Source organism: Nerophis lumbriciformis, linkage group LG22 (assembly GCF_033978685.3).
Source record: "Nerophis lumbriciformis linkage group LG22, RoL_Nlum_v2.1, whole genome shotgun sequence".
Classification (NCBI taxonomy): Eukaryota; Metazoa; Chordata; class Actinopteri; order Syngnathiformes; family Syngnathidae; genus Nerophis; species Nerophis lumbriciformis.
The window spans coordinates 4,278,373-4,422,551 of NC_084569.2; the positions used below are offsets into that span (position 1 = coordinate 4,278,373).

General features: G+C 38.2%; 5 protein-coding genes across 5 annotated transcripts in view; 3 read left to right on the forward strand and 2 right to left on the reverse strand.

Annotated features, from left to right (window-relative positions):
* Positions 1-12,799: 12,799 nt before the first annotated feature.
* Positions 12,800-28,231, reverse strand: dxo (decapping exoribonuclease). The gene is made up of 7 exons (XM_061974405.2): positions 27,882-28,231; positions 19,254-19,702; positions 18,937-19,163; positions 13,476-13,695; positions 13,202-13,337; positions 13,027-13,121; positions 12,800-12,956 (listed from the first exon to the last, which is right to left on the reverse strand). The coding sequence occupies exons 2-7, from the start codon at positions 19,694-19,696 to the stop codon at positions 12,848-12,850; spliced, it is 1,230 nt and encodes a 409-aa protein (XP_061830389.1). The 5' UTR covers positions 19,697-19,702; positions 27,882-28,231; the 3' UTR covers positions 12,800-12,847.
* A 4,900-nt stretch (positions 28,232-33,131) lies between these two features.
* LOC133615110 (inactive serine/threonine-protein kinase 19-like) lies at positions 33,132-56,601 on the forward strand. Its single transcript, XM_061973465.1, has 7 exons — positions 33,132-33,270; positions 38,750-38,845; positions 38,905-39,047; positions 44,998-45,233; positions 49,776-49,873; positions 54,855-55,002; positions 56,484-56,601. Exons 2-7 carry the CDS (start codon positions 38,752-38,754, stop codon positions 56,527-56,529), a joined length of 765 nt encoding a protein of 254 aa, XP_061829449.1. The 5' UTR covers positions 33,132-33,270; positions 38,750-38,751; the 3' UTR covers positions 56,530-56,601.
* Positions 56,602-61,169: 4,568 nt separating this feature from the next.
* LOC133615640 (ras-related C3 botulinum toxin substrate 1-like) lies at positions 61,170-91,384 on the reverse strand. The gene is made up of 6 exons (XM_061974382.2): positions 91,064-91,384; positions 75,926-75,997; positions 69,266-69,383; positions 69,130-69,192; positions 65,596-65,755; positions 61,170-62,177 (listed from the first exon to the last, which is right to left on the reverse strand). The coding sequence occupies exons 1-6, from the start codon at positions 91,096-91,098 to the stop codon at positions 62,047-62,049; spliced, it is 579 nt and encodes a 192-aa protein (XP_061830366.1). The 5' UTR covers positions 91,099-91,384; the 3' UTR covers positions 61,170-62,046.
* A 5,358-nt stretch (positions 91,385-96,742) lies between these two features.
* LOC133615639 (salivary gland specific protein SAGSIN1) lies at positions 96,743-101,649 on the forward strand. The gene is made up of 2 exons (XM_061974381.2): positions 96,743-97,126; positions 100,878-101,649. Exons 1-2 carry the CDS (start codon positions 96,947-96,949, stop codon positions 100,896-100,898), a joined length of 201 nt encoding a protein of 66 aa, XP_061830365.1. The 5' UTR covers positions 96,743-96,946; the 3' UTR covers positions 100,899-101,649.
* Positions 101,650-133,664: 32,015 nt separating this feature from the next.
* The window catches only part of cyth3b (cytohesin 3b), a 116,530-nt gene continuing 106,015 nt past the window's right edge, over positions 133,665-144,179 (forward strand). The window contains exon 1 of the mRNA XM_061974378.1: positions 133,665-133,948. Coding sequence (XP_061830362.1) covers positions 133,930-133,948 — 19 coding nt within the window. The 5' untranslated portion in view covers positions 133,665-133,929. The remainder of the gene's footprint in view (positions 133,949-144,179) is intronic.

The following is a 144,179-nucleotide window of genomic DNA, read 5'->3' on the forward strand; positions in this document are numbered from 1 at the left end:
GCAAAAATGCCCCGTAAAAAAAAAAGATGAGCAAACAGCATTCAAGTATTTTTGTCTCGCCATCACAGCCGAATTAGGTGTTTGCAATAATTAACAAGAAAAAGTAAAAAATAATAAGTAAACAAAAATAGAGAAATATAGTAGGTATTTTTTACACCTTCTTCAGGCCGACTTGTCGAGTAAAAAAAGAGAGAAGTATGCTTACACAAGTTGTGTACAAAATGACTGGTAAACAACATTTAAAGAGACAGTCGTCTTGCTATGCCGATCATGGGACGACAGCGCCCTCTTCTGGCCAAACACCGCAACAACAAGGTTACCATTTTTTTTTCTCCGTTGTCGAAATGATGTAGAAAATAGAAATAATAATCAAAATGAATACATAACAAAATATACATTTTAAAATAAAATTTGAAATAACTTGAAAAATAACCAAAAAAAACACCCTTAGTTACACTGTTCCATTTTGGAATCTAAAAGAAGCAGAGGTGGGACCAAGTCATTGTTTTGCAAGTCACAAATACAGGTAAAAGCCAGTAAATTAGAATATTTTGAAAAACTTGATTTATTTCAGTAATTGCATTCAAAAGGTGTAACTTGTACATTATATTTATTCATTGCACACAGACTGATGCATTCAAATGTTTATTTCATTTAATTTTGATGATTTGAAGTGGCAACAAATGAAAATCCAAAATTCCGTGTGTCACAAAATTAGAATATTACTTAAGGTTAATACAAAAAAGGGATTTTTAGAAATGTTGGCCAACTGAAAAGTATGAAAATGAAAAATATGAGCATGTACAATACTCAATACTTGGTTGGAGCTCCTTTTGCCTCAATTACTGCGTTAATGCGGCGTGGCATGGAGTCCATGAGTTTCTGGCACTGCTCAGGTGTTATGAGAGCCCAGGTTGCTCTGATAGTGGCCTTCAACTCTTCTGCGTTTTTGGGTCTGGCATTCTGCATCTTCCTTTTCACAATACCCCACAGATTTTCTATGGGGCTAAGGTCAGGGGAGTTGGCGGGCCAATTTAGAACAGAAATACCATGGTCCGTAAACCAGGCACGGGTAGATTTTGCGCTGTGTGCAGGCGCCAAGTCCTGTTGGAACTTGAAATCTCCATCTCCATAGAGCAGGTCAGCAGCAGGAAGCATGAAGTGCTCTAAAACTTGCTGGTAGACGGCTGCGTTGACCCTGGATCTCAGGAAACAGAGTGGACCGACACCAGCAGATGACATGGCACCCCAAACCATCACCCAACCATGCAAATTTCGCATTTCCTTTGGAAATCGAAGTCCCAGAGTCTGGAGGAAGACAGGAGAGGCACAGGATCCACGTTGCCTGAAGTCTAGTGTAAAGTTTCCACCATCAGTGATGGTTTGGGGTGCCATGTCATCTGCTGGTGTCGGTCCACTCTGTTTCCTGAGATCCAGGGTCAACGCAGCCGTCTACCAGCAAGTTTTAGAGCACTTCATGCTCCCTGCTGCTGACCTGCTCTATGGAGATGGAGATTTCAAGTTCCAACAGGACTTGGCGCCTGCACACAGCGCAAAATCTACCCGTGCCTGGTTTACGGACCATGGTATTTCTGTTCTAAATTGGCCCGCCAACTCCCCTGACCTTAGCCCCATAGAAAATCTGTGGGGTATTGTGAAAAGGAAGATGCAGAATGCCAGACCCAAAAACGCAGAAGAGTTGAAGGCCACTATCAGAGCAACCTGGGCTCTCATAACACCTGAGCAGTGCCAGAAACTCATCGACTCCATGCCACGCCGCATTAACGCAGTAATTGAGGCAAAAGGAGCTCCAACCAAGTATTGAGTATTGTACATGCTCATATTTTTCATTTTCATACTTTTCAGTTGGCCAACATTTCTAAAAATCCCTTTTTTTGTATTAGCCTTAAGTAATATTCTAATTTTGTGACACACGGAATTTTGGATTTTCATTTGTTGCCACTTCAAATCATCAAAATTAAATGAAATAAACATTTGAATGCATCAGTCTGTGTGCAATGAATAAATATAATGTACAAGTTACACCTTTTGAATGCAATTACTGAAATAAATCAAGTTTTTCAAAATATTCTAATTTACTGGCTTTTACCTGTAAGTCTCGAGTCTTTGCCCTCAAGTCTCGAATCAAGTCCCGAGTCAAGTCCAAAGTCACAAGTAAGTCTCAAGTCTTTGCCCTCAAGTCTCAAGTCAAGTCCAAAGTCAAGACTGTAAAGTCTCAAGTCCTGCATTTTGAGTTTCGAGTCCTTTTAACCACAGACTAATATATTTACACAGATTGTGTATGCTTTTCAAACGCTGTATTTATTTATTAAAACAAGTGCATTTGAAATTGCGGGAAAAAAAATAGTGCTGACATGGCACTTCATAATAGCACTATTAACCAGTCATTTTAGACATTTAACTCATTCCTTTACAGAATAAACACATTTGAAAAACAAGTGCAACTGTACTTATTTGTACAAACATTGTATTTCCATGGCATATTGCATTGTAACTAGTTCCACAGCAGTTTCTGTCCTGTTCTTACCTTATCTCATTGATCTCATCTCATACTGTATGTGTGTTGATGTGTGCATACTAGAGATGCGCGGATAGGCAATTATTTCATCCGCAACCGCATCACAAAAGTCGTCAACCATCCGCATCCACCCGAACTAACATTTAATCAAAACCGCACCCGCCCGCCACCCGCCCGTTGTTATATATCTAATATAGACGATGCAAGGCATTAGTGAGGTTATAAAGCTTTTGCCTGTTAAAGAAAGGAGACTGATCCAATGGAGCAGAGACATTCAATGCGTGCCACGCTGTCACGGCCCAGACGCACACCAGTGCGCAATCATCTGGGAGCCGCGCTGAGCGCACCTCCAAGCGCGTGGAGGTGCGATGTCCCTCGCACCCGCGGCGGCTCCACCCGGGCTCGCGCCCGAGGCTTCAGCGCGCACCACGGCGGCCATTCTTCTCGTCGCGGCCTAGCCCTCGCGATTCTCGCTGCCGGCGACGGCCGGGTATGGGCCCGACGCTCCAGCGCCATCCATTTTCAGGGCTAGTTGATTCGGCAGGTGGGTTGTTACACACTCCTTAGCGGGTTCCGACTTCCATGGCCACCGTCCTGCTGTCTATATCAACCAACACCTTTTCTGGGGTCTGATGAGCGTCGGCATCGGGCGCCTTAACCCGGCGTTCGGTTCATCCCGCAGCGCCAGTTCTGCTTACCAAAAGTGGCCCACTCGGCTCACCGGGGTGAGCCCCACCCCTTTCGTGAGCGCACTGCGCGCTGAGTGACCCCTGTTACGCGCCCCCGGCAACGGGGGTGGCGGGCAGGTAAGCTGCGTGGGTGGAGCGCGCGGAGTGACCCCTGTTACGAGCCCCCGGCCACGGGGGTGGCGGGCAGGTAAGCTGCTTACCTGGTGCGCGTGACGCCGACCGCGGCAAAGGCGGACGAGGCGGGGTGTCGGTGACCCTGGACGTGCGTCGGGCCCTTCTCGCGGATCACCTCAGCTACGGCTCCCGGTGGGGCCCTCTCGGGGGAAGGGGCCTCGGTCCCGGACCCCGGCGAGGCGTCCCTTCTCCGCTCCGTAAAAGTGTCCATCTCTTTTTTTCTTCTTCTTCTGTTGTGGCATATGCAGCAGGTGCCTGCTTGTTTTTCGTATGTGGGTAACATTTAACTATGTTTATATATTTCCGAATTGGTTTAACTGCCACCCGCCTGAATCTATTTAAAATCTAATTTTTTTTAATTTCAACCGCCCGACCCGACCCGCGGATAAAATCTAATTTTTTTTTATTTCAACCGCCCGACTCCGCGGTTGTGTCCGCAAACCGCGCATCTCTAATACATACACATGGAAAACATAACAAATACATGAACATGAACAGAGTTGTACTTTTTAGATGTCAGTGCCCTATGCAATATGTACACATATTTTTAATATAATATACATTTTAACTGACCTTTATTTGGCTAGGTTTGTCTTTTTGTAGGTGGCTAAAATACGCTGTGCTGCTGACCGCCGTCTAACGTTACGTTACTGTGTGTGATACATTGACTAACGTAACGTTATGTGTAGGTACCTCATGCAACCCTGCTTAAAAAAAATCACTTGACAAAAAGTATGAATAAGGTAGCGAACAGCAAAGGACGCAACAGATTGCCGTGTTTGCAATGACGTTATAACCATAGACATCTTATAATTAAACGCAGCTGTTGGTTGGTTGCTGTGACGTGAGCAATTTGGCCGCCATCTTGAAGTGGTGATGAGGAGCCGGCGAGCAGCCTAAACCATACTTGCCAACCCTCCCGGATTTTCTGGGAGACTCCCGAAATTGGGCGCCTCTCCCGAAAACCTCCCGGGACACATTTTCTCCCGAAAATCTCCCGAAATTCAGGCGCAGCTGGAGGCCACGCCCCCTCCAGCTCCATGCGGACCTGAGTGAAGTGTTGACAGCCTGTTCACACGTCCGCTTTCCCACAATATAAACAGCTAATGATCGAGGGCGAGTTCTTGGTTTCTTATGTGTGTTTATTGTTAGGCAGTTTCATTAACGTCCTCCCAGCGCGGTAACAACACACAACAACAGCAGTCAAGTTTTCGTCTACAGTAAAGCAGTTCGTCTGCCGTAAACAGCAATGTTGTGACACTTTTAAACAGGACAATACTGCCATCTACTGTACATGCATATGTGACCCACCCATAATGTGTCACATTTTTGTGTTGATTTATTTATTTTATTTTGTGGTTTGAATTCGTTTTTGGAGCTGTCATTACACATTTATCAGTATTCACATTGGTCAGTAGGGGGCAGTAGGGCGTTTCTTCCCAATTGAATGCTATCACCTGCAGACCGGAAGTGTCTTGTCATTCTGATGAGCGCGACCAGTCTGTGAACAATTGAAACGTCCTGTGTGCTTTTTCCTCCTGTATAACAGGTTAGTTTTGGTGAATCAACTCACTGAATAATATCCATGTGATCTTTATAAGTTTAAGTACACATTCTGATGGTGGAGCCTAACTCTAAAGTGGTTGTGAGTTGTAGTTTGTATTTGTGAATGAATCCAGTGCACAGCTGCAGTAATCAATACAAAAAGACGACGTGAGTGCGCAATGTTTATATAGGAACTTCTGATCCTAATTCAGACTCCCAGATTAGAGCTCCCGTTTTCTTATTGATTTTATAATGTATATTTGTATAATGTGTGTGTTCTGAAATAGTGACAAAGAATAGAACAAGGATGGACAATTCAACCCTTAACTCAACAATGAGTAGATGAGTGTTATGTGTGTGCATATGTGTAAATAAATGAACACTGAAATTCAAGTATTTCTTTTATTTATTTATATATATAGCTAGAATTCACTGAAAGTCAAGTATTTCTTATATATATATATATATATATATATCTTAACCACGCCCCCGCCCCACCCCCGACCACGCCCCCCACCTCCCGAAATCAGAGGTCTCAAGGTTGGCAAGTATGGCCTAAACTGACAGTTGACAGGTAGAAAACAAAGATGCTGGGCTAGTGTTCAGCCTTTTCCTGCTCAAATGAGCGGACTGTTGAAAATAGGAATCGGGGGATTACTTTTCACAAGTAAGATTTAACATTAACGTACTATTGGTTGTATTTTGTGAAAATAATATTAGCACAGAGTTGAGAAGGAGCAAAGCAATATTTGTATGTGAAAATCACAAAGAAATCTTCTGGGGGAGGATGACCCCCCTACAAACTTTCTGCCCCACCTAAAACAAAATTCACCAGCCGTTACTGATTATGATGCATTCTCATTTTAGGCAAAGTATAAGACAAGACTTTCTTAACAGTATAATTGTAACCAGGAATAAGTCTTCAAGTAACAATATTCAAAAACTAACATTGTTGGGTAAGACAGAATTTGGTTTGATTCTGAATCCAGTGAAACAGATTGGTGGTTTTAGCTGATATAAAGACTTTCAGGTGTTTATATATGTTTATGTTAAAATATTTGGCAGACGCTTTTATCCAAAGTGACATACATAAAAAATACATATAAAACAATCAGTGTAAACATGATCATTTAAGGGAAGAATGTAATACAAAATATCAATACGAAGTGTCAAGACAGAATAAACTCTCTGTTGCTGCAGCAGCAGTCTATAAGACAGTGGTTCGCGACCTTTTTTCAATGGTGTACCCCCTGTGAATTTTTTTTTAATTCAAGTACCCCCTAATCAGAGCAAAGCATTTTTGGTTGAAAAAAAGAGATAAAGAAGTAAAATACAGCACTATGTCATCAGTTTCTGATTTATTAAATTGTATAACAGTGCAAAATATTGCTCATTTGTAGTGGTCTTTCTTGAACTATTTGGGAAAAAAAGATAGGTTTTTATTTATATTTATAAAAGATTTTTGAATTGTTGCTATTTTTAGAATATTTATTAAAAAAAAAAAAAAAAAAAAAAAAATCTCCTGCGATGAGATGGCGACTTGTCCAGGGTGTACCCCGCCTTCCGCCCGATTGTAGCTGAGATAGGCTCCAGCGCCCCCCGCGACCCCGAAAGGATTAAGCGGTAGAAAATGGATGGATGGATAAAAAAAATCTCACGTACCCCTTGGCATACCTTCAAGCACCCCCAGGGGTACGCGTACCCCCATTTGAGAACCACTGCTATAAGATATATGTAGTAGTGATGGGTTGATGAGGCGTCATGAAGCGTTTCAACACATTGCAAAACTGTATTGATACTGTGTCGATACTGTGTCACTAAATACTGACATCTGCTGGACATTAAAAATCCCTACAGGCAACCTATGGACCGACTCAACTGACACTGATTTGATGCCCTAGTACAGGGGTCACCAACCTTTTTGAAACCAAAAACTACTTCTTGGGTACTGATTAATGCGAAGGGCTACCAGTTTGATACACACTTAAATAAATAAATATATTGTCATTTGTAAGTTACACGTAAGTGTGAGTTAAACAAGAATAGCTAAATAAATACATTTATATATATAAAAAAATGGGTATTTCTGTCTGTCATTCCGTCGTACATTTTTTTTTTCCTTTTACGGAAGGTTTTTTGTAGAGAATAAATGATGAAAAAAACACTTAATTGAACGGTTTAAAAGAGGAGAAAACACGAAAAAAATTTAAATAAAATTTTGAAACATAGTTTATCTTCAATTTCGACTCTTTATAATTCAAAATTCAACCGACAAAAAGAAGAGAAAAACTAGCTAATTTGAATCTTTTTGAAAAAATTAAAAAAAGAATTTATGGAGCATCATTAGTCATTTTTCCTGATTAAGATACATTTTAGAATTTTGATGACATGTTTTAAATTGGTTAAAATCCAATCTGCACTTTGTTAGAATATTCAACAAATTGGACCAAGCTATATTTCTAACAAAGACAAATCAGTATTTCTTCCAGATTTTCCAGAAGAAAAATTTTAAAAGAAATTCAAAATACTTTGAAATAAGATTTAAATTTGATTCTACAGATTTTCTAGATTTGCCAGAATAATTTTTTTGAATTTTAATCATAGTAAGTTTAAAGAAATATTTCACAAATATTCTTCGTCGAAAAAACAGAAGCTAAAATATTTATTATTCTTTACAATAAAAAAAATTTTTTTTACTTGAACATTGGATTAAATTGTCAGGAAAGAAGAGGAAGACATTTAAAAGGTAAAAAGGTATATTTGTTACAAAATCCTAAAATCATTTTTAAGGTTGTATTTTTTCTCTTAAATTGTATTTCTAAAAGTAATAAGAAGCAAAGTAAAAAAATAAATGAATTTATTTAAACAAGTGAAGACCCATCCATCCATCCATTTTCTACCGCTTATTCCAAGTGAAGACCAAGTCTTTAATATATTTTCTTGGATTTTCAAATTCTATTTGAGTTTGGACTCTTTTAGAATTAAAAATGTCGAGCAAAGCGAGACCAGCTTGCTAGTAAATAAATACAATTTAAAAAATAGAGGCAGCTCACTGGTAAGTGCTGCTCTTTGAGCTATTTTTAGAACAGGCGAGCGGGCGACTGATCTGGTCCTTACGGGCTACCTGGTGACCGCGGGCACCGCGTTGGTGACCCCTGCCCTAGTATATACAATAATATAAACCAAGTCATTGTATTTCATTTAGGATTATTTCATATCTTCATTTAAATAAAAATATATTTGTATCTTTTTTAGATACAGTCAATAAATAATGTGAATATGTATCATAACATGGAAATCTAAGAGAACGTGTTGTGGATGATTGTGGACTGGGAATTTTTTTAATTTTATTTTTTTACACATTTTTATAAAAATAAAAATAAAAAGTTTTTCCGACGTATTACATTTTAGACGATTTCTCTTCTTAGTTATTATTTCTCCGGCTGTAGAAAAGAGCCGCTCACAGGGCACAGAGGAGGCGTCAGTGCGACACAGTTCGCGTATCGGTCACGTGACCAAAACAGCTCATGATCGGTCACGTGACTTTCTAAAAGCGGTACGCGCACCGACACAGGGTTTTGCTTTATGAGCTCGACGCATGCGCCGATGCATCGGTGTTGCCGGACCCATCACTAATATGTAGATATCTAATGTTGTTTATGTAGGATATACGCATGTGTATATATAACCTAATCATAATGTTTCTTCAATTTAAAAATAGCTGACCCTTCTCTGGGATTATATTCCCAGTTTTGATCTCGGACGTCTGGTCACTTATAGCATATAAGAATATTCTATTACTGTTAAGCAAACTATGACTAATAAAACATGTGTCCTTTATCATAGCTACACGTATGACAAAAAAGCATGTGAAAATCAGTGGTATTCAGTGAGGTAAGATGAATTAAATGCGCTGACAGCTCATTGCTCCTGCCAAATGAATTGCACTGATCACCACTCCAAGATGGCGGCCCCGCGTCTCGTCAGCGCCAGTAGGCAGTAGCGCTCCATGCTGCGTCTACTTATAAGATGTCTATGGTTATAACGTTAGCAGTGAGTTTACAGCCTCACTGATTTAACTACACAGCAAATAAAAGTTACGTTACTTAGCCAATAAACATTCAAAACTTACCCTTCTTCTTCAAATGTCGAACGAAGTTAGAAGTTGTTGCGTCTCCGTCTGTAATATTCGAACTGCATGTTTAGTATACTGCAATTCGTTTTTTGTTGACCAAGTCGTAGTTTTTATACCCGAACGAAACCAACTTTGGCATAATTGTTCTCACTGGCGCGTTGTTTGACAACTCTTGTTCGGTGGTTGTCCTGCAATTTGATTGGATGAATGCTGTGGGATGAAAACAACGTAGATGTCATTTGATTGGCTGTTGTACTGAGAGCACATGCTGATAGACAGACACATACAAAATGAAAGATACGGAGCGCTCCTGAATAACTTTTTAATCTTCGGGTTTTGGGGAAAGTAGCAAGTCGTGTCAAGTCAAAAGGCTCAAGTCCAAGTGAAGTCACAAGTCATTGATGTTAAAGTCTTAGTCGAGTTGCAAGTCTCTTTACATTTTGTCAGGTCGAGTCTAAAGTCATCAAATTCATGACTCGAGTCCAAGTCATGTGACTCGAGTCCACACCTCTGGTTCCTAATGTGGTGTTGGACGTCTTAGATCAGGGGTCCCCAAACTGTTTGACCCGGGGGCCGCATTGGGTTAAAACAATTTGACCGGGGACTGGGCTGTACGTGTGTGTGTGTGTGTGTGTGTGTATATATACATACCTGCAAACTTTTGAAATCAGAAAAACCTAGTAGCCAGGGTCCAGGGGCCGCAGGCCCCGGTAGGTCCAGGACAAAGTCCTGGTGGGGGGTTCAGGCTTCGCCCCCCGACGCAAAATGATTATTAGCATTCAGACAGGTTAAAATGTTGCTAAAACCATCACTTTTCTATCAGTCACAGTGACTTTTCAAAACAAAAATATTACAGCAAAAATCATATGGGTTGATTGACATGTTTATTCTGTAAGCTAACTTCAATAGTTTGAAATTATTTTGACAGTTAATGCCAGTTATCCTGTCAACCTTTCACAAGACTTCAATTTGTTAATTGAAAGTATAAACACTTTTTACAGTAAACAAATGGTAAAACAGTACTAAACAATTCCATTAAAAAAAAAATGGGTGTCATTGTTAACTTTCTGTCCAAGCTTGTATAATCTACTGCCTTGTTCAATTGTAAAAAATATTCTGTGCCTAAAATTCACATTTCTATCACAATTATCATACTGTAAACATGGTAAGCTAACTTCATTAAAATTAATAGTCCTGTCAATAGCATGGAATTACAATTCAAATGTAGTTTTTTTGTAAGCCTTTCAAAAGAATTCAAAATATGAAAAATTAATGAAAATTAATTTAAGCCATCAGACACTTGAAAAGTGGCACATCACATCTCTAATGTAATCATTTGAACTTTTCAACAGAAATAGCACTGCAAAAATATTAAGGACATACTTCTGTATTTTGGTAGTTATGCTGTCAACATTTAACAAGATTTCTTCAACTTGGACTTGAAAGCATAAATAGTATAAACACTTTTAACAGTATAACAGTACTAAACAATTCCAATAGATAACATTGGTGTCATTACCTTTTTGTGGCTAAAATCCAAATTTATTCTATCAGATTGATCAAACTGCAAAAATTATATGGTAACTTTATGATAAGTTTACTTGAAGTGGCATAAAACACTGAAAGTGATTGTTCCTATAACCCCTTTGTTTCAAATGTTTGTTCCACTTGTGGCAGTCGGGCACCAGCATACCGTCTTTGACAACTTGAAGTGGCATAAAACACTGAAAGTGATTGTTCCTATAACCCCTTTGTTTTAAATGTTTTATGCCACTTCAAGTTTTCAAAGACGTGCTGTGAAATACAGCCGACAGGATTGCGCATGCATGCTGCAGGAGAACAAAGGACTTCTTTCATTTAAGGTTTGTGATAAACCATCAAACTCATTCGTTAAAAGGACTCTATAGTAATATAAAGTGAGTTTTTCTGGACATTATCATGCAAGAAAAGTTTATTTTTGGGACCGCGATCACCGCGTAATGATTTTTAAAGGTTGCATTACAAACATTTAACTGTCCCATGTGATCAGCCAGTGCGATTGGAAGTCCATGCTCAATTATTGCCTCCGTAAATAAAACTTCGGCATTTATCACATCCAAAGAATCTGTTTGGGCGACGAAAAACGTTGAAAGTTTTCCACTTGTATCGCTAGCAACGGCATTAGACTTGTGTTTTTTTGTCCCAACGTGGTCTTTTACATCGCTAATTCCTCCGTGTCCGATCGAAAAATCTTGTCTGCACAAGGTGCAATTCGCGTAGTTTTCACCCTTTTTTTTTAATTACCGTATTTTCCGCACTATTAGCCGCACCTAAAAACCACAAATTTACTCAAAAGCTGACAGTGCGGCTTATAACCCGGTGCGCTTTATATATGGATTAATAGCTTTGCTTCTTCCTACTCCTTTTCGGGCATGATGTAAAATGAAATGATATGAAATTGTGCGATGTATTATGATGTAAGTGTGTTCATGTTCGAAATAAACTAAAGAAAGAAAGAAAGAATATTAAGATTCATTTTCATAAAGTTTCGGTCTCGCAACTACGGTAAACAGCCGCCATCTTTTTTCCCCGTAGAAGAGGAAGTGCTTCTTCTTCTACGCAAGCAACCGCCAAGGTAAGCACCCGCCCCCATAGAACAGGAAGCGCTTCTTCTTCTACTGTAAGCAACCACCCGCCCGCGTAGAAGAAGAAGAAGCGCGCGGATATTACGTTTCATTTCCTTTGTGTGTTTACATCTGTAAAGACCACAAAATGGCTCCTACTAAGCGACAGGTTTCCAAGACGCAATCTCTCCATCCGCACACGGACTACTATTTCACAGCAACTGCCTAAAGACTTTCAAGAAAAGCTGGCTACTTTCCGTGCATATTGTAAAAACAAGATAGCTGAAAAAAAGATCCGGCCAGAGAACATTATCAACATGGACGAGGTTCCACTGACTTTTGATATTCCTGTGAACCGCACTGTGGATACAACGGGAGCACGTACGGTGAATATTCGCACCACAGGGAATGAGAAGTCATCCTTCACTGTGGTTCTAGCTTGCCATGCTAATGGCCAGAAACTTCCACCCATAGTGATATTCAAAAGGAAGACCTTGCCAAAAGAGACCTTTCCAGCCGGCGTCATCATAAAAGCTAACTCGAAAGGATGGATGGATGAAGAAAAGATGAGCGAGTGGTTAAGGTAAGTTTACGCGAAGAGGCCGGGTGGCTTTTTTCACGCAGCTCCGTCCATGTTGATATACGACTCCATGCGCGCCCACATCACGCTGGTTTTTAATATATTATTAAAGTTTGACTGACCTATCTGACTGTTTTTTTGACATTCCTTTAGCGCAGTTAGATGCGGCTTTTAACACGGGGCGGCTTATAGGTGGACAAAGTTTTGAAATATGCCGTTCATTGAAGGCGCGGCTTATAACCCAGGGCGCCTTATGGTGCGGAAAATACGGTACTGAAAAACCGTATTTTTTATCACTGCAACCGTAACCCGGAATAGGTTGATGAAAACCGTACTAATTACGGGAAAACCGGAGTAGTTGGCAGGTATGTGTTCTTTACAAGTGTATGTACACTTTTGACCACGACTGTAAGTACATAGTATACGTCATTAAATCTGTAAGTGGGCAGGATATAATTCTTAAAACACATTGGAGAGTTAGCAAAATCTAGGCTTTGGCTTAAACAGCATCTGGAAAATAATGTGACAAACGAGCAGAATACCTGCTTTTTATTGGTAAATGAGTACTGATGGTGTGAATCTTCAGATCATGTCCTTCATGTACCAGTCAGGCAGGAAAGAGTAGGAGGAGTCCTTGTGCACAGAGTAAGTCACGTCGCAGCGTGGGTTCCAGGAGAACAGATACACCACACTGCACCAGAGAGAATAATTGTCAGAAAAGGGCTTAAAAGTTGTTTTTTAAGAATTCAAAAAAAACTCACCGATGATCATCTTCAGTGATGACACGTTTGACAAAAGACAGGAAGTCGTTGCAGAAGTTCATGCAGACTGTTGGCTTCCAACACTTGTCCTCCTTCTGCTCAAAAGAGGAAATGGTTTCTGCGTTGACATCCGTAGAAAATGGATGGATGCGTTGGCATTAAACAACAATTCTACCTTGATTAGCTGTGAAATCTTGGAGAGCTGAAAGGTCTCCACAGACACGACAATCCCCTCGTCATCCCGGAAGCCTGCGACGATGCGGGGGACTCCGGGGAGGAAGGACTGTGCCCACCACTTGAGTAGTTTGAACCTGGTGAGGAAACCGCACAGGAGAAGCTCAATTCAAGAACTATGCACAATATCCAGTGTTTCTTATAAATATATATATGTGTGGCGGTGCACCCCAACCCAAACACAAATAAATAGTGGTATGCACGGCTTATAAAACCTGTGGAAGTTGCTGCGCTGTTTGGGAGTACAGATCTCTGCGGACGTCTTCAGTTCCACGTAGCAGGAGGGAGGAGACGGAGAGTCGGGGTCTTTAACCCGGCAGTCCACCTCACCGGAGAACAGGAGCCTGTGATCTGAAAGGCGGGTTTGGACCACGGTGCAGAAGGCCTCGTTTGTGTTGACCACGCCACTCGGATCAGGTGATCCGTCGACCTTATCTTTAGAGGATGGCACATTTATATTTAGAAAACAACCCAACCTCAATTTGCCCAAATATCAATTCAGTGAGCATCTAAAAGTGTTTTTTGGCTGTTTATTGTTGAAGGTCCCGCATGATATCCATCCATCCATCCATTTTCTTCCGCTTATCCGAGGTCGGGTCGCAGAGAAGCCCAGACTTTCCTCTCCCCAGCCACTTCGTCCAGCTCCTCCTGAGGATCCCGAGGCGTTCCCAGGCCAGCCGGGAGACATAGTCTTCCCAACGTGTCCTGGGTCTTCCCTGTGGTCTCCTACAGGTTGGACGTACCTGAAACACCTCCCGAGGGAGGCGTTCGGGTGGCATCCTGACCAGATGCCCGAACCACCTCATCTGGCTCCTCTCCATGTGGAGGAGCAGTGGCTTTACTTTGAGTTCCTCTTGGATGACAGAGCTTCTAACCCTATCTCAAAGAGAGAGCCCCGCCACCCGGCGAAGGAAACTCATTTGGGCCGCTTGTACCCGTGATCTTGTCCTTTCGGTCATAACCCAAAAGCTCATGACCATAGGTGAGGATGGGAACGTAAATCGACCGGTAAATTGAGAGCTTTGCCTTCCAGCTCAGCTCCTTCTTCACCACAACAAATCGATACAGCGTCCGCATTACTGAAGACGCCGAACCGATCCGCCTGTCGATCTCACCATCCACTCTTCCCTCACTCGTGAACAAGACACCGAGGTACTTGAACTCCTCTACTTGGGGCAAGATCTCTTCCCTAACCCGGAGATGACACTCCACCCTTTCCCGGGCGAGAACCATGGACTCGGACTTGGAGGTGCCGATTCTCATCCCAGTCGCTTCACACTCGGCTGCAAACCGATCCAGTGAGAGCTGAAGATCTTGGCCGGAGGAAGCCATCAGGACCACATCATCTGCAAATAGCAGTGACCTAATCCTGCAGCCACCAAACCAGATCCCCTCAACGCCCTGACTGCACCTAGAAAGTCTGTCCATAAAGTTTATGAACAGAATCGGTGACAAAGGGCAGCCTTGGCGGAGTCCAACCCTCACTGGAAACGTGTCCGACTTACTGCCGGCAATGCGGACCAAGCTCTGACACTGATCATACAGGGAGCGGATCGCCACAATCAGACAGTCCGTTACCCCATACTCTCTGAGCACTCCCCACAGGACTTCCCGGGGTACACGGTCGAATGCCTTCTCCAAGTCCACAAAGCACATGTAGACTGGTTGGGCAAACTCCCATGCACCCTCAAGGACCCTGCCGAGAGTATAGAGCTGGTCCACAGTTCCACGACCAGGACGAAAACCACACTGTTCCTCCTGAATCCGAGGTTCGACTATCCGGCGTAGCCTCCTCTCCAGTACACCTGAATAGACCTTACCGGGCAGGCTGAGGAGTGTGATCCCACGATAGTTGGAACACACCCTCCGGTTCCCCTTCTTAAAGAGAGGAACCACCACCCCGGTCTGCCAATCCAGAGGTACCGCCCCCGATGTCCACGCAATGTTGCAGAGTCTTGTCAACCAAGACAGCCCCACAACATCCAGAGCCTTAAGGAACTCCGGGCGGATCTCATCCACCCCACAATAGCGTGTTGGTATTGTGTTGTCAGCCTTAATGCTGGAATTTAGACAGTTTAAAAGTGTTTTTGTGAAACCCTACAAGGAATACTCCATTTTGTGTATCCGTAGTTTAAACGCCAATGAACTGTTTGTCCTTGCCTGCCTCTGACAGAGTGTGACTCCATGAAGCACTATTTTTTTTACTTATACATTCTGCAGTTGTTCAATGTAATAGATGTCATATATTACATACAACTCCGGCTTCCTCCCACCTCCAAAGACATGCACCTGGGGATAAGTTGATTGATTCAAAACTGCTCAGTGGCCTAGTGGCTAGAGTGTCCGCCCTGAGATGGGTAGGTCGTGAGTTCAAACCCCGGCCGAGTCATACCAAAGACTATAAAAATGGCACCCAGCTTCAAGGGTTGGAATTGGGGGTTAAATCACCAAAATGATTCCCGAGCACAGCCACCGCTGCTGCTCACTGCTCCCCTCACCTCCCGTGGGTCAAATGCAGAGGGTGTGTGTGTGTGTGTGTGAATATAAGTGGTACTTTAACTTGAACTTTAACACTAAATTGGCCCGAGTGTGTGAATTTGAATGTTGTCTGTTTATCTGTCGGCCCTGTGACGAGGTGGCGACTTGTCCAGGGTAGGGTTATACTAGTATTAGTATAGTACCGCGATACTAATGAATCATATTCGGTACTATACCGCCTCTGAAAAGTGCCGGTCCGCCATTTTTACAATTTGTCCCTCATAATGTTGACAAAAAAACAGAATGATAAATGACACAATATGTTACTGCATATGTCAGCAGACTAATTAGGAGCCTTTGTTTGTTTACTTACTTCTACTATGTTCACCATTTTATTTAAGGACAAACTTGCAATAAGAATTATATGTATATATATATATATATATACATATATATATACATACCGTATTTTTCGGACTATAAGTCGCAGTTTTTTTCATAGTTTGGCCGGGCTCCAGTGCAACTTATATATGTTTTTTTCTTTCTTTATTATGCATTTTCGGCAGGTGCGACTTATACTCCGGTGCGACTTATACTCCGAAAATACGATATATATATATATATATATATATATATATATATATATGTAGCTGAGATAGGCTCGAGCGCCCCCCCGCGACCCCAAAGGGAATAAGCGGTAGAAAATAGATGGATGGATATATATATGGGCTGTGAATCTTTGTGTGTCCCATGATTCGATTCAATATCGATTCTTGGGGTCACGATTCGATTCAAAATCCTTTTTTTTTCCAATTCAACACGATTCTCGATTCAAAAACGATTTTTTTCTCGATTCAAAAGGATTTTCTATTCATTCAATACATAGGATTTCAGCAGGATCTACCCCAGTCTGCTGACATGCAAGCAGAGTAGTAGATTTTTGTAAAAAGCTTTTATAATTGTAAAGGACAATGTTTTATCAACTGATTGCAATGATGTACATTTGTTTTAACTATTAAATTAACCAAAAATAGGATTTTATTAAAATTATTTTATCTTTGTGAAAATATTGGACACAGTGTGTTGTCAAGCTTATAAGATGCGATGCATGTGTAAGCCACTGTGACACTATTGTTCTTTTTTCATTTTTATAAATGTCTAATGGTAATGTCAATGAGGGATTTTTAATCACTGCTATGTTGAAATTGTAACTAATATTGATACTGTTGTTGATAATATTAATTTTTGTTTCACTACTTTTGGTTTGTTCTGTGTCGTGTTTGGGTCTCCTCTCAATTGCTCTGTTTATTGCGTTATTGTGTTGCTGGGTCGGGTTTGGTTTTGGAATTGGATTGCATCGTTATGGTATTGCTGTGTATTGTTTTGTTGGATTGATTAATTATTTTTTTTTAATTAAAAAACTTTTTTTTTTGGAAATTAATAAATAAATAAAAATATTTTTTTTTTTAAATGAGAATCGATTCTGAATCGCACATGAGAATCGCGATTCGAATTCGAATCGATTTTTCCCCACACCCCTAATAAATATATATATATAAATATATATATACATATACATATATATAGATAGATAGATAGATAGTGTCGGAGGCAGATATTTACATATATCCTAATTTAAGTTGTACTTCTTCCATTTCTTTGTCATATTTGAAAACAGCTCGTGTTTTCCATTTCTTCTCTTGATGCTCTGTCAGCAAGTATAGTGTGTGTTAACCTTGAGTTCTTTGGAATGTGTTTTGACTAGCATTTGTTTTGTCTACAGAGATGGGACGAGAGAGAGGGTGGTGGGATCGGGAAGACAGACCATTTTGGGAGGCGCAATAGAATGTTCTATGGTTGGACTGGTCTCAATCAATGTATATTGGCAAAGCTTTGAGAATATACAACAAAATACCTATTCTGTCTCTGGTGGTTTTTCAACTCAGCTTTAAGTGTCGGAAAGAACTTGGGAGCGAATTGTGACTTGAATTCCCTGGGAGGAACAACTGGTCCAAAACGCAACAATAGATAGATAGATAGATAGATAGATATATTTAATGTACCCTAAGATTTTTTTGTTAAAATAAAGCCAATAATGCAATTTTTTGTGGTGCCGAAGTACCGAAAAGTATCTAAATAATTTTGGTACCGGTACCAAAATATTGGTTTCGATACAACACTAGTCCAGGGTGTTAACCCGCCTTACGCCCGAATGCAGCTGGGATAGGATCCAGCCACCCCCACGACCCCGAGAGGGACAAGCGGTAGAAAATGGATGGATGGATGGATATTCCATACAACACGTGACCTACAATGCTAAAATGACACTTATGTTTTGACAGCAGCATCACTCTAGTTAACCATATTTGCTTGACAAACAACAAAATAAAGATACAACTCCCTAGTCCGGGGGTCGGCAACCCGCGGCTCTAGAGCCGCATGTGGCTCTTTAGCGCCGCCCTAGTGGCTCTCTGGAGCTTTTTAAAAAATGTATGAAAAATGGAAAAAGATGAGGGGGAAAAAAATATTTTTTGTTTTAGTATGTTTTCTGTAGGAGGACATACATGACACAAACCTCCCTAATTGTTATAATACACAGTTTATATTAAACATGCTTCACTGATTCGAGTATTTGGCAAGCGCCGTTTTGTCCTACTAATTTTGGCGGTCCTTGAACTCACCTTAGTTTGTTTACATATATAACTTTCTCCGACTTCCTAGGACGTGTTTTATCCTTTTTCTGTCTCATTTTGTCCACCAAACGTTTAACTTTGTGCATGAATGCACAAAGGTGAGTTTTGTCGATGTTATTGACATGTGTAGAGTGCTAATCAGACATATTTGGTCACTGCATGACTGTGAGCTAATCGATGCTAACATGCTATTTAGGCTGGCGATATGTACATATTGCATCATTATGCCTCATTTGTAGCTACATTTGAGGTCATTTGGTTTCCTTTAAGTCCTCTTAATTCAATGTACATCTCATGACACACTATCTGTATGTAATATGGCTCTTAATTTTTTGCGGCTCCAGACAAATGTGTTTTTGTATTTTTGGTCCAATATGGCTCTTTCAACATTTAGGGTTGCCGACCCCTGCCCTAGTCTGTAGCTGTTATGGATAATTAGCAGAGCTGTATTTTAAGGTGTGTAGCAAAGCCTCTTTATATGTAATGATCAAATAGACCCTCCTACCTGAGCATGTGTACTGCTCAAACTTGTACCCCCAGTACATCATCGCCTTATGCCGCTCGGTACGGTTCTCCTGATCCCTGCGAGCCGCTTCCGTCTCCACTTCACTGATGTAATGTGTTCCTTTGAACTTTGTGACGGCCAGCAACCAGCCCTCTCGTGTTTCGTACGGTGTGGTCAGCAGTTTGGTCAAATGGCCACGCCATGTCACAAAGTCGACATCTAAAGCTCTGAGGAGAGAGCACAGGAAGAGGCATTGACGGCCACGTCCAAGTGGAAAGTGTAACAGTGTTGGCTCTATGGAGGTGGATAAATCTTACGATGAATGCGAGGAATCTGTCCTCCGTGCCACTTTGGATCTGTTGGCCAAAATCCACCGAAGGATGTGATCCAGCTTTTCCTTCACACGCTCGTCCCTCTGTATAAAGCGGTCTTTGTATCCATCTTTCAAATCAAAATGTGGACCTTTCTCAGGTTCTACATAGTATCTCATCTGCCTGCTGTCGTTGAAGAATCTACGCTGAGAGTCCAGGGAAAAGGAACCTACTTCGACAGGCTGCCTGTACAGCGGGAAGTCTCTTTGGTAGAGCTCCCTCCTGGTGCTCAAAGCCTGGGAGCTCGCTTGCTGAGCTGATGGCCCGGACTGGTGATGGCGGTGGTTTGCTTTGAAGGATTTATGTTCCCTGTCATTTTGTTCAGCGTCCTCGCTCCATCTCTTGCACGCTGACTGCTGGTGCTGCAGGCCGGCACCGTGCTGGTTCATTCTTGTCTGCAAGGAGGAGAAGGCACAATCATGCTGAAGACACCACAATAAACTTTGAAATGCTAATTTATATGGAATCACGTGTATATAATAAAAAGCATGTAAAGAATGTGAGCTACAATTGGCATAGACCAGGGGTGCTCATTACGTCGATCGCGATCTACCGGTCGATCTCGGAGGGTGTGTCAGTCGATCACCAGCCAGGCATTAAAAAAATAGTCCTAAAAATGACGTCACTTTCGTCACTTGATTGACATTCACGGCACCCGAGGGTCTTCTGAGATGACGCTGGCTGCTGCCAGCTCATTAAAATTACCGACTGGAAGGCGAGAAACACTTTATTTCAACAGACTCTGGCGCCGTACCTGTCGTCAAAACTCCAAAGACCGACTGCACAGTTGCACAGTTGCGCTAACAAAATAAGAGTCTCAGAAAGCTGGCGTGCACAAGCTAGCAAGCTACGGAGTTTGCCGACAATGCATTTCTTGTAAAGTGTATACAAAGGAGTACGGAAGCTGGACAAATAAGATGACAAAAACCAGCCACTTTCATGTGGTATTGGACAGAAAGGAGGACTTTTTTTCTCCTCCATTCGAAAATGCGGACTTTATAGGCACCACTGTCTGATTCCAATCAATGCAAGTCATCACAATCAGGTAATACACCAACTTATATTCTTGTCTTCATGAAAGAAAGGAATCTATATGTATTAAACATGCTTGTATTATCTTTAACCACCTTTAACTTGTTAACAATATTAACTATATGTGTTAAACATGCTTGTATTATCTTTAACCACCTTTAAGTTGTTAACAATATTAACTATATGTGTTAAACATGCTTGCATTATCTTTAAACACCTTTAACTTAACAATATTAACTATATGTGTTAAACATGCTTGCATTATCTTTAAACACCTTTAACTTGTTAACAATATTAACTATATGTATTAAACATGCTTGTATTATCTTTAAACACCTTTAACGTATTAACAATATTAACTATATGTGTTAAACATGCTTGTATTATCTTTAAACACCTTTAACTTATTAACAATATTAACTATGTGTTAAACATGCTTGTATTATCTTTAAACACCTTTAACTTGTTAACAATATTAACTATATGTGTTAAACATGCTTGTATTATCATTAAACACCTTTAACTTGTTAACAATATTAACTATATGTATTAAACATGCTTGTATTATCTTTAAACACCTTTAACTTATTAACAATATTAACTATATGTGTTAAACATGCTTGTATTATCTTTAACCACCTTTAACTTGTTAACAATATTAACTATATGTGTTAAACATGCTTGTATTATCTTTAAACACCTTTAACTTGTTAACAATATTAACTATATGTGTTAAACATGCTTGCATTATCTTTAAACACCTTTAACTTGTTAACAATATTAACTATATGTGTTAAACATGCTTGCATTATCATTAAACACCTTTAACTTGTTAACAATATTAACTATATGTATTAAACATACTTTCATTATCATTAAACACCATTAATTTTTTAACAATATTAACTATATGTGTTAAACATGCTTGCATTATCATTAAACACCTTTAACTTGTTAACAAAAACATATGTTTCATAAATAAGTAAATATAAATTATATATATGAATGAGGTAGATCCCCACGACTTGATCAATTGAAAAGTAGCTCGCCTGCAGAAAAAGTGTGAGCACCCCTGGCATAGACGGTATTACTGCAAGCATGAGTACTTATTTCTTTAGCTTATTTCGAACACGAACACCCTTACAGTGTAATACATCACACAATTTCATATCATTTCCCTTTACATCATGTCCGAAAAGGAGTAGGAAGACGCAAAGCTCATTTAATCCTACCCCTTTCCCACTTCAGAGCGTTTACAAATACATACGTTCAATTACCGACTTCTTTTTGTAGCACGATGACATCCGTGAATGAGTAATACAGCAGTTTTTGTACTACATAATTAAATCAGTCATGAGATGACTGAGATGAAGAATATCCCATTTTCAATAAGGTTGACAGTGTTTCTCATAATTATTATTCTTTGTAAGCACTATTAATTTGAACAACCTCTTAAACTGGATCATATCAGTACAATGTTTAACTTCTTTACTTAATCCATTCCATAATTGAATTCCACATACAGATATACTAAAGGTTGTAAGTGTTATACGAGCATACCAATGTTTTAAATTAGATTTAATTTAGATCCTTGGGGGAGGGCGTGGCGTCGTTGGGAGAGTGGCCGTGCCAGCAACCTGAGGGTTCCTGGTTCGATCCCCAGCTTCAACCAACCAAGTCACGTCCGTTGTGTCCTTGAGCAAGACACTTCACCCTTGCTCCTGATGGGTGGTGGTTAGGGCCTTGCATGGCAGCTCTCGCCATCAGTGTGAATGTGTGTGTGAATGTGGAAATAGTGTCAAAGCGCTTTGAGTACCTTGAAGGTAGAAAAGCGCTATACAAGTATAACACATTTACCATATTTTCCTTTAAGATTATATTTATTCTCTTTAGTTGAGAAGAATTGTTGTACATTCTTGGTTAGCAGGTTATACTTTGCTTTATATATAATTTTAGCTATTTGCAATTTTACCAAATCATCAAACGTCAATATTTTTAACTCAATTAATAAAGTGTTAGTATGTTTTCTATATCTAACATTATGTATTTATCTAATTTGTCTTTTTTGTAACACAGTTAGTAAATGTAAATGGTAAATGTGTTATACTTGTATAGCGCTTTTCTACCTTCAAGGTACTCAAAGCGCTTTGACACTATTTCCACATTCACCCATTCACACACACATTCACACACTGATGGCGGGACCTGCCATGCAAGGCCCTAACCACCACCCATCAGGAGCAAGGGTGAAGTGTCTTGCTCAAGGACACAACGGACGTGACAAGGTTGGTAGTAGGTGGGGATTGAACCAGGAACCCTCAGGTTGCTGGCACGGCCACTCTCCTAACTGCGCCTGTGTGATTTATTTCAGTTATACGGTCCTGTACTGTAGTTCCTACCTGTTGTTTCCGTACATCCGAATAAGGAACGGACGTGTGTTGATAAAAGATGAGCGTGGCTTCGTTTTAAAAAAAATGTTTTAAAGTGGCATACTGTGGAAGTGACTTTTCCTATTTTATCCACTATTTCTTCGATCTCTGCAGCACTCATTTTTAATTTATTTCACTCTGTACAGAGAATCAACAGCCGTTCAAAAAAATGGCATCTCAGTTGCGAAAATTCCACCGCAAAAAAGCAGTTTTCTATTTACAGTAGGGGTGTAACGGTACGTGTATTTGCATTGAAACGTTTCGGTTCGGTTCGGAGGTGTACCGAACGAGTTTCCACACGAACATATTAAGTAGCGTAACGCACGTTGTGTAAACAATGCACACCGAGGCACAACACACAGCCTGCTAGCAGCTAACGGGCTAGGATAGACTGACCATACGTCCTCTTTTCACCGGACATGTCCTTTTTTGCGGAGCTGTCAGGGCGGAGTTTCTTAAATGCCTCAAATGTCCGGCATTTTGAGTTCGGGTTGCGTGTATTTTCAATGTACGTTCAGGGTTAAGAAGGGGTTAAAAACAAAACAAACAGCAGCATTGGTGAGGGAGGGGCAGAGACAGAGAGAGAGAGAGAGAGTTATGATAAACGCGCATGCTTCGCCAGGCTCTGCTTTTTATCCATAGATTTATCACATTTAATTTTTTATTATCTATAGCAGGGGTGTCAAAAGTGTGGGTTTGCGGCCCACAACTAATGTTTTAAAGGCCCGCGGCACATTCTAAAAATACTATTAAAATAAACAAAAACATAACAAAAGTTAAATAAAAAAAGCTTAAAGGTTAAATGTTATTTGGAAAAAGTTGCAATGTTGACTAATAAAACAAAGCTGTTTTTTTTTCTTTCAAACCGTCATTGCTCAAAACATAATATTGAATCAAAATCAATGTTATTATGAATTATTGACCTATCCAAGGTTCCCATTACTTCACATCAAATATTCCACTAAGAAAAATATTTTTGGTGGAAGATTTTGCAAATTTGGTAAATAAATAACCCAAAAATGTATATTTTGTTGTTTTCTTACTGTACCGAAAATGAACCGAACCGTGGCCTCTAAACCAGTGGTTCTCAAATGGGGGTACGCGTACCCCTGGGGGTACTTGAAGGTATGCCAAGGGGTAAGTGAGATTTTTTTTAAATATTCTAAAAATAGCAAAGATTCAAAAAATCCTTTATAAATATATTTATTGAATAATACTTCAACAAAATATGACTGTAAGTTCATAAACTGAACATCAAATCAAGTAGGCTATTCCATTCATTACAATGCAACAATGCAATATTCAGCGAGAGTTTTTGTGGACATGTTCCATAAATATTGATGTTAAAGATTTCTTTTTTTGTGAAGAAATGTTTAGAATTAAGTTCATGAATCCAGATGGATCTCTATTACAATCCCCAAAGAGGGCACTTTAAGTTGATGATTTCTTAAATGTGTAGAAATCTTTATTTATAATTGAATCGCTTGTTTATTTTTCAACAAGTTTTTAATTATTTTTGTATATTTTTTTCCAAATAGTTCCAGAAAGACCACTACAAATGAGCAATATTTTGCACTGTTATACAATTTAATAAATCAGAAACTGATGACATAGTGCTGTATTTTACTCCTTTATCTCTTCTTTTCAACCAAAAATGCTTTGCTCTGATTAGGGGGTACTTGAATTAAAAACATTTTCACAGGGGGGTACATCACTGAAAAAAGGTTGAGAACCACTGCTCTAAACTGAGGTACGTGCCGAACCGAGATTTTTGTGTACCGTTACACCCCTAATTTACAGTAAAAAAAAAACAACTAACTTTTACAGTAGAAGTCTGGCAACTGAGCTGCCAATTTTCTACTGCAAAAAAATGTGGTACCATTTTGCCACGTACAGAAATACACCGTAAAATCTACAGTTAATAATTTTACCGTAAACATGTACAATAAAAATAAAAAAAACACTGCATTTTGCTGCCAGTTTTTACCGAAAAAAAAAACTGCGACACTGTTACCTTCAGTGTTGGGACTAACGCGTTACAAAGTAACGCGTTACTGTAACGCCGTTACTATCGTATTATTCTCCAGTGCAATAACGGTACTAAAATGAAGGCTAAAAGGGCATTAAATGGGGCCTTAAAAAAATAAAAATAAAATACTACTACCGTATTTTCCGCACTATAAGGCGCACCTAAAAACCACAAATTTTCTCAAAAGCTGACAGTGCGCCTTATAACCCGGTGCGCTTTATATATGGATAAATATTAAGATTCATTTTCATAAAGTTTCGGTCTCGCAACTTCGGTAAACAGCCGCCATCTTTTTTCCCGGTAGAACAGGAAGCGCTTCTTCTTCTACGCAAGCAACCGCCAAGGTAAGCACCCGCCCCCATAGAACAGGAAGCGCTTCTTCTTCTACTGTAAGCAACCACCCGCCCGCGTAGAAGAAGAAAAAGCGCGCGGATATACCGTACGTTTCATTTCCTTTGTGTGTTTACATCTGTAAAGACCACAAAATGGCTCCTACCAAGTGACAGGGATCCGGTTCATGAAAAGACGCAATCTCTCCATCCGCACACGGATTACTATTTCACAGCAACTGATATTCCTGTGAACCGCACTGTGGATACAACGGGAGCACGTACGGTGAATATTCGCACCACAGGGAATGAGAAGTCATCCTTCACTGTGGTTCTAGCTTGCCATGCTAATGGCCAGAAACTTCCACCCATGGTGATATTCAAAAGGAAGACCTTGCCAAAAGAGACCTTTCCAGCCGGCGTCATCATAAAAGCTAACTCGAAGGGATGGATGAAGAAAAGATGAGCGAGTGGTTAAGGTAAGTTTAAGTTTACGCGAAGAGGCCGGGTGGCTTTTTTCAGCAGCTCTGTCCATGTTGATATACGACTCCATGCGCGCCCACATCACGCTGGTTTTTAATATATTATTAAAGTTTGACTGACCTATCTGACTGTTTTTTTGACATTCCTTTAGCGCAGTTAGATGCGGCTTACAACACGGGGCGGCTTATAGGTGGACAAAGTTTTGAAATATGCCGTTCATTGAAGGCGCGGCTTATAACCCAGGGCGCCTTATGGTGCGGAAAATACGGTACTATATTTTGCTAAAAACATAAAAATTAATTGTAATTGTATTTATTTTTTCTGACTCCTTATTACATCCAGCCATAGATTTATACATTAAAATAAACATATTTGAAATCATTAATTTTAAATGATCATAATAATTCATTTAAAATGACCATATTTAATTATTAAAATAATTACTTGTTTATCAACCACTTTAGCATTTTATTAATTACATTTTGAAGCTCTCAGAAGCCAAGTTATGTTATATTCCTTAAGATTTATTTATGCAAGTTTGAAGTATCAACTATCTAAACACAGTTTTGTTTGCATACTTTCAGGATGTATATATATATATATATATATATATATATATATATATATATATATATATATATATATATATATATATATATGTATGTGTGGGAAAAAAATCACAAGACTATTTCATCTCTACAGGCCTGTTTCATGAGGGGGGGTACCCTCAATCATCAGGAGATTTTAATGGGAGCATTCGCATACCATGGTTTATATAGGGCACAGAGTGGGTGGGTACAGGCTGGCGTAGGGGCGTGGTGATTGGCTCATGTGTTACCTAGGAGGTGTTTCCGTCTATGGCGGCATGCTGTTACAATTTCGCTGCGCTTGTTGAGGGATGACAGGTCTGGACGGTAAATAATAAACAGTTTCTCTTTCAAGCATAGGTTGCATCTTTTATTACCACTATTGTAAGGTGTGCTGGATGCAAGAATTTGCCATGTTATTGAATATTCAACATTATTGTCTTTGAGGTCCCAAATGTGTTTGCTGAGTTCTGTGGTATTTCGCAGGTTTTTGTTCCTGAAAGAAGCCTTGTGATTGTTCCATCTGGTTTTGAATTCTCCCTCGGTTAATCCTACATATGTGTCGGATGTGTTAATGTCCTTGCGTATTACCTTAGATTGGTAGACAACTGGTGTTTGTAAGCACCCCCCGTTGAGAAGGCAATCAGGTTTCTTTCGACAGTTACAGCCTTTGTTGGTTTTGGAGTCGCTCTGTCTGGGGGCCGACGGCTCATTTGCAATTGTTTTGTTGTGGTTTGAGATGATTTGTCGTATATTGTTCATGCAGCTGTAGCTCAATTTAATGTTGTTCTTGTTGAATACTTTTCTTAGGGTGTTGTCTTTGGGAAAGTGTTTGTCAATCAGATTGAGGAATTTGTGTCCAATGTTAGTTGAGACGTTTTTGCTGTATGGGGGGTTGTACCAGATGATGTCGTTTCGTTTTCTGTTCTTTTTTGGCTGGTTTATATATATATATATATATATATATATATATATATATATATATATATATATATTTGTATGAAATACTTGACTTGGTGAATTCTAGCTGTCAATATACTCCTCCCCTCTTAACCACGCCCCCTCCCCTCAACCACGCCCCCGTCTCGACCACGCCCCCCACCCCCCACCTCCCGAAATCGGAGGTCTCAAGGTTGGCAAGTATGGTTTTTACCGGGAAAAAATGCGATACTGTTACCTTCACCGTAATATTTAATGAATATTACCGTGAACGTAAAAACTAACGTAATAGAACGTAAAAACTAACGTAATATTATGGTAAAATTCTGGAAACTGAGCTGCCAGTTTTTTAACCATAAAATCTATTTTTTTCCCGTTGTTTATAAAAAAAAAAAAAGAAAGGAAAAAAAAGTCATAATCAAAGTGAATTATGTGTACATTTATAGTTATTTCCCCATATTTCTACACAATAACTCAGACATGTAACACTAGTGAGCAGTAGAGAATATGAAGTGATTTTTTTGGCCTAGGACGTATTTTGCTTTATTCATTATTGAAATGTTTCTTGCCACCTTATGTTGTATATTTTTTTATATGAGATCACCAGTTAATTTTATCATCTTTTATTACACCCAAAAATTTATTTTCTTTGACCCTTTCAATATTTACTTCGTCTATTTGTCCCAACAAAGACCGCATTCCATTATTAAAAACCAGAAGCACAAAGTATAAAGATCAGTACTTACCTCACTGTGTGCCACGGTCAGAAACACCTAAACGAACTGTCTTGAAACGCATCTTGATAAATAAATAGGGGACATTTTTCTAAAAATGAACAAAAGCAGCGGGAAGCTAGCTCGCTAAGCTAACTAGCGTCGTATGCTAACTCCAAGCAGCTCTCCCTCGTTTCAAACGGCGGCGCTCGCTGTAAACATTTATCACGCAGTCAGTTGTTTTGGAACATAAAGTGCATGATAAAATCCCAGCGGTTGATTTTGGTTAAGTGTTATTTTCGTTAAAAAAAAATGAAATAAAACAACAACAGAGCGGCAGGACATGCAGTGACGGCGGCCACCAGAGGGGGCGATGTTATTGTTCTTCTACTTCTTCTTTTTTTCTTTAACGGCGGTTGACAAGCAACCTTGTGGTGTGCATTAGCGCCACCTACTGACGTGGAGTGTGGACCGAGGTGGAACCCTACTCTTTTCAACCACTGTGTCACTAAAATACAGTCTGGTGTGCCGTGGGAGATGATCTCATTTCACCTATTTGGGTTAAAAATATGTTTTGCAAACCAGTAATTATAGTCTGCAAATGATGTGTTGTTGTTGAGTGTCGGTGCCATACTTGCCAACCTTGAGACTTCCGATTTCGGGAGGTGGGGGGTGGGGGACGTGGTCGGGGGTGGGGTGGGGGGCGTGGTTAAGATATATATATAAGAAATACTTGACTTTCAGTGAATTCTAGCAATATATATATATTTTATTACACAGACACATATATATATATATAAAAGTAAAAGAAATACTTGAATTTCAGTGTTCATTTATTTACACATATACACACACATAACACTCATCTACTCATTGTTGAGTTAAGGGTTGAATTGTCCATCCTTGTTCTATTCTCTGTCACTATTTCAGAACACACACATTATACAAATATACATTTTAAAATCAATAAGAAAACGGGAGCTCTAATTTGGGAGTCTGAATCAGGATCAGAAGTTCCTATATAAACATTGCGCACTCACGTCGCCTTTTTGTATTGATTACTGCAGCTGTGCACTGGATTCATTCACAAATACAAACTACAACTCGCAAACACTTTAGAGTTAGGCTCCGCCATCAGAATGTGTACTTAAACTTATAAAGATCACATGGATATTAGTCAGTGAGTTGATTCACCAAAACTAACCTGTTATACAGGAGGAAAAAGCACACAGGACGTTTCAATTGTTCACAGACTGGTCGCGCTCATCAGAATGACAAGACACTTCCGGTCTGCAGGTGATAGCGTTCAATTGGGAAGAAACGCCCTACTGCCCCCTACTGACCAATGTGAATACTGATAAATGAGTAATGACAGCTCCAAAAACGAATTCAAACCACAAAACAAAATAAATAAATCAACACAAAAATGTGACACATTACGCCTGAATTTCGGGAGATTTTCGGGAGAAAATTTGTCCCGGGAGGTTTTCGGGAGAGGCGCTGAATTTCGGGAGTCTCCCGGAAAATCCGGGAGGGTTGGCAAGTATGGTCGGTGCTGTCCAGAGCTCGGCAGAGTAACCGTGTAATACTCGTCCATATCAGTAGGTGGCAGCAGGTAGCTAATTGCTTTGTAGATGTCGGAAACAGTGGGAGGCAGTGTGCAGGTAAAAAGGTGTAAATGCTCAAACCAAAAATAAACAAGAGGTGAGTGCCGCTAAAAAAAAAAGGCATTGAAGCTTAGGGAAGGCTATGCAGAACGAAACTAAAACTGAACTGGCTACAAAGTAAACAAAAACTGAATGCTGGACGACAGCAAAGACTTACTGTGGAGCAAAGACGGCGTCCACAAAGCATGACATGACAATCAACAATGTCCCCACAAAGAAGGATAAAAACAACTGAAATATTCTTGATTGCTAAAACAAAGTAGATGCGGGAAATATCGCTCAAAGGAAGACATGAAACTGCTACAGGAAAATACCAAAAAAAGAGAAAAAGCCACCAAAATAGGAGTGCAAGACAAGAACTAAAACACAGGAAAACAGCAAAAAAGTCCAAATAAGTCATTGTGTGATGTGACAGGTGGTGACAGTACACCTACTTTGAGACAAGAGCTATATTGATGCATGCTTGGTTATGCTTTAAAGTCATATCCAACAATTGCGACAACAACTTTTTACTGTCAACTGAGTTTTGTTTTTTAATGATTTCTACTGGTGGTGTGCCTCCGCATTTTTCGCACTGGAGAGTAACCATGTAATACTCTTCCATATCAGTAGGTGGCAGCCGGTAGCTAATTGCTTTGTAGATGTCGGAAACAGCGGGAGGCAGTGTGCAGGTAAAAAGATGTCTAATGCTTAAACCAAAAATAAACAAGAGGTGAGTGCCGCTAAAAAAGGCATTGAAGCTTAGGGAAGGCTATGCAGAACGAAACTAAAACTGAACTGGTTACAAAGTAAACAAAAACAGAATGCTGGACGACAGCAAAGACTTACTGTGGAGCAAAGGCGGAGTCCACAAAGTACACTCGAACATGACATGACAATCAACAATGTCCCCGTAAAGAAGGATAAAAACAACTGAAATATTCTTGATTTTTTAAACAAAGTAGATGCGGGAAATATCGCTCAAAGGAAGACATGAAACTGCTACAGGAAAATACCAAAAAAAGAGAAAAAGCCACCAAAATAGGAGCGCAAGACAAGAAGTAAAACACTACACACAGGAAAACAGAAAAAAAGTCCAAATAAGTCAGGGTGTGATGTGACAGGTGGTGACAGTACACCTACTTTGAGACAAGAGCTATATTGATGCATGCTTGGTTATGCTTTAAAGTCATATCCAACAATTGCGACAACGACTTTTTAGTTTCTAGTTTCGTTTTTTTAATAATTTCTGCTGGTGGTGTGCCTCCGCATTTTTTCAACGCAAAAAATGTGCCTTGGCTCAAAAAAGGTTGAAAAACATTGACCTAGCTCATAACATCTCAATATATATATCTGCCTTAGGCCCTCGAGATTCTATAGGGCGCGTGATCTGACTGGCTATTGCAACTGTCTATCAACTGTATGTCCCCTGTTCGCTTAGAGCTCAATCTGAAGGCTCTCGGCAGATTTGGTACAGCATGGCAACGTAAGATAGCTGAATTCTGATTGGATAAAAACCATAAACTAAAAACAACAGCGCTGGAAGGAGCATAATATGACATGAAGAGAATATGAATACTTTTAGATATTTAGGGAAAATAAATTAAAAATGAATTTTATCTGAGACAGCGGACAAGTACCGACAGGCCAAGCGGTGTGCGGCTTTAGCGGTCGCAGAGGCAAAAACTCGGACATGGGAGGAGTTCGGTGAGGCCATGGAAAACGACTTCCGGGCGGCTTCGAAGCAATTCTGGACCACCATCCGCCGCCTCAGGAAGGGGAAGCAGTGCACTATCAACACCGTGTATGGTGGGGATGGTGTTCTGCTGACCTCGACTGCGGATGTTGTGGATCGGTGGAGGGAATACTTCGAAGACCTCCTCAATCCCACCAACACGTCTTCCTATGAGGAAGCAGTGCCTGGGGAGTCTGTGGTGGGCTCTCCTATTTCTGGGGCTGAGGTTGCTGAGGTAGTTAAAAAGCTCCTCGGTGGCAAGGCCCCGGGGGTAGATGAGACCCGCCCGGAGTTCCTTAAGGCTCTGGATGCTGTGGGGCTGTCTTGGTTGACAAGACTCTGCAGCATCGTGTGGACATCGGGGGCGGTACCACTGGATTGGCAGACCGGGGTGGTGGTTCCTCTCTTTAAGAAGGGGAACCGGAGGGTGTGTTCCAACTATCGTGGGATCACACTCCTCAGCCTTCCCGGTAAGGTCTATTCAGGTGTACTGGAGAGGAGGCTACGCCGGATAGTCGAACCTCGGATTCAGGAAAAACAGTGTGGTTTTCGTCCTGGTCGTGGAACTGTGGACCAGCTCTATATTCTCGGCAGGGTCCTTGAGGGTGCATGGGAGTTTGCCCAACCAGTCTACATGTGTTTTGTGGACTTGGAGAAGGCATTCGACCATGTCCCTCGGGAAGTCCTGTGGGGAGTGCTCAGAGAGTACGGGGTATCGGACTGTCTGATTGTGGCAGTCCGCTCCCTGTATGATCAGTGCCAGAGCTTGGTCCGCATTGCCGGTAGTAAGTCGGACACGTTTCCAGTGAGGGTTGGACTCCGCCAAGGCTGCCCTTTGTCACCGATTCTGTTCATAACTTTTATGGACAGAATTTCTAGGCGCAGTCAAGGCGTTGAGGGGATCTGGTTTGGTGGCTGCAGGATTAGGTCTCTGCTTTTTGCAGATGATGTGGTCCTGATGGCTTCATCTGGCCAGGATCTTCAGCTCTCACTGGATCGGTTCGCAGCTGAGTGTGAAGCGACTGGGATGAGAATCAGCACCTCCAAGTCCGAGTCCATGGTTCTCGCCCGGAAAAGGGTGGAGTGCCATCTCCGGGTTGGGGAGGAGGTCTTGCCCCAAGTGGAGGAGTTCAAGTACCTCGGAGTCTTGTTCACGAGTGAGGGAAGAGTGGGTCGTGAGATCGACAGGCGGATCGGTGCGGCGTCTTCAGTAATGCGGATGCTGTATCGATCCGTTGTGGTGAAGAAGGAGCTGAGCCGGAAGGCAAAGCTCTCAATTTACCGGTCGATCTACGTTCCCATCCTCACCTATGGTCATGAGCTTTGGGTTATGACCGAAAGGACAAGATCACGGGTACAAGCGGCCGAAATGAGTTTCCTCCGCCGGGTGGCGGGGCTCTCCCTTAGAGATAGGGTGAGAAGCTCTGCCATCCGGGGGGAGCTCAAAGTAAAGCCGCTGCTCCTCCACATGGAGAGGAGCCAGATGAGGTGGTTCGGGCATCTGGTCAGGATGCCACCCGAACGCCTCCCTAGGGAGGTGTTTAGGGCACGTCCGGCCGGTAGGAGGCCGCGGGGAAGACCCAGGACACGTTGAGAAGACTATGTCTCCCGGCTGGCCTGGGAACGCCTCGGGGTCCCACAGGAAGAGCTGGACGAAGTGGCTGGGGAGAGGGAAGTCTGGGCTTCCCTGCTTAGGCTGCTGCCCCCGCGACCCGACCTCGGATAAGCGGAAGAAGATGGATGGAATTTTATCTTCAATTATGATCATTATTTCTGGTTATGTTAGGCCAGCAGAGAAGGCCTTGCTAACCCTGACGTCACACCACTGCTAGAATGTTATTCTTGACTCCTCAGTAGAACAAAAAAAAGAGCCCGCAATGACGATTTGAACCAGAGGGGGCAGTACTTGTAACTGACACTTGGTTTTGGGAGCGAAGAAGACTCACCTAGCACAACAACAATTAAGCTAACGCTATTGGAACAGAATTCGAGCGAAAATATGAACGAATATGTTTTTTTTGTGCCTGAAACAACTTTAAAGGTAAGGCTTGGTCATATCATCTCGCATTCTAAAGAAACGTACACATGGGTTGTGACCGCTGCGATTGAAAAAAGCAATGTTTGAGTTTATTTCGAACATGCGTGCATACAACATGATACATTACACATACAACATGCATATAACATTGATTGATTGAAACTTTTATTAGTAGATTGACAGTACATATTCCGTACAATTGACCACTAAATGGTAACACCCCAATAAGTTTTTCAACTTGTTTAAGTCGGGGGTCCACGTTAATCATCCATCCATCTTCTACCGCTTATCCGAGGTCGGGTCGCGGGGGCAGCAGCCTAAGCAGGGAAGCCCAGACTTCCCTCTCCCCAGCCACTTCGTCCAGCTCCTCCTGGGGGATCCCGAGTCCCAGTCCAGCCGGGAGAGATAGTAGGGTGACCAGGTGTCCGGATTTAGGCCGGACAGTCCGGATTTTTTATGCCCTGTCCGGCGTCCGGCGCTGCATCAAGCCGGACATGTATTTGTCCTCCTTTTTGAGGCACTAGGCTTGAAGAGCGGAGTTTTTTCATCTTTGCTGGGCTGCAGCGCGATAGCCAATCAAAGACCGTAAAAAATGCCCCCAACGCAGTAACATATCAAATGATTGGCTAAGAGCGGTGTCGGATACAAATCTGCTTATCATTGGTTAAAAAAGTAAACAATAGTGATGGGTTGATGAGGCGTCATGAAGCGTTTCGACACATTGCAAAACTGTATTGATACTGTGTCGATACTGTGTCACTAAATACTGACATCTGCTGGACATTAAAAATCCCTACAGGCAACCTATGGACCGACTCAACTGACACTGATTTGATGCCCTAGTACAGGGGTCACCAACCTTTTTGAAACCAAAAACTACTTCTTGGGTACTGATTAATGCGAAGGGCTATCAGTTTGATACACACTTAAATAAATAAATATATTGTCATTTGTAAGTTACACGTAAGTGTGATTTAAACAAGAATAGCTAAATAAATAAATTTATATATATTAAAAAAATGGGTATTTCTGTCTGTCATTCCGTCGTACATTTTTTTTCCTTTTACGGAAGGTTTTTTGTAGAGAATAAATGATGAAAAAAACACTTAATTGAACGGTTTAAAAGAGGAGAAAACACACACAAAAAAAAAATACAATTTTGAAACATAGTTTATCTTCAATTTCGACTCTTTAAAATTCAAAATTCAACCGACAAAAAGAAGAAAAAAACTAGCTAATTTGAATCTTTTTGAAAAAATTAAAAAAATAATTTATGGAACATCATTAGTAATTTTTCCTGATTAAGATACATTTTAGAATTTTGATGACATGTTTTAAATTGGTTAAAATCCAATCTGCACTTTGTTAGAATATTTAACAAATTGGACCAAGCTATATTTCTAACAAAGACAAATCAGTATTTCTTCTAGATTTTCCAGAACAAAATTTTTAAAAGAAATTCAAAATACTTTGAAATAAGATTTAAATTTGATTCTACAGATTTTCTAGATTTGCCAGAATAATTTTTTTGAATTTTGATCATAGTAAGTTTGAAGAAATATTTCACAAATATTCTTCGTCAAAAAAACAGAAGCTAAAATATTTATTATTCTTTACAATAAAAAAAAATTTTTTTTTTACTTGAACATTGATTTAAATTGTCAGGAAAGAAGAGGAAGAAATTTAAAAGGTAAAAAGGTATATTTGTTTAAAAATCCTAAAATCCTTTTTAAGGTTGTATTTTTTCTCTAAAATTGTATTTCTAAAAGTAATAAGAAGCAAAGTAAAAAATAAATGAATTTATTTAAACAAGTGAAGACCCATCCATCCATCCATTTTCTACCGCTTATTCCAAGTGAAGACCAAGTCTTTAAAATATTTTCGTGGATTTTCAAATTCTATTTGAGTTTTGTCTCTTTTAGAATTAAAAATGTCGAGCAAAGCGAGACCAGCTTGCTAGTAAATAAATACAATTTAAAAAATAGAGGCAGCTCACTGGTAAGTGCTGCTCTTTGAGCTATTTTTAGAACAGGCGAGCGGGCGACTGATCTGGTCCTTACGGGCTACCTGGTGACCGCGGGCACCGCGTTGGTGACCCCTGCCCTAGTATATACAATAATATAAACCAAAGTCATTGTATTTCATTTAGGATTATTTCATATCTTCATTTAAATAAAAATATATTTTTTATCTTTTTTAGATACAGTCAATAAATAATGTGAACATGTATCATAACATGGAAATCTAAGAGAACGTGTTGTGGATGATTGTGGACTGGGAATTTTTTTTATTTTATTTTTTTACACATTTTTATTAAAAAAAAAAAAAAAAAAATTCCGACGTATTACATTTTAGACGATTTCTCTTAGTTATTATTTCTCGGGCTGTAGAAAAGAGCCGCTCACAGGGCACAGAGGAGGCGTCAGTGCGACACAGTTGGCGTATCGGTCACGTGACCAAAACAGCTCATGATCGGTCACGTGACTTTCTAAAAGCGGTACGCGCACCGACACAGGGTTTCGCTCTATGAGCTCGACGCATGCGCCGATGCATCGGTGTTGCCGTACCCATCACTAGTAAACAAGGGTTCATGTGCTGCTGCGGCATGACATTGACAGAAAGTTAGCATCATGCCAAAACGCAAGACCTCGTGTAATTCTGAATGGACAAAAGAGCACGAATTTATAACGAAAAGCAGTCGAGACTCATTCCATGGCTTCTGCACACTTTGTCGATGTGATGTCGACGTAAGTAGTCAGGGGAAAGCTGCAATTGAACGGCATGCGGGTACGGATAAACATAAAAGTAATAAACGTGCGGCACCTCTTCAATGAGGACATTTTTTCGTGAAGTTTCGTCGCCCCTGGATGACAAGATAACCGCTGCGAGCTGTAAGGTGTACCATGCTGTAAAGCAGTGGTTCTCAAATGGTACCCTGGGGGTATGTAATGTAATGTAAGTTCATAAACTGAACATCAAATCAAGTCGGCTATTCCATTCATTACCATAAAGCCAGAGTTTCCCCCATGCCATGATGGTTTGACCCTCACTAAAATGTCTGTCAAAAAGAAGTGTGAAAAGAAATGCAACAATGCAATATTCAGTGTTGACAGCTACATTTTTTGTAGACATGTTCCATAAATATTGATGTTAAAGATTTCTTTTTTTGTGAAGAAATGTTTAGAATTAAGTTCCTAAATCCAGGTGGATCTCTATTACAATCCCCAAAGAGGGCACTTTAAGTTGATGATTACTTCTATGTGTAGAAATCTTTATTTATAATTGAATCACTTGTTTATTTTTCAACAAGTTTTTAGTTATTTTATATATTTTTTTCCAAATAGTTGAAGAAAGACCACTACAAATGAGCAATATTTTGCACTGTTATACAATTTAATAAATCAGAAACTGATGACATAGTGCTGTATTTTACTTCTTTATCTCTTTTTTTCAACCAAAAATGCTTTGCTCTGATTAGGGGGTACTTGAATTAAAAAAATGTTCACAGGGGGTACATCACTGAAAAAAGGTTGAGAACCACTGCTGTAAAGCATCACCAGTCCTACAGAAGTTTAGACTGCGGCATGAAAGTGGACCGGGAGATTTTCAGTGACTATCCCACAGCTAAAGGGATGGCCTGTGGCCGAACAAAAGCCAAGGCATTGTGCGAGAACGTCATCGCTCACTATTCGGTACAGGAACATACCGACTACATAAAAGAAAACAACCTACCCTTTTCCGTGGCAACCGACGCCTCAAATAAAGGAACAAACAAGTGTTTTCCCATTGTGGTAAGAAGGTATTTTCACTTTGATGAAGGCATCCAACATGTCCTGTTGGATTTTTATAGTGACAGCAACGAAACGTCAGAGAAGCCATAACAAACCAGCTGCTGGCAAAACTTTAGATGTCTGGCTTAGAGGTGAAAAACATGTCTGCATATGCAGCAGACAATGCCAGTGTCAATTGTGGCAAACATAACAGTGTGTATCAGAAGTTGAAACTGAGCCAAAAAGATGTGCTCCCTGCAAACTGTTTGGCCCATATTCTGCATAACGCAACCAGATATGCAGCAAGCAGCCTTGATGTTGATGTGGAAAATTTTTTGTGGCCATCCATCCATCTTCTTCCGCTTATCCGAGGTCGGGTCGCGGGGGCAGCAGCCTAAGCAGGGAAGCCCAGACTTTCCTCTCCCCAGCCACTTCGTCCAGCTCCTCCCGGGGGATCCCGAGGCGTTCCCAGGCCAGCCGGGAGACATAGTCTTCCCAACGTGTCCTGGGTCTTCCCCGTGGCCTCCTACCGGTCGGACGTGCCCGAAACACCTCCCGAGGGAGGCGTTCGGGTGGCATCCTGACCAGATGCCCGAACCACCTCATCTGGCTCCTCTCCATGTGGAGGAGCAGCGGCTTTACTTTGAGCTCCCCCCGGATGGCAGAGCTTCTCACCCTATCTCTAAGGGAGAGCCCCGCCACCCGGCGGAGGAAACTCATTTCGGCCGCTTGTACCCGTGATCTTGTCCTTTCGGTCATAACCCAAAGCTCATGACCATAGGTGAGGATGGGAACGTAGATCGACCGGTAAATTGAGAGCTTTGCCTTCCGGCTCAGCTCCTTCTTCACCACAACGGATCGATACAGCGTCCGCATTACTGAAGACGCCGCACCGATCCGCCTGTCGATCTCACCATCCACTCTTCCCTCACTCGTGAACAAGACTCCGAGGTACTTGAACTCCTCCACTTGGGGCAAGATCTCCTCCCCAACCCGGAGATGGCACTCCACCCTTTTCCGGGCGAGAACCATTGACTCGGACTGGGAGGTGCTGATTCTCATCCCAGTCGCTTCACACTCAGCTGCGAACCGATCCAGCGAGAGCTGAAGATCCTGGCCAGATGAAGCCATCAGGACCACATCATCTGCAAAAAGCAGAGACCTAATCCTGCAGCCACCAAACCAGATCCCCTCAACGCCTTGACTGCGCCTAGAAATTCTGTCCATAAAAGTTATGAACAGAATGGGTGACAAAGGGCAGCCTTGGCGGAGTCCAACCCTCACTGGAAACGTGTCCGACTTACTGCCGGCAATGCGGACCAAGCTCTGGCACTGATCATACAGGGAGCGGACTGCCACAATCAGACAGTCCGATACCCCATACTCTCTGAGCACTCCCCACAGGACTTACCGAGGGACACGGTCGAATGCCTTCTCCAAGTCCACAAAGCACATGTAGACTGGTTGGGCAAACTCCCATGCACCCTCAAGGACCCTGCCGAGAGTATAGAGCTGGTCCACAGTTCCACGACCAGGACGAAAACCACACTGTTCCTCCTGAATCCGAGGTTCGACTATCCGGCGTAGCCTCCTCTCCAGTACACCTGAATAGACCTTACCGGTCTAGAACATGTTTTGCTTTATTCATTAACAATGATGATTAACAACATGTAGATTTAGCAATGATGTAGTCCCGTTTGAATCATTTCCAGGTATGAGCAGGAAACGGGCTCTTATTTCCGACACGTTCAAGTTGAAGAAAAGACGAAATGGCACCCAGACGTTCGGCGTCAAAAGTGATGACCAAGGTGAGGTCTTCGCCTGGTTGGAAGCTACCGTTGAATACTAATCCCCTCGTGTTGAACAGGTCCCATTAACGTCAGAAGTAGCTTGGAGTACCTCATGACGTTGTTCCCCAGAAAGCTCTTCAATGACGCCTTGCCTCAAATGGTGCTGAAGCACCAACTCTACAGCATTCACCAGGACAAGACTCTGGTGGACAAGGAAGTGGTGAGTGAAAAAGTAGACTAAAAATACGGTACATTTTTAGGCCCTGTTTACACTAAGCCAGGTAAGGTTATCCGGGGTAAATCCTACCTAACCTTATCTGTGTCCACACACAATGGTCGTTGAATATATATATATATATATATATATATATATATATATATTTTATTATATATATATATATATATATATATATATATATATATATATATATATATATAAATGAACACTGAAATTCAAGTAGTTCTCTTATTTATATATATATATATATATATATATATATATATATATATATATATATATATAAAAATAAATAAGAGAACTACTTGAATTTCAGTGTTAATTTATTTACACATATACACACACATAACACTCATCTACTCATTGTTGAGTTAAGGGGTGAATTGTCCATCCTTGTTCTATTCTCTGTCACTATTTTTCTAACCATGCTGAACACCCTCTCTGATGATGCATTCTGCTTCGTCTCCTTGTTGTGTACTGCACTCTCTAAAAGCCCTAGATGTTATTGTCACATATGCATGCACAGTAGATGGCAGTATTGTCCTGTTTAAGAGTGTCACAACATTGCTGTTTACGGCAGACGAACTGCTTTACGGTAGACGAAAACGTGACAGCTGTTGTTGTGTGTTGTTGCCGCGCTGGGAGGACGTTAATGAAACTGCCTAACAATAAACCCACATAAGAAACCAAGAACTCGCCCTCGATCATTCTACAGTTATAACGTGATTGGGCAGGCACGCTGTTTATATTGTGGGAACGCGGACGTGAAAACAGGCTGTCGACACGTCACTCAGGTCCGCATGGAGCTGGAGGGGGCGTGGCCTCCAGCTCCGCCTGACTTTCGGGAGATTTTCGGTAGAAAATTTGTCCCGGGAGGTTTTCGGGAGAGGCGCTGAATTTCGGGAGTCTCCCGGAAAATCCGGGAGGGTTGGCAAGTATGGGATAGACTGACCATACGTCCTCTTTTCACCGGACATGTCCTCTTTTGCGGAGCTGTCAGGGCGGCGTTTCTTAAATGCCTCAAATGTCCGGCATTTTGAGTTAGGGTTGCGTGTATTTTTAATGTACGTTCAGGGTTAAGAAGGGGTTAAAAACAAAACAAACAGCAGCATTGGTGAGGGAGGGGCAGAGACAGAGAGAGAGAGAGAGTTATGATAAACGCGCATGCGTCGCCAGGCTCTGCTTTTTATCCATAGATTTATCACATTTAATTTTTTATTATCTATAGCAGGGGTGCCAAAAGTGTGCCCCGGAGGCCATTTGCGGCCCACAGCTAATGTTTTAAAGGCCCACGTCACATTCTAAAAATACTATTAAAATAAACAAAAACATAACAAAAGTGAAATAAAAAAACTTAAAGGTTAAATGTCATTTAGAAAAAGTTGCAATGTTGACTAATAAAACAAAGCTGTTTTTTTTTTCTTTCAAACTGTCATTGCTCAAAACATATTAATGAATCAAAATCAATGTTATTATGAATTATTGACCTATCCGAGGTTCCCATTACTTCACATCAAATATTACACTAAGAGAAATATTTTTGGTGGAAGATTTTGCAAATTTGGTAAATAAATAACCCAAGAATTTATATTTTGTTGTTTTCTTACTGTACCGAAAATACCTCTAAACCGAGCTACGTACCGAACCCAAATTTTTGTGTACCGTTACACCCCTAGTAGAATCACAGCTGACCCGGCCGGACATTGGAAAATTCTCTTGTCTTCTGAGAAGTGTTGTATCCCAAATAGCTGCAATGGCTTTCTCTTAAAGGCCTACTGAAAGCCACTACTACCGACCACGCAGTCTGATAGTTTATATAACAATGATGACATCTTAACATTGCAACACATGCCAATACGGCAAAGTGTCATTTTATATTTCGCGCGGAATATCCTGCTGAAAACGTCTCGGTATGATGACGCCTGCGCGTGACGCCACGGATTGTGGAGGACATTTTGGGACAGCATGGTGGCCAGCTATTAAGTCGTCTGTTTTCATCGCAAAATTCCACAGTATTCTGGACATCTGTGTTGGTGAATCTTTCGCAATTTGTTCAATGAACAATGGAGACAGCAAAGAAGAAAGCTGTAGGTGGGAAGCGGTGTATTGCGGCAGGTGTTGTGCACCTGCCGGATAACGCACCGCCGCCGTAGAATGCACCCCCTGACTGTTGTGCCGGATAACACAGCCGGTGTTTCATTGTTTACATTCCCGGAAGATGACAGTCAAGCTTTACCATTGGCTTGTGGAGAACTGGGACAACAGAGACTCTTACCAGGAGGACTTTGAGTTGGATACGCAGACGCGGTACCGTGAGTACGCATGCAGCTGCGGCTTCCAAACATTTGATCGCTTGCTTGTACGTGCGTGCCGCTATGTGCATGTCACGTACGTAACTTTGGGGACTTTGGGGAAATATATGTGCTGTATGAACTTTGGGGAGGTGAACGGTACTTTGGGCTGTGGGATTGAGTGTGTTGTGCAGGTGTTTGAGTTGTATTGGCGGGTTATATGGACAGGAGGGGGGATGTTTTTGTTATGCGGGATTAATTTGTGGCATATTAAATAGAAGCCTGGTTGTGTTGTGGCTAATAGAGTATATATATGTCTTGTGTTTATTTACTGTTTTAGTAATATCAGGTCCCACCCGCCTCTCACAGCATCTTCCCACTGCCTTCTAGTCCTTCACTCTCACTTTCCTCATCCACAAATCTTTCATCCTGGCTCAAATTAATGGGGAAATCGTGGCTTTCTCGGTCCGAATGGCTCTCGCTGCTGGTGGCCATGATTGTAAACAATGTGCAGATGTGAGGAGCTCCACAACCTGTGACGTCACGCTACTCGTCTGCTACTTCCGCTACAGGCAAGGCTTTTTTTTATCAGCGACCAAAAGTTGCGAACTTTATCGTCGATGTTCTCTACTAAATCCTTTCAGCAAAAATATGGCAATATCGCAAAATGATCAAGTATGACACATAGAATGGACCTGCTATCCCCGTTTGAATAAGAAAATCGCATTTCAGTAGGTATTCATGTGTGATTTCCACAAGCGTCTGTACATGTAGAAGAAGGAAAAACACGGACATGTCTGGAGGACTCGCCTCCATATTTCCAGTGGTTAGCTCCGAGTTACGGAACCGCTTTACTATGAAGCTGGCTGTGGCGCCTTCTTTCTGACGTCACTTCCTCTCTGAACTCAGTTTGTAAACGATCGATGAGTCCATACAAAGCTACCGTATTTTTCGGACTATACAGGTAAAAGCCAGTAAATTAGAATATTTTGAAAAACTTGATTTATTTCAGTAATTGCATTCAAAAGGTGTAACTTGTACATTATATTTATTCATTGCACACAGACTGATGCATTCAAATGTTTATTTCATTTAATTTTGATGATTTGAAGTGGCAACAAATGAAAATCCAAAATTCCGTGTGTCACAAAATTAGAATATTACTTAAGGCTAATACAAAAAAGGGATTTTTAGAAATGTTGGCCAACTGAAAAGTATGAAAATGAAAAATATGAGCATGTACAATACTCAATACTTGGTTGGAGCTCCTTTTGCCTCAATTACTGCGTTAATGCGGCGTGTCATGGAGTCGATGAGTTTCTGGCACTGCTCAGGTGTTATGAGAGCCCAGGTTGCTCTGATAGTGGCCTTCAACTCTTCTGCGTTTTTGGGTCTGGCATTCTGCATCTTCCTTTTCACAATACCCCACAGATTTTCTATGGGGCTAAGGTCAGGGGAGTTGGCGGGCCAATTTAGAACAGAAATACCATGGTCCGTCAACCAGGCACGGGTAGATTTTGCGCTGTGTGCAGGCGCTAAGTCCTGTTGGAACTTGAAATCTCCATCTCCATAGAGCAGGTCAGCAGCAGGAAGCATGAAGTGCTCTAAAACTTGCTGGTAGACGGCTGCGTTGACCCTGGATCTCAGGAAACAGAGTGGACCGACACCAGCAGATGACATGGCACCCCAAACCATCACCCAACCATGCAAATTTTGCATTTCCTTTGGAAATCGAGGTCCCAGAGTCTGGAGGAAGACAGGAGAGGCACAGGATCCACGTTGCCTGAAGTCTAGTGTAAAGTTTCCACCATCAGTGATACTCAGGAGCGACTTATGTGTGAAATGATGAACACATTAGCGTAAAATATCAAATAATATTATTTATCTCATTCACGTAAGAGACTAGACGTTAGAGATGCGCGGTTTGCGGGCACAACCGCGGAGTCCGCGGATTATCCGCAGATCGGGCGGATGAAATTTAAAAAAATTAGATTTTATCCGCGGGTCGGGTCGGGTCGGGCGGTTGAAATAAAAAAAAAATTAGATTTTAAATAGATTCAGGCGGGTGGCAGTTAAACCAATTGGGAAATATATATACATAGTTAAATGTTGTTACCCACATACGAAAAACGAGCAGGCACCTGCAGCATATGCCACAACAGAAGAAAAAAAAGAAAAAGAGATGGACACTTTTACGGAGCGGAGAAGGCACCCGACGCCTCGCCGGGGTCCGGGACCGAGGCCCCTTCCCCCGAGAGGGCCCCACCGGGAGCCGTAGCTGAGGCGATCCGCGAGAAGGGCCCGACGAACGTCCAGGGTCACCACCGCGCCCACCGCACCGACACCCCGCCTCGTACGCCTTCGCCGCTGCCGGCGTCACGCGCAGCAGGTAAGCAGCTTACCTGCCCGCCACCCCCGTGGCCGGGGGCTCGTAACAGGGGTCACTCCGCACGCTCCGCCCGCGCAGCTTACCTGCCCGCCACCCCTGTTGCCAGGGGCGCGTAACAGGGGTCACTCCGCGCGCAGTGCGCTCACGAAAGGGGTGGGGCTCACCCTGGTTGATATAGACAGCAGGACGGTGGCCATGGACGTCGGAACCCGCTAAGGAGTGTGTAACAACCCACCTGCCGAATCAACTAGCCCTGAAAATGGAGCGTCGGTCCCATACCCGGCCGTCGCCGGCAGCGAGACGCGTTTGGAGGTGCGCTCAGCGCGGCTCCCATATGATTGCGCACTGGTGTGCGTCTGGGTCGTGACAGCGTGGCACGCGAATGTCTGTGCTGCATTGGATCAGTCTCCTTTCTTTAACAGGCAAAAGCTTTATAACCTCACCAATGCCTTGCATCGTCTATATTAGATATATAACAACGGGCAGGTGCGGGCGGGTGCGGTTCTGATCAAATGTTACATCGGGTGGATGGCGGATGGTTGACGACTTTCTGATGCGGTTGCGGATGAAATAATTGCCTATCCGCGCATCTCTACTAGACGTATAAGATTTCATGGGATTTAGCGATTAGGAGTGACAGATTGTTTGGTAAACGTATAGCATGTTCTATATGTTATAGTTATTTGAATGACTCTTACCATAATATGTTACGTTAACATACCAGTTGGTTATTTATGCCTCATATAACGTACACTTATTCAGCCTGTTGTTCACTATTCTTTATTTATTTTAAATTGCCTTTCAAATGTCTATTCTTGCTGTTGGCTTTTATCATATACATTCCCCCAAAAAATGCGACTTATACTCCAGTGCGACTTATATATGTTTTTTTCCTTCTTTATTATGCATTTTTGGCCGGTGCGACTTATACTCCGGTGCGACTTATACTCCGAAAAACACGGTAAGTGCCGGAGATTCAAGAAATTGACGGCGCACTTAGCCGTGTAAAAATTTGTCCGAGGAGGGGGACCTTAAACGCTGGTTTAGTGTGGCTGAGATGGGACTTAGGCTAAATAATTATTAGTTTAAGGGGTTATTCGGCTTAGTGTAGACATGGCCTTAGTCTACTTTATACCATCCTTTGTCACTGAGCTACTGTGTGGTACAATTTCCCTTGTGGATCATCAAAGTTTGTCAAAGTCTATCTGCTGCTTGACAACTGAATGTGATGCACACCTCAAAATGCCTGCAGAATAAACTGCGCGAGGACGGCGAGCTGCTCATGTTCCAGCTCGGCTTCGACGCCGAGGCCTTCGGGCTGGTTTTTGCTTCCGACTACAAAACCAAAGTGCTGGCGGGAGAAGAGGGCAAAGCCACCAGAGCCACCGTGGACAAGTTCTTGGAGAAGGCGCTGACACCCTGCACGGATCTCAGCTTCAACAAGGACAAGATGCTCAGGGAGTTCCTCTTCTCGGACACTGAAATCACGTATGTAAAACATAAACCACAAAATGCAAACATTTTCTCCAAAGACCAAAATTGTTCAATCTCCATATAAATGACATTTGTAAAGTTACAAAGGACTTAAAGTTAGTATTATTTGCAGATGATACAATGGCATTTTGTTCAGGAGAGAACACACAGAAGATAATACAAATTAAAGCTGCAAGCAGCATTGGTCGGGCCCGCGTATTTGGCAGGTGCTAGTCCTAACTGTCCCAATACTTTTGTCCAGTGATAGTCATAAGTGTCCCAATACTTTTGTCTACTTTTAGTCTGACGTGTCCCAAGACTTTTGTCTAGTGTACTTACCTTGTCTGCATTGTGTGGGCACGTTGGTGCTTCCTGCTTTTAAGCAGCCATCTTAAAAAAACAGCAGCGCAGCGGGTCTTTGAAGGGTCATAAAATCAAAACCGGAGCAGTTAGAAAAAACACGCTTCTGTCCTTTTAATCACAAGGGTTTAATCTCTCTCCTGTGTTAGTTTGAAGCCGAAACGACAAACGCGCTCAGAGGAGTTCGTTTTTGAAGGAAGGTGACCGGTTTTTACAAAAATGTTGTTTTGAAGGGGGAATAGGAAACTTCCTGTTGATTTTTGCTGGGGGTTGTCAATTTATGAAATGTAGGTCTAAGTGAGACCTACATAGAGGTTTTTGTTTCATGTCTCTCCGACCTTCCCACTGGGAGTTACAGGCAGTTTTGTCATTTTTTTCTTCCGAGGAGCAGGTTTTTTTGCGTTTTATTAAAAAATTGCTCTAGAGCGCAATTTTGAGATTTGGGGTTAGGTTTTTTTTTTTAGATCGCAATGTTTGCCAGTCCTGATGTGTGCGTTCAGTTTGGTGAGTTTTGAAGCATGTTAAGGGGGTCAAATTACAGCTCAAAGAGGCAAAAGTGACTGTTTTTAGTACTTTTTTGTCTTGAAGGGGGAATTGCCAACTTCCTGTTGATTTTAGCCCGAGAATGTACTATTATGAAATCTAGATCTGAGTCAGACCTACATAGAAGTTTTTGTTTCATGTCTCTCCGACCTTCCTAGTGGGAGTTACAGGCAGTCTAGTTTTTTTTTCTTCCTAGGGGGCGCTGGAGCGCAATTTTGAGTTTTGAGGTTTGGTTTTTTGATAAAAAGTTTTGCCGTATATTACTGATGTGTGTGTAAAATTTGGTGAGTTTTGAAGTACCGTATTTTCCGCACTATTAGCCGCACCTAAAAACCACACATTTACTCAAAAGCTAACAGTGCGGCTCTTAACCCGGTGCGCTTTATATATGGATAAATATTACGATTCATTTTCATAAAGTTTCGGTCTCGTAACTACGGTAAACAGCCGCCATCTTTTTTCCCGGTAGAACAGGAAGCGCTTCTTCTTCTACGCAAGCAACCGCCAAGGTAAGCACCCGCCCCCATAGAACAGGAAGCGCTTCTTCTTCTACTGTAAGCAACCACCCGCCCGCGTAGCAGAAGAAAAAGCGCGCGGATATTACCGTACGTTCATTTCCTTTGTGTGTTTACATCTGTAAAGACCACAAAATGGCTCCTACTAAACGACAGGGATCCGGTTCATGAAAAGACGCAATCTCTCCATCCGCACACGGATTACTATTTCACAGCAACTGATATTCCTGTGAACCGCACTGTGGATACAACGGGAGCACGTACGGTGAATATTCGCACCACAGGGAATGAGAAGTCATCCTTCACTGCGGTTCTAGCTTGCCATGCTAATGGCCAGAAACTTCCACCCATGGTGATATTCAAAAGGAAGACCTTGCCAAAAGAGACCTTTCCAGCCGGCGTCATCATAAAAGCTAACTCGAAGGGATGGATGAAGAAAAGATGAGCGAGTGGTTAAGGTAAGTTTAAGTTTACGCGAAGAGGCCGCGTGGCTTTCTTCACGCAGCTTCGTCCATGTTGATATACGACTCCATGCGCGCCCACATCACGCTGGTTTTAATATATTATTAAAGTTTGACTGACCTATTTGACTGTTTTTTTGACATTCCTTTAGCGCAGTTAGATGCGGCTTATAACACGGGGCGGCTTATAGGTGGACAAAGTTTTGAAATATGCCGTTCATTGAAGGCGCGGCTTATAACCCAGGGCGCCTTATGGTGCGGAAAATACGGTACATTAGAGATGTGATGTGCCACTTTTCAAGTGTCTGATGGCTTAAATTAATTTTCATTCATTTTTCATATTTTGAATTCTTTTGAAAGGCTTACAAAAAAACTACATTTGAATTGTAATTCCATGCTATTGACAGGACTATTAATTTTAATGAAGTTAGCTTACCATGTTTACTGTATGATAATTGTGATAGAAATGTGAATTTTAGGCACAGAATATTTTTTACAATTGAACAAGGCAGTAGATTATACAAGCTTGGACAGAAAGTTAATAATGACACCAATTTTTTTTTTTAATGGAATTGTTTAGTACTGTTTTACCATTTGTTTACTGTAAAAAGTGTTTATACTTTCAATTAACAAATGGAAGTCTTGTGAAAGGTTGACAGGATAACTGGCATTAACTGTCAAAATAATTTCAAACTATTGAAGTTAGCTTACAGAATAAACATGTCAATCAACCCATATGATTTTTGCTGTAATATTTTTGTTTTGAAAAGTCACTGTGACTGATAGAAAAGTGATGGTTTTAGCAACATTTTAACCTGTCTGAATGCTAATAATCATTTTGCGTCGGGGGGCGAAGCCTGAACCCCCCACCAGGACTTTGTCCTGGACCTACCGGGGCCTGCGGCCCCTGGACCCTGGCTACTAGGTTTTTCTGATTTCAAAAGTTGGCAGGTATGTCCTAGTCATGTTCGTTGTGTCCTTGGGCAAGACACTTCACCCCCTTGCTCCTGATGGGTGGCGGTTAGTCATCAGTGTGTGAATGTGTGTGTGAATGGGTGAATGTGGAAATAGTGTCAAAGCGCTTTGAGTACCTTGAAGGTAGAAAAACGCTATACAAGTACCGTATTTTCCGCACCATAAGCCGCCCTGGGTTATAAGCCGCGCCTTCAATGAACGGCATATTTCAAAACTTTGTCCACCTATAAGCCGCCCCGCGTTGTAAGCCGCATCTAACTGCGCTAAAGGAATGTCAAAAAAACAGTCAGATAGGTCAGTCAAACTTTAATAATATATTAAAACCAGCGTGATGTGGGCGCGCATGGAGTCGTATATCAACATGGACGGAGCTGCGTGAAAAAAGCCACCCGGCCTCTTCGCGTAAACTTAAACTTACCTTAACCACTCGCTCATCTTTTCTTCATCCATCCCTTGGAGTTATCTTTTATGATGACGCCGGCTGGAAAGGTCTCTTTTGGCAAGGTCTTCCTTTTGAATATCACCATGGGTGGAAGTTTCTGGCCATTAGCATGGCAAGCTAGAACCACAGTGAAGGATGACTTCTCATTCCCTGTGGTGCGAATATTCACCGTACGTGCTCCCGTTGTATCCACAGTGCGGTTCACAGGAATATCAAAAGTCAGTGGAACCTCGTCCATGTTGATAATGTTCTCTGGCCGGATCTTTTTTTCAGCTATCTTGTTTTTACAATATGCACGGAAAGTAGCCAGCTTTTCTTGAAAGTCTTTAGGCAGTTGCTGTGAAATAGTAGTCCGTGTGCGGATGGAGAGATTGCGTCTTTTCATGAACCGGATCCCTGTCGCTTAGTAGGAGCCAATTTTGTGGTCTTTACAGATGTAAACACACAAAGGAAATGAAACGTACGGTAATATCCGCGCGCTTTTTCTTCTTCTACGCGGGCGGGTGGTTGCTTACAGTAGAAGAAGAAGCGCTTCCTGTTCTATGGGGGCGGGTGCTTACCTTGGCGGTTGCTTGCCGTAGAAGAAGAAGCACTTCCTCTTCTACGGGGAAAAAAGATGGCGGCTGTTTACCGTAGTTGCGAGACCGAAACTTTATGAAAATGAATCTTAATATTTATCCATATATAAAGCGCACCGGGTTATAAGGCGCACTGTCAGCTTTTGAGTAAATTTGTGGTTTTTAGGTGCGCCTTATAGTGCGGAAAATACGGTACAACCCATTTATCATTTATTATTTATTCCGTGTTTATCACAATGAGAGTAGTGGCAGGTCAAACCGCTGCTCATTTAAATCCGAAAAGATTTGGTCGCACTTAATTTCTCAGGTAAATCCGCTGCTAATTAAACCTGAAGATATGTTTGTTGCACTTTATTTTTGATATGAATATTGTGTTATCTTTATGTTGAAAAAACACCAGCAGGTAAATCTACTGCTCAACTTTTGTTGAAAATGTGAGAAGACAAACATTTCCTTTTCTTAATTCAACCTAAAATGTTGGTTGTACTTAGTATAGTTGAAGACTTAGGGTCATTAGAAAACATCATAATGGCAGCTACACTTTACATCTTAAACATCTACCAAAAAAATATTTGGGAATGTCCAGTGGGCCAGATTGAAAAAGCTTAAAGGGCCACATGTGGCCCCCCGGGGCCTTCATTGGTCCAGGTGTGACCTCCAGCATGTTGTCTGTCTGCATCCAGGCAGCTGGTGAAAGCCGGGGTGTTGACGGTGAGAGATGCAGGCAGCTGGTGGCTCTCCATTCCCAACTCTGGGAAATTCACCAAGTACTTCATACAAGGTGGGTGTGGAGCTCAGCGTCTCTGAAGGGCCTTTCCCTAATTCAGCGTTTCTCAAAGTGTGGGGCGCGCCCCACTGGTGGGGAATAGAGACATGACAGGTGGGGCGCGAGGAACGGGAGGAAATTTCACTTTCAATTTTTTTTTTTATTATTATATTCTTAGATTATTTTTTTTACTATGCTTTCATTTTCTATACACACTGTAAATCACTTTGTGATTCTGTCTGTGAAATTCGCTATATAAATAAATGGAAATTACCGGTACTTATTTTTACTGTAGGCTTTATATTTCTCCGTACGAGCGAAAGTTTGACAGACATAGCAACAGTAACTAATGGGGGCGGGGCTAAGCGGAACAAACTTTCGCGCGGATGGGTAGCAGGCTAATGTGTGGACCACAATTACACAAATATATACATTTGTGACTCGCACCTCAAAGGTCGTCGAGCCAGAGCCAGCGCCTGCAGAGAAACAAAAATGTGACGGGCACACACTGTGTCATTCACCGGGAAGCACTCGCGTCAAGGCAGCTCAGCCCCGAACTCAATGAGGTTTTAACAGATGTTGTGAGCGCGGTCAATTTGATCAAAACACGACCACTGAAAGTGCGACTGTTCTCTGCACTGTGTGAGGAAATGGGAGCTGATCATACAGCCGTGCTGTTTCACAGGGAAGCAAGGTGGCTCTCCTGGGGGAAAGTGCTGTCACTTGCCCTGTCTTGCCAAATGCATAGCTCCTCCTTTTCATTGCAAAGATTGCAAAGTGGCACTTTTATTGTATTTATTATTGAACTTGATGCAAGTTATTTGATTTATTATTGAACTTGATGCAAGTTATAACACTTTTGTTTTATTTATTATTGAACTTGATGCAAGTTATAACACTTTTTTTGATTTATTATTGAACTTGATGCAAGTTATAACACTTTTGTTTTATTTATTATTGAACTTGATGCAAGTTATAACACTTTTTTTGATTTATTATTGAACTTGATGCAAGTTATAACACTTTTATTTGATTTATTATTGAACTTGATGCAAGTTATAACACTTTTTTTTTTTATTGAACTTGATGCAAATTATAAATAAATGATAAATGGGTTGTACTTGTATAGCGCTTTTCTACCTTCAAGGTACTCAAAGCGCTTTGACACTACTTCCACATTTACCCATTCACACACACATTCACACACTGATGGAGGGAGCTGCCATGCAAGGCGCTAACCAGCACCCATCAGGAGCAAGGGTGAAGTGTCTTGCTCAGGACACAACGGACATGACGAGGTTGGTACTAGGTGGGGATTGAACCAGGGACCCTCGGGTTGCGCACGGCTACTCTCCCACTGCGCCACGCTGTCAATTATAACACTTGTTTTATTTATTATTGAACTTGATGCAAGTTATAACACTTTTTTTGATTTATTATTGAACTTGATGCAAGTTATAACACTTTTTTTGATTTATTATTGAACTTGATGCAAGTTATAACAGTTGTTTTGATTTATTATTGAACGTGATGCAAGTTATAACACTTTTTTTGATTTATTATTGAACTTGATGCAAGTTATAACACTTTTTTTGATTTATTATTGAACTTGATGCAGGTTATAACACTTTTATTTGATTTATTATTGAACTTGATGCAAGTTATAACACTTTTTTTGATTTATTATTGAGCTTGATGCAAGTTATAACACTTTTTTTGATTTATTATTGAACTTGATGCAAGTTATAACACTTTTTTTGATTTATTATTGAACTTGATGCAAGTTATAACACTTTTGTTTTATTTATTATTGAACTTGATGCAAGTTATAACACTTTTTTTGATTTATTATTGAACTTGATGCAAGTTATAACACTTTTGTTTTATTTATTATTGAACTTGATGCAAGTTATAACACTTTTTTTTGATTTATTATTGAACTTGATGCAAGTTATTTGATTTATTATTGAACTTGATGCAAGTTATAACACTTTTTTTTTATTATTGAACTTGATGCAAATTATAACACTTGTTTTATTTATTATTGAACTTGATGCAAGTTATAACACTTTTTTTGATTTATTATTGAACTTGATGCAAGTTATAACACTTTTTTTGATTTATTATTGAACTTGATGCAAGTTATAACAGTTGTTTTGATTTATTATTGAACGTGATGCAAGTTATAACACTTTTTTTGATTTATTATTGAACTTGATGCAAGTTATAACACTTTTTTTGATTTATTATTGAACTTGATGCAAGTTATAACACTTTTTTTGATTTATTATTGAACTTGATGCAAGTTATAACACTTTTTTTGATTTATTATTGAACTTGATGCAAGTTATAACACTTTTTTTGATTTATTATTGAACTTGATGCAAGTTATAACACTTTTTTTGATTTATTATTGAACTTGATGCAAGTTATAACACTTTTGTTTTATTTATTATTGAACTTGATGCCAGTTATAACACTTTTTTTGATTTATTATTGAACTTGATGCAAGTTATAACACTTTTGTTTTATTTATTATTGAACTTGATGCAAGTTATAACACTTTTTTTGATTTATTATTGAACTTGATGCAAGTTATAACACTTTTTTTGATTTATTATTGAACTTGATGCAAGTTATAACACTTTTATTTGATTTATTATTGAACTTGATGCAAGTTATAACACTTTTATTTGATTTATTATTGAACTTGATGCAAGTTATAACACTTTTTTTGATTTATTATTGAACTTGATGCAAGTTATAACACTTTTTTTGATTTATTATTGAACTTGATGCAAGTTATAACACTTTTTTTGATTTATTATTGAACTTGATGCAAGTTATAACACTTTTTTTGATTTATTATTGAACTTGATGCAAGTTATAACAGTTTTTTTGATTTATTATTGAACGTGATGCAAGTTATAACACTTTTTTTGATTTATTATTGAACTTGATGCAAGTTATAACACTTTTGTTTTATTTATTATTGAACTTGATGGAAGTTATTTTATTTATTATTGAACTTGATGCAAGTTATACCACAGCTGCACAGTTATTTTATTTATTATTGAACTTGATGCAAGTTATAACACTTTTTTTGATTTATTATTGAACTTGATGCAAGTTATAACACTTTTTTTGATTTATTATTGAACTTGATGCAAGTTATAACACTTTTGTTTTATTTATTATTGAACTTGATGCAAGTTATAACACTTTTTTTGATTTATTATTGAACTTGATGCAAGTTATTTGATTTATTATTGAACTTGATGCAAGTTATAACACTTATTTGATTTATTATTGAACTTGATGCAAATTATAACACTTGTTTTATTTATTATTGAACTTGATGCAAGTTATAACACTTTTTTTGATTTATTATTGAACTTGATGCAAGTTATAACACTTTTATTTGATTTATTATTGAACTTGATGCAAGTTATAACACTTTTTTTGATTTATTATTGAACTTGATGCAAGTTATAACACTTTTGTTTTATTTATTATTGAACTTGATGCAAGTTATAACACTTTTATTTGATTTATTATTGAACTTGATGCAAGTTATAACACTTTTGTTTTATTTATTATTGAACTTGATGCAAGTTATAACACTTTTTTTGATTTATTATTGAACTTGATGCAAGTTATAACACTTTTGTTTTATTTATTATTGAACTTGATGCAAGTTATAACACTTTTTTTGATTTATTATTGAACTTGATGCAAGTTATTTGATTTATTATTGAACTTGATGCAAGTTATAACACTTTTATTTGATTTATTATTGAACTTGATGCAAGTTATAACACTTTTTTTTTATTATTGAACTTGATGCAAATTATAACACTTGTTTTATTTATTATTGAACTTGATGCAAGTTATAACACTTTTTTTGATTTATTATTGAACTTGATGCAAGTTATAACACTTTTTTTGATTTATTATTGAACTTGATGCAAGTTATAACACTTTTGTTTTATTTATTATTGAACTTGATGCAAGTTATAACACTTTTTTTGATTTATTATTGAACTTGATGCAAGTTATAACACTTTTTTTGATTTATTATTGAACTTGATGCAAGTTATAACACTTATTTGATTTATTATTGAACTTGATGCAAGTTATAACACTTTTTTTGATTTATTATTGAACTTGATGCAAGTTATAACACTTTTGTTTTATTTATTATTGAACTTGATGCAAGTTATAACACTTTTTTTGATTTATTATTGAACTTGATGCAAGTTATTTGATTTATTATTGAACTTGATGCAAGTTATAACACTTTTTTTGATTTATTATTGAACTTGATGCAAGTTATAACACTTTTTTTGATTTATTATTGAACTTGATGCAAGTTATAACACTTTTTTTTTTATTATTGAACTTGATGCAAATTATAACACTTGTTTTATTTATTATTGAACTTGATGCAAGTTATAACACTTTTTTTGATTTATTATTGAACTTGATGCAAGTTATAACACTTTTTTTGATTTATTATTGAACTTGATGCAAGTTATTTGATTTATTATTGAACTTGATGCAAGTTATAACACTTTTGTTTTATTTATTATTGAACTTGATGCAAGTTATAACAGTTTTTTTGATTTATTATTGAACGTGATGCAAGTTATAACACTTTTTTTGATTTATTATTGAACTTGATGCAAGTTATAACACTTTTGTTTTATTTATTATTGAACTTGATGGAAGTTATTTTATTTATTATTGAACTTGATGCAAGTTATACCACAGCTGCACAGTTATTGTATTTATTATTGAACTTAATGTTATTTTATGTTATTGAGTTTGAATGTATACAACTTGATGTTCAATAAATTTGAAAATGTTAAAGCTTGGCATTAGCGCTCTGTTGGGGCGATGGGGGCAGGTGGGGCTTGAAAACTCCCCCTTGTCCAAAGTGGGGGATGACAAAAAAAGTTTGAGAACCACTGCCCTAATTGGACCCGCCCACCAGGTCGTAAAGCCGTTCTAGGCATGGTGAAGAAGTCCAGATACAATCAAGTGCTGAAGGCCGACCTGGAGGAGCGGCGCACTCCCTCACAAGTCAAATTCCACATCAAATACCACATCCATGACATTGTTGGTGCCGAACTGCTGGAAAGGTAAACAAGGAATGACACACCTACGTTTTCTATGTGCACACCCCAAAAGCAGTGAAGTTGTCACGTTGTGTAAATGGTAAATAAAAAGAGAATACAACAACTTATATTCAATTGAATAGACTGCAAATATTTTTTGCAAATATTAGCTCATTTGGAATTTGTTTCAAAAAAGCTGGCACAAGTGGCAAAAAAGACTGAGAAAGTTGAGTAATGCTCGTCAAAGTTTTATTTGGAACATCCCACAGGTGGACAGGCTAATTGGGAACAGGTGGGTGCCATGATTGGGTATAAAAAGTAGATTCCATGAAATGCTCAGTCGTTCACAAACAAGGACGGGGGGCGAGGGTCACCACTTTGTCGACAAATGCCTGAGCAAATTGTTTAAGAACAGCATTTCTCAACAAGGAATTTAGGGATTTAACCATCTACGCTCCGTAATATCATCAAAAGGTTGAGAGAATCTGGAGAAATCACTGCACGTAAGCCATGATATTACGCACCTTGGATCCCTCAGGCGGTGCTGCATCAAAAAGCGACATCAGTGTGTAAAGGATATCACCACATGGGCTCAGGAACACTTCAGAAAACCACTGTCAGTAACTACAGTTGGTCGCTACATCTGTAAGTGCAAGTTAAAACTCTACTAAGCCATTTATCAACAACACCCAGAAACGCCGCCGGCTTCGCTGGGCCCCGAGCTCATCTAAGATGGACTGATGCAAAGTGGAAAAGTGTTCTGTGGTCTGACGAGTCCACATTTCAAATAGTTTTTGGAAACTGTGGACGTCGTGTCCTCCGGACCAAAGAGGAAAAGAACCATCCGGATTGTTCTAGGCACAAAGGGTAAAAGTCAGCATGTGTGATGGTATGGGGGTGTATTAGTGCCCAAGACATGGGTAACTTACACATCTGTGAAGGCACCATTAATGCTGAAAGGTACATACAGGTTTTGGAGCAACATATGTTGCCATCCAAGCAATGTTACCATGGACGCCCCTGCTTATTTCAGCAAGACAATGCCAAGCCACGTGTTACAACAGCGTGGCTTCGTAGTAAAAGAGTGCGGGTACTAGACTGGCCTGCCTGTAGTCCAGACCTGTCTCCCATTGAAAATGTACACTTAAGCTGTACATCAAGCAAGAATGGGAAAGAATTCCATTTCAAAAATGTGTCTCCTCAGTTCCCAAACCTTTACTGAGTGTTGTTAAAAGGAAAGGCCATGTAACACAGTGGTAAAAATGCACCTGTGACCACTTTTTTTTATAATGTGTTACTGCCATTAAATTCTAAGTTAATGGTTAATTCCAAAAAAAGTCTTTGCAGTCTATTCAATTGAATATAAGTTGTTGTATTCTCTTTTTATTGACCATTTACACAACGTGACAACTTCACTGCTTTGTGTTACTATTTGTGTTATATTCAACGTGGACATATTAGATACAAGCATCAGTCAAATACTTTTTTTCTTTCTTTTTTTACAGCATCACGACAACTTCAGGGACTTTGTTACGATTCGTTGACTTCTGATTCAGTTCCTGTCGACACATCCACCTTGAAAGACTTCATTTGTCCAAAAATGCCTTATTAAAAAAAATTATGATTTAACATTATTCAATAAAATCACATTTGAAAATCAGATGTTTGTTTACACTTAAATAGAAGTCCCACCAAGACATTTCTCTAAATAGACACAATTGCTCACCTGTCAGAACTCTTGCAAGGAGGCCATTGCACACCTTTTCAATTATTTGGGAATATATGGGAACGAATGGGAATATATGGGAATGAATGGGAATATATGGGAATGAATGGGAATGAATTTGGAATGAATGGGAATATATGGGAATGAATGGGAATACCGGTACCGGTATATGGGAACGAATGGGAATATATGGAAATGAATGGGAATATATGGGAATGAATGGGAATATATGGGAATGAATTTGGAATGAATGGGAATATATGGGAATGAATGGGAATACCGGTACCGGTATATGGGAACGAATGGGAATATATGGAAATGAATGGGAATATATGGGAATGAATGGGAATATATGGGAATGAATGGGAATATATGGGAACGAATGGGAATGAATGGGAATATATGGAAATGAATGGGAATATATGGGAATGAATTTGGAATGAATGGGAATATATGGGAATGAATTTGGAATTAATGGGAACGAATGGGAATATATGGAAATGAATGGGAATATATGGGAATGAATGGGAATATATGGAAATGAATGGGAATATATGGGAATGAATGGGAATATATGGAAATATATGGGAATGAATGGGAATATATGGGAATGAATGGGAATATATGGGAACGAATGGGAACATATGGGAATGAATGGGAATATATGGGAATATATTGGAATGCATTTGGAATGAATGGGAATGAATGGGAATATATGGGAATGAATGGGAATATATGGAAATTAATGGGAATGAATTTGGAATATATGGGAATGAATGGGAATATATGGGAATGAATTTGGAATGAATGGGAATATATGGGAACGAATGGGAACATATGGGAATGAATGGGAATATATGGGAATGAATGGGAATATATGGGAATGAATGGGAATATATGGGAATATATGGAAATTAATGGGAATGAATGGGAATATATGGGAATGAATGGAAATATATGGAAATGAATGGGAATATATGGGAATGAATGGGAATATATGGGAATTAATTTGGAATGAATGGGAATATATGGGAATGAATTTGGAATGAATGGGAATATATGGGAATGAATGGAAATATATGGGAACGAATTTGGAATGAATGGGAATATATGGGAATGAATGGGAATATATGGGAATGAATGGGAATATATGGGAATTAATTTGGAATGAATGGGAATATATGGGAATATATGGGAATGAACATTTAATTCAGATTGTGCAGAAGTGTTTTACAGATTTAACTTACTTGTGACAAATATATTTAATATGTTTCTGTTCTGGGTTAGTGCATGTGCCTCACAATATCAAGGTCCTGCGTTCAATGCCGGGCTCGAGATCTTTCTGTGTGGAGTTTGCATGTTCTCCCCGTCACTGAGTGAGTTCCCTCCTTCCTCCAAAGACATGCACCTGGGGATAGGCTCCTCCCACCTCCAAAGACATGCACCTGGGGATAGGCTCCTCCCACCTCCAAAGACATGCACCTGGGGATAGGCTCCTCCCACCTCCAAAGACATGCACCTGGGGATAGGCTCCTCCCACCTCCAAAGACATGCACCTGGGGATAGGCTCCTCCCACCTCCAAAGACATGCACCTGGGGATAGGCTCCTCCCACCTCCAAAGACATGCACCTGGGGATAGGCTCCTCCCACCTCCAAAGACATGCACCTGGGGATAGGCTCCTCCCACCTCCAAAGACATGCACCTGGGGATAGGCTCCTCCCACCTCCAAAGACATGCACCTGGGGATAGGCTCCTCCCACCTCCAAAGACATGCACCTGGGGATAGGTTGATTGGCAACACTAAATGGGCCCTAGTGTGTGAATGTGCTATGGCTATGAGGTTTTTTTCTTCTTCCTTGCCCCAGGCTTACACTGAATATTTTTTTTCTCACCGCACCCCCGCCCGTACCCAGCGTTTACCTGTTTCTCACCTTTTTTTGTAAGTGGGGCCGGAAGTTGGCAGAGCTGTCAGCGATCCTGTTCTGTCTCCCTGTAATGTTTGATCCTGTTCTGTCTCCCTGTAATGTTTCATCCTGTTCTGTCTCCCTGTAATGTTTCACCCTGTTCTGTCTCCCTATAATGTTTGATCCTGTTCTGTCTCCCTATAATGTTTGATCCTGTTCTGTCTCCCTGTAATGTTTGATCCTGTTCTGTCTCCCTGTAATGTTTGATCCTGTTCTGTCTCCCTGTAATGTTTGATCCTGTTCTGTCTCCCTGTAATGTTTCATCCTGTTCTGTCTCCCTGTAATGTTTCATCCTGTTCTGTCTCCCTGTAATGTTTCACCCTGTTCTGTCTCCCTATAATGTTTGATCCTGTTCTGTCTCCCTATAATGTTTGATCCTGTTCTGTCTCCCTGTAATGTTTGATCCTGTTCTGTCTCCCTGTAATGTTTGATCCTGTTCTGTCTCCCTGTAATGTTTGATCCTGTTCTGTCTCCCTGTAATGTTTCATCCTGTTCTGTCTCCCTGTAATGTTTGATCCTGTTCTGTCTCCCTGTAATGTTTGATCCTGTTCTGTCTCCCTGCAATATTTGATCCTGTTCTGTCTCCCTGTAATGTTTGATCCTGTTCTGTCTCCCTGTAATGTTTCACCATGTTCTGTCTCCCTGCAATATTTGACCCTGTTCTGTCTCCCTGCAATATTTGATCCTGTTCTGTCTCCCTGTAATGTTTGATCCTGTTCTGTCTCCCTGCAATATTTGATCCTGTTCTGTCTCCCTGTAATGCTTGATCCTGTTCTGTCTCCCTGTAATGTTTCACCATGTTCTGTCTCCCTGCAATATTTGACCCTGTTCTGTCCCCTGTAATGTTTGATCCTGTTCTGTCTCCCTGTAATGTTTGATCCTGTTCTGTCTCCCTGTAATGTTTCATCCTGTTCTGTCTCCCTGTAATGTTTGATCCTGTTCTGTCTCCCTGTAATGTTTGATCCTGTTCTGTCTCCCTATGTTTGACCCTGTTCTGTCTCCCTGTAATGTTTCATCCTGCTCTGTCTCCCTGTAATGTTTGATCCTGTTCTGTCTCCCTGCAATATTTGATCCTGTTCTGTCTCCCTGTAATGTTTGATCCTGTTCTGTCTCCCTGTAATGTTTCACCCTGTTCTGTCTCCCTATAATGTGTGATCCTGTTCTGTCTCCCTGTAATGTTGCACCCTGTTCTGTCTCCCTGTAATGTTTCATCCTGTTCTGTCTCCCTGTAATGTTTGATCCTGTTCTGTCTCCCTATGTTTGATCCTGTTCTGTCTCCCTGTAATGTTTGATCCTGTTCTCTCTCCCTGTAATGTTTCATCCTGTTCCGTCTCCCTGTAATGTTTCACCCTGTTCTGTCTCCCTGTAACGTTTCATCCTGCTCTGTCTCCCTGTAATGTTGCACCCTGTTCTGTCTCCCTGCAATGTTTCATCCTGTTCTGTCTCCCTGTAATGTTTCATCCTGTTCTGTCTCCCTGCAATGTTTGATCCTATTCTGTCTCCCTGCAATGTTTGATTCTGTTGTCTCCCTGTAATGTTTGATCCTGCTGTCTCCCTGCAATATTTGATCCTGTTCTGTCTCCCTGTAATGTTTCATCCTGCTCTGTCTCCCTGTAATGTTTCATCCTGTTCTGCCTCCCTGTAATGTTTCATCCTGTTCTGTCTCCCTGTAATGTTTCATCCTGTTCTGTCTCCCTGTAATGTTTCATCCTGTTCTGTCTCCCTGTAATGTTTCATCCTGTTCTGTCTCCCTGTAATGTTTCATCCTGTTCTGTCTCCCTGTAATGTTTCATCCTGTTCTGTCTCCCTGTAATGTTTCACCCTGTTCTGTCTCCCTGTAATGTTTGATCCTGTTCTGTCTCCCTGTAATGTTTCATCCTATTCTGTCTCCCTGTAATGTTTGATCCTGTTCTGTCTCCCTGTAATGTTTCATCCTGTTCTATCTCCCTGTAATGTTTCAACCTGTTCTGTCTCCCTGCAATGTTTCATCCTGTTCTGTCTCCCTGTAATGTTTCATCCTGCTCTGTCTCCCTGTAATGTTTCACCCTGTTCTGTCTCCCTGTAATGTTTGATCCTGTTCTGTCTCCCTGTAATGTTTCATCCTGTTCTATCTCCCTGTAATGTTTCAACCTGTTCTGTCTCCCTGCAATGTTTCATCCTGTTCTGTCTCCCTGTAATGTTTCATCCTGCTCTGTCTCCCTGCAATGTTTCACCCTGTTCTGTCTCCCTGTAATGTTTCACCCTGTTCTGTCTCCCTGTAATGTTTCATCCTGTTCTGTCTCCCTGTAATGTTTGTCTGCTCTTGAATGAGATTGTGCTGAAAATCTTCATTTCCCCTGGGGGATTATTCAAGTATTTTTGATTCTGATTCATAGTTAGGTTTTGCTGCAACAAACCCTGCACCAGTTATTAAGTATACCGACAAAATCATAGTAGATGATCATTGTTCCGTAATTAAACCGTGTTTGTGTTGTCATTACAAAGTACAAACACAACAGGTTTGATTTTACTCGACTTTATTGGCGTTTTCAAAAAAGTGACAATAGCTTTTTTTTTAACCCATAAAACTACAACAGTCACCACAATTGGCTTGAATTGAAGCACAGCTTGATGTCCGAGTACAAAAAGACGAGCGTGTTCTTACCCCTTTTTAGTAGTTCAAATACATTTTTGTAACGAGGCAAACAAAAATATAAATGTAAGCAATGACAAATGTTTGTACTTTTCAGTATATGTCGCACATACATGCTTTCTCAGCACAATGACAGAGTATGGAGGTTAAGGTAACATAAAAGCATATTCATAGTGTTAGGTTAACAATACAGTGAGTGAAGGAATCACATGATTATAACAAAAGAGTATAACTACACTACAACTGACAGTAGCTTTCTTACTAACAGGCACTGATATTTCGCCAGTCGTGATGCGACTTTACAAAAAAAAAAAGAAGGTTTTTGATAAATGCCCAAGGAGCATCAAAGGTGCTCTTGTACCCCGCCACCAAACACCACAATATTGGGGAGGTGCCTTATGGTAAAATGAGAAAAGGTCCAGTCAGGACGCAGAATGATTACTAATAATAATAATAATAATAATAGCACTGTTGGTGTCTGCAAACCTGCACTTTGATTTGATATGAACATGTTTGGACAAACAGCAGCATTCTTGTTTTTTTTTGCAGTATGTATTTGGCAACAAGACGTCCACTTAAAGAACCCAGACTGTAAACAAAATAAACAGCTCCACCATTGTTTTACTAAAAAAAAAAGTCTGCATGAATTTCAATAGTCAGAGTTGTGTGACACGATGACAACCTGCTGCTGGCTACATCTACGGAAGCGACGTACATTGTTATGGAGTCGTATTACTGGCCTTCTTAGAGGAGGCTGCACTTCTTCCTCTTCTTCTTGGCGGGCGGCGGGCAGAGGACGGCGCGGATGGCCTCGTCGAACACGGTTTTAAGGCCGCGCTGAGTCAGAGCCGAGCACTCCAAGTACTTGACGGAACCTGGAGAAGAACGGTAAAGACACGTGATCAGGGTCCGTGCACCTTTCAAGGACTTTTAAAGGACTGTCAAGGTCAGCGTTCCAGTTTTCCCAGTAGCCTTCAAAAGGCCAAAACTAGTGTGAGCCTTCTTGTTTGAGCTCACCAAATGCTGTCTGGAGGGAAAATCTGCTAAAAGCTAACATTGAACCAACAGTTATCAACTGAATGGGGCAGTGTGACTATTCAATGTCATCTTCATTGGTGGTGTTTTTTCCACATTTCTTCTTCTTTTTCTTACTTACAGCTAGAGTTTCAAAGGGGTGGAAAGTTTCCGGAAAATTTCCGGAAACTTTTTCGGAAATTTACCAAGGGAAGTTAAACTCGGGAAGTTTGGAAATATTGACCATTTTTTGATTATTCAAAGTTGGACACCGTTCATGGGAATTAATGGGAATATATGGGAATGAATGGGAATATATGGGAATGAATTTGGAATGAATGGGAATGAATTTGGAATGAATGGGAATATATGGGAATGAATGGGAATATATGGAAATATATGGAAATGAATGGGAATTAATTTGGAATGAATGGGAATATATGGGAATATATGGGAATGAATGGGAATATATGGGAATGAATGGGAATATATGGGAACGAATGGGAATATATGGGAATGAATGGGAATATATGGGAATGAATGGAAATATATGGAAATAAATGGGAATGAATGGGAATATATGGGAATGAATGGGAATGAATGGGAATATATGGGAATGAATGGAAATATATGGAAATAAATGGGAATGAATGGGAATATATGGAAATATATGGAAATGAATGGGAATGAATTTGGAATGAATGGGAATATATGGGAATATATGGGAATGAATGGGAATATATGGGAACGAATGGGAATATATGGAAATGAATGGGAATATATGGGAATGAATGGGAATATATGGAAATATATAGAAATGAATGGGAATATATGGGAGTATATGGGAATGAATAGGAATATATGGGAATGAATGGGAATATATAGAAATAAATGGGAATGAATGGGAATATATGGAAATATATGGAAATGAATGGGAATATATGGGAATGAATGGGAATAAATGGGAATATATGGCAATGAATGGGAATTTATGGAAATGAATGGGAATATATGGGAATGAATGGGAATATATGGCAATGAATGGGAATATATGGCAATGAATGGGAATATATGGGAATGAATGGGAATATATGGGAATGAATGGGAATATATGGGAATTAATGGGAATATATGGAAATATATGGGAATGAATGGGAATATATGGGAATGAATTTGGAATGAATGGGAATATATGGGAATATATGGAAATATATGGAAATGAATGGGAATATATGGGAATGAATGGGAATATATGGAAATATATGGAAATGAATGGGAATATATGGGAATGAATGGGAATATATGGGAATGAATGGAAATATATGGAAATAAATGGGAATGAATGGGAATATATGGGAATGAATGGGAATGAATGGGAATATATGGGAATGAATGGAAATATATGGAAATAAATGGGAATGAATGGGAATATATGGAAATATATGGAAATGAATGGGAATGAATTTGGAATGAATGGGAATATATGGGAATATATGGGAATGAATGGGAATATATGGGAATGAATGGGAATATATGGGAATGAATGGGAATATATGGAAATATATAGAAATGAATGGGAATATATGGGAGTATATGGGAATGAATAGGAATATATGGGAATGAATGGGAATATATAGAAATAAATGGGAATATATGGAAATATATGGAAATGAATGGGAATATATGGGAATGAATGGGAATAAATGGGAATATATGGCAATGAATGGGAATTTATGGAAATGAATGGGAATATATGGGAATGAATGGGAATATATGGCAATGAATGGGAATATATGGCAATGAATGGGAATATATGGGAATGAATGGGAATATATGGGAATTAATGGGAATATATGGAAATATATGGGAATGAATGGGAATATATGGGAATGAATTTGGAATGAATGGGAATATATGGGAATATATGGAAATATATGGAAATGAATGGGAATATATGGAAATGAATGGGAATATATGGAAATGAATGGGAATATATGGGAATGAATTTGGAATGAATGGGAATATATGGGAATATATGGAAATAAATGGGAATTAATGGGAATATATGGGAATGAATGGGAATATATGGCAATGAATGGGAATATATGGCAATGAATGGGAATATATGGGAATGAATGGGAATATATGGGAATTAATGGGAATATATGGAAATATATGGGAATGAATGGGAATATATGGGAATGAATTTGGAATGAATGGGAATATATGGGAATATATGGAAATATATGGAAATGAATGGGAATATATGGAAATGAATGGGAATATATGGAAATGAATGGGAATATATGGGAATGAATTTGGAATGAATGGGAATATATGGGAATATATGGAAATAAATGGGAATTAATGGGAATATATGGGAATGAATGGGAATGAATGGGAATACATGGGAATGAATGGGAATATATGGAAATGAATGGGAATATATGGCAATGAAGGACGGCGTGGCGCAGTGGAAGAGTGGCCGTGCGCGACCCGAGGGTCCCTGGTTCAATCCCCACCTAGTACCAACCTCGTCATGTCCGTTGTGTCCTGAGCAAGACACTTCACCCTTGCTCCTGATGGGTGCTGGTTAGCGCCTTGCATGGCAGCTCCCTCCATCAGTGTGTGAATGTGTGTGTGAATGGGTAAATGTGGAAGTAGTGTCAAAGCGCTTTGAGTACCTTGAAGGTAGAAAAGCGCTATACAAGTACAACCCATGAATGGGAATATATGGGAATGAATGGGAATATATGGGAATGAATTTGGAATGAATGGGAATATATGGGAATGAATGGGAATATATGGGAATGAATGGGAATATATGGGAATAAATTTGGATTGAATGGGAATATATGGGAATGAATGGGAATGAATTTGGAATGAATGGGAATATATGGGAATGAATGGGAATATATGGGAATAAATTTGGAATGAATGGGAATATATGGGAATGAATGGGAATATATGGGAATGAATGGGAATATATGGGAATGAATGGGAATATATGGGAATACATTTGGAATGAATGGGAATATATGGGAATATATGGGAATGAATGTGGAATGACAATAATGATATATTATTGGGCACTTGTCTATATGCTGCTGCATCTTTGTGGCATTTTTTTGCCTTTTGAGTCAGACTGCCGAGAAATATGATGAACATTTCCAAGCATTTCGCCCAAAATCCAAGCATTTTCAAGGTTTTTGAGCACCCGTACGAACCCTGCATGTTGTCTCAGGTTCTGGGAGGAACAAGTGGAAGTAAGATGCTTACTGATCTCCTTGGCCATGGCCAGGCCTTGTGGGTAGGTGATGGGTGAGAGTTTCTTCTCCCTCAGCTTGTCGATGGTGTCCTTGTCATCTCTCAGATCCAACTTGGTGCCCACCAGGATGATGGGAGTGTTGGGACAATGGTGTCTCACCTCTGGGTACCACTGTACAATGGCAAGGACGTATTTGTTAACTCTTTTAGGCTTTTGTATTTGCAGTTCTATGTTTATAATCACACATTTATCTAAGTGACATTAGACCATCAGCTTAAGACACTTTATATCATTCCTTAGGTCAGGCCTGGGCAATTCTTTTGACTCGGGGGGCCACATTTAGAGACCAAAATGTGTCTGGGGGGCCAGTATATCTATTTTTAGGAACACTAATACAAAACCTCACAATAATGTCTGAACGGAATTAAATTGTTAATGTTTTTACTGAATGAGACAGCCAGAATGTACATGAAAATAAAGAATGTTGCAATATTAACTATGAAGGATAAAACACTGAATATTGACAACATAACACTCTCCATCCACATATTTTACAATCAAGCCAAACGCAACAAAAATGCAACACAAACAGTGAAATATGAACATGAAGGGTAAATAAACCCACCTACAATCTGATATATCACTAAGATTTACTACTTTGTTGTAAAAATCTCCTTCCACGTCTGTCCCTGACACCCACATTTCACACTCTGTGGAAACACTGCTTGGTACCTCCTCTGACTTATATTACCATAGTAACTAATTAGATGACCATAGTAACTAATTAGATTAGAAAGCTCGCATTGAATTTACACTTTGCTACTATTTACAGAGTTGAAAAGTGCCAAAATTTTTTATATCGGTCATTTTTTTGTCAATTGAGGCGAAAAAAGTATGAGAAGTATGAGATTACCACAGTAATTAATTAGATTACCAGAGTAACTAATTAGATGACCACAGTAACTAATTAGATGACCATAGTAACTAATTAGATGACCACAGTAACTAATTAGATGAGCATAGTAACTAATTAGATGAGCATAGTAACTAATTACATGAGCATAGTAACTAATTCAATGAGCATAGTAACTAATTCGATGAGCATAGTAACTAATTCGATGACCATAGTACCTAATTAGATGACCATAGTACCTAATTAAATGAGCATAGTACCTAATTAGATGAGCAGAGTAAATAATCAGATGAGCATAATAACTAATTAGATGACCACCGTAACTAATTAGATGAGCATAGTAACTAATTGGATGACCACAGTAACTAATTAGATGACCACAGTAACTAATTAGATGAGCACAGTAACTAATTAGATGAGCATAGTAACTAATTAAATGACCAAAGAAACTAATTAGATGACCATAGTAACTAATTAGATGACCACTGTAACTAATTAGATGATCATAGTAACTAATTACATGAGCATAGTAACTAATTCAATGATCTTAGTAACTAATTCGATGACCATAGTAACTAATTAGATGACCATAGTACCTAATTAAATGAGCATAGTACCTAATTAGATGAGCAGAGTAAATAATCAGATGAGCATAATAACTAATTATATGACCACAGTAACTAATTAAATGACCATAGTAACTAATTGGATGAGCATAGTAACTAACTAGATGACCACAGTAACTAATTAGATGAGCACAGTAACTAATTAGATGAGCACAGTAACTAATTAGATGAGCATAGTAACTAATTAGATGACCACAGAAACTAATTAGATGACCATAGTAACTAATTACATGACCACTGTAACTAATTACATGACCACAGTAATTAATTAGATAACCATAGTAACTAATTAGATGACCATAGTAACAAGTTAGATGAGCATTGTAACTAATTACATGACCACAGTAACTAATTAGATGACCATAGTAACTAATTAGATGAGCATTGTAACTAATTAGATGACCATAGTAACTAATTAGATGACCACAGTAACTAATTAAATGACCATAGTAACTAATTGGATGAGCATAGTAACTAACTAGATGACCACAGTAACTAATTAGATGAGCACAGTAACTAATTAGATGAGCATAGTAACTAATTAGATGACCATAGAAACTAATTAGATGACCATAGTAACTAATTACATGACCACTGTAACTAATTACATGACCACAGTAATTAATTAGATAACCATAGTAACTAATTAGATGACCATAGTAACAAGTTAGATGAGCATTGTAACTAATTACATGACCACAGTAACTAATTAGATGACCATAGTAACTAATTAGATGAGCATTGTAACTAATTAGATGACCATAGTAACTAATTAGATGACCACAGTAACTAATTAGATGAGCATTGTAACTAATTAGATGACCATAGTAACTAATTAGATGACCACAGTAACTAATTAAATGACCATAGTAACTAATTGGATGAGCATAGTAACTAACTAGATGACCACAGTAACTAATTAGATGAGCACAGTAACTAATTAGATGAGCATAGTACCTAATTAGATGAGCATAGTAAATAATCAGATGAGCATAATAACTAACTAGATGAGCACAGTAACTAATTAGATGATCTTAGTAACTAATTCGATGACCATAGTAACTAATTAGATGACCAAAGTAACTAATTAGATGACCATAGTACCTAATTAAATGAGCATAGTACCTAATTAGATGAGCATAGTAAATAATCAGATGAGCATAATAACTAATTAGATGACCATAGTAACTAATTAGATGACCATAGTACCTAATTAAATGAGCATAGTACCTAATTAGATGAGCATAGTAAATAATCAGATGTGCATAATAACTAATTAGATGACCACAGTAACTAATTAGATGAGCATAGTAACTAATTGGATGAGCATAGTAACTAACTAGATCACCACAGTAACTAATTAGATGACCACAGTAACTAATTAGATGAGCACAGTAACTAATTAGATGAGCATAGTAACTAATTAGATGACCATTGAAACTAATTAGATGACCATAGTAACTAATTACATGACCACTGTAACTAATTAGATGACCACAGTAATTAATTAGATAACCATAGTAACTACTTAGATGACCATAGTAACTAGTTAGATGAGCATTGTAACTAATTACATGACCACAGTAACTAATTAGATGAGCATTGTAACTAATTAGATGACCATAGTAACTAATTAGATGACCATAGTAACTAATTAGATGACCATAGTAACTAGTATATCATGCATATTCCAAGCATGTAAAGACTTAGTATAGTTAAAGACTTAGGGTCATTAGAAAACATGAGTGCACATCATAATGGCAGCTACACTTTACATCTTAAACATCCAAAATAATTATTTGAGAATGTCAGACGGGCCAGATTGAAAAGCTTAAGGGGCCACATGTGGCCCCCGGGCCTTAATTTGGCCAGGACTGCTTTCGATGCTCACTGAGCTGATGATTGCAATGCTACTGGTAAGAAACAATCTAGTGCTGGCAAATAAACAAATGCTATATATATATATATATATATATATATATAGCATATGGTGTGCAGGAACTCACCTTGGCACGGACGTTTTCAAAGGAAGCCGGACTCACGAGCGAAAAGCAGATGAGAAACACGTCCTGGTGTGGACAAGAAAATGCAATCAGAGCCTTGAAGAATAGAGCGAGTGTCATGTGACCTGTTGGTCATCACCGTCTGAGGGTAGGAGAGTGGGCGGAGTCTGTCATAGTCTTCCTGTCCTGCTGTGTCCCACAGGCCCAGGTTCACAGGCTTGCCGTCAACCATCACGTTGGCAGAATAGTTATCGAAGCTGACGGAGAACGCACACACAAAATGGAATTCATTTCCAAGTGGTTTAAGAGCACACATAGAACGCCTTGGCTCACTTTTCATAGAATTCCCATAAGCCAAAATAAAGCGAATGAGAAGCCTGTTGATTCAGATTCCCATATAGATCCACAACACCTAATATTCATACAATCCGGGTAAAACAACATTTCTAGAAATATATTCCATTACGCCACTACTACATGTTACCTTTAATTGCACTCAATATTGAATAAAATACAAAATACATATTTTTAATCATACAATTTAATATTCTGTCAAATAAAAAGCATTTTGTACCTTTTTTTTTGTTCTTTTCCAGGTAAATAAAAGGATTTAAAAAATAAAAAAGTTTTCTATGTTGCTTTGTTCTAATTACATTAAATTGTGAAGAAGATAAGCTGTTGTGAACAATAGGGCTTGGAGTCTCTCGCTCTCAATTTTAATGATTAATATTTTTAATCAGATTAATCACATTTGGAAATGTGGATTAATCATCATTAATCATTCAATAATAATAATACATTTTATTTGGTACAGCGCTTTTCAGTGTACTCAAAGACGCTTTTACATAGGGGTGTAAGAGTACACAAAAATGTCGGTTCAGTACGTACCTCAGTTTAGAGGTCACGGTTCGGTTCATTTTCGGTACAGTAAAAAAACAACAAAATATACATTTCTGGGTTATTTATTTACCAAATTTGCAAAATTTTCCACCAAAAATATTTTTCTTAGTGGAATATTTGATGTGAAGTAATGGGAACCTTGGATAGGTCAATAATTCATAACAACATTGATTTTGATTCAATATTATGTTTTGAGCAATGACAGTTTGAAAAAAAGAAAAAGAAAAAAGCTTTGTTTTATTAGTCAACATTGCAACTTTTTCTAAATTACATTTAACCTTTTTTATTTCACTTTTGTTATGTTTTTGTATATTTTAATAGTATTTTTAGAATGTGCCGTGGGCCTTTAAAACATTAGCTGTGGGCCACAAATGGCCTCCGGGGCACACTTTTGACACCCCTGCTATAGATAATAAAAAATTAAATGTGATAAATCTATGGATAAAAAGCAGAGCCTGGCGACGCATGCGCATTTATCATAACTCTCTCTCTCTCTCTGTCTCTGCCCCTCCCTCACCAATGCTGCTGTTTGTTTTGTTTTTAACCCCTTCTTAACCCTGAACGTACATTGAAAATACACGCAACCCCAACTCAAAATGCCGGACATTTGAGGCATTTAAGAAACTCCGCCCTGACAGCCCCGCAAAAGAGGACATGTCCGGTGAAAAGAGGACGTATGGTCAGTCTATCCTAGCCCGTTAGCTGCTAGCATGCCGTGTGTTGTGCCTCGGTGTGCATTGTTTACACAACGTGCGTTACGCTACTTAATATGTCCGTGTGGAAACTCGTTCGGTACACCTCCGAACCGAACCGGAACCCCCGTACCGAAACGGTTCAATACAAATACACGTACCGTTACACCCCTATTCAATAATAATAATAATAATACATTTTATTTGGTATAGCGCTTTTCAGTGTACTCAAAGACGCTTTTACAGGATAAAAAATTAAAATATAAAACAGTTCAAAGTAATAATATATAATACAGGAAATATAAAAGCAGTACATAGTAAAATACATAATAACACTGGACATTACAAGACAGAACACTAATCAACTGTGATTAGTGTCATTCAGTTGATTACTTGCTCTTATGATTCTAATTTTCTTAAGAAAATACCTCAATACTTGTTTGTCAGAATGTCTCCCAGGTTTGTTTGTTTTTTCTTAACGTTTTACTTCAACGCATGTCATTTACACAAAATGTGGTAACAGTTTAATCTAAAGTCCTTTCAGGCTGTATTTTGGCCTGAAATTTGCCAGTGAGCACACCAATCGGAGTCTCCTCACTAATTTGTGCGTTGGTCTGATCACTGACTGTATAGTGGTTAAAAGGTATTTGCACTTTTTTGGGGGGGGGGAATTTTGCTTATCGATCACAATCATTATGGAAGACAACGGCGGATGGATTGTTTTTTTTTAATGCATTCCAAGTTGTAAATAAAATTAAATACAAGTCAGTTTACATCGAAACCAATTGGAGCTCCTCTATTTCGCCTGTAAAATCCAATAAATGACCATTCAAAAACCGCCAACAACACTCCATTTACATTTCGTGACTTGAATATTAACCAAGTATTAGTAAAATCGTTATTATAAGCGCTAACGCAGACAAACTAAAGCGGTGCCGTGATCACTTCCGTGTATCCCTATGTGTATATCGAGTGGTCGGCAGCTTTCTCGCTTCCTTGCTTCCTGTTAGTTTATTCTAGATCATAAATCCTACATCTCACCTGGACAGAAGAAGCCTGAGTAGGTATTCTGACAAGTTGGTAAATTCTGACAGCCATTTAGGACCCCAAACTGGCGAGGATGACTCGAAAAGACATTTGGTCCCCCCCATTTCTTCGTGAGGCTTATGAGTCATTCTTCACCCAAATTGGAATATTTAAACATCCTAGCAGTAGGCATCCTAATGACAGCAGACATCGTACAGTAAGTGATGTTTTATCATGTATGTTGGCTCTAATAAAGTCTGCAGTGAGTAAATAATCAGTGATGAAGGGGGAAAAAGCAAACGCTGTGAAACCTTTTTTAAAATTAGTGCGCCGCGTATGCTTAAAATGATCAAAATATGTAAATATTATCATAAATTACTACATTACATATATACTTATATCATGTATATAAAACCTCAATGGAGGTGTTTACATGGTTTTTAAGGGCTTTATAGGCTGAATTGCGCAGCTCCCATAGGCTACAATGTAAGACGACTTTTTATCGCATTTATCATATATTTAGAATGTTAAAAAAAACTAAAACATCCATCGCCATGACTTTCACATACCTGCCAACTTTTGAAATCAGAAAAACCTAGTAGCCAGGGTCCACGGGCCGCAGGCCCCGGTAGGTCCAGGACAAAGTCCTGGTGGGGGGTTCAGGCTTCGCCCCCCCGACGCAAAATGATTATTAGCATTCAGACAGGTTAAAATGTTGCTAAAACCATCACTTTTCTATCAGTCACAGTGACTTTTCAAAACAAAAATATTACAGCAAAAGTCATATGGGTTGATTGACATGTTTATTCTGTAAGCTAACTTCAATAGTTTGAAATTATTTTGACAGTTAATGCCAGTTATCCCGTCAACCTTTCACAAGACTTCAATTTGTTAATTGAAAGTATAAACAGTATAAACACTTTTTACAGTAAACAAATGGTAAAACAGTACTAAACAATTCCATTAAAAAAAAAATTGGTGTCATTATTAACTTTCTGTCCAAGCTTGTATAATCTACTGCCTTGTTCAATTGTAAAAAATATTCTGTGCCTAAAATTCACATTTCTATCACAATTATCATACTGTAAACATGGTAAGCTAACTTCATTAAAATTAATAGTCCTGTCAATAGCATGGAATTACAATTCAAATGTAGTTTTTTTGTAAGCCTTTCAAAAGAATTCAAAATATGAAAAATTCATGAAAATTAATTTAAGCCATCAGACACTTGAAAAGTGGCACATCACATCTCTAATGTAATCATTTGAACTTTTCAACAGAAATAGCACTGCAAAAATATTAAGGACATACTTCTGTATTTTGGTAGTTATGCTGTCAACATTTAACAAGATTTCTTCAACTTGGACTTGAAAGCATAAATAGTATAAACACTTTTAACAGTACTAAACAATTCCAATAGATAACATTGGTGTCATTACCTTTTTGTGGCTAAAATCCGAAAAACGTTGAAAGTTTTCCACTTGTATCGCTAGCAACGGCATTAGACTTGTGTTTTTTTGTCCCAACGTGGTCTTTTACATCGCTAATTCCTCCGTGTCCGATCGAAAAATCTTGTCTGCACAAGGTGCAATTCGCGTAGTTTTCACCCTTTTTGGAACGGATAATTATTCCCGGATAGGCTTTTGAATATTCTTCACGGAATGACTGCAGTTTTCTTTTCGGTTTAAGACTCGTTTGCGATTTTTCTCCGGCTGATTCCATGATCGTTCGCTCGTTTGGAAACAATGGCAACAGGTGCCTCGTGCTTGGCAGCGGTGCTATAAATAGCCTCGCGCATGGCATTCGGAATGGCTCCATAGGAAGTTACGGGAAGCAGTGTCGATTGTCATTGTTGTTACGCGATTTCGTGAATAAAACGTTAAAAAAATTTTTTTGTTTTAATTAATGAAAAACCGTATTTTTTATCACTGCAACCGTAACCCGGAATAGGTTGATGAAAACCGTACTAATTACGGGAAAACCGGAGTAGTTGGCAGGTATGCTTTCACAATGGTGAACGATAGGCAAAATTCCCCCAAAAAGTGCAGTTCCCCTTTAAGGTATAAGAGCTTGTACAATCAAAATAAATTGCATGATTAATGCAATTTTTTGGTGATTTATCACATCAAGTAACGCTTGAATTTTGACACCCTAACATTTATACGGTAGATCTACCGTATTTTTCGGACTATAAGTCGCAGTTTTTTTCATAGTTTGGCCGGGCTCCAGTGCAACTTATGTGTTTTTCCTTCTTTATTATGCATTTTCGGCAGGTGCGACTTATACTCCGGTGCGACTTATACTCCGAAAAATACGTTATATGTATATGCTTTTTAGGGCCCGCATGGCCCATTGTATAAGGACTCCCAAAGGGGAGTCCTTATGCAATGGGACATAAGGACCTATTGAATTTGTAAGGTTTTATTATTATTATTCTTCCGCAACTTTGCGCTGTAATTTGACCCCCTTAGCATGCTTCAAAACTCACCAAATTTTACACACACACATCAGTAATATACGGCAAAACTTTTTATCAAAAAAACAAACCCCAAAACTCAAAATTGCGCTCTAGCGCCCCCTAGAAAGAAAACTGCTTATAACTCCCAGTACGAATGTTGTAGAGACATGAAACAAAAACCTCTATGTAGGTCTCACTTAGACTTAAATTTAATTAATTTATTTCCTCGGCCAAAAATCTACAGGAAGTTTGCTATTCCCCCTTCAACACTAAATTTGAGTAAAAACAGTAACTTTTGCCTCTTTGAGCTGTAATTTGACCCCCTTAACACGCTTCAAAACTCACCAAACTGAACGCACACATCAGGTCTGGCAAAAATTGCGATCTAATAAAAAAACCTAACCCCAAATTTAAAAATTGCACTCTAGAGCAATTTTTGAATAAAACGGAGAAAAAACTGCTCCTTGGAAGAAAAAAATTGACAACCCCCAGCAAAAATCTACAGGAAGTTTGCTATTCCCCCTTCAACACAACATTTTTGTAAAAACCGGTCACCTTTCTTCAAACATTATCTCCTCTGAGCGTGTTTGTCGTTTCGGCTTCAAACTAACACAGGAGAGAGATGGAACCCTTTTGATTAAAAGTTATCGAAAGAGTTTTAATACCGGCTCCGGTTTTGATTTTATGACCCTTCAAAGAGCCGCTGCGCTGATGCTGCTGTTTTTTCAAGAAGGCTGCTTAAAAGCAGGAAGCACCAGCGTGCCCACACAATGCAGACAAGGTAGGTACACTAAACAAAAGTATTGGGACAATTCGGACTACAAGTAGACAAAAGTATTGGGACACTTATGACGAAAACTGAACAAAAGTATTGGGACACTTACACTGGAAAAAAATATTGGGACACTTACGAATACCACTGAACAAAAGTATTGCGACACTTAGGACGAAAACTGGACAAAAGTATTGGGACACTTACACTGGACAAAAGTATTGGGACACTTATGGCAACTACTTGACAAAAGTATTGGGACACTTAGGACTAAAACTGGACAAAAGTATTGGGACACTTAGGACTACCATTGGACAAAAGTATTGGGACACCTACACTGGCCAAAAGTATTGGGACACTTAAGACTACAACTTAACAAAAGTATTGGGACACTTGGGACTAAAACTTGACAAAAGTATTGGGACACTAATACGCGGGCCAAATACGCGGGCCCGACCAACGCTGCTTGCAGCTTTAATTAAATATATATTTGTTATAATATAACAAATAGTGGTGGCGCGAAAATAAATGTTCCCTCTAAACATTGGACAATTAGCTATAAAATATACATTATGAATAATAAAAGTGGTAAAAATGAATTAAAGTGTATCATTGGTTCATCGATAAGTATTTGCATAGATGTTCCATAGAAACTATAGAATCAGTCAGATATTTGTTATAAGTCATTGTACAAAAACAGGTAAAAAAAAGGAGCACAATTTCACACAATTGATCCAAACATACTACAACTTATCAGGCCTAGAAACCAACAAGAATCTCAAACACGCTGTAGGAAGTTAAAACATCTATTTCCCTGACTGGTTGTGACATAATTCTAACCTGTTCTGCAAGCGACCAGATTTCCACCTGGACAAACCACCCTTATCGCTACGGTAACAGTAAAGGAAGGCAACTGTGCAGATAGTTGGTAGGTGATGTAAAAATACTCACACTGTGGGGATGTACTCTCCAGGAAAGGCATTGGTGGTGTAGCTGATGAGCAGGCAGGTCTTACCCACAGCTCTATAGGGCAGAAAAAATACATTTACCTTTGACATGAGTCAAATTACCATCAAGCTTGTTACTAATACAAGAGATCAGTAACTTGTTGAAGTATGTCTAAAATACATATATTCATTTTCATTCATATTTTAACTACTATTGAACTTCTGTCCGTACAACCGACACTATGTGTCCCAAATACATAGTCCTACACGTCATTGAAATGTTATATTCCAGCACTTTACACATAACAGTGTGTAATTCTTCCGAAAATGATTTTAGACTTTTAAAGTCATTTTGATACACTTACATCATGGGTTGCTTTCATTATAACACTTATAAAAGGCTTTACATTTTTTGCGGCTCCAGACAGATTCTTTTTTGGTATTTTCAGTCCAATAGGGCTCTTTCAACATTTTGGGTTGCCGAACCCTGTTTTAGGGGAAAAGGAAACCGACAAAACGTGTGCAAGTCGGTGTGTCAAAATCAAGGTGAATGAATACAGACCCACGCATGACTGTGCAGCTGTGGTATCCACCACACCCAGTTGGAAAAGTTATGAGCGTGTGCAAGCTCCCACCTGGTCACATATCTCCTTTAACCCTTTCTCCTCACTGCAGCAAAACATCCATTTTCTACTGCTTGTCCCTAGCTTTTGAAAAACCGTATGGCCACCAAAAAGGTGCAGTAACAGTGTTGGCGGTTCGCTGATAATTGTCTTAAATGGAAGATGTCAAGAAAAGCTGTGATTAGTATGATTGTAGCCAATGTTGCTTTTCAACATCCCCTGTACAAGTGAATGAAGGACATACTTAGTCAACAGCTATACATGTCACACTAAGGGTGGTCGTATAAACATCGCCAACACGGTCATAAACATGTGCCATATTGTGAAACCATACTAAACAACAATGACAAACACATTTCGGGAGAATATTTGCACCGCAACACAACAGAACAAATACCCAGAAATCCCTGCAGTACCAACTCTGCTACACTATTTTATTTGGTACACGGTGTCAAACATAACTACTCAGTGGCCTAGTGGTTAGAGTGTCCGCCCTGAGATCGGTAAGCTGTGAGTTCAAACCAAGTCATACCAAAGACTATAAAAATGGGAGCCATTACCTCCCTGCTTGGCATTTAGCATCAAGGGTTGGAATTGTGGGTTAAATCACCAAAAATGATTCCCGGGCGCGGCCACCGCTGCAGCTCACTGCTCCCCTCACCTCCCAGGGGGGGTGAACAACGGGATGGGTCAAATGCAGAGGACAAATTTCACCACACCTAGTGTGTGTGTGACAATAATTGGTACTTTAACTAATCATAAGTAAACAATACCATTTTAAATGTTCCATTGAAAAAATAGAACATTACACACGGCGCTCAAAAATCGATCAAAAATGTTTTAGTGCCATTTCTAATACAAAGTAGTGTAAAGTTCTTACTTATATCCGTCAGTAAACTCGCCATGAAAGCGCTAAAACATACCGGTGTAGTGAGTATACATTATTCACCCAAGGAACTTTAGTTATTAGAGTTCCGGTCGGACAGTTTTTCACGGGACACATTTCCGGATGAGGAGATGCTGCTCCGTTATTGATCGAAGTAAAGTCTGAATGTCATTAAAACAGTTAGCTCCATCTTTTGACACTTCTTCCACTCCCGTCCTTGCACGCTACACCCCATACATTTCCTGTGGGACCCCATTTTTATGACTTGATGGGAGTCCCTGGGACCCCATTTTGAAAATCCCTAGCACCAACACTGTTATATTACATACGTTTTCTAAACGTATATAATAACTCAACGTCCATTGCACTGGTCGCCCAGTTGGGGGTCCCCACATCTGCGGTCCCCTCCAAAGGTTTCTCATTGTCCCATTGGGTTGAGTTTTTCCTTGCCCTGATGTGGGATCTGAGCCGAGGATGTCGTTGTGGCTTGTGCAGCCCTTTGAGACACTCGTGATTTAGGGCTATATAAGTAAACATTGATTGATTGAAAAGTGGGACCCCGTAAATTTACTGTGGGACCCCATCTTTATGACTCGATGGGGTCACTGGGACCCCATTTTGAAAATTCCTAGCACCAACACTGTTATATTATATACGTTTTCAAAACGATTACAGAAAAGTGGGACCCCATTTTTGTGACTTGATGGGGTCCCTGGGACCCCATTTTGAAAAATTCCTAGCACCAATACTGTAAACGGTTACAGAAAAGTGGGACCCCATTTTGAAAATTCCTAGCACCAACACTGTTAGTATACATTTTCAAAACGGTTACAGAAAAGTGGAACCCCATTTTGAAAAATTCCTAGCACCAACACTGTTATATTATATACGTTTTCAAAACTGTTACAGAAAAGTGGGACCCCATTTTTGTGACTTGATGGGGTCCCTGGGACCCCATTTTGAAAAATTCCTAGCACCAACACTGTTATATTATATACGTTTTCTAAACGGTTACAGAAAAGTGGGACCCCATTTTGAAAATTCCTAGCACCAACACTGTTATTATATACGTTTTCAAAACGGTTACAGAAAAGTGGGACCCCATTTTTGTGACTTGATGGGGTCCCTGGGACCCCATTTTGAAAAATTCCTAGCACCAACACTGTAAACGGTTACAGAAAAGTGGGACCCCATTTTGAAAATTCCTAGCACCAACACTGTAATTATACGTTTTCAAAACGGTTACAGAAAAGTGGGACCCCATTTTGAAAAATTCCTAGCACCAACACTGTTATATTATATACGTTTTCTAAACGGTTACAGAAAAGTGGGACCCCATTATTATGACTTGATGGGGTCCCTGGGAACCCATTTTGAAAATTCCTAGCACCAACACTGTTATATTATATATGTTTTCAAAACTGTTACAGAAAAGGGGGACACCATTTTTATGACTTTATGGGGTCCCTTGGACCCCATTTTGAAAAATTCCTAGCACCACAACTGTTATATTATATATGTTTTCAAAAACTGTTACAGAAAAGTGGGACACCATTTTTATGACTTGATGGGGTCCCTGGGACCCCATTTTGAAAAATCCTAGCACCAACACTGTTATTATATACGTTTTCAAAACGGTTACAGAAAAGTGGGAACCCATTTTTATGACTCGATGAGGTCCCTGGGACCCCATTTTGAAAATTCCTAGCACCAACACTGTTATTATATACGTTTACAAAACGGTTACAAAAAAGTGGGAACCCATTTTTATGACTCGATGGGGTCCCTGGGACCCAATTTTGAAAATCCCTAGCACCAACACTGTTATTATATACGTTTTCAAAACGGTTACAGAAAAGTGGGAACCCATTTTTATGACTCTATGGGGTACCTGGGACCCAATTTTGAAAATCCCTAGCACCAACACTGTTATATTAGATACGTTTTCAAAACGGTTACAAAAAAGTGGGACCCCATTTTTGTGACTTGATGGGGTCCCTGGGACCCCATTTTGAAAATTCCTAGCACCACAACTGTTATATTATATATGTTTTCAAAAACTGTTACAGAAAAGTGGGACACCATTTTTATGACTTGATGGGGTCCCTGGGACCCCATTTTGAAAAATCCTAGCACCAACACTGTTATTATATACGTTTTCAAAACGGTTACAGAAAAGTGGGAACCCATTTTTATGACTCGATGAGGTCCCTGGGACCCCATTTTGAAAATTCCTAGCACCAACACTGTTATTATATACGTTTACAAAACGGTTACAAAAAAGTGGGAACCCATTTTTATGACTCGATGGGGTCCCTGGGACCCAATTTTGAAAATCCCTAGCACCAACACTGTTATTATATACGTTTTCAAAACGGTTACAGAAAAGTGGGAACCCATTTTTATGACTCTATGGGGTACCTGGGACCCAATTTTGAAAATCCCTAGCACCAACACTGTTATATTAGATACGTTTTCAAAACGGTTACAGAAAAGTGTGACCCTATTTTTGTGACTTGATGGGGTCCCTGGGAAAATTCCTCGCACCAACACTGTTATATTATATACGTTTTCTAAACGGTTACAGAAAAGTGTGACCCCATTTTGAAAATTCCTAGCACCAACACTGTTATTATATACGTTTTCAAAACTGTTACAGAAAAGTGGGAACCCATTTTTATGACTCGATGGGGTCCCTGGGACCCAATTTTGAAAATCCCTAGCACCAACAGTGTTATATTAGATACATTATCAAAACAGTTACAAAAAAGTGGGACACCATTTTTATGACTTGATGGGGTCCCTAGGACCCCATTTTGAAAATTCCTAGCACCAACACTGTTATTATATACGTTTTCAAAACGGTTACAGAAAAGTGGGAACCCATTTTTATGACTATGGGGTCCCTGGGACCCAATTTTGAAAATCCCTAGCACCAACACTGTTATATTAGATAGGTTTTCAAAACGGTTACAAAAAAGTGGGACCCCATTTTTGTGACTTGATGGGGTCCCTGGGACCCCATTTTGAACATTCCTAGCACCAACACTGTTATATAGGTTTTCAAAACGGTTACAAAAAAGTGGGACCCCATTTTTGTGACTTGATGGGGTCCCTGGGACCCCATTTTGAAAAATTCCCAACACCAACACTGTTATATTATATACGTTTTCTAAACGGTTACAAAAAAGTGGGACCCCATACATTTTCTGTGGGACCCCATTTTTATGACTTTATTTTGAAAATCCCTAGCCCCAACACTGTTATATACGTTTTCAAAACGGTTACAGAAAAGTGGGACCCCATTTTGAAAATTCCTAGCACCAACACTGTTATATACGTTTTCAAAACGGTTACAGAAAAGTGGGACCCCATTTTTATGACTTGATGGGGTCCCTGGGACACCATTTTGAAAATTCCTAGCACCATCACTGTTATATTATATACGTTTTCAAAACGGTTACAGAAAAGTGGGAACCCATTTTGATGACTCGATGGGGTCCCTGGGACCCAATTTTGAAAATCCCTAGCACCAACACTGTTGTATTAGATACGTTTTCAAAACAGTTACAAAAAAGTGGGACCCCATTTTTGTGACTTGATGGGGTCCCTGGGACCCCATTTTGAAAAATTCCCAACACTGTTATATTATATACATTTTCTAAACAATTACAGAAAAGTGGGACCCCATTTTTATGACTTCATTTTGAAAATCCCTAGCCCCAACACTGTTATATTATATACGTTTTCTAATCGTATTTAATAACTCAACGTCCATTGCACCGGTCGCCCAGTTGGGGGTCCCCACATCTGCGGTCCTCTCCAAGGTTTCTCATTGTCATCCCACTGGGTTGAGTTTTTCCTTGCCCTGATGTGGGATCTGAGCCGAGGATGTCGTTGTGGCTTGTGCAGCCCTTTGAGACACTCGTGATTTAGGGCTATATAAGTAAACATTGATTGATTGAAAAGTGGGACCCCGTAAATTTACTGTGGGACCCCATCTTTATGACTCGATGGGGTCACTGGGACCCCATTTTGAAAATTCCTAGCACCAACACTGTTATATTATATACGTTTTCAAAACGATTACAGAAAAGTGGGACCCCATTTTTGTGACTTGATGCGGTCCCTGGGACCCCATTTTGAAAAATTCCTAGCACCAACACTGTAAACGGTTACAGAAAAGTGGGACCCCATTTTGAAAATTCCTAGCACCAACACTGTTATTATACATTTCAAAACGGTTACAGAAAAGTGGGACCCCATTTTGAAAAATTCCTAGCACCAACACTGTTATATTATATACGTTTTCTAAACGGTTACAGAAAAGTGGGACCCCATTTTTATGACTTGATGGGGTCCCTGGGACACCATTTTGAAAATTTCTAGCACCAACACTGTTATATTATATACGTTTTCAAAACGGTTACAGAAAAGTGGGACCCCATTTTGAAAATTCCTAGCACCAACACTGTTATTATACGTTTTCAAAACGGTTACAGAAAAGTGGGACCCCATTTTTGTGACTTGATGGGTTCCCTGGGACCCCATTTTGAAAAATTCCTAGCACCAACACTGTTATATTATATACGTTTTCAAAACTGTTACAGAAAAGTGGGACACCATTTTTGTGACTTGATCGGGGCCCTGGGACCCCATTTTGAAAATTCCTAGCACCAACACTGTTATTATATACGTTTTCAAAACGGTTACAGAAAAGTATGAACCCATTTTTATGACTCCATGGGGTCCCTGGGACCCAATTTTGAAAATCCCTAGCACCAACACTGTTATATTAGATGCGTTTTCAAAACGGTTACAAAAAAGTGGGACCCCATTTTTTGACTTGATGGGGTCCCTGGGACCCCATTTTGAAAAATTCCCAACACTGTTATATTATATACGTTTTCAAAACGGTTACAGAAAAGTGGGACCCCATACATTTTCTGTGGGACCCCATTTTTATGACTTGATTTTGAAAATCCCTAGCCCCAACACTGTTATATTACCGTATTTTCCGCACTATAAGGCGCACCGGATTATTAGCCGCACCTTCTATGAATTACATATTTCATAATTTTGTCCACCAATAAGCCGCCCCGGACTATAAGCCGCGCCTACGCTGCGCTAAAGGGAATGTCAAAAAAACAGTCAGATAGGTCAGTCAAACTTTAATAATATATTAAAAACCAGCGTTCTAACAACTCTGTTCACTCCCAAAATGTACGCAAATGTGCAATCACAAACATAGTAAAATTCAAAATAGTGCAGCGCAATAGCAACATAATGTTGCTCGAACGTTAATGTCACAACACACAAAATAAACATAGCGCTTACTTTCTGAAGTTATTCTTCATTCGTAAATCCTTCGTCTTCGGTGTCCGAAGTGAAAAGTTGGGCAAATTTACGATCCACTGGCAGATGTTGGCGTCGTCTGGCGCTGCCTCCTCGTCTTAGTGAAGGTGTGTTCGCCTTCTGTCTTCCATTGTTCCCACGCAGTTAGCAGTCTAGCTTCGAATGCCCTGTTGACACCAATATCTAGCGGCTGGAGGTCTTTTGTCAATCCACCCGGAATGACGGCGAGTATTGAATTAAGCGTGTCAGCGTGTCTCTCAATGTGCTGTTATGAGCTAGCAAATATAACAACTACACTACCCAGCATGCAACGATAGTTACGAGCATGCGCGGTAGCCCTGAGAAGTTCCCACGCAGTTAGCAGTCTAGCTTCGAATGCCCTGTTGACACCAATATCTAGCGGCTGGAGGTCTTTTGTCAATCCACCCGGAATGACGGCGAGTATTGAATTAAGCGTGTCAGCGTGTCTCTCAATGTGCTGTTATGAGCTAGCAAATATAACAACTACACTACCCAGCATGCAACGATAGTTACAAGCATGCGCGGTAGCCCTGAGAAGTTCCCACGCAGTTAGCAGTCTAGCTTCGAATGCCCTGTTGACACCAATATCTAGCGGCTGGAGGTCTTTTGTCAATCCACCCGGAATGACGGCGAGTATTGAATTAAGCGTGTCAGCGTGTCTCTCAATGTGCTGTTATGAGCTAGCAAATATAACAACTACACTACCCAGCATGCAACGATAGTTACGAGCATGCGCGGTAGCCCTGAGAAGTTCCCACGCAGTTAGCAGTCTAGCTTCGAATGCCCTGTTGACACCAATATCTAGCGGCTGGAGGTCTTTTGTCAATCCACCCGGAATGACGGCGAGTATTGAATTAAGCGTGTCAGCGTGTCTCTCAATGTGCTGTTATGAGCTAGCAAATATAACAACTACACTACCCAGCATGCAACGATAGTTACAAGCATGCGCGGTAGCCCTGAGAAGTTGCCACGCAGTTAGCAGTCTAGCTTCGAATGCCCTGTTGACACCAATATCTAGCGGCTGGAGGTCTTTTGTCAATCCACCCGGAATGACGGCGAGTATTGAATTAAGCGTGTCAGCGTGTCTCTCAATGTGCTGTTATGAGCTAGCAAATATAACAACTACACTACCCAGCATGCAACGATAGTTACAAGCATGCGCGGTAGCCCTGAGAAGTTGCCACGCAGTTAGCAGTCTAGCTTCGAATGCCCTGTTGACACCAATATCTAGCGGCTGGAGGTCTTTTGTCAATCCACCCGGAATGACGGCGAGTATTGAATTAAGCGTGTCAGCGTGTCTCTCAATGTGCTGTTATGAGCTAGCAAATATAACAACTACACTACCCAGCATGCAACGATAGTTACGAGCATGCGCGGTAGCCCTGAGAAGCGTTGTTGTATGCTGGGAGTTCGAATGTGGTTATGAGCACGCTGTGAGTAAACGTTGAGAACTCAGTTAACACGCCTCGTCTGCATTATTTATAATTAGACAGACAACACACTTAATAGGAGCCATTTGGGGTCTTTACATAAACACACAAATGGAAATGAAACGTCACATATCCCAGCATGCACCGCGCGCTTCTTCTACGGGGAAAAAAGATGGCGGCTGTTTACCGTAGTTGCGAGACCTAAACTTTATGAAAATGAATCGTAATAAAGCGCACCGGGTTATAAGGCGCACTGTTAGCTTTTGAGAAAATTTGTGGTTTTTAGGTGCGCCTTATAGTGCGGAAAATACGGTACATAAGTTTTCTAAACGTATATAATAACAACGTCCATTGCACTGGTCGCCCAGTTGGGGGTCCCCACATCTGCGGTCCCCTCCAAGGTTTCTCATTGTCCCATTGGGTTGAGTTTTTCCTTGCTCTGATGTGGGATCTGAGCCGAGGATGTCGTTGTGGCTTGTGCAGCCCTTTGAGACACTCGTGATTTAGGGCTATATAAGTAAACATTGATTGATTGAAAAGTGGGACCCCATCTTTATGACTTGATGGGGTCCCTGGGATCCCGTTTTGAAAATTCCTAGCGCCAACACTGTTATATTATATACATTTTCTAAACGGTTACAGAAAAGTGGGACCCCATTTTGAAAATTCCTAGCACCAACACTGTTATATTATATATGTTTTCAAAACTGTTACAGAAAAGTCGGACACCATTTTTATGACTTGATGGGGTCCCTGGGACTCCATTTTCAAAATTCCTCGCACCAACACTGTTATATTATATACGTTTTCTAAACGGTTACAGAAAAGTGGGACCCCATTTTTATGGCTTGATGGGGTCCCTGGGAGCCCATTTTGAAAATTCCTAGCACCAACACTGTTATATTATATACGTTTTCAAAACTGTTACAGAAAAGTGGGACACCATTTTTATGACTTGATGGGGTCCCTGGGACCCAATTTTGAAAATCCCTAGCACCAACACTGTTATATTAGATACGTTTTCAAAACGGTTACAAAAAAGTGGGACCCCGTTTTTGTGACTTGATGGGGTCCCCGGGACCCCATTTTGAAAATTCCTAGCACCAACACTGTTATTATACGTTTTCAAAACGGTTACAGAAAAGTGTGACCCCATTTTTGTGACTTGATGGGGTCCCTGGGACCCCATTTTGAAAATTCCTCGCACCAACACTGTTATATTATATACGTTTTCTAAACAGTTACAGAAAAGTGGGACCCCATTTTGAAAATTCCTAGCACCAACACTGTCATATACGTTTTCAAAACGGTTACAGAAAAGTGGGACCCCATTTTTGTGACTTGATGGGGTCCCTCGGACCCCATTTTTAAAAATTCCTAGCACCAACACTGTTATATTATATACGTTTTCTAAACGGTTACAGAAAAGTGGGAACCCATTTTGAAAATTCCTAGCACCAACACTGTTATTAAACGTTTTCAAAACGGTTACAGAAAAGTGTGACCCCATTTTTGTGACTTGATGGGGTCCCTGGGACCCCTTTTTGAAAAATTCCTAGCACCAACACTGTTATATTATATATGTTTTCTAAACGGTTACAGAAAAGTGGGACCCCATTTTGAAAATTCGTAGCACCAACACTGTTATATTATATACGTTTTCTAAACGGTTACAGAAAAGTGGGACCCCATTTTTATGACTTGATGGGGTCCCTGGGAACCCATTTATAAAATCCCTAGCACCAACACTGTTATATTAGATACGTTTTCAAAACGGTTACAAAAAAGTGGCACCCCATTTTTGTGACTTGATGGGGTCCCTGGGACCCCATTTTGAAAAATTCCCAACACCAACACTGTTATATTATATACGTTTTCAAAACTGTTACAGAAAAGTGGTACCCCATTATTATGACTTGATGAGGTCCCTGGGACCCCATTTTGAAAATTCCTAGCACCAACACTGTTATATACGATTTCAAAACGGTTACAGAAAAGTGGGACCCCATTTTTGTGACTTCATGGGTTCCCTGCGACCCGATTTTGAAAAATTCCTAGCACCAACACTGTTGTATTACCGTATTTTCCGCACTATAAGGCGCACCTAAAAACCACAATTTTTCTCAAAAGCTGACAGTGCGCCTAATAACCCGGTGCGCTTTATTACGATTCATTTTCATAAAGTTTCGGTCTCGCAACTTCGGTAAACAGCCGCCATCTTTTTTCCCGGTAGAACAGGAAGCGCTTCTTCTTCTACGCAAGCAACCGCCAAGGAAAGCACCCGCCCCCATAGAACAGGAAGCGCTTCACCCGCCCCCATAGAACAGGAAGCGCTTCACCCGCCCCCGGAAGAAGAAGAAAAAACGCGCGGATATCACCGTACGTTTCATTTCCTGTTTACATCTGTAAAGACCACAAAATGGCTCCTACTAAACGATCCGGGTCATAAAAAGACGCAATCTCTCCATCCGCACACGGATTACTACCGTATTTCACAGCAACTGAACCGCACTGTGGAACGGGAGCACGTACGGTGAATATTCGCTCCACAGGGAATGAGAAGTCATCCTTCACTGTGGTTCTAGCTTGCCATGCTAACTTCCACTCATGGTGATATTCAAAAGGAAGACCTTGCCAAAAGAGACCTTTCCAGCCGGCGTCATCATAAAAGCTAACTCGAAGGGATGGATGAAGAAAAGATGAGCGAGTGGTTAAGGGAAGTTTACGCGAAGCGGCCGGGTGGCTTTTTTCACGCTGCTACGTCCATGTTGATATATGACTCTATGCGCGCCCACATCACAGATGGTGTCAAAAAACAAGTGAAGCACACAAATACAACACTCGCCGTCATTCCGGGTGGATTAACCAAAGAACTCCAACCGCTGGATATTGGTGTCAACAGGGCATTCAAATCACGACTGCGAACTGCGTGGGAAAAATGGATGACCGAAGGCGAACACACCTTCACTAAGACGGGCAGACAACGCCGGACAACATACGCCAACATCTGCCAGTGGATTGTAAATGCCTGGGCAGATATTTCTGTCACAACTGTGGTCCGAGCTTTCCGGAAGGCAGGATTCACAGAACTGCTGCACAACAACAGCGACACTGAATCCGATGATTTCGAAGAGACGGAGCCCGCCATTTTGGAAGCCACGCTAGCGCAACTTTTCAATTCGGACACCGAAGACGAAGAATTCGAAGGATTTACGAATGAAGAATAACTTCAGAAAGTGAGCGCTATGTTTATTTTGTGTGTTGTGTGTTGTGACATTAACGTTCGAGCAACATTACCGGTATGTTGCTATTGCTCTACACCATTTTGAATTTTACTATGTTTGTGATTGCACATTTGTACATTTTGGGACAGAGTTGTTAGAACGCTGGTTTTCAATATATTATTAAAGTTTGACTGAACTATCTGACTGTTTTTTTGACATTCACTTTAGCGCAGCGTTTTTTTGACATTCACTTTAGCGCAGCGTAGGCGCGGCTTTTAGTCCGGGGCGGCTTATTGGTGGACAAAATTATGAAATATGTAATTCATAGAAGGTGCGGCTAATAATCCGGTGCGCCTTATAGTGCGGAAAATACGGTATATACGTTTTCTAAACGGTTACAGAATAGTGGAACCCCATTTTTATGACTTGATGGGGTCCCTGGGCCCCAATTTTGAAAATCCCTAGCACCAACAGTGTTTTATTAGATACATTTTCAAAACGGTTACAAAAAAGTGGGACCCCATTTTTGTGACTTGATGGGGTCCCTGGGACCCAATTTTGAAAATTCCTAGCACCAAGACTGTTATTATATACGTTTTCAAAACGGTTACAGAAAAGTGGGAACCCATTTTTATGATTCGATGGGGTCCCTGGGACCCAATTTTGAAAATCCCTAGCACCAACACTGTTATATTAGATACGTTTTCAAAACAGTTACAAAAAAGTGGGACCCCATTTTTGTGACTTGATCGGGGCCCTGGGACCACATTTTGAAAATTGCTAGCACCAACACTGTTATTATATACGTTTTCAAAACGTTTACAGAAAAGTGGGAACCCATTTTCATGACTCGATGGGGTCCCTGGGACCCAATTTTGAAAATCCCTAGCACCAACAGTGTTATATTAGATACATTTTCAAAACGGTTACAAAAAAGTGGGACCCCATTTTTGTGACTTGATGGGGTCCCTGGGACCCCATTTAGAAAATTCCTAGCACCAACACTGTTATTATATACGTTTTCAAAACGGTTACAAAAAAGTGGGACCCCATTTTTGTGACTTGATGGGGTCCCTGGGACCCCATTTTGAAAAATTCACAACACCAACACTGTTATATTATATACGTTTTCTAAACGGTTACAGAAAAGTGTGACCCCATACATTTTCTGTGGGACCCCATTTTTATGACTTGATTTTGAAAATCCCTAGCACCAACACTTATATTATATACGTTTTCTAAACGGTTACAGAAAAGTGGGACCCCATTTTTATGACTTGATGGGGTCCCTGGGAACCCATTTTGAAAATTCCTAGCACCAACACTGTTATATACGTTTTCAAAACTGTTACAGAAAAGTGGGACACCATTTTTATGACTTGATGGGGTCCCTGGGACCCCATTTTGAAAATTCCTAGCACCAACACTGTTATATACGTTTTCAAAACGGTTACAGAAAAGTGGGACCCCATTTTGAAAATTCCTAGCACCAACACTGTTATATACGTTTTCAAAACAGTTACAGAAAAGTGGGACCCCATTTTTCTGACTTGATGGGGTCCCTGGGAACCCATTTTGAAAATTCCTAGCACCAACACTGTTATATTATATACGTTTTCAAAACGGTTACAGAAAAGTGTGACCCCATTTTGAAAATTCCTAGCATCAACACTGTTATTATACGTTTTCAAAACGGTTACAGAAAAGTGGGACCCCATTTTTGTGACTTGATGGGGTCCCTGGGACCCCATTTTGAAAAATTCCTAGCACCAACACTGTAAACGGTTACAGAAAAGTGGGACCCCATTTTGAAAATTCCTAGCACCAACACTGTAATTATACGTTTTCAAAATGGTTACAGAAAAGTGGGACCCCATTTTGAAAAATTCCTAGCACCAACACTGTTATATTATATACGTTTTCTAAACGGTTACAGAAAAGTGGGACCCCATTTTTGTGACTTGATGGGGTCCCTGGGACCCCATTTTGAAAATTCCTAGCACCAACACTGTTATTATATACGTTTTCAAATCGGTTACAGAAAAGTATGAACCCATTTTTATGACTCGATGGGGTCCCTGGGACACCATTTTGAAAATTCCTAGCACCAACACTGTTATATTAGATACGTTTTCAAAACGGTTACAGAAAAGTGGGACCCCATTTTGAAAATTCCTAGCACCAACACTGTTATTATACGTTTTCAAAACGGTTACAGAAAAGTCCCCATTTTTGTGACTTGATGGGGTCCCTGGGAACCCATTTTGAAAATTCCTAGCACCAACACTGCTATATTATATACGTTTTCAAAACGGTTACATAAAAGTGGGACACCATTTTTATGACTTTATGGGGTCCCTTGGACCCCATTTTGAAAAATTCCTAGCACCAACACTGTTATATTATATACGTTTTCTAAACGGTTACAGAAAAGTGGGACCCCATTTTGAAAATTCCTAGCACCAACACTGTTATTATACGTTTTCAAAACGGTTACAGAAAAGTGGGACCCCATTTTTGTGACTTGATGGGGTCCCTGGGACACCATTTTGAAAATTCCTAGCACCAACACTGTTATATTATATACGTTTTCAAAACGGTTGCAGAAAAGTGGGACCCCATTTTTGTGACTTGATGGGTTCCCTGGGACCCCATTTTGAAAAATTCCTAGCACCAACACTGTTATTATATACGTTTTCAAAACGATTACAGAAAAGTGGGAACCCATTTTTATGACTCGATGGGGTCCCTGGGACCCAGTTTTGAAAATCCCTAGCACTAACACTGTTATATTAGATACGTTTTCAAAACGGTTACAAAAAAGTGGGACCCCATTTTTGTGACTTGATGGGGTCCCTGGGACCCCATTTTGAAAAATTCCCAACACTTATATTATATACGTTTTCTAAACGGTTACAGAAAAGTGGGACCCCATACATTTTCTGTGGGACCCCATTTTTATGACTTGATTTTGAAAATCCCTAGCCCCAACACTGTTATATTATATACATTTTCTAATCGTATTTAATAACTCAACATCCATTGCACCGGTCGCCCAGTTGGGGGTCCCCACATCTGCGGTCCTCTCCAAGGTTTCTCATTGTCATCCCACTGGGTTGAGTTTTTCCTTGCCCTGATTGTGCAGCCCTTTGAGACACTCGTGATTTAGGTATATATAAGTAAACATTGATTAAATGAAAAGTGGGACCCCATCTTTATGACTTGATGGGGTCCCTGGGACCCCTTTTTCAAAATTCCTAGCGCCAACAATGAATATTATATACGGCAGCCGGGAAGGCTTTTAGAAAGTCTAAAAAAAAAAGGCGTTGTCATACTAGCACACGAAGAAGGAAGAAAGCAAAAAGGAACATAGTTAAAAGTGAAAGTTGTCTAATAAGAAGCTGAGTTGGCCATTTTTGACAGGCATAACGTTGCTTTTGAGCAAAGAGTAAAGCTAACTTGTTGGGACACACCTAAGGCAAATGTTTCATGTTAGCACGTAGCTTGACGTGACCACACGGCCATTCTCTCGCACCTCGGCGAAGAAGTTACAACTAAAAAAAGTAGTTATCGGCCACAATTTAGCACAAAAACCTAACTCACCCGTCTCCGACAACGACACACTTTATGGCCTGCATGGCGAAGCACTCGAAGGAGGAATGCTAAGTTAGCCGAGTCAAGCTAACTAACGTTAGCTCACAAGTCTCTTCCCTTTGTCTCAAAAATGTCCCAAAAATAAAAAAAAACGTCCCTCCGGTGGTCGTCGGTGTCGCAGAGGACCTCCAAAGATGCGAGACGGGTTGTCGGCAACTTATCGAGCACTTTAACACAACTTTATCCGGGGATATTATCTCGCTACATTCCCATGCTTCAGAACGGGAAGCTAACGAAGCAACACAGCGGCCACCACCCCTGCGGAAGGAAGAAAAAAAAAAAAACAAGTTCGCTGTCGCCACCAGGTGGTACTTCCGGTGACGAGGGCTGTAATTTGACAAACTTTACAATTGGACAACTTTAAGATTAGGTGTTGAATACAGCATTTATTTTTAAACTAAAATATGTAGGTGAGGTGCTCTTTTGAATAAAGTGTTTATGATGGTGGTGAAAATGTGTCGGACTACTTCCTGTGTGACACAATACGGAAATTTCGTCATGTCACGGTTCTTTTTTAATTCATTTTATTTTTTTTATTGAACAATAAACATACATTTATAATTCACTCAACAATTAAGACACTTTTTTTGCAATATGTATTTATTAATTTGATAGGGAAATCATAATACAGGTACTGAGAGAACAGACACTTTTTTGTCCATTAAAATTTTTTTTTTAAAAATTGCTAAAAATACAAACAAAAAAACAGAAAAATTATAAAAGTAAGCTAGGTAAGAGAATAACACCCCCTCCCACCACCCCGTCCTACATTTCAGTCACAGTAGGTAGTAGAGATGCGCGGATAGGCAATTATTTCATCCGCAACCGCATCAGAAAGTCGTCAACCATCCGCCATCCACCCGACCTAACATTTAATCAGAACCGCACCCGCCCGTTGTTTTATATCTAATATAGACGATGCAAGGCATTAGTGAGGTTATAAAGCTTTTGCCTGTTAAAGAAAGGAGACTGATCCAATGCAGCACAGACATTCGCGTGCCACGCTGTCACGGCCCAGACGCACACCAGCGCAATCATATGGGAGCCGCGCTGAGCGCACCTCCAAGCGCGTCTCGCTGCCGGCGACGGCCGGGTATGGGCCCGACGCTCCAGCGCCATCCATTTTCAGGGCTAGTTGATTCGGCAGGTGGGTTGTTACACACTCCTTAGCGGGTTCCGACTTCCATGGCCACCGCTGTCCATATCAAACAGGGTGAGCCCCACCCCTTTCGTGAGCGCACTGCGCGCGGGGTGACCCCTGTTACGCGCCCCCGGCAACGGGGGTGGCGGGCAGGTAAGCTGCGCGGGCGGAGCGCGCGGAGTGACCCCTGTTACGAGCCCCCGGCCACGGGGGTGGCGGGCAGGTAAGCTGCTTACCTGCTGCGCGTGACGCCGGCCGCGGCGAAGGCGGACGAGGCGGGGTGTCGGTGCGGTGGTAGCGGTGGTGACCCTGGACGTGCGTCGGGCCCTTCTCGCGGATCGCCTCAGTTACGGCTCCCGGTGGGGCCCTCTCGGGGGAAGGGGCCTCGGTCCCGCGGACCCCGGCGAGGCGTCCCTTCTCCGCTCCGTAAAAGTGTCCATCTCTTCTTTTTTTTTTTCTTCTGTTGTGGCATATGCTGCAGGTGCCTGCTCGTTTTTCGTATGTGGGTAACAACATTTAACTATGTATATATATTTCCCAATTGGTTTAACTGCCACCCGCCTGAATCTATTTAAAATCTTTTTTTTTTTTTTTTTCAACCGCCCGACCCGACCCGCGGATAAAATCTAATTTTTTTAAATTTCATCCGCCCGATCCGCGGATAATCCGCGGACTCCGCGGTTGTGCCCGCAAACCGCGCATCTCTAGTAGGTAGCAATGTACTGCCTTCCTCTTCACCACAAGCAGATAAAGAATCACAATAACTGACTAAAAAAAGGGAGGAGTGTCACTGAATAAAAACAACAACAACAAAGAAAAAAAGAGTTAAGGTAAGTGAAAAAGTTCATTGTCAACAATGTCACATGTATCCTATAGCATACTTGCCAACCCTCCCGAATTTTCCGGGAGACTCCCGAAATTCAGCGCCTCTCCCAAAAGCCTCCCGGGACAAATATTCTCCCGAAAATCTCCCGATTTTCAGCCGGAGCTGGAGGCCACGCCCCCTCCAGCTCCATGCGGACCTGAGTGAGGACAGCCTTTTTTCACTACAGGGTGACAAGAACTAAATCATCCAGACTAGAGATACATTGTATTATTATGTTTATCTTACCTAAAAATAAATATATTTATTAATAAAAATAAATTAAAAAAAATAAATAAATTTTTACTATATTTTGCTAAAAACATCAAAATTAATTGTATTTTTATTTTTATTTTTTCTGACTCCTTATTACATCCAGCCATAGAATTTTACATTAAATAAGCATATTTGAAATAATTAACTTTAAATTATCATAATAATTCATTTAAAATGACCATATTTAATTATTAAAATAATTGCTTGTTTATCAACAACTTTAGTATTTTATTCACTACATTTTGAAGCTCTCAGAAGCCAAGTTATGTTATATTGCTTAATATTTATTTATGCAAGTTTGAAGTATCAATTATCCAAACACAGTTTTGTTTGCATATTTTCAGGATATATATATATATATATATATATATATATATATATATATATATATATATATATATATATATATATATATATACATATACAGGTAAAAGCCAGTAAATTAGAATATTTTGAAAAACTTGATTTATTTCAGTAATTGCATTCAAAAGGTGTAACTTGTACATTATATTCACTGATGGTGGAAACTTTACACTAGACTTCAGGCAACATGGATCCTGTGCCTCTCCTGTCTTCCTCCAGACTCTGGGACCTCGATTTCCAAAGGAAATGCAAAATTTGCATGGTTGGGTGATGGTTTGGGGTGCCATGTCATCTGCTGGTGTCGGTCCACTCTGTTTCCTGAGATCCAGGGTCAACGCAGCCGTCTACCAGCAAGTTTTAGAGCACTTCATGCTTCCTGCTGCTGACCTGCTCTATGGAGATGGAGATTTCAAGTTCCAACAGGACTTGGCGCCTGCACACAGCGCAAAATCTACCCGTGCCTGGTTTACGGACCATGGTATTTCTGTTCTAAATTGGCCCGCCAACTCCCCTGACCTTAGCCCCATAGAAAATCTGTGGGGTATTGTGAAAAGGAAGATGCAGAATGCCAGACCCAAAAACGCAGAAGAGTTGAAGGCCACTATCAGAGCAACCTGGGCTCTCATAACACCTGAGCAGTGCCAGAAACTCATCGACTCCATGCCACGCCGCATTAACGCAGTAATTGAGGCAAAAGGAGCTCCAACCAAGTATTGAGTATTGTACATGCTCATATTTTTCATTTTCATACTTTTCAGTTGGCCAACATTTCTAAAAATCCCTTTTTTGTATTAGCCTTAAGTAATATTCTAATTTTGTGGCACACGGAATTTTGGATTTTCATTTGTTGCCACTTCAAATCATCAAAATTAAATGAAATAAACATTTGAATGCATCAGTCTGCGTGCAATGAATAAATATAATGTACAAGTTACACCTTTTGAATGCAATTACTGAAATAAATCAAGTTTTTCAAAATATTCTAATTTACTGGCTTTTACCTGTATGTGTATATATATATATATATATATATATATATATATATATATATATATATATATATATATATATACAATAAAAGAAATATATATTTATAGCTAGAATTCACTGAAAGTCAAGTATTTCTTATATATATATATATGAAATACTTGACTTGGTGAATTCTAGCTTTAAATATACTCCTCCCCTCTTAGCCACGCCCCCAACCACGCCCCTCCCCCACCTCCCGAAATCGGAGGTCTCAAGGTTGGCAAGTATGCCAATGCGCTTTTGGAAGAATGGTGGAAAATTCCTATAAACACACTCGGCAACCTTGTGGACAGCCTTCCCAGAAGAGTTGAAGCTGTAGTAGCTGCAAAAGGTGGACCCACATCATATTGAACCCTATGTGAGTCAAGGCAGGTGGCCAAATACTTTTGGCAATATAGTGTATAATACTTTCTTTATTTACTTATTTTTTTATTTATATATATATTTATAAAACCAAACAGTCACGTAAAAAGTCAACATCGACTGCGTGTTTATTTCCTATCGAATCGATTTAAAAAAAAAAATGCAGGGCAGGGCCGACATCCGGGCAACTGAGCTACATACGGGTTCTTCGAGCCATAGCAACCTGACTGGCGTTGAAAACAAACCGTCGCCATTACTCTTTAACCTGTCGACCTGCGCTGATTAAACCCGTCATTCTGCCTCCAAAATGCCAAAAAACGGTGTTGTTTTTGGTTGTGCAAACCACAACTGGAAACAGGGAAAACAAAGGTCGTATTTTGTTCTGCCAAAGCGTGCTAAAAGCCCACAGAGACGAGACAAATGGCTCGCAGCTTTACACCGGGAAAACGAGGACGGTTCTCACTGGAGTCCCCCAAAATCCCGGGTCGTCTTCGTTTCTGGTAAATATAAGGAACAAAAATCCACCTTCTTAACCACAACTTGGCTATACCGTCCATGCTAATGTTGAACCCGTTGAATTTTTACTGAATAACGTTCGACAGCTGAAGTTGTTGTTGTTGCACAACAATAACATACGGTATAAAGGCTATTTCCAGTAATTCAGCAAATAATAAATCATAATACTGAACTGAATTTGAATGAGCTCTCTACAGATATAATAAATATACAGATACTGGTAGCCACCGTGTCATCCTTATTATCATTTATCAACATACCTTGGGTGATTTAACCATTTTTATGTGATTTATTCGTTATATAACAACCGAAGCTAACAACCGACCTGGTGCGCTTGTGAGGTAGACATAAAGATTTCCAAATTCCATGTCCGGCCATTATGTAGGATTATCAGTCCACGCATCTGCTGGAAGGCGGTAAGGGCAGTCGTTTAATCCAACTACAGAACATTTTAACTCGTATCTTAACCTAGCCTCACTGGAAAGACTATTTACATAATCATACGCCATTTAGAACAGTTTAAAATGCCGTGAAACCTCGTTAAATGCCTTTTCTGTCAATGCGGTGTTCGCTGTGAGCTGGTTTGTTTTCAACGAATTCAATATGGCGACCGGTTGCTAGGGGATTGGAGGGCGGAAGTGACGTAGTCCGCCCTCGCCCATGTGAGTCAAGGCAGGTGGCCAAATACTTTTGGCAATATAGTGTATAATACTTTCTTTATTTACTTATTTTTTATTTATATATATATTTATAAAACCAAACAGTTACGTAAAAAGTCAACATCGACTGCGTATTTATTTCCTATCGAATCGATTTAAAATAAAAAAAAATGCAGTATTGTCCTATCCCTATTTTATGACAGTCTAAACTCGGAGTTACGTTTCGATGATTTCCCGATTTTAATTTCCCACCAAACCACACCGTTCTGACTCACGTTTTAAGCTGTAAATATGTTTAATAATAATGACGTATTTGTTGTAAAAATGTTTAAGTTTGTTTCTCAAAAGTCAATGACCAAATACACTTCCGTGTGTCACAAAATAATCAGTCCCCCCCACCCCCCCCCAAAAAATGACAACAACACGGTAGGAACAGAAAGACGAGACAGTCGCTGGGGCGGAGCTCCTATGTCTGTGAGCACAACAAGAAAAACAGGAAATCATTTTCAATTCCTTGCTATTTGTTGACAGGAAAAAAAAGAAAATGATGAAGTGTTTCTTACTCGCCGCAGCTTTTCTGCCAGCTCAGCCCACAAAGTGACCCCCCCGTCACAGGAGCCTCCATGGCGGGGCTGTCTCACTTGGTGCTCCGCTTCTCGGGGACTGCGGGTCGCAGCTACGGAGTGTTTTCTAAAGGCTTGACCAGGACGCTGATGATCTTCTTCCACCTGGCCTGGAGACTGAGAATTAGGTTCCCTTACATCTACCTGGTCGCCTCCATGATGTTCAACGTCAGACTGCAGGTATGCCTACGAGCTGGTGAAAGTTTGTCTCTCCCATTTCAATATTGTGTTATGGATAATCAATTTTTGCACCCATACTAGGAACACGCTAATAAGTTAATCATTAACTTAATCATTAACAGACATACAGTCTGGTGTGCCGTGGGAGATGATCGAATTTCACCTATTTGGGGATACAAATATTTTTTGAAATTATAGTCCGCAAATGATGTGTTGTTGTTGATATACATATACCGTATTTTCCGCACCATAAGCCGCCCTGGGTTATAAGCCGCGCCTTCAATGAACGGCATATTTCAAAACTTTGTCCACCTATAAGCCGCCCCGTGTTATAAGCCACATCTAACCGCGCTAAAGGGAATGTCAAAAAACCAGTCAGATAGGTCAGTCAAACTTTAATAATATATTAAAAACCAGCGTGATGTGGGCGCGCATGGAGTCGTATATCAACATGGACGGAGCTGCGTGAAAAAAGCCACCCGGCCTCTTCGCGTAAACTTCCCTTAACCACTCGCTCATCTTTTCTTCATCCATCCATCCCTTCGAGTTAGCTTTTATGATGACGCCGGCTGGAAAGGTCTCTTTTGGCAAGGTCTTCCTTTTGAATATCACCATGGGTGGAAGTTTCTGGCCATTAGCATGGCAAGCTAGAACCACAGTGAAGGATGACTTCTCATTCCCTGTGGTGCGAATATTCACCGTACGTGCTCCCGTTGTATCCACAGTGCGGTTCACAGGAATATCAAAAGTCAGTGGAACCTCGTCCATGTTGATAATGTTCTCTGGCCGGATCTTTTTTTCAGCTATCTTGTTTTTACAATATGCACGGAAAGTAGCCAGCTTTTCTTGAAAGTCTTTAGGCAGTTGCTGTGAAATAGTAGTCCGTGTGCGGATGGAGAGATTGCGTCTTTTCATGAACCGGAAACCTGTCGCTTAGTAGGAGCCATTTTGTGGTCTTTACAGATGTAAACACACAAAGGAAATTAAACGTAATATCCGCGCGCTTCTTCTTCTTCTTCTACGGGGGCGGGTGGTTGCTTACAGTAGAAGAAGAAGCGCTTCCTCTTCTATGGGGGCGGGTGCTTACCTTGGCGGTTGCTTGGCGTAGAAGAAGAAGCGCTTCCTCTTCTACGGGGAAAAAAGATGGCGGCTGTTTACCGTAGTTGCGAGACCTAAACTTTATGAAAATGAATCTTAATATTAATCCATATATAAAGCGCACCGGGTTATAAGCCGCACTGTCAGCTTTTGAGTAAATTTGTGGTTTTTAGGTGCGGCTAATAGTGCGGAAAATACGGTACTGTATATACATACTTGCCAACCTTGAGACCTCCGATTTCGGGAGGTGGGGGGCGTGGTCGGGGGTGGGTCGGGGGGCGTGGTTAAGATATATATATATAAGAAATACTTGACTTTAAGTGAATTCTAGCTACATATATTTATTTTATTACATATATATATATATATATATATATATATATATATTATATATATATATATATATATATACATACATACATACATACATACATACATATATACATATAAATAAATAAAAGAAATACTTGAATTTCAGTGATCATTTATTTACACATACACACACACACACACATAACACTCATCTACTCATTGTTGAGTTAAGGGTTGAATTGTCCATCCTTGTTCTATTCTCTGTCACTATTTCATAACACACACATTACACAAATATACATGATAAAATCAATAAGAAAACGGGAGCTCTAATTTGGGAGTCTGAATTAGGATCAGAAGTTCCTATATAAACATTGCGCACTCACGTCGCCTTTTTGTATTGATTACTGCAGCTGTGCACTGGATTCATTCACAAATACAAACTACAACTCGCAAACACTTTAGAGTTAGGCTCCACCATCAGAATGTGTACTTAAACTTATAAAGATCACATGGATATTATTCAGTGAGTTGATTCACCAAAACTAACCTGTTATACAGGAGGAAAAAGCACACAGGACGTTTCAATTGTTCACAGACCGGTCGCGCTCATCAGAATGACAAGACACTTCCGGTCTGCAGGTGATAGCATTCAATTGGGAAGAAACACCCTACTGACCAATGTGAATACTGATAAATGTGTAATGACAGCTCCAAAAACGAATTCAAACCACAAAATAAAATAAGTAAATCAACACAAAAATGTGACACATTATGGGTGGGTCACATATGCATGTACAGTAGATGGCAGTATTGTCCTGTTTATATTGTGAGAAAGCGGACGTGTGAACAGGCTGTCAACACGTCACTCAGGTCCGCATGGAGGACCTGAGCTCCGCCTGAATTTCGGGAGATTTTCGGGAGAAAATTTGTCCCGGGAGGTTTTCGGGAGAGGCGCTGAATTTCGGGAGTCTCCCGGAAAATCCGGGAGGGTTGGCAAGTATGTGTATATATAAACAAAAGGTGAGTGCCCCTAAGAAAAGGCATTGAAGCTTAGGGAAGGCTATGCAGAACGAAACTAAAACCGAACTGGCTACAAAGTAAACAAAAACAGAATGCTGGACGACAGCAAAGACTTACTGTGGAGCAAAGACGGCGTCCACAAAGTACATCCGAACATGACATGACAATCAACAATGTCCCCACAAAGAAGGATGAAAACGACTGAAATATTCTTGATTGCTAAAACAAAGTAGGTGCGGGAAATATCGCTCAAAGGAAGACATGAAACTGCTACAGGAAAATACCCCGAAAAAAGAAAAAGCCACCAAAATAGAAGCGCAAGACAAGAACTAAAACACTAGAGTAGGGGTGTAACGGTACGTGTATTTCCAGCATTCTGTTTTTGTTTACTTTGTAGCCAGTTCAGTTTTAGTTTTGTTCTGCATAGCCTTCCCTAAGCTTCAATGCCTTTTCTAAGGAGCGCTCACCTTTTGTTTATTTTTGGTTTAAAGTTAAAGTTAAAGTTAAAGTACCAATGATTGTCACACACACACTAGGTGTGGCGAAATTATTCTCTGCATTTAACCCATCACCCTTGATCACCCCCTGGGAGGTGAGGGGAGCAGTGGGCAGCAGCGGTGGCCGCGCCCGGGAATCATTTTTGGTGATTTAACCCCCAATTCCAACCCTTGATACTGAGTGCCAAGCAGGGAGGTAATGGGTCCCATTTTTATAGTCTTTGGTATGACTCGGCCGGGGTTTGAACCCACAACCTACCGATCTCAGGGCGGACACTCTAACCACTAGGCCACTGAGTAGGTACGTATTAGACATATTTTTACCTGCACCCTGCCTCCCGCTGTTTCCGACATCTACAATGCAATTAGCTACCGGCTGCCACCTACTGATATGGAAGAGTATTACACGGTTACTCTGCCGAGCTCTAGACAGCACCGACACTCAACAACAACACATCATTTGCAGACTATAATTACTGCTTTGCAAAAAATATTTTTAACCCAAATAGGTGAAATTAGATCATCTCCCATGGCACACCAGACTGTATCTCACGGCGCACTAGTGTGCCACGGCACAGTGGTTGAAAAACACTGCGCTAAGGAAAGAAGTTCCTTTAATACGCCCTATAATCCGGTGCGCCTTATATATGAAAAAAGATCCAAAATAGACCATTCATCGGCAGTGCGCCTTATAATCCGGAAAATATGGTAGTATGCAATCAAAAAGAGCCCAGTGGAATATGTTGTGATCGTCAACCACCATTCATTTGCATGTCTAGTACCAAAACGAAGATCATACATCCCATGTTGTGCATCTGCAGGTACACATTGAGATCCACTGAGGGGCTCGATGACTTCGCCCAGACTGAACGCCAAGCGTCATCTCTTCCGTCTCGATGAGGACGATGACTGCGCTCGCACTGCCAGCCAGGTGACGAAGGCACCTCAGACCTTTTACTCGGGCCTTCAGGCCAAAAGTCCAGTGCCTTTTGCAGGGGGGGAGGAAGGCAGCGTCGGGCCGGCGTGAGAGGGGTGGGGGGGGGGATGGTAATGTTGAAGATTCAGGAGCTGCTCAAGTTTTTTGCCCCCCCCCAGCATGACACACTGCCTTTTGTCCATAACATGTATATGTCCTGCAGTCAAATATCTATGGACTCTCTCAGTACAACGCCATAAATGCAATGTCTGCACTAGCATGACTTATTTTTTTTTACTTGAATTGAGGTTATGTAGCTGTAGAGGCAAGTACATCGGCTACCTCGCCCGAGCGCCCCCTACTGGAAGCTTTCAGTGAAGGAAAGGCAGCATGTTGTGGTCACACTCGCTGTTGTTGTTCTCCATGTCATCTGTACTGGAAATTGGCATTCACAAACATAATAACGTGCGGTTTTTTTTGTCGTTAAGTGTTATTTCTGTGAGTGTTTGTAAGGATGAGGTGGAAAAAAATGAAGAATGAATTTGTAAAGCAATAAATTCATGAAATCAACCAACTCTAGCTCATTTAAAAAAAACTAATGATCCTATCTTCTAACCATTTTCTTTTTACCTTTTAACCTCATTAGAGTGGCAGGTAAGATGGAGTCTATGCCTTTGAGTGAGAGGTGGTGCACAACATCTTGGACTGGTCACCAGCCAATGGTAGGACATATAGACAATCAACCATTCCCTGCTAGAGACACATTTGAGTCTGCAGTTATTCTAATGTGCATGTTTTTGGGATGTGGGAGGAAGGCCATGGATGCATGGGGAGAACATGGAGATTCGAACCCTCAATCTCCATATTGTGAGGCAAACATGCTAAACACTTGGTCTAAACTTCAGGAGATTACTAAAGACAAGACACCAATTAAAGGCTCAGGAAGAACTTTTTGGATAAGGGTACAAATAATATTACACTAAATATTTTATAAATTTTTGTGAGATGCCAAATTTAGGGTTTTTATTAAATTTTTGAATTGAGCTATTGAAACAAATGAACTTTCACATGTATTCTAATTCTGATTTGTATATATATATATATATATATATATATTAGAGATGCGCGGGTAGGCAATTATTTCATCCGCAACCGCATCACAAAAGTCGTCAACCATCCGCATCCACCCGAACTAACATTTAATCAAAACCGCACCCGCCCGTTGTTATATATCTAATATAGACGATGCAAGGCATTAGTGAGGTTATAAAGCTTTTGCCTGTTAAAGAAAGGAGACTGATCCAATGCAGCAGAGACATTCGATGCGTGCCACGCTGTCACGGCCCAGACGCACACCAGTGCGCAATCATCTGGGAGCCGCGCTGAGCGCACCTCCAAGCGCGCTCGCGCCACTCAAACTGCTGCAGGCAGCTGCGTTCTATCTTGTTTTAACATCCTGTGGCACTCTTCTGGGATCACGGCGGACGAAACTGCTCATGCTCAGGGTGTTTGTGGAGGTTCGGGGTTTTGCACAAATGTGATGCACCATGTTAGATGTCCCGGTTTTGTGACTGTCGTAGACATAAACAGCGTCGCAGCTCTTGCAAATCATGTAGCCAGCATTACTATCATCCTGATTTACAACCTCATAAAAACGAGTCCACGCTGAACTTTTCTGGCCTTTTTTTCCCCTGGTCTTTAGTATTCCCTTTTTTAGTTTGTCGCGTACCACGTTTGCTGCCGGCGTTGCCATCTCTTTTTTTTTTCTTCTTCTGTTGTGGCATATGCTGCAGGTGCCTGCTCGTTTTTCGTATGTGGGTAACAACATTTAACTATGTATAAATATTTCAGAATTGGTTTAACTGCCACCCGCCTGAATCTATTTAAAATCTAATTTTTTTTAATTTCAACCGCCCGACCCGACCCGCGGATAAAATCTAAAAATTTTTTTATTTCAACCGCCCGACCCGCGGATAATCCGCGGACTCCGCGGTTGTGTCTGCAAACCGCGCATCTCTAATATATATATATATATATATATATATATATATATATATATTAGCATGTGGGAAAAATGGATTCGAATTCGAATCGCGATTCTCACGTTGTGCGATTCAGAATCGATTCTCTTTTTTTTTTAAATCGATTTTTTATTTATTTATTTATTTTTAAAAACACATTTTTTATTTTATTTTTTTTAAATTAATCAATCCAACAAAACAATACACAGCAATACCATAACAATGCAATCCAATTCCAAAACCAAACCCGACCCAGCAACACTCAGAAGTGCAATAAACAGAGCAATTGAGAGGAGACACAAACACCACACAGAACAAACCAAAAGTAGTGAAACAAAAATGAATATTATCAACAACAGTATCAATATTAGTTACAATTTCAACATAACAGTGATTAAAAAATCCCTCATTGACATTATCATTAGACATTTATAAAAATAAAAATAAAAGAACAATAGTGTCACAGTGGCTTACACTTCAAGATTCAAGATTCAAAATGCTTTATTATTGTCCATAAGAACTGAAATTTCATTTTCAGCACACTTGCATCGTATCTCATAAGCTTGACAACACACTGTGTCCAATATTTTCACAAAGGTAAAATAAGTCATATTTTTGGTTCATTTAATAGTTAAAACAAATGTACATTATTGCAATCAGTTGATAAAACATTGTCCTTTACAATTATAAAAGCTTTCACACATATATATATATATATATATATATATATATATATATATATATATATATATATATATATATATATATATATGTATGTATGTATGTATGTGTGGGAAAAAAAATCACAAGACTATTTCATCTCTACAGGCCTGTTTCATGAGGGGGTTCCCTCAATCATCAGGAGATTTTTTTAATTTTTTTAATTTTTTTATTTTATTTATATATATATATATATATATATATATATATATATATCAACCAAACCCTCCTCCTCCCACCCCCCCGGATTGTAAATAATTTAAATAATGTAAATAATTCAATGTATATACTCTGATGATTAACTTGTGTGATGACTGTATTATGATGATAGTATATATTTGTACCATGAATTGATACACAACTTACACAAGTTGAAAAATTATATATGCATATATTCTTTTTCAATCTATGAATGTACAACTGTTTGTTTCTTTTGTTGACCATTGACCGAGGAAGAATAATAAACTAAAACTAAACTAATATAGTATCGGCTAGAAACTGAGAAGATCTGAGTGTGTTTTATTGGAGAGCTGCGGTGTCGTCCTTCTGAATCTCTTGTGTCATAAGAGGTGCGCTGTGTGTGTGTGTGTGTGTGTGTGTGTGTGTGTGTGTGTGTGTGTGTGTGTGTGTGTGTGTGTGTGTGTGTGTGTGTGTGTGTGTGTGTGTGTGTGTGTGTGTGTGTGTGTGTGGGAAGGGGGATGGTGTGTGTGTGTTTACTAACAAGACATCAATGACGGAGCCGGAGTCAAGTTTCTTAACATGGAGATATTCTCACTACTTTTCTTTTGTCGAGCACAAAGAAAAGAACATTTTAGTTAAATGTAAGTTGTGTCTTGGATCAAAGATCATATCTACCTATCTACTGCCCAAAATAGCAATTCAAATCTGCTGAAACAGCTACAAAAGCAACAGGCTTCGACGAAGCTAGTAAAGAGAGACACACTTCACCTTCTACGCAACAGCGGCTGAATTTTAACGGAGGCACTGCTAATTAGGACAATATATATATATATATATATATATATTATTTATTTATATAATAGATTGTATTTGTAATCTACTATACATTTGATTCCAAATCTCAAAGTGCTACAAAATTACAACCATTGGCGTTGTTAGGCCTATTTTGGCGTTGTAATAAATAAATAAATAAAAAATGGCTTATCGATAAGCCATTTGTTTTATTTGATTGATATATATATATATATATATATATATATATATATATATATATATATATATATATATATATATATATATATATATATATATATATATATATATAATTACAGCAAATGGCACGGAAAACATGTTCCAAATTCCTGGACACAGTGGACAGTGAGTATATAAACATGGAAAACAAGCTAAAGAAGGCACTCCAAACTCTGCCTCTGCTCATCATTCAGCACTGAAGGTACACACACTCTGTCAATTCTCTTATATACTCTTTCATCACATCACTCTAAATGTATAGACTATAAAGTTCACAAACATAAAGAGGGATCCTAGTGGGCCAGGCCAATCTTTCCTTTTCTCTGTACTAAAAGTGGGGAAATGTGTAGAGTGTTCTGGGCTTCAGTACAGTGTTGATCTCATAAAGACATGATTTTATTTCACAATTCCTTGAGAGAAAAAAAGGCCTGGTTAGGCGTGTGTATTCTTAAGCCCCCCTAAATAATTTGGTGTTATATATGTGTATATATATATATATATATATATATATTTTTTTACAAATACATGCCGACATATTCATTATAAAGTGGCCCGAATATGAGTTTAAATAAATGATCATATATTCTGTCATTATTCACTCAGTTTCCCCTCACTTCATAACGTAAGCTCGAGCGCCCCTTTAGTGCGTCGGTATCCAATCCATTCCACTTGTTCATATAGAAAATGCCCACATCACTCAAAATCCAGTCCGCATTTTCTCTGCGACCTTGCTTGCGGTCCTGCAGGTGTTCGAAGCACATTAGCACACAGCACTGCAGAACAAGAACGTGAACGGATGCAAAATGGACATAAACTTTTTCAAGAAAATAAGTATTCATCACTGCTTGTAGTAAAATGTATTAGCTCCACTTTACACCAGGTCTGTGTTTGACAAAAAGTTACATTCCCGCTCTAAAACAATGCTGCTACTTAGTTAGCTAGTTAGCCTGAAATGCATCATGAAGGTCCTGTTTATTTATAAAGTTAAATGTGCACTCTTTTCCATTTGCTATTCCTTCTGGAGTATCAGCTGTGTTTCTCACTTTACACATGGAGGAGAACAGGAGCTGAGCTCATTCACGTATGACTATCATCAGTAGATAATAATAATAATCACTCCACAACCCCTATTGACCTGTAGGAGTCAGGGCAGAGGAGCACAGAAAGTGAGAGTGGAGAGGCCTCTTCTGGAAAGGTGAGTAGGAGAATAATGATACATATAAATAAATATTAAAACCATTTTTTTTTTTAAATGGCTTATCGATAAGCCATTTGTTTTATTTATTTCTGGGTGGATCATGTTGACTATAGGTCCTCCTAATTGTCAATCATTCTGGTGATGTTACGTAAGGACATATATATATATATATAATAATAATAATAATAACTGGGATTTATATAGCGCTTTTCTAAGTACCCAAAGTCGCTTTACATGTAGAACCCATCAATCGTTCACACCTGGTGGTGGTAAGCTACTTTCATAGCCACAGCTGCCCTGGGGTAGACTGACGGAAGCGTGGCTGCAATTTGCGCCAACGGCCCCTCCGACCACCACCTATCATTCATCATTCAATTCACCGGTGTGAGTGGCACCGGGGGCAAAGGGTGAAGTGTCCCGCCCAAGGACACAACGGCAGCGATTTTTGGATGGTAAGAGGCGGGGAGCGAACCTGCAACCCTCAGGTTTCTGGCACGGTTGCTCTACCCACTACGCCATGCCGCCCACAATATATATATATATATGTGTGTGTGTGTACGGGGGGCGTGTCTGTGTTTACTAACAAGACATCAATGACGGAGCCGGAGTCAAGTTTCTTAACATGGAGATATTCTCACTACTTTTCTTTTGTCGAGCACAAAGAAAAGAACATTTTAGTTAAATGTAAAAAAAGAAGTAACTAAACAGTTACTTTTCACAGTAATGCATTACTTTTTGGTGTTAGTAACTGAGTTACTTTTGAAATAAAGTAACTAGTAACTGTAACTGGTTTTCAGTAACTAACCCAACACTGCTTATTATTAAGGGCTGTAAAAGTAAACTTTGATTGATTGATTGATGGAAAAAAAGGGATCAGTAATAATTTGATTAATCTCCTGTAAAAAACATGTTTTTATTATATATCAGTATATGTTTATATAACAATATATGTGTTTATATTTTACAATATAATACATTTACCTACACATCCCTCATTTTTGTCCTCAGTTAAAAAAGTTTAAAAGGCTGCTCATCCTAAATGTGTTGTCATCCCGTAAATGTCCACACGGTGGCGCCCGTCTACCAAATAGCTGCCAAACAACATTTATCTCTCCCTGCTCGTTTTTGACTGACAAATGAGAGAAATGATCATTTTTGTAACAACTTGTGGCGATTACCTGCGACAGATGTGGACTCAAAGCTTTTTCATGCCAATGGCTGTGCTGTAACAACAATGCATTAAAGGTTGCCATGGCGACCACATTTCTCTCACTTGTGACTGACAAACCCTCCCTCCTCCCCTCACTGGGGGGGGAAAAGAGGATTTATTTCTTAGGGATTTGCCAGAGGAAAATATTTTACTATGGTTATCATACAGTGCTCACACACACACACACACACACACACACACACACACACACACACACACACACACACACACACACACACACACACACACACACACACACACACACTCTTATATTTGTTACCTTCTTGAGACCTGAGAAAAATGCCTACCTCTTTAGGACCAGCCTTTCTAGATATATAAAGATGTGTATTTACAACATGAATAATATATACATACTATGCAAATATAACAAAAACCTTGTTGTGAAAAATGAGTTGGAATTTCACAAGAACAAGGTCAAAATTTCACAAGAAAAACTTAGACTTTTTTGGCAGTATTATAATAAAAGTCGTCATTTTACTCAACGCAAGACAACATTTTACAATAAAAACTGAACACTTGTGCAATATTATGATAAAAGTTGGAATTTTACTCAATAACAGTCACAATTTTACAAGAAAAGCTTAAATGTTGGCAATTATATGAAAAGAGTTGTAATTTTACTCGACAAAAGTCACAATTTTATAAGAAAACTTTCAAATGTTGGCAATATTATAATAATAATCGGAATTTTAAATGATGACAAAAGTCATAATTTTACAAGAACAACAAAACAAATTGGCAATATTGTGATAAAAGTCAGAATTTTGGCAGTATTATAATAAAAGTCGTCATTTTACTCAACGCAAGTCAAAATTTGACAAGAAAAACGGAACATTTGTGCAATATTATGATAAAAGTTGGAATTTTACTCAACAGTCGCAATTTTTACAAAAAAAAGCTTTGAATTTGGGCAATTTTATGAAAAGAGTCGTCATTTTACTCGACAAAAGTCACAATTTTTTAAGAAAACTTTGAAATGTTGGCAATATTATAATAATAATCAGAAGTTTGACTTGGAAAAATGATGACAAGTCATAATTTTACTCAAAAAATGTCACTATTTTACAAGAACAACAAAAAAAATTGGCAATATTGTGATAAAAGTCATAATTTTGGCAGTATTATAATAAAAGTCGTCATTTTACTCAACACAAGTCAAAATTTGACAAGAAAAACTGAACATTTGTGCAATGTTATGATAAAAGTTGGAATTTTACTGAATAACAGTCGCAGTTTTACAAGAAAAGCTTAACATTTTGGCAATTTTATGAAAAGAGTCGTAATTTTACTCGACAATAGTCAAAATGTTATAAGAAAACTTTGAAATGTTGACAATGTTATAATAATCGGAATTTTAAATGATGACAAAAGTCATAATTTTACAAGAACAAAAAAAAAATTTTGGCAATATTGTGATAAAAGTCAGAATGTTGGCAGTATTATAATAAAAGTCATCATTTTACTCAACGCAAGTCAAAATTTTACAATAAAAACTCAACATTTGTGCAATGTTATTATAAAAGTTGGAATTTTACTCAATAACAGTCACCATTTTACAAGAAAAGCTTAAATGTTGGCAATTATATGAAGAGAGTTGTAATTTTACTCGACAAAAGTCACAATTTTATAAGAAAACTTTCAAATGTTGGCAATATTATAATAATAATCGGAATTTTAATTGGCAAAATGATGACAAAAGTCATAATTTTACAACAAAAAAAATTGGCAATATTGTGATAAAAGTCAGAATGTTGGCAGTATTATAATAAAAGTCGTCATTTTACTCAACGCAAGTCAAAATTTGACAAGAAAAACGTAACATTTGTGCAATATTATGATAAAAGTTGGAATTTTACTCAACAGTCGCAATTTTTACAAAAAAAGCTTTGAATTTGGGCAATTTTATGAAAAGAGTCGTAATTTTACTCGACAAAAGTCACAATTTTATAAGAAAACTTTAAAATGTTGGCAATGTTATAATAATAATCCAAATTTGACTTGGCAAAATGATGACAAAAGTCATAATTGTACTCAAAAAATGTCACTGTTTTACAAGAACAACAAACAAAATTGGCAATATTGTGATAAAAGTCAAAATTTTGGCAGTATTATAATAAAAGTCATAATTTTACTCAACGCAAGTCAAAATTTGACAAGAAAAACTGAACATTTGTGCAATGTTATGATAAAAGTTGGAATTTTACTCAATAACAGTCACAATTTTACAAGAAAAGCTTAAATGTTGGCAATTATATGAAAAGAGTTGTAATTTTACTCGACAAAAGTCACAATTTTATAAGAAAACGTTCAAATGTTGGCAATATTATAATAATAATCGGAATTTTAAACGATGACAAAAGTCATAATTTTACAAGAACAACAAAAAAAATTGGCAATATTGTGATAAAAGTCAGAATGTTGGCAGTATTATAATAAAAGTTGTCTTTTTACTCAACGCAAGTCAAAATTTGACAAGAAAAACGGAACATTTGTGCAATATTATGATAAAAGTTGGAATTTTACTCAACAGTCGCAATTTTTACAAAAAAAGCTTTGAATTTGGGCAATTTTATGAAAAGAGTCGTCATTTTACTCGACAAAAGTCACAATTTTATAAGAAAACTTTGAAATGTTGACAATGTTATAATAATAATCCAAATTTGACTTGGCAAAATGATGACAAAAGTCATAATTGTACTCCAAAAATGTCACTGTTTTACAAGAACAACAAAACAAATTGGCAATTTTGTGATAAAAGTCAGAATGTTGGCAGTATTATAATAAAAGTCGTCTTTTTACTCAACGCAAGTCAAAATTTGACAAGAAAAACTGAACATTTGTGCAATGTTATGATAAAAGTTGGAATTTTACTCAATTTTACAAGAAAAGCTTAAAATGTTGGCAATTTTATGAAAAGAGTCGTAATTTTACTCCACAAAAGTCACAATTTTATAAGAAAACTTTAAAATGTTGGCAATATTATACTAATCGGAATTTTACTTGGCAAAATGATGACAAAAGTCATAAATGTACTCAAAAAATGTCACTGTTTTACAAGAACAACAAAAAAAATTGCAATATTGTGATAAAAGTCAGAATGTTGGCAGTATTATAATAAAAGTCGTCATTTTACTCAACGCAAGTCAAAATTTGACAAGAAAAACTGAACATTTGTGCAATTTTATGATAAAAGTTGCAATTTTGCTCAATAACAATTTTACAAACAATACTTAAAATGTTGGCAATATTATAATAATAATCGAAATTTTACTTGGCAAAATGATGACAAAAGTCATAATTTTACTCAAAAAATGTCACTGTTTTACAAGAACAACAACAAAAAATGTCAATATTGTGATAAAAGTCAGAATTTTGGCAGTATTATAATAAAAGTCATAATTTTACTCAACGCAAGTCCAAATTTGACAAGAAAAACTGAACATTTGTGCTCTATTATGATAAAAGTTGGAATTTCACAAGAAAAAGGTCACAATTTCACAAGAAAAACATAGAAATGTTGGCAGTATTATAATAAAAGTCGTCATTTTACTCAACGCAAGACAACATTTTACAATAAAAACTGGACATTTGTGCAATATTATGATAAAAGTTGGAATTTTACTCAATAACAGTCACAATTTTACAAGAAAAGCTTAAATGTTGGCAATAATATGAAAAGAGTTGTAATTTTACTCGACAAAAGTCACAATTTTATAAGAAAACTTTCAAATGTTGGCAATATTATAATAATAATCGGAATTTTAATTGGCAAAATGATGACAAAAGTCATAATTTTACAAGAACAACAAAAAAAATTGGCAATATTGTGATAAAAGTCAGAATGTTGGCAGTATTATAATAAAAGTTGTCTTTTTACTCAACGCAAGTCAAAATTTGACAAGAAAAACGGAACATTTGTGCAATATTATGATAAAAGTTGGAATTTTACTCAATTTTACAAGAAAAGCTTAAAATGTTGGCAATTTTATGAAAAGAGTCGTAATTTTACTCCACAAAAGTCACAATTTTATAAGAAAACTTTCAAATGTTGGCAATATTATACTAATCGGAATTTTACTTGGCAAAATGATGACAAAAGTCATAAATGTACTCAAAAAATTTCACTGTTTTACAAGAACAACAACAAAAATTGCAATATTGTGATAAAAGTCAGAATGTTGGCAGTATTATAATAAAAGTCATAGTTTTACTCAACGCAAGTCAAAATTTGACAAGAAAAACTGAACATTTGTGCAATTTTATGATAAAAGTTGCAATTTTACTCAATAACAATTTTACAAACAATACTTAAAACGTTGGCAATATTATAATAATAATCGAAATTTGACTTGGCAAAATGATGACAAAAGTCATAATTGTACTCAAAAAATGTCACTGTTTTACAAGAACAACAAAAAAAATTGGCAATATTGTGATAAAAGTCAGAATTCTGGCAGTATTATAATAAAAGTCGTCATTTTACTCAACGCAAGTCAAAATTTGACCAGAAAAACTGAACATTTGTGCTCTATTATGATAAAAGTTGGAATTTCACAAGAAAAAGGTCACAATTTCACAAGAAAAACATAGAAATGTTGGCAGTATTATAATAAAAGTCGTCATTTTACTCAACGCAAGTCAAAATTTTACAATAAAAACTCAACATTTGTGCAATGTTATTATAAAAGTTGGAGTTTTACTCAATAACAGTCGAAATTTTACAAGCAAAGCTTAGAATTTTGGCAATTTTATGAAAAAAGTCGTAACTTTACTCGACAAAAGTCGCAATTTTAGAAGAAAACCTAACATTTTTGGCAACATTGTAATAATAAATTGGAATTTTACTTGGCAAAATTATGACAAAAGTCAACATTTTACTAAAAGAAATGTCACTATTTTACAAGAACAACAAAAAAAATTGGCAAGATTGTGATAAAAGTCAGAATTTTATATGACAAATGTCACCATTTTGCATTTAAAAGTAATAATTTTATAGAAAAAAAGTATAATTTTACAAGAAAATATTGCAGTATTACAGAAACAGAAAGAATATGAGAAATTGTTCCCAATTTTATAAGAAAAAAGTCGACACATTGTGAGAAAGACTGCTTTTAGTAATTAAAAAAAATATATATATTTTTTTTGTTTGTAATTGTTTTTTAATCTTCATTATTTACTTAAAGTTATTACAGTATGTCTCTATATACATTTTTATTTATTAAAAACAAACAAAAATTTTGGCCAAAGGGGGTGGATTTAAATTTCTTACACACACTTGTTATTAAATAGGTTTCCCTGCTCGTCAGGGGATTTTGCAAGGTGTTGCATGTCATTTTGCAACGTTTTCTTCATTTTGCAACATTTTCCTTGTTATTTTGCAATGTTTTCCTTGTTATTTTGCAACATTTTCCTTGTTATTTTGCAATATTTTGCTTGTTATTCTGCAACGTTTTCTTTATTTTAGATTTTTTTGTTGTTGTCATTTTGCATTGTTTTCTTTGTCATTTTGCAACCTTTTCTTTATTTTGCAACATTTTCTTTGACATTTTGCAACCTTTTCTTTATTTTGCAACCTTTTTTTTTTATTTTGCAACATTTCCTTTGTCATTTTGCAAGGTGTTGCATGTCATTTTGCAACGTTTTCTTTGTCATTTTGCAACATTTTCCTTGTTATTTTGCAACGTTTTCCTTGTTATTTTCCAACGTTTTCTTTATTTTGCAATATTTTGCTTGTTATTCTGCAACGTTTTCTTCATTTTAGTTTTTTTGTTGTTGTCATTTTGCATAGTTTTCTTTGTCCTTTTGCAACCTTTTCTTTATTTTGCAACATTTTCTTTGACATTTTGCAACCTTTTCTTTATTTTGCAACCTTTTTTTTTTAATTTTGCAACATTTCCTTTGTCATTTTGCAAGGTGTTGCATGTCATTTTGCAACGCTTTCTTTGTCATTTTGCAACGTTTTCCTTGTTATTTTGCAACGTTTTCTTCATTTTGCAACATTTTCCTTGTTATTTTGCCACGTTTTCTTTATTTTGCAATATTTTGCTGTTATTCTGCAACGTTTTCTTCATTTTAGTTTTTTTGTTGTCGTCATTTTGCGTAGTTTTCTTTGTCCTTTTGCAACCTTTTCTTTATTTTGCAACCTTTTTTTTTTTTAATTTTGCAACATTTCCTTTGTCATTTTGCAAGGTGTTGCATGTCATTTTGCAATGTTTTGTTTGTCATTTTGCAACGTTTTCCTTGTTATTTTGCAACGTTTTCTTCATTTTTCAACATTTTCCTTGTTATTTTGCAACGTTTTCTTTATTTTGCAATATTTTGCTGTTATTCTGCAATGTTTTCTTCATTTTAGTTTTTTTGTCGTCGTCATTTTGCATAGTTTTCTTTGTCCCTTTGCAACCTTTTCTTTATTTTACAACATTTTCTTTGACATTTTGCAACCTTTTCTTTATTTTGCAACCTTTTTTTTTTTTAAATTTTGCAACATTTCCTTTGTCATTTTGCAAGGTGTTGCATGTCATTTTGCAATGTTTTGTTTGTCATTTTGCAACGTTTTCCTTGTTATTTTGCAACGTTTTCTTCATTTTGCAACATTTTCCTTGTTATTTTGCAACGTTTTCTTTATTTTGCAATAGTTTGCTTGTTATTCTGCAACGTTTTCTTTATTTTAGTTTTTTGTTGTTGTCATTTTGCATAGTTTTCTTTGTCCCTTTGCAACCTTTTCTTTATTTTGCAACATTTTCTTAGACATTTTGCAACCTTTTCTTTATTTTGCAACCTTTTTTTTATTTTTTATTTTGCAACATTTCCTTTGTCATTTTGCAAGGTGTTGCATGTCATTTTGCAACGTTTTCTTTGTCATTTTGCAATGTTTTCCTTGTTATTTTGCAACGTTTTTCCTTGTTATTTTGCAACGTTTTCTTCATTATGCAACATTTTCTTTGTCATTTTGTAGCATTTTCCTTATTATTTTGTAACGTTTTCCTTGTTATTTTGCAACGTTTACTTTATTTTGCAACATCTTCTTTGTCATTTTGCAAGGTGTTGCATGTCATTTTGCAACGTTTTCTTTGTCATTTTGCAACATTTTCCTTGTTATTTTGCAATATTTTGCTTGTTATTCTGCAACGTTTTCTTTATTTTAGATTTTTTGTTGTTGTCATTTTGCATTGTTTTCTTTGTCATTTTGCAACCTTTTCTTTATTTTGCAACATTTTCTTTGACATTTTGCAACCTTTTCTTTATTTTGCAACCTTTATTTTTATTTTGCAACATTTCCTTTGTCATTTTGCAAGGTGTTGCATGTCACTTTGCAACATTTTCCTTGATATTTTGTAACATTTTCCTTGTTATTTTGCAACATTTTCCTTGTTATTTTGCAATGTTTTCTTTATTTTGCAACATCTTCTTTGTCATTTTGCAACATTTTCCTTGTTATTTAGCAACGTTTTCCTTGTTATTTTGCAACGTTTTCTTTATTTTGCAATATTTTGCTTGTTATTCTGCAATATTTTCTTCGTTTTAGTTTTTTTGTTGTTGTCATTTTGCATAGTTTTCTTTGTCCTTTTGCAACCTTTTCTTTATTTTGCAACATTTCCTTTGACATTTTGCAACCTTTTCTTTATTTTGCAACCTTTTTTTTTTTTTAAATTTTGCAACATTTCCTTTGTCATTTTGCAAGGTGTTGCATGTCATTTTGCAACGTTTTCCTTGTTATTTTGCAACATTTTCTTCATTTTGCAACATTTTCCTTGTTATTTTGCTACAATTTCCTTGTTATTTTGCAACATTTTCTTCATTTTGAAACATTTTTCTTATTTTGCAAGGATTTGATTGTTATTTTGCAACGTTTTCTTTATATTACATTTTCTTTGTTATTTTGCATTGTGGCCCTGTGATGAGGTGGCGACTTGTCCAGGGTGTACCCCGCCTTCTGCCTGAATGCAGCTGAAATAGGCTCCAGCACCCCCTGCGACCCCAAAAGGGACAAGCGGTATAAAATGGATGGATGGATGGATGGATGGCTGCTGTGTTAAAAGGCTGGTAATGAGGTGCTGAGGAGGGCTACGAGTTGACCTCAAAAAGCGCATGAAAGGAGTGGGGGAGGAAAACGAGGAAGGAAGGAAAGCGTAGAGGGAGGAGAGAGTGGGAATTTATTCAAATATGAACCCAGTTTTAGTGGAGGAAGAATTTGGAGAAATCACTGCAAGTAAGCCATGATATTACGACCCTTTCATCTCTCAGGCGGTACTGCATCAAAAAGTGACATCACTGTGTAAAGGATATCACCACATGGGTTCAGGTACACTTCAGAAAACCACTGTCAGTAACTACAGTTGGTCGCTACATCTGTAAGTGCAAGTTAAAACTCTACTATGCAAAGCCAAAGACATTTATCAACAACACCCGGAAAGTGGCTCCTGAAGTCTCTTTTCCTTGAAGCTTCGCTTCTCGGGTTTATTGCTCGCCATGATGAAAACAATAACACGCGGTAGTCGGTAAAAAATTTTTTTTTAAAAATCTGCGATTTCAATTTGTAAAAAGGCACAAAAAGTGTGTTAACTTTTTTATGTCTTTAATGTCCTTTGTGTTCTTTGATGTTTGATGTTTGATGTGTGCTATGGCTATGAGTTGTTTTTTCCCTTGGCCCAGGCTTAGACCCATATTTTTTTTTCTCACCTCCCCATTGTTTACCTGTATCTCACCTTTTTTGTAAAGGGCGCCGGAAGTTGGCAGACCCGTCAGCGATCCTGTTCTGTCTCCCTGTAATGTTTCATCCTGTTCTGTCTCCCTGTAATGTTTCATCCTGTTCTGTCTCCCTGTAATGTTTCATCCTGTTCTGTCTCCCTGTAATGTTTAATCCTGTTCTGTCTCCCTGTAAAGTTTAATCCTGTTCTGTCTCCCTGTTATGTTTGATCCTGTTCTGTCTCCCTGTAATGTTTAATCCTGTTCTGTCTCCTTGTAATGTTTCATCCTGTTCTGTCTCCGTTATGTTTCATCCTGTTCTGTCTCCCTGTAATTTTTCATCCTGTTCTGTCTCCCTGTAATGTTTAATCCTGTTCTGTCTCCCTGTAAAGTTTCATCCTGTTCTGTCTCCCTGTTATGTTTGATCCTGTTCTGTCTCCCTGTAATGTTTCATCCTGTTTTGTCTCCCTGTAATGTTTCATCCTGTTCTGTCTCCCTGTAATGTTTAATCCTGTTCTGTCTCCTTGTAAAGTTTCATCCTGCTCTGTCTCCCTGTAATGTTTCATCCTGTTCTGTCTCCCTGTAATTTTTCATCCTGTTCTGTCTCCCTGTAATGTTTAATCCTGTTCTGTCTCCCTGTTATGTTTGATCCTGTTCTGTCTCCCTGTAATGTTTCATCCTGTTTTGTCTCCCTGTAATGTTTCATCCTGTTCTGTCTCCCTGTAATGTTTAATCCTGTTCTGTCTCCTTGTAAAGTTTCATCCTGCTCTGTCTCCCTGTAAAGTTTCATCCTGTTCTGTCTCCCTGTAGTTTCATCCTGTTCTGTCTCCCTGTAATGTTTCATCCTGTTCTGTCTCCCTGTAAAGTTTCATCCTGTTCTGTCTCCCTGTAATGTTTGTCTGATCTTGAATGGGATTGTGCTGAAAATTTTAATTTCCCACACGTTGACACATACATTCACACACACATTCACCCATTCACACACATACATTCACACACACATTCACACACACATTCACCCATTCACACATACATTCACACACACGTTCACACACACATTCACACACACGTTCACACACACACTCACACACACATTCACCCATTCACACATACAATCATCCATTCACACATCCATTCACACACACGTTCACACACATTCACACACACGTTCACACACACTTTCACACACACATTCACACACACGTTCACACATTCACACACACGTTCACACACACATTCACACACACATTCACCCATTCACACACATTCACACATACATTCACCCATTCACACACACAAATGTTCACACATAAATTCACACACACATTCACCCATTCACACACACATTCACACACACATTCACCCATTCACACACACATTCACACACACATTCACCCATTCACACACACATTCACCCATTCACACATACACAAATGTTCACACATAAATTCACACACATATTCACCCATTCGCACACATTCACACATACATTCACACACACATTCACACACACATTCACCCATTCACACACCCATTCACCCATTCACACATACACAAATGTTCACACATAAATTCACACACACATTCACACACACGTTCACACACATTCACACACACATTCAGACACACGTTCACACATTCACACACACGTTCACACACACATTCACACACACATTCACCCATTCACACACATTCACACATACATTCACACACACATTCACACACACACATTCACCCATTCACACACACATTCACCCATTCACACATACACAAACGTTCACACATAAATTCACACACACGTTCACACACATTCACACACACATTCACCCATTCACACATACATTCACACACACACACACACATTCACCCATTCACACATACATTCACACACACATTCACCCATTCACACACATTAACACATACATTCACACACACAATCACACACACATTCACACATTCACACACACATTCACACATTCACACATACACACACGTTCACACATACATTCACACACACGTTCACACACACATTCACCCATTCACACATACACACACGTTCACACATACATTCACACACACGTTCACACACACATTCACACATACATTCACACACACATTCATCCATTCACACACACATTCACACACACGTTCACACACACATTCACACACACACACACACACACACGTTCACACACACATTCACACACACATTCACACACACATTCACACGTTCACACACACGTTCACACACACATTCACACACACATTCACACGTTCACACACACGTTCACACACACATTCACACACACACATTCGCCCATTCACACACAATCACACTTTCATTCACACACACATTCACCCATTCACACATACATTCACACACACACACACACACACACACACACACACACACACACACACACACACACACACACACACACACACACACATTCACACGTTCACACACACGTTCACACACACATTCACACACACACATTCGCCCATTCACACACAATCACACTTTCATTCACACACACATTCACCCATTCACACATACATTCACACACACACACACACACACACACACACACACACACACACACACACACACACACACACACACACACACACACACACACACACACACATTCACCCATTCACACACACATTCACACGTACACACACGTTCACACATAAATTCACACACACGTTCACACACACATTCACCCATTCACACATACATTCACACACACATTCACACACACATTCACCCATTCACACACACATTCACACGTACACACACGTTCACACATAAATTCACACACAAGTTCACACACACATTCACCCATTCACACATACATTCACACACACATTCACACACTGATGGCAGGAGCTGCCCTAACCACCAGCACCCATCAGGAGCAAGGGTGAAGTGTCTTGCTCAAGGACACAAAGGATGTGACTCGGATGGCGGAAGCCGGGGATCAAACCAGGAACCCTCAGGTTACTCACCGTTTCAAACAAATAATTTAAGATGTGATCTACTGCTGCTGATGTCAGTTTGAATTTAAGATGTGTAGCGAAGCCAGGTTCTAAACCGCCCCCCCCCCCCCCCCCCCCCCCCTTTAAGTTTAATAGCAACTTTATGCTCAGCTAGACTTTTAGCTGAAGAATAACAAGATGATCTACTGCTGCTGATAAGTTTTAATTTAAGATGTGTAGCGAAGCCCCCCCACCTAAAACCTAATGAAATCAACAAGTCGACTATAGCAGCATGTCCAGTCGGTAAAGTGGTGAAGTCAAAAGTACAGGAAATCCTGTCACTCTCCACTTCCTGTGACCTGTTCCGAGCACGCCATCCGCCAAGGTCGCGACCCCCCCCTCGCCCTCCATGACAGGAAGGATGTGTGAAAGCAACCCACATCCACTCAGAGTGGGATGTGGAAACATCATCAAGCCTCTTTTATTGTTTTTTTTTTTCTTTCCTATTCACGTGTGCTGTGGAATCTTCTTGTTTGGGGCCAATAAGCAGATTTAAGGACGTGGAAGGGGTCGGGGGGGTGTAGCGGGATGCCCCCCCCCCCCCCCCCCTTTAAGGCATCGCCATGGCGACCGGAGCATATGAAGCCATGTATGCCTGCTCAATCAGGTCACGTGAAGTCGGTCAGGAGAACCACGGGCGTTTTCCCGGTTGCTCGTCCTAATCTGCCAGACGTGTGCCTCCTCAGGGGGAGGGGGGTTGGGGGGGGGGGCATCATCTTCTGCTGTGCAAGCAAGTGGACAGGCCACACCCCCTCAAAATAACCACGCTACTTTGTGGCTTTGTTCCGAGGTCTTAATGTTCCTTCTCTTTAACACGTCGACCACATTCAACTAGCCCAGGGGTCGGCAAACCCAAAATGTTGAAAGAGCCATATTGGACCAAAAATGCAAAAAATTAAAAGCCATATTACATACTTGCCAACCTTGAGACCTCCGATTTCGGGAGGTGGGGGGTGGGGGTGGGGGCGTGGTCGGGGGTGGGGCGGGGGGCGTGGTTAAGATATATATATATATATATATATATATATATAAGAAATACTTGACTTTCAGTGAATTCTAGCTATAAATATATATATATATATATATATATATATATATATATATATATATATATATATATATATATATATATATATATATATATATATATAAAAAACGAAACGACATCATCTGGTACAACCCCCCATACAGCAAAAACGTCTCAACTAACATTGGACACAAATTCCTCAATCTGATTGACAAACACTTTCCCAAAGGCAACACCCTTAGAAAAGTATTCAACAAGAACAACATTAAATTGAGCTACAGCTGCATGAACAATATACGACAAATCATCTCAAACCACAACAAAACAATTGCAAATGAGCCGTCGGCCCCCAGACAGAGCGACTCCAAAACCAACAAAGGCTGTAACTGTCGAAAGAAACCTGATTGCCCTCTCAACGGGGGGTGCTTACAAACATCAGTTGTCTACCAATCTAAGGTAACACGCAAGGACATTAACACATCCGACACATATGTAGGATTAACCGAGGGAGAGTTTAAAACCAGATGGAACAATCACAAGGCTTCTTTCAGGAACCAAAACCTGCGGAATACCACAGAACTCAGCAAACACATTTGGGACCTCAAAGACAATAATGTTGAATATTCAATAACATGGCAAATTCTTGCATCCAGCACACCTTACAATAGTGGTAATAAAAGATGCAACCTATGCTTGAAAGAGAAACTGTTTATTATATACCGTCCAGACCTGTCATCCCTCAACAAGCGCAGCGAAATTGTATCAGCATGCCGCCATAGACGGAAACACCTCCTAGGTAACACATGAGCCAATCACCACGCCCCTACGCCAGCCTGTACCCACCCACTCTGTGCCCTATATAAACCATGGTATGTGAATGCTCCCATTAAAATCTCCTGATGATTGAGGGAACCCCCTCATGAAACAGGCCTGTAGAGATGAAGTAGTCTTGTGATTTTTTTCCCCACACATACATATATTGCGCTCTACTACGGTATCGAGCACTATTTTTTGGATAACCTTATTAAGACATATATATATATATATATATATATATATATATATATATATATATATATATATATATCTACATCCTGAAAATATGCAAACAAAACTGTGTTTAGATAATTGATACTTCAAACTTGCATAAATAAATATTAAGGAATATAACATTGCTTGGCTTCTGAGAGTTTCAAAATGTAATGAAAAAAATGCTAAAGTTGTTGATAAACAAGCAATTATTTTTGGAACATCCCACAGGTGAACAGGCTAATTGGGAACAGGTGGGTGCCATGATTGGGTATAAAAGCGGCATCCATGAAATGCTCAGTCATTCACAAACAAGGACGGGGCGAGGGTCACCACTTTGTCAACAAATGCCTGAGCAAATTGTTAAAGAACAACATTTATCAACCAGCTATTGCAAGGAATTTAGGGATTTCACCATCTACGCTCCGTAATATCATCACAGGGTTCAGAGAATCTGGAGAAATCACTGCACGTAAGCCATGATATTACGCATCTTCCATCCCTCAGGCGGCACTGCATCAAAAAGCGACATCAGTGTGTAAAGGATATCACCACATGGGCCCAGGAACACTTCAGAAAACCTCTGTCAGTAACTACAGTCTGTCGCTACATCTGTAAGTGCAAGTTAAAACTCTACTAAGCCATTCATCAACAACACCCGGAAACGCCGCCGGCTTCGCTGGGCCCGAGCTCATCTAAGATGGACTGATGCAAAGTGGAAAAGTGTTCTGTGGTCTGACGAGTCCACATTTCAAATTGTTTTTGGAAACTGTGGACCACCCTTGCTAGATATATAAAGATGTGTATTTACAACATTAATAATAAATACATACTATGCAAAAAAAAAAAAGAGCTTGTTGTGAAAAATGATTTGGAATTTCACAGAAAAAAGGTCACAATTTCACAAGAAAAAGGTAGAGTTTTGGCACTATTATAATGAAAGTCGTCGTTTTACTCAACGCAAGTCGAAATTTGACAAGAAAAACCGAATGTTATGATAAAAGTTGGAATTTTACTCTATAACAGTCGCAGTTTTACAAGAAAAGCTTAAAATGTTGGTGATTTTATGAAAAGAGTTGTCATTTTACTTGACAAAAGTCACAATTTTAGAAGAAAAGTTTTCAATGTTGGCAAATTTATAATAAAAATAATTGAAATTTGACTTGGCAGAATTATGAAAAAAGTCATAATGTTACTCCAAAAATGTCACTGTTTTACAAGAGCAACAACAACAAAAAATTGGCAATGTTGTGATTAAGGCTGAAACGACGCGTCGACGTAGTCGACGTCATCGGTTACGTAAATACGTCGACGCCGTTTTTGTGCGTCGCATATTTACGTCACTCTACTTTACTGTCATGGCGGAGCGCAAAGCAGACGATGCGAGCGAGGGGAAAAAAGCACGCCAAAAGTCGTCAAAAGTGTGGGAGTATTTCAATAAACGGCCTAATAATGTTGTTGTATGCACACTGTGTCGAGCGGAAATGGCCTATCATAGCAGCACAACGGCTATGAACGAACATTTGAAAAGAAAACCCCCAACAGCGTTCTTGCCATCACCATCAACAAGTCAATCGTCCGCGTGCGTATACGTTGTCATCATTACACAAAAACATGAATGTGTCATTTGTATCTGCGTTGTAAATTCATAAACTAAAGCACCGTTTCGCTCTGAGAGGCGCGTTTGGCGTGCCTGTTCAGTGTTTACAAAGACGCGCTCCTCTTTAATGCTGTGGAGAGGCGGCGGCGGCTTGCGAGCGGCGAGGCGGGGCGCGCCGGGAGCGACGCCGCAATCGTGCCCAGGTGCGCGATCCGCACAGTTGGAAGAGAAAAGACTTTGTGTAAAATTAAAAGATTGTAAACCTGGCAAAGCCGTCTGGCGTTCAGTCTGTCGGTCCTGAAAGAACCCCACGGCACAAGACGTGTCACAAACGCTAACGTTAATTAGTTGTGCAAATACCTTTCACAACATTAACAGTTACATATACTATGTACAAACCAACAATTAACTTTCACTTTAATCATACTATCATTGTTGTGTTATTAAGCAAAATAAGCAATACTTTTACTTTTGTTGAAATGTTTACACTGTACACTTTTTTGTATTGGATGTTTAGCTTTATTTTTGCACATTTTAGCAAATAAGCAATACTTTTACTTTTGTTGAAATGTTTACACTTGTTACAGATTATTTCCGTTTTGCACTTTTTTGTATTGGATGTTTATCTTTATTTTTGCACATTTTAAAGCAAAATAAGCAATACTTTTACTTTTGAAATGCTTATCCTATTCCAGAATATTAAGATTTGCACTGGATGTTTACTTTTATATTTGCACATTAAAAAGCAAATAAGCTACTTTTAATTTTGTTAAATGTTAAAAGTTTTAAATGTTTACATTGTTACAGAATATTTTGTCATGTTGTTGTCAATGTTGACTGAGTGGCCATACTTTTTTTTTTTGTAAATAAAAGCCATGCCTTTTGAAAAAAACTGGCCTACATTTATTTTTTCCTCTTCATTTTAAATAAAAAAAAAAAAATCGGTAAAAGGAAAAATAATCTATAGATTAATCGGAAAAAAAAATCTATAGATTAACCGATTAATCGAAAAAATAATCTATAGATTAATCGATAGAAAAATAATCGTTAGCTGCAGCCCTAGTTGTGATAAAAGTCAGAATGTTGGCAGTGTTATAATAAAAGTCATCATTTTACTCAACGCAACTGGAACAAGGAGGAAAAGAACCATCCGGACTGTTCTAGAGTGAAAGTGTAAAAGTTAAAAGTTAAAAAAGTACCAATGATTGTCACACACACACTAGGTGTGGCGAAATTATTCTCTGCATTTGACCCATCACCCTTGATCACCCCCTGGGAGGTGAGGGGAGCAGTGGGCAGCAGCGGTGGCCGCGCCCGGGAATCATTTTTGGTGATTTAACCCCCAATTCCAACCCTTGATACTGAGTGCCAAGCAGGGAGGTAATGGGTCCCATTTTTATAGTCTTTGGTATGACTCGGCCGGGGTTTGAACCCACAACCTACCGATCTCAGGGCGGTAGGCAGCATGTGTGATGGTATGGGGGTGTATTAGTGCCCAAGACATGGGTAACTTACACATCTGTAAAGGCACCATTAATGCTGAAAGGTACATACAGGTTTTGGAGCCATCCAAGCAACGTTACCATGGACGCCCCTGCTTATTTCAGCAAGACAATGCCAAGCTACGTGTTATAACTGCGTGGCTTCATAGTAAAAGAGTGCGGGTACTAGACTGGCCTGCCTATAGTCCAGACCTGTCTCCCATTTGAAAATATGAAGGCTAAAATATGAGAAGGGAGACTGTTGAACAACTTAAGCTGTACATCAAGCAAGAATGGGAAATAATTCCACTTCAAAAATGTGTCTCCTCAGTTCCCAAACCTTTACTGAGTGTTGTTAAAAGGAAAGGCCATGTAACACACTGGTAAAAATGCCCCTCTGACAACTTTTTTGCAATGTGTTGCTGCCATTAAATTCTAAGTTCATGATTATTTGCACTTTTAACTCAGTTCCAACATTAAGTATCTTGTCTTTGCAGGTGATCCTTACACACAACAGCGTGTTCACATGAACTTAGACTAACATTCTTGCAACATATTCATAAAAATTGCAGAAAACCGCTCTCTTTGGTGATCTTTTTTGAGCATATTGTTAAAAACAGTGATGAGGTCTCACTGAAACTAATATAACATCCATTCTAAGACCCATCACCTGTTGTAGTTGTTTGTGTTTGCATCATGTTTGGAGATGTTCCTCCTTATTTACAATACTTTATTAAGAGCACCTTCGACCAAACCGACCACTTCTACTAAACACAGATGTTCATGCGTGACCCTTGGAATCATAATATACACAGGAAGTGAGACCACCCCCTTTTCCCCCTGCTTGAGCAGAGGCTGGAATTCAATAATCGAAACCATGTGTATGTGTGTGTGTGTGTGTGTGTGTGTGTGTGTGTGTTCTTGTATTTCTAGCCTTCTCGAGACACGAAGAAGGAAACGTATCTTCCATATGAGGAGGTGTGAACAAGTGATGACATAAATCAATAACATTGCATCTAATAGAGAATGTCTCATTTGCACCCCTGCTGGTGACATCTATCAAAATGAGGGTGGTCCCAAAAAGGAGGGATTTTTTTTCACATTGACTGTGTGTCGCTTTTAAAAGTGCTCCCCCCCTCTGGTCAACATATGAAATAACAAGTGTGTGTAAGACATTGAAATGCGCCCCCTTTGGCCAAAATTAATACAAAATATATAAATAAATATGTATGTAGTAATAACTTGAAGTAAATAATGAAGATTAAAAAACAATTACAAACAAAAAAAAAAAAATTTTTTTTTTTGCTAAAACAGTTTTTTTCTCACAATTTCTCATATTCTTTCTGTTTCTGTAATATCACAATATTTTCTCGTAAAATTATTAATATAAAAATGTTTTAATGTAAAATTATTACTTTGTAATGCAAAATGGTGACATTTGTCATATAAGATTCAGACTTTTATCACAATATTGCCAAATTTTTGTGTTGTTCTTGTAAAACAGTGACATTTTTTGAGTAGAATTATGACTTTTGCCAAGTAAAATTCTGATTATTATTATAATATTGCCAAAATGTTAAAGTTTTCTTATAAAATTGTGACTTTTGTCAAGTAAAATGACGACTCTTTTCATAAAATTGCCAACATTCAAAGCTTTTCTTGTAAAATTGCGACTGTTATTGAGTAAAATTCCAACTTTTATCATAACATTGCACAAATGTTCCGTTTTTCTTGTAAAATTTGGACTTGCGTTGAGTAAAACTATGACTTTTATTATAATACTCCCAAAATTCTGACTTTTATCACAATATTGACATTTTTTGTTGTTGTTCTTGTAAAACAGTGACATTTTTTGAGTACAATTATGACTTTTGTCATAATTTTGCCAAGTAAAATTCCGATTATTATTATAATATTGCCAACATTTTAAAGTTTTCTTATAAAATCAAAATGAGGGTGGTCCCAAAAAGGAGGAATTTTTCAAATTGACTGTGTGTCGCTTTTAAAAGTGCTCCCCCTCTGGTCAGCATATGAAATAACAAGTGTGTGTAAGACATTGAAATGCGCCCCCTTTGGCCAAAATTAATACAAAATATATAAATAAATATGTATATAGTAATAACTTGAAGTAAATAATGATTATTAAAAAAACAATTACAAACAAAAAAATAACTAAATAACTAAAAGGAGTCTTTTTCTCACAACGTGTCGACTTCTTTCTTATAAAATTGGGAACAATTTCTCATATTCTTTCTGTTTCTGTAAGATCCCAATATTTTCTCATAAAATTATTACATTTTTTCATGTAAAATTATTACTTTTTAATGCAAAAATTGCGACATTTGTCATATAAAATTCTGACTTTTATCACAATATTGCCAATTTTTTTTCGTTGTTCTTGTAAAACAGTGACATTTTTTGAGTAGAATTATGACTTTTGTCATAATTTTGCCAAGTAAAATTCCAATTATTATTATAATATTGCCAAAATGTTAGTTTTCTTATAAAATTGTGACTTTTGTGGAGTAAAATTATTACTCTTTTCATAAAATTGCCAAAATTCAAAGCTTTTCTTGTAACATCGCGACTGTTAAATTCCAACTTTTATCATAACATTGCACAAATGTTCAGTTTTTCTTGTAAAATTTGGACTTGTGTTGAGTAAAACTATGACTTTTATTATAATACTGCCAAAATTCTGACTTTTATCACAATATTGACAATTTTTTTGTTCTTGTAAAACAGTGACATTTTTTGAATACGATTATGACTTTTGTCATCATTTTGTCAAGTAAAATTCCGATTATTATTAATATTGTCTCATTTGCACCCCTGCTGGTGACATCTATCAAAATGAGGGTGGTCCCAAAAAGGAGGGATTTTTCAAATTGACTGTGTGTCGCTTTTAAAAGTGCTCCCTCCCTCTGGTCAACATATGAAATAACAAGTGTGTGTAAGACATTGAAATGCGCCCCCTTTGGCCAAAATTAATACAAAATATATAAATAAATATGTATATAGTAATAACTTGAAGTAAATAATGAAGATTAAAAAACAATTACAAACAAAAAAAAAATTTTTTTTTTTTTTTTTTGCTAAAACAGTCTTTTTCTCACAATTTCTCATATTCTTTCTGTTTCTGTAATATCACAATATTTTCTTGTAAAATTATTAATATAAAATTTTTTTTATGTAAAATTATTACTTTGTAATGCAAAATGGTGACATTTGTCATATAAGATTCAGACTTTTATCACAATATTGCCAAATTTTTGTGTTGTTCTTGTAAAACAGTGACATTTTTTGAGTAGAATTATGACTTTTGCCAAGTAAAATTCTGATTATTATTATAATATTGCCAAAATGTTAAAGTTTTCTTATAAAATTGTGACTTTTGTCGAGTAAAATGACGACACTTTTCATAAAATTGCCAAAATTCAAAGCTTTTCTTGTAAAATTGCGACTGTTATTGAGTAAAATTCCAACTTTTATCATAACATTGCACAAATGTTCAGTTTTTCTTGTAAAATTTGGACTTGCGTTGAGTAAAACTATGACTTTTATTATAATACTGCCAAAATTCTGACTTTTATCACAATATTGCCAATTTTTGTTGTTGTTCTTGTAAAACAGTGACATTTTTTGAGTACAATTATGACTTTTGTCATAATTTTGCCAAGTAAAATTCCGATTATTATTATAATATTGCCAACATTTTAAAGTTTTCTTATAAAATCAAAATGAGGGTGGTCCCAAAAAGGAGGGATTTTTCACATTGACTGTGTGTCGCTTTTAAAAGTGCTCCCCCCCTCTGGTCAACATATGAAATAACAAGTGTGTGTAAGACATTGAAATGCGCCCCCTTTGGCCAAAATTAATACAAAATATATGAATAAATATGTATATAGTAATAACTTGAAGTAAATAATGAAGATTAAAAAACTATTACAAACAAAATATATATATATATTTTTTTTGGTACTAAAAGCAGTCTTTTTCTCACAATGTGTCGACTTCTTTCTTATAAAATTGGGAACAATTTCTCATATTCTTTCTGTTTCTGTAATATCACAATATTTTCTCGTAAAATTATTATTAAAACATTTTTATGTAAAATTATTACTTTGTAATGCAAAATGGCGACATTTGTCATATAAGATTCAGACTTTTATCACAATATTGCCAAATTTTTGTGTTGTTCTTGTAAAACAGTGACATTTTTTGAGTACAATTATGACTTTTGTCATAATTTTGCCAAGTAAAATTCTGATTATTATTATAATATTGCCAAAATGTTAAAGTTTTCTTATAAAATTGTGACTTTTGTCGAGTAAAATGACGACTCTTTTCATAAAATTGCCAAAATTCAAAGCTTTTCTTGTAACATCGCGACTGTTATTGAGTAAAATTCCAACTTTTATCATAACATTGCACAAATGTTCAGTTTTTCTTGTAAAATTTGGACTTGCGTTGAGTAAAACTATGACTTTTATTATAACACTGCCAAAATTCTGACTTTTATCACAATATTGACAATTTTTTTGTTGTTCTTGTAAAACAGTGGACATTTTTTGAGTACAATTATGACTTTTGTCATAATTTTGCCAAGTAAAATTCCGATTATTATTATAATATTGCCAACATTTTAAAGTTTTCTTATAAAATAAGAATGAGGGTGGTCCCAAAAAGGAGGAATTTTTCAAATTGACTGTGTGTCGCTTTTAAAAGTGCTCCCCCTCTGGTCAACATATGAAATAACAAGTGTGTGTAAGACATTGAAATGCGCCCCCTTTGGCCAAAATTAATACAACATATATAAATAAATATGTATAATAACTTGAAGTAAATAACGAAGATTAAAAAACAATTACAAACAAAAATAATAAATATATATATATTGTTTTACTAAAAGCAGTCTTTTTCTCACAGTGTGTCGACTTCTTTCTCATAAAATTGGGAACAATTTCTCATATTCTTTCTGTAATATCACAATATTTTCTCGTAAAATTATTAATATTAAAACATTTTTATGTAAAATTATTACTTTGTAATGCAAAATGGTGACATTTGTCATATAAAATTCAGACTTTTATCACAATATTGCCAAATGTTTGTGTTGTTCTTGTAAAACAGTGATATTTTTTGAGTACAATTATGACTTTTGCCATAATTTTGCGGAGTAAAATTCTGATTATTATTATAATATTGCCAAAATGTTAAAGTTTTCTTATAAAATTGTGACTTTTGTCGAGTAAAATGACGACTCTTTTCATAAAATTGCCAAAATTCAAAGCTTTTCTTGTAACATCGCGACTGTTAAATTCCAACTTTTATCATAACATTGCACAAATGTTCAGTTTTTCTTGTAAAATTTTGACTTGCGTTGAGTAAAACTGTGACTTTTATTATAATACTGCCAAAATTCTGACTTTTATCACAATATTGACAATTTTTTTGTTCTTGTAAAACAGTGACATTTTTGGAGTACAATTATGACTTTTGTCATAATTTTGCCAAGTAAAATTCCGATTATTATTATAATATTGCCAACATTTTAAAGTTTTCTTATAAAATCAGAATGAGGGTGGTCCCAAAAAGGAGGGATTTTTCACATTGACTGTGTGTCGCTTTTAAAAGTGCTCCCCCTCTGGTCAACATATGAAATAACAAGTGTGTGGAAGACATTGAAATGCGCCCCCTTTGCCCAAAATTAATACAAAATAAATAAAATAAATATGTATATAGTAATAACTTGACGTAAATAATGAAGATTAAAAAACAATTACAAACAAAAAATATATATCTATGTTTTTTTTGTTGCTAAAAGCAGTATTTTTCTCACAATGTGTCGACTTCTTTCTGATAAAATTGGGAACAATTTCTCATATTCTTTCTGTTTCTGTAATATCACAATATTTTCTCGTAAAATTATTAATATCAAATTTTTTTATGTAAAATTATTACTTAGTAATGCAAAATGGTGACATTTGTCATATAAAATTCAGACTTTTATCACAATATTGCCAAATTTTGTGTTGTTCTTGTAAAACAGTGACATTTTTTGAGTAGAATTATGACTTTTGCCAAGTAAAATTCTGATTATTATTATAATATTGCCAACATTTTAAAGTTTTCTTATAAAATCAGAATGAGGGTGGTCCCAAAAAGGAGGGATTTTTCACATTGACTGTGTGTCGCTTTTAAAAGTGCTCCCCCTCTGGTCAACATATGAAATAACAAGTGTGTGGAAGACATTGAAATGCGCCCCCTTTGCCCAAAATTAATACAAAATAAATAAAATAAATATGTATATAGTAATAACTTGACGTAAATAATGAAGATTAAAAAACAATTACAAACAAAAAATATATATCTATGTTTTTTTTGTTGCTAAAAGCAGTATTTTTCTCACAATGTGTCGACTTCTTTCTGATAAAATTGGGAACAATTTCTCATATTCTTTCTGTTTCTGTAATATCACAATATTTTCTCGTAAAATTATTAATATCAAATTTTTTTATGTAAAATTATTACTTAGTAATGCAAAATGGTGACATTTGTCATATAAAATTCAGACTTTTATCACAATATTGCCAAATTTTGTGTTGTTCTTGTAAAACAGTGACATTTTTTGAGTAGAATTATGACTTTTGCCAAGTAAAATTCTGATTATTATTATAATATTGCCAAAATGTTAAAGTTTTCTTATAAAATTGTGACTTTTGTCGAGTAAAATGACGGCTCTTTTCATAAAATTGCCAAAATTCAAAGCTTTTCTTGTAACATCGCGACTGTTATTGAGTAAAATTCCAACTTTTATCATAACATTGCACAAATGTTCAGTTTTTCTTGTAAAATTTGGACTTGCGTTGAGTAAAACTATGACTTTTATTATAATACTGCCAAAATTCTGACTTTTATCACAATATTGACAATTTTTTTGTTCTTGTAAAACAGTGACATTTTTTGAGTACAATTGTGACTTTTGTCATAATTTTACCAAGTAAAATTCCGATTATTATTATAATATTGCCAAAATTTTAAAGTTTTCTTATAAAATCAAAATGAGGGTGGTCCCAAAAAGGAGGAATTTTTCAAATTGACTGTGTGTCGCTTTTAAACGTCTCTGGTCAACATATGAAATAACAAGTGTGTGTAAGACATTGAAATTGGCCAAAATTAATACAAAATATATAAATAAATATGTATATAATAATAACTTGAAGTAAATAATGAATATTAAAAAACAATTACAAACAAAAAAATAACTAAATAACTAAAAGGAGTCTTTTTCTCACAACGTGTCGACTTCTTTCTTATAAAATTGGGAACAATTTCTCATATTATTTCTGTTTCTGTAATATTGCAATATTTTCTTGTAAAATTATTACGTCTTTATGTAAAATTATTACTTTTTAATGCAAAATGGCGACATTTGTCATATAAAATTCTGACTTATCACAATATTGCCAACATTTTTTTGTTGTTCTTGTAAAACAGTGACATTTTTTGAGTACAATTATGACTTTTGTCATAATTTTGCAGAGTAAAATTCCGATTATTATTATAATATTGCCAAAATGTTAAAGTTTTCTTATAAAATTGTGACTTTTGTCGAGTAAAATGACGACTCTTTTCATAAAATTGCCAAAATTCAAAGCTTTTCTTGTAACATCGCGACTGTTATTGAGTAAAATTCCAACTTTTATCATAACATTGCACAAATGTTCCGTTTTTCTTGTCAAATTTGGACTTGCGTTGAGTAAAATGACGACTTTTATTATAATACTGCCAACATTCTGACTTTTATCACAATAATGCCAATTTTTGTTGTTGTTGTTCTTGTAGAACAGTGACATTTTTGGAGTAACATTATGACTTTTGTCATCATTTTGCCAAGTAAAATTCCGATTATTATTATAATATTGCCAACATTTTAAAGTTTTCTTATAAAATCAGAATGAGGGTGGTCCCAAAAAGGAGGAATTTTTCAAATTGACTGTGTGTCGCTTTTAAAAGTGCTCCCCCTCTGGTCAACATATGAAATAACAAGTGTGTGTAAGACATTGAAATGCGCCCCCTTTGGCCACAATTAATACAAAATAAATAAATAAATATGTATATAGTAATAACTTTAAGTAAAAAATGAAGATTAAAAAACAATTGCAAACAAAAAAAAAAAAAAATAACTAAAAGGAGTCTTTTTCTCACAATATGTCGACTTCTTTCTTATAAAATCGGGAACAATTTCTCATATTCTTTCTGTTTCTGTAATATTGCAATATTTTTTCGTAAAATTATAAAAAAATTTAACGTCAAAATATTATTTTTTTCTGCAAAATGGTGACATTTGTCGTATAAAATTCTGACTTTTATCACAATATTGCCAATTGTTTTTCGTTTTTCTTGTAAAACAGTGACAAAAACAATTATGACTTTTGTCATAATTTTGCCAAGTAAAATTCTGATCATTATTATAATATTGCCAAAATGTTAAAGTTTTCTTATAAAATTTTGACTTTTGTGGAGTAAAATTACGACTCTTTTCATAAAATCGCCAAAATTTTAAGCTTTTCTTGTAAAACTGCGACTGTTTTTGAGTCAAATTCAAACTTTTATCATAACATTGCACAAATGTTCAATTTTTCTTGTCAAATTTGGACTTGCGTTGAGTAAAACGACGACTTTTATTATAATACTGCCAAAATTCTACGTTTTTCTTGGGAAATTGTGACCTTTTTCTTGTGAAAATCCAACTAATTTTTCACAACAAGCTTGCATAGTATGTATTTATTATTAATGTTGTAAATACACATCTTTATGTATCTAGCAAGGGTGGTCCTAAAGAGGTAGGCATTTTTTGCAGGTCTCATGAAGGTAACAAATACAAGTGTGTGTGTGTGTGTGTGTGTGTGTGTGTGTGTGTGTGTGTGTGTGTGTGTGTGCGTGCGCGTGCGTGTGTGTGTGTGTGTGTGCACTCCTTTCCTCACCTGATAATTACCTGGGGTTTATTTATATAAGCGTACAGCCTCTAAGTAGAATGTTTAGAAAACTGACAGTCCCTAAACGCATCACCATCGACAAACATTTCATTGGTACTGCAGGTTTCAGGAAGTTGCTTCACAAGTGTGCGAGGTCAAGTATAATGAAAGTCACATTCAAAGTGTTAATTTTAATTTTGTGACTTAAATGAACCTTTTGTGGCTTTATTTGTACTAGCATCACGCGAGATTGATCGGCGACGAACGCTGAGTCGTGTGGTGACAAACGTAAAGTGCTAAACGTAAAACATAAACTTCCGGTTCTGCATTTCAAAAGAAAACACCGCCCAGTCAGGTGTCCGCCATTCACGTGTGAACGTTCCGCTTTTGTTTTGAAAAAATATATATATATTCCGAGGTTCGTGCTTACTGCTTGAATGGAAATGTCTGCAATAAGAAGAGGAGGCGTTAAAGGGTCTCGTCAAGATTGTTATTAGGTCACTCCCGCCGACACACGGAAACATCGTTTTCGTTTTGGAGGGACAAACCTGCTCCGAAGTCCAAATGGCGAACATATTTCCCCAAACTCGACGCAGCCATTCTTGTCTGATGCTCGCGGGGAATTAAGACTCGCCGTGAATGAGATATCCAGACCTCGTTCGTGCAGCGGAAGTTTCTGTCACCGATTTATTTTTCTCCCAAGAGGGTTTTTGAATTGCAGCCTGCTAGCATGGACGACGACCACCAAGGTAAGACACATTTCATACCTGGATTTTATTACCTGAGCTGGAGATGATGACGTTTGTCCTGCACACTGACAACAATGAAAGTCAATTAATGGTCAGGATGACGTTGCACCACACACCTGTGACAGGTATATCACTCTATATTGCACCACACACCTGTGACAGGTGTATCACTCTATGTTGCACCACACACCTGTGACAGGTGTATCACTCCATGTTGCACCACACACCTGTGACAGGTGTATCACTCCATGTTGCACCACACACCTGTGACAGGTGTATCACTCTATGTTGCACCACACACCTGTGACAGGTGTATCACTCTATGTTGCACCACACACCTGTGACAGGTGTATCACTCTATGTTGCACCACACACCTGTGACCGTGTCATGCAGGTATATCACTCTGTTGCACCACACACCTGTAACAGGTGTATCACTCTATGTTGCACCACACACCTGTGACAGTGTCATGCAGGTATACCACACACCCGTGACAGTGTCATGCAGGTATACCACACACCCGTGACAGTGTCATGCAGGTATACCACACACCCGTGACAGTGTCATGCAGGTATACCACACACCTGTGACAGTGTCATGCAGGTATATCACTATGTTGCATCACACACCTGTGACAGGTATATCACTCTATGTTGCACCACACACCTGTGACAGGTGTATCACTCTATGTTGCACCACACACCTGTGACAGGTGTATCACTCTATGTTGCACCACACACCTGTGACAGTGTCATGCAGGTATACCACACACCTGTGACAGTGTCATGCAGGTATATCACACACCTGTGACAGTGTCATGCAGGTATATCACACACCTGTGACAGTGTCATGCAGGTATATCACACACCTGTGACAGTGTCATGCAGGTGTATCACACACCTGTGACAGTGTCATGCAGGTATACCACACACCTGTGACAGTGTCATGCAGGTATATCACACACCTGTGACAGTGTCATGCAGGTGTATCACACACATTGCAACTTTAGTCTAGTAAAATTGTGACTTATTTCCTTATCATGACTTGACTTTATTATTGTCTTTTCCCTCATTATTAAGACTCCTCTCGCAAAATTCTGCCTTTTTTAAAATTATAATATGTTCTTGTAAAATTATAACTTTTTCCTTATAATTTTATGACTTAACAAAAACGTTCTTGTGATATTGTGACTTTGTTCTGCTGAAATTATTACTTTCCCCCTCATTACGATTTCACTCATTTTTTGTCATTATTCTCAAAAAATTATATATTTTTCTGTGCATTTTTGAAATGCATTCTCACAAAATTACACCTTTTTATTGTAAAAATGTTCTTGTAAAATTATGATTTTTTTTGTATTTGTTTTTTTAATTTAGTGACTATTCAAACAAAACAAAAACAAAATCACAAAATTGACATTTTTCCCTGTATATTACAATTTTATTGGGACTTTCGTAAATTTTTACTTTTTTCCTAATATTATTAAAACTTTACTTTTACAAAATTGTATATTTTTTCTTGTAAACATTGCAACTTTAGTCTAGTAAAATTGTGACTTATTTCCTTATCATGACTTGACTTTATTATTGTCTTTTCCCTCATTATTAAGACTCCTCTCGCAAAATTCTGCCTTTTTTAAAATTATAATATATTCTTGTAAAATTATAACTTTTTCCTTATAATTTTATGACTTAACAAAAACGTTCTTGTGATATTGTGACTTTGTTCTGCTGAAATTATTACTTTTCCCCTCATTACGATTTCACTCTTTTTTTGTCATTATTCTCAGAAAATTATATATTTTTCTGTGCATTTTTGAAATGCATTCCCACAAAATTACACCTTTTTATTGTAAAAATGTTCTTGTAAAATTATGATTTTTTTTAATTTGTTTTTTTTAATTTAGTGACTTTATTCAAACAAAAAACAAAACAAAAGCAAAATCACAAAATTGTGACATTTTTCCCTGTATATTACAATTTTATTGGGACTTTTGTAAAATTTTTACTTTTTTCCTAATATTATTACAACTTTACTTTTACAAAATTGTATATTTTTTCTTGTAAACATTGCAACTTTAGTCTAGTAAAATTGTGACTTATTTCCTTATCATGACTTGACTTTACTATTGTGTTTTACCTCATTATTAAGACTACTCTCGCAAAATTCTGCCTTTTTTTAAATCATAATATGTTCTTGTAAAATTATAACTTTTTCCTTATAATTTTATGACTTTACTGTCACAATAACTTTCTTGTGATATTGTGACTTTGTTCTGCTGAAATGATAACTTCTCCCCTCATTACGATTTCACTAATTTTTTGTCATTATTCTCAGAATTTTTTTATTTTTTTTTCTGTGCATTTTTTAAATGCATTCCCACAAAATTACACCTTTTTATTGTAAAAATGTTCTTGTAAAATTATAATTTTTTTAAAATATTTTTTTTAATTTAGTGACTTTATTCTAACAAAAAACAAAACAAAAACAAAATCACAAAATTGTGACATTTTTCCCTGTATATTAAAATTTTATTGGGACTTTTGTATAATTTGGACTTTTTTCCTAATATTACAACTTTACTTTTACAAAATTGTATATTTTTTCTTGTAAACATTGCAACTTTAGTCTAGTAAAATTGTCATTATTCTCAGAAAATTATATATTTTTCTGTGCATTTTCTAAATGCATTCCCACAAAATTACACTTTTATTGTAAAAATGTTCTTGTAAAATTATGATTTAAAAAAAAAATTATTTTAATTTAGTGACTTTATTCTAACAAAAAACAAAATCACAAAATTGTGACATTTTCCCCTGTATATTACAATTTTATTGGGACTTTCGTAAATTTTTACTTTTTTCCCAATATTATTACAACTTTACTTTTACAAAATTGTATATATTTTCTTGGAAACATTGCAACTTTAGTCTAGTAAAATTGTGACTTATTTCCTTATCATGACTTGACTTTATTATTGTCTTTTCCCTCAGTATTAGGACTACTCTTGAAAAATTCTGCCTAATATGTTCTTGTAAAATTATAACTTTTTCCTTATAATTTTGTGACTTAACAAAAATGTTCTTATTATATTGTGACTTAGTACTGCTGAAATGATTACTTCTCCCCTCATTACGATTTCACTCATTCTTTTGTCATTATTCTCAGAAAATTCTATTTTTTTCTGTGCATTTTTTAAATGCATTCCCACAAAATTACGCTTTTATTGTAAAAATGTTCTTGTAAAATTATGATTTAAAAAAAAAAAAGTTTTTAATTTAGTGACTTTATTCTAACAAAAACAAAATCACAAAATTGTGAAATTTGTCCCTGTATATTACAATTTTTTGGGGACTTTCGTAAATTTTTACTTTTTTCCTAATATTATTACAACTTTACTTTTACAAAATTGTATATTTTTTCTTGTAAACATTGCAACTTTAGCCTAGTAAAATTGTGACTTATTTCCTTATCATGACTTGACTTTATTATTGTCTTTTACCTCATTATTAAGACTACTCTCGCCTTTTTTTAAATTATATGTTCTTGTAAAATTATAACTTTTTCCTTATAATTTTATAACTGAACTCTCACAAAAACTTTCTTGTGATATTGTGACTTTGTTCTCGTGAAATTATAACTTTTCCCCTCATTACGATTTCACTCATTTTTTGTCATTATTCTCAGAAAATTATATATATTTTTTCTGTGCATTTTTGAAATGCATTCCCACAAAATTACACCTTCTTTATTGTAATATGTTCTTGTAAAATTATGATTTTTTTTTAATTTAGTGACTTTATCCTCACAAAAAAACAAAAACAAAATTGTGAAATTTTTCCCTGTATATTACAATTTTATTGTGACTTTAGTAAAACTTGGGAATTTTTTCTTCATATTATTACAACTTTATTCTCACAAAATGTCCCATTTTTGTAACATGAAAATCTTTAATATCAACAGATTACCTTTTCCTGTTATTAGTTGAAAAGATTATTCTGTAATTTAACATACATTTAATTTGAGAGTCTCCACTTTTACTTTGTTGTCCAGACACAAATGAAGTGATATCATGTCAAAGTGATATCTTATTGATGCTTTTATTTTTTTATGTATTGTGTAGTTATGCTTTTACTTGTAATTGTATTGAATTGTGGACCCCAGGAAGACTAGTGGGTTGTTGAGGCAACCAGTTAATGGGGATCCTTAATAAAAATCAAATAAAAAATGTGCCATCTCAGCTGTATCGCTACAAACTGACTCTCAGACTGGTGCTCATGAAGACATCAGAAGAACGCCACACTTTAGTTTCTTCCACAAAATGCAGATGTGGATTCCACATGGCGACTCCTTGCAGATGTGCATGATTTGCCAGTAAGTGTACATAGCGGTGGGGCATAAAGCTGTCATTGTGGCCTGGCCTGGCCTGGCCTGGCCTGCAGCGATGGCACACGTGAGCCAGACAGACATATGCTGCTATTATTCCAGCCTTGCATAGCAGGCCTGCAGCCTGCAGGGTGGAAAGACAGAAAAGTTGTTTTTAGATCCAGTTGGACGCATAATCAGTATTTTTTAGCAGCACACACTTAGGTGCCCCCCCCCAACACACACACACACACACACACACACACACACACACACACACACACACACACACACACACACACACACACACACACAGGATGGGGGTTAAGCAGGAAAGGAGTATAGCGTGAGCGGTTGCAGGTCAGTGCTGATGAGGGTCAAGATATGTCGCCTCACAAAAAGACATACCAGTGCATAGCGAGATGATGGGAAGTGTGTGTGTGTGTGTGTGTGTGTGTGTGTGTGTGTGTGTGTGTGTGTGTGTGTTCTTGTATTTCTAGCCTTCTTGAGACATGAAGAAGGAAAACGTATCTTCCATATGAGGAGGTGTGAACAAGTGATGACATAAATCAATAACATTGCATCTAATAGAGAATGTCTCATTTGCACCCCTGCTGGTGACATCTATCAAAATGAGGGTGGTCCCAAAAAGGAGGGATTTTTCACATTGACTGTGTGTCGCTTTTAAAAGTGCTCCCCCCTCTGGTCAACATATGAAATAACAAGTGTGTGTAATAAATTTGGTCAAAATTAATAAAAAAACAAATTAAATAAATATGTATATAGAAACATTCTGTAATAACTTGAAGTAAATAATGAAGATTAAAACCCAATTACAAACAATAAATACAAATAAATGAACTAAAAGCAGTCTTTTTCTCTCAGTGTCGACTTTTTTCTTATAAAATTGGGAACAATTTCTCATATTATTTCTGTTTCTGTAATATTGCAATATTTTCTCGTAAAATTATTACTTTTTAATGCAAAATGGTGACATTTGTCATGTAAAATTCTGACTTTTATCACAATATTGCCAATTTTTGTGTTGTTCTTGTAAAAGAGTGACATTTTTTGAGTACAATTATGACTTTTGTCATCATTTTGCCAAGTGAAATTCCAATTATTATTATAATATTGCCAACATTTCAAAGTTTTCTTATAAAATTGTGACTTTTGTCGAGCAAAATTACGACTCTTTTCATAAAATTGCCAAAATTCAAAGCTTTTCTTGTAAAATTGCGACTGTTATGGAGTCACATTCAAACTTTTATCATAATATTGCACAAATGTTCAGTTTTTCTTGTAAGATTTTGACTTGCGTTGAGTAAAATTCTGACTTTTATCACAATATTACCAATTTGTTTTGTTGTTCTTGTAAAACAGTGACATTTTTGGAGTACAATTATGACTTTTGTCATCATTTTGCCAAGTCAAATTCCAATTATTATTATAATGTTGCCAACATTTCAAAGTTTTCTTATAAAATTGTGACTTTTGTCGAGCAAAATTACGACTCTTTTCATAAAATTGCCTACATTGTAAGCTTTTCTTGTAAAATTGCGACTGTTATTGAGTCAAATTCCAACTTTTATCATAATATTGCACAAATGTTCAGTTTTTCTTGTCAAATTTTGACTTGCGTTGAGTAAAATGACGACTTTTATTATAATACTGTTAAAATTCTGACTTTTATCACAATATTGCCAATTTTTGTGTTGTTCTTGTAAAACTGACATTTTTTGAGTACAATTATGACTTTTGTCATCATTTTGCCAAGTCAAATTTCCAATTATTATTACAACATTGCCAACATTTCAAAGTTTTCTTATAAAATTGTGACTTTTGTCGAGTAAAATTACGACTCTCTTCATAAAATTGCCAAAATTCTAAGCTTTTCTTGTAAAATTGCGACTGTTATTGAGTCACATTCAAACTTTTATCATAATATTGCACAAATGTTCAGTTTTTCTTGTAAGATTTTGACTTGCGTTGAGTAAAATGACGACTTTTATTATAATACTGCCAAAATTCTGACTTTTATCACAATATTGCCAATTTGTTTTGTTGTTCTTGTAAAACAGTGACATTTTTGGAGTACAATTATGACTTGTCATCATTTTTCCAAGTCAAATTTCTGATTATTATTATAACATTGCCAACATTTCAAAGTTTTCTTATAGAATTGTGACTTTTGTCGAGTAAAATTACGACTCTTTTCATAAAATTGCCAAAATTATAAGCTTTTCTTGTAAAATTGCGACTGTTATTGAGTAAAATTCCAACTTTTATCATAATATTGCACAAATGTTCAGTTTTTCTTGTCAAATTTTGACTTGCGTTGAGTAAAAAGACAATTTTTATTATAATACTGCCAACATTCTGACTTATCACAATATTGCCATTTTTTGTTGTTCTTGTAAAATTATGACTTTTGTCATCATTTTACCGAGTACAATTCCGATTATTATTATAATATTGCCAACATTTCAAAGTTTTCTTACAAAATTGTGACTTTTGTCGAGTAAAATTACGACTCTTTTCATAAAATTGCCCAAATTCAAAGCTTTTTTTGTAAAAATTGCGACTGTTGAGTAAAATTCCAACTTTTATCATAATATTGCACAAATGTTCCGTTTTTCTTGTCAAATTTTGACTTGCGTTGAGTAAAAAGACAACTTTTATTATAATACTGCCAACATTCTGACTTTTATCACAATATTGCCAATTTTTTGTTGTTGTTCTTGTAAAACAGTGACATTTTTGGAGTACAATTATGACTTTTGTCATCATTTTGCCAAGTAAAATTTCCGATTATTATTATAATATTGCCAACGTTTTAAAGTTTTCTTATAAAATTGTGACTTTTGTCGAGTAAAATTACAACTCTTTTCATAAAATTGCCAAAATTATAAGCTTTTCTTGTAAAATTGCGACTGTTATTGAGTAAAATTCCAACTTTTATCATAATATTGCACAAATGTTCAGTTTTTCTTGTCAAATTTTGACTTGCGTTGAGTAAAAAGACAACTTTTATTATAATACTGCCAACATTCTGACTTTTATCACAATATTGCCAATTTGTTTTTTTGTTCTTGTAAAACTGTGACATTTTTTGAGTACAATTATGACTTTTGTCATCATTTTGCCAAGTACAATTCCGATTATTATTATAATATTGCCAACATATCAAAGTTTTCTTACAAAATTGTGACTTTTGTCGAGTAAAATTACAACTCTTTTCATAAAATTGCCAAAATTATAAGCTTTTCTTGTAACATTGCGACTGTTATTGAGTAAAATTCCAACTTTTATCATAACATTGCACAAATGTTCAGTTTTTCTTGTAAAATTTTGACTTGCGTTGAGTAAAATGACGACTTTTATTATAATACTGCCAAAATTCAAAGTTTTTCTTGTAAAATTGCGACTGTTATTGAGTCAAATTCCAACCTAACATTGCACAAATGTTCAGTTTTTCCTGTAAAATTTTGACTGCGTTGAGTAAAAAGACGACTTTTATTACAAACCCCGTTTCCATATGAGTTGGGAAATTGTGTTAGATGTAAATATAAACGGAATACAATGATTTGCAAATCATTTTCAACCCATATTCAGTTGAATGCACTACAAAGACAACATATTTGATGTTCAAACTCATAAACTTTATTTTTTTTTTGCAAATAATAATTAGAATTTCATGGCTGCAACACGTGCCAAAGTAGTTGGGAAAGGGCATGTTCACCACTGTGTTACATGGCCTTTCCTTTTAACAACATCTCAGTAAACGTTTGGGAACTGAGGAGACACATTTTTGAAGCATCTCAGGTGGAATTCTTTCCCATTCTTGCTTGATGTACAGCTTAAGTTGTTCAACAGTCCGTTGTGCTATTTTAGGCTTCATAATGCGCCACACATTTTCAATGGGAGACAGGTCTGGACTACAGGCAGGCCAGTCTAGTACCCGCACTCTTTTACTTTGAAGCCACCTTGTTCTAACACGTGGCTTGGCATTGTCTTGCTGAAATAAGCAGGGGCGTCCATGGTAACGTTACTTGGATGGCAACATATGTTGCTCCAAAACCTGTATGTACCTTTCAGCATTAATGGTGCCTTCACAGATGTGTAAGTTACCCATGTCTTGGGCACTAATACACCCCCATACCATCACACATGCTGCCTTTTACACTTTGCGGCTATAACAATCCGGGTGGTTCTTTTCCTCTTTGGTCCGGAGGACACGACGTCCACAGTTTCCAAAAACTATTTGAAATGTGGACTCGTCAGACCACAGAACACTTTTCCACTTTGTATCAGTCCATCTTAGATGAGCTCAGGCCCGGCGAAGCCGACGGCGTTTCTGGGTGTTGTTGATAAACGGTTTTCGCCTTGCTTAGGAGAGTTTGAACTTGCACTTACAGATGTAGCGACCAACTGTAGTTACTGACAGTGGGTTTCTGAAGTGTTCCTGAGCCCATGTGGTGATATCCTTTACACACTGATGTCGCTTGTTGATGCAGTACAGCCTGAGGGATGGAAGGTCACGGGCTTAGCTGCTTACGTGCAGTGATTTCTCCAGATTCTCTGAACCCTTTGATGATATTACGGACCGTAGATTGGGAAATCCCTAAATTCCTTGCAATAGCTGGTTGATAAATGTTGTTCTTAAACAATTTGCTCAGGCATTTGTTGACAAAGTGGTGACCCTCGCCCCGTCCTTGTTTGTGAATGACTGAGCATTTCATGGAAGCTGCTTTTATACCCAATCATGGCACCCACCTGTTCCCAATTAACCTGTTCACCTGTGGGATGTTCCAAATAAGTCTTTGATGAGCATTCCTCAACTTTATCACTCTTTTTTGCCACTTGTGCCATAAAACAATTTGAAATGTGGACTCGTCAGACCACAGAACACTTTTCCCACTTTGCATCAGTCCATCTTGGATGAGCTCGGGGCCCAGAGAAGCCGGCGGCGTTTCTGGGTGTTGTTGATAAATGGCTTTGGCTTTGCATGGTAGAGTTTTAACTTGCACTTGCAGATGTAGCAATTGTCGGAGGCAGATATTTACATATATCCGAATTTAAGTGTTACTTCTTTTCATTTCATTTTCATAGTACAAAACAGCTAGTGTTTTTCTTCCAAATGTGGTCTTTTTGGTTGTCTGCAAAACTGTGTGCTTAACCTTGAAGTGAGGAATGTTAGAGAGAGAGATAATAAGCATTTGTTTTGGCTAGAGAGACATGACTGCCAGGGACTTAAGAGGGGAGAGGGTTTTCGGGGGGGGCAGACCAATTGAATGTTCTATGCTGGACTGGTCTCAATGTATATATGCAAAGCTTTGCAAATATATTACAAAATACCTATTCTGTCTCTGGTGGTTTTTCTACTCAGCTTTAAGTGTCGTAAAGAGCTTGGGAGCGACTTGTGACTTGAATTCCCTGGGAGGAACAACTGGTCCGAAACGCAAGTAGTTACTGACAGTGGTTTTCTGAAGTGTTCCTGAGCCCATGTGGTGATATCCTTTACACACCGATGTTGCTTTTTGATGCAGTACCGCCTGAGGGATCCAATGTCTGTAATATCATGGCTTACGTGCAGTGATTTCTCCAGATTCTCTGAACCTTTTGATGATATTACGGAGCGTAGATGGTGAAATCCCTCAATTCCTTGCAATAGCTGGTTGATAAATGTTGTTCTTTAACAATTTGCTCAGGCATTTGTTGACAAAGTGGTGACCCTCGCCCCGTCCTTGTTTGTGAATGGAAGCTGCTTATATACCCAATCATGGCACCCACCTGTTCCCAATTAGCCTGTTCACCTGTGGGATGATCCAAATAAGTCTTTGATGAGAATTCCTCAACTTTATC

What these genes read in the sequence shown, in the direction of transcription:
- dxo (XM_061974405.2), bottom strand. Translation starts at nt 19,696, where the DNA reads ATGAACCAGCACGGTGCCGGCCTGCAGCACCAGCAGTCAGCGTGCAAG. An exon ending in CAGCGCAGCAACTTCCACAG is followed by an intron (nt 13,338 to 13,475) that starts GTTTTATAAGCC and finishes TTTCCTCACCAG; the next exon opens with GTTCAAACTACTCAAGTGGT. An exon ending in ATCACTGAAGATGATCATCG is followed by an intron (nt 12,957 to 13,026) that starts GTGAGTTTTTTT and finishes TCTCTGGTGCAG; the next exon opens with TGTGGTGTATCTGTTCTCCT.
- LOC133615110 (XM_061973465.1), top strand. Translation starts at nt 38,752, where the DNA reads ATGAGCAGGAAACGGGCTCTTATTTCCGACACGTTCAAGTTGAAGAAA. An exon ending in CGTCAAAAGTGATGACCAAG is followed by an intron (nt 38,846 to 38,904) that starts GTGAGGTCTTCG and finishes CGTGTTGAACAG; the next exon opens with GTCCCATTAACGTCAGAAGT. An exon ending in CACCAAGTACTTCATACAAG is followed by an intron (nt 49,874 to 54,854) that starts GTGGGTGTGGAG and finishes CCCGCCCACCAG; the next exon opens with GTCGTAAAGCCGTTCTAGGC.
- LOC133615640 (XM_061974382.2), bottom strand. Translation starts at nt 91,098, where the DNA reads ATGCAGGCCATAAAGTGTGTCGTTGTCGGAGACGG. An exon ending in GGAGAGTACATCCCCACAGT is followed by an intron (nt 69,384 to 75,925) that starts GTGAGTATTTTT and finishes GTTCTCCGTCAG; the next exon opens with CTTCGATAACTATTCTGCCA. An exon ending in CACTCTCCTACCCTCAGACG is followed by an intron (nt 69,193 to 69,265) that starts GTGATGACCAAC and finishes TGTCCACACCAG; the next exon opens with GACGTGTTTCTCATCTGCTT.
- LOC133615639 (XM_061974381.2), top strand. Translation starts at nt 96,947, where the DNA reads ATGGCGGGGCTGTCTCACTTGGTGCTCCGCTTCTCGGGGACTGCGGGT. An exon ending in TGTTCAACGTCAGACTGCAG is followed by an intron (nt 97,127 to 100,877) that starts GTATGCCTACGA and finishes GTGCATCTGCAG; the next exon opens with GTACACATTGAGATCCACTG.